The 128630-nt window shown below is 48.1% G+C and overlaps 2 protein-coding genes across 10 annotated transcripts; one reads left to right on the top strand and one right to left on the bottom strand.

Moving 5' to 3' along the window:
- Positions 1-12604: 12604 nt before the first annotated feature.
- On the top strand, positions 12605-81389 carry RRBP1 (ribosome binding protein 1). Of its 5 annotated transcripts, none has more exons than XM_054466516.2 (24): positions 12605-12836; positions 34298-36416; positions 51929-52077; positions 53251-53373; positions 58420-58572; positions 59495-59613; positions 61547-61700; positions 65197-65335; positions 67383-67561; positions 67683-67717; positions 69474-69564; positions 70424-70516; positions 73179-73271; positions 73353-73436; positions 73579-73668; positions 74324-74416; positions 74761-74832; positions 75403-75498; positions 76460-76543; positions 78300-78407; positions 79130-79213; positions 79602-79700; positions 80246-80389; positions 80846-81389. In XM_054466516.2, exons 2-24 carry the CDS (start codon positions 34319-34321, stop codon positions 80882-80884), a joined length of 4419 nt encoding a protein of 1472 aa, XP_054322491.1. In that variant the 5' UTR covers positions 12605-12836; positions 34298-34318; the 3' UTR covers positions 80885-81389. The 5 variants fall into 5 exon arrangements, with proteins under 5 accessions (XP_054322491.1, XP_054322489.1, XP_063515460.1 ...); XM_054466514.2 differs by having other exon boundaries at positions 12628-12836; positions 34298-36407; XM_063659390.1 differs by having other exon boundaries at positions 12628-12836; positions 79602-79694; positions 80240-80389.
- Positions 81390-86813: 5424 nt separating this feature from the next.
- On the bottom strand, positions 86814-126045 carry DSTN (destrin, actin depolymerizing factor). 5 transcript variants are annotated; one of them, XM_063659392.1, is made up of 5 exons: positions 125773-125914; positions 124846-125216; positions 94048-94355; positions 90429-90505; positions 86814-88028 (listed from the first exon to the last, which is right to left on the bottom strand). In XM_063659392.1, the coding sequence occupies exons 2-5, from the start codon at positions 124846-124848 to the stop codon at positions 87919-87921; spliced, it is 498 nt and encodes a 165-aa protein (XP_063515462.1). In that variant the 5' UTR covers positions 124849-125216; positions 125773-125914; the 3' UTR covers positions 86814-87918. The 5 variants fall into 5 exon arrangements, with proteins under 5 accessions (XP_063515462.1, XP_063515464.1, XP_063515463.1 ...); XM_063659394.1 differs by having other exon boundaries at positions 124846-125213; positions 125773-125899; XM_063659393.1 differs by lacking the exon at positions 125773-125914 and adding an exon at positions 125706-125738 and having other exon boundaries at positions 124846-125213.
- Between the last annotated feature and the right edge of the window lie 2585 nt (positions 126046-128630).

The raw sequence follows: 128630 nt of genomic DNA, 5'->3' as shown, positions 1-128630 counted from the left end.
AGACTGAGGCAGGAAGATTGCTTGAGTCCAGGAGTTCAAGAACAACCTGGACAACCGAGTGAGACCCTGTCTCTACAGAAAAATTTTAAAAAATTATCCAGGCCTGGTGGCACGAACCTCTATTTCTAGCTACTTGGGAGTCTAAGGGAGGAGAATCACTTGAGCCTGGGAGGTCAAGGCTACAGTGAGCTGTGATGGCATGACTGCACTCCAGCCTGGGCAACAAAGCGAGACCCTGTCTCAAAAAAAAAAAAAAAAAGAGAGAGAAAAGAAAAATAGCCCTCTTCAAACTATAAAACACTACAATGTTAGATGTAATGTGTCACACAATGTATTAATAAATCCAGGCCTTACCTTTGTTTCTGACCTCTTAACGCCTTGCTCATGAGCTTCCTCACCAGCTTCCACTCAGTTCCTAAGATTGTCGAACACCCTCCTGCCTCAGGGCCTTTGCACATGCTGATCCCTGCACCTAGAAGACCTCTGCTCCCGCATCTTCAACAGCTGGTTCCCTCGGGTGATTCAGATTTCAGCTCCAGTGTCTCTTGGGGCTTTACCTAATCATCCCACAATAGCCTCCTCCCACTCTGTCCCATCACTCTGTTTTATGAGTACTTGAAATTGTCTTGGTTTTGTGCTGACTGTCCACCTCCCATCCCATACCTCCTTGTGGAGAGGCTTTGCGTCGGTTTTGTTCACTGCTGTATGTCCAGCCCCTGGAGCACAGTAGGTGCTCAAAAATCATTTACTGAATGAACGAACAAGTACTTACTGACAATTAGGCCACACGTTGTATGTATTCAGTTCAATCTACCAATTCATTGCAACAAGGAGAGACTGTGAGGCAAACGCTGCTTGTTCCCACCCCAGTGGCTGAAGGAATCCGTCCAAGACGTGCCCATCAGCCACAGGTCTGAACGTTTGCCACTGCCCGTCAGGCTCCAAGTCAGACACCATGGTGTGAAGATAGGGGAATAAGGAGGGCATTGTGCTGCCTGCAGAGACACGTTCCGAAAAGAATTCAGAATTCGGGAAAGCACCTCCTCTGACTGGACACACCTCTCCTAGCCAGGTGATTTGTCCTTGCCTCCTTTCCCCCCATCTCTTCCCCACTGCGAGCAAGGAAGTCAGACCAATCTGCCTTACCTTTGTTCCTCACAGCATTCAGCGCAGGGTTGCTTTAAAGTTCTGGTGCTGCATAAACCCTGCCAATGCCACAGTGGAATTTTCTAGCCCATGCCAAAGACGGAGCTCATTAATTTTCGTGCCTGAAAGAAAGAAAACACTTCTTTAGAAATTGGCGTGTTTAGCACTCTGCTGAAGGAGGGTGAAGCCTCCCTGCAAGGAAGATTAATCTAGGTTTGTAGGTAGGTCATTCAGGGAAACACCAGCACACTGCAAAAGACATTGTCCACGCCAATGGCCACCCGCTGCCTGTGGGTGACTTGAGCAAAGGCAGGGAAGCACCCACTCCTCTCAAAAGTGCCCATACAGTACATTTCCAGAAAGTTCTTCGGCCCTGTCTCTTCCCTCCTCTTCTGAAATGTCCATGGTTCCTGGAGATATCACACCTGAGTGCCAGCTTTTCAAAGTGGAAATCAGGCTGGGCCAATTCCCCAGGGCCTGGACCTGATGCTACCACAAAGATAAGCCAGGATCTCTTTATGCAGTGGTAAGTAATTTAAAAGTTTTTTTATATTAAAACAAGGAATGTGTCTCAGAACATAGTGTAGAAGGGAAAAAAATTAAACTATGACATCAGGGGGTTGGGACTTCTGGTGATTTTTACACTATTCTTGATATCTTGTCCTGTATTATGTGTATTATGCATTCAAATGTATTACTCTTATGTCATAAAAATAACAGCGATATTATTTCCATTTTTAGAAAACCAGCTTATGTGGAAATAGCTTGAAGAAGAATGAAAAATCACATGGGGCTGGGCGCGGTGGCCCACACCTGTAATCCTGGCACTTTGGGAGGCTGAGGCGGGTGATCACTTGAAGTCAGGAGTTTGAGGCCAGCCCAGCCAATATGGTGAAACCCCGCCTCTACTAATAATACAAAAGTTAGCTGGGCGTGGTGGCGCATCTCTGTAATCCCAGCTACTCGGGAGGCTGAGGCACAAGAATTGCTTGAACCCAGGAAGCAGAGGTTGCAGTTAGCTGAGATCGCACCACTGCACTCCACGCTGGGCGACAGTGAAACTGTGTCTCAGAAAAAAGGAAAAAAAATCATATGGGTGTTTAATGGTAACTTCAACGTCTTCTTGGACAGATGGCTTAAAGACCACACCCCTCCTTGGTGTCCACATTCACTCTTGTCTGACATTAGAGGTATTATGGCAAAAATGCTTGAAAGGCATTGCATGGTAAGTCAGTAAAACTTTAGTGCAAATTAGTCTATCTGAGGTAATCTCTCTCTCTCTCTCACACACACACACACACACACACACAAACACATACACACAGCACCTAACATCTCATGAGAATCTGTGGATTCACCAGGAAATGGCACTGGAAGGAAGAATGAAAAGTTGCCTAAATTCAACCACTTAAGTAAATTTTGCCCTGGCCTGGAGTTTTCTGATCACAGTGACAAGTAGCTTTCTGAAGAAGAGTACCAATGGGGCTGCAGGCTATGCTCTCATCCCTCCAAATCTAGTTTTTCTGCAGTGCACATTCAGATCAGAGGCTGGGACGATTGTGCTGAGCTGGGACAGTTGGCCTGATCTATTAGCTGGCAGAAGGGCCTGCAGGGCCAAAGACAGGGAGCTGAACTCAATTGCCCTGGCGGACCCTTTCTGAATTCTATTATATTTTCTTTTTTTGCCTCTGGTTTAAGGACCTTCTTTAAAACTCTCACTAATCATTTAAAAATAAAGAAAAAACGCTGATTAACAGAATTTGAGAAGTGTCACATGATGATTAAGTGGCTGGGGAAGAAAGGTTTAAGAAGCTGCAGTTTTTCAGTCTGGAGGGAAGAACCTGGAGGAGGGAATCAAGTAATGATTTTTAAGTACCAGGCACTTACTAATCAAGTGACAGGCACTTTGAGAACACTTAGCAGAGACCCAGCATTGAGCAGAGTGCCAAAGCTCTGCCCTAAAGCCATGAAGAATAAGACTCTAAGAAATAAGTGCACAGTGATGTAGAAGTGATTTAAGGTAGACATAAGAAAGGACTTCCTGAAGCTAAAACCAACTCATTGCAGAATTGAAATCACAGGGAGTTCAGAAGGAAAAAACAAGTATGACTCAGGCCTTTTATAAGCTTTTTTGTTGAAGAGTCAGGATTGCTATGTACAGAATCTAGCAGTGAACTCGGGTGCCCAGTTGTGTTGTGGTGGTCTCCAAAGGGAGTTGGTGGGGCAGAGGAAAAGAGTGGTAGCTATGTATTCAGGAGTCCTGTGGAGGAATCAGTTCCATAGGCTCTTCGAGGGCAGAGAATAACCAAGTTCAATCCAACTTTGCACCCCTATCAACAAGAGGGTGCCTGGCAAACTTAGCACCAACTACAGGATGAATGACCAAAGACAGCTCTTGAAAGATGAGAGGGCAAGAACGGCATGCAAGGCTATAGGGAGTGTGCTTTGGGCAGAGGCACATGGGGTACAAATGGGAAGAGGGGGAGCTTGGTGAATGTCAGGTGGCACTGGTATATGGAGGTCCACAAAAGTCAGGCAGAGAAACAGAGACTTGACATGGCGTGTACAATTTTAGGCTCCTGAAGGGGAGACAAGAAAAGATAGAAGTAGTGGTTTTGGAATGTTAAGTTTCCTAAATGTGAGCAGGATGGATTGGAAAGAGAAAGCAGGCAGGAAAAATACAGCTTGGTCCTTCACAGTTTCCACATACCACCTCACCCTGTGAATTTACTTTGGAGCACTTACCACAAATTAAGCATCCATCTATTGAAATACTGATTGCCTCCCCCCATCCCTCATCACCACTAGACTATCAACCCACTGAGGGTAGGGGTCCTATTTGTCTTGTTCTCTGCTGAATTCTTAGCAGCTCATATAGACTGTAGTGTGCAGCAGTGCTCTATAAATATTTATTGAATGAATGAGTTTACTAAACCAGGAATGGGAGATGAAGTTCTAGACTACACATCAAAGTCCTGAGCTCTTCATCTCTGGTAATCTTAGAGAAGAGCCAAGTTGTCTAACTAGCTGGACTAGTTAAGAATGCCTTCTGCTCAGGGATGGATAGATGAAGCCCTATTGTGCCTTCCAACTCAGTGGACCTTGGATTTTATCCTAAGATGTCCAATGTGAGGCACCTAGTCATGCCAGGCACACCTCAGGGCCATGAAATATTTCTTCCGACTGGTACTTCCCATCTGAGATAGGGAGTTGTGAATCCAGGATTCTTAAGACACCATAGCTGGACAGCACAGCTAGACAGTGTCATTGGTTCAATTAAAACATTTTTGACAGTTTACTAAGTGCTTGCTACTATCCAATGAGTGCACTGAAGGGAAGATGCATGGCGTCCTACAAGGACAATAGAAAGGAGAAAGGTTTCATTAACTCACGTAGGGTCTGTTATACCTGCTCATTTCTCCATTGGCATTTCTGTGGGAGAGGCAGAGAGACGTATCCTACAAAGGTGCCATTTCTGGCGTGTTCAGGGCTTATTTAACTTTGTTATCTATAAATGTGAAGGCTTCAGCAAGCAACTGTACTTCTCTAAACCTCAGCTCCTCACCTGTGAACTGAGGATAATAATAATAATGGTTGTAGTAACAATTATTACAAAGCACTTTACAAACAGAGAAGTGTCAGATAAATATCATTCACCTATTATTTTGGTTTTTCTTGTTTTCTCTGGGGACTCACCACCAGCCACTAAGTCAATCATTGTCATTTTTTGCAAAAACTCCTATCTGTAAGCTCACTTCTAACATCACTCACGGAACAAACCAAATATTCTTCTCCCAAGTTCTATTTTACTACCACTTGCAGCCACAAAAATTGGCAACTTGGGTTCACACTTACATCTATTTCCTTTGTGTATATTTTATTTTTGTTTTGACAATTACAATAGTCTATAGAGATTTTTGTTGTGTAACAACATTGCTCTGGTTTTGAGTAAAACTATTGAAGAATTTTAATTGTCTGGGACATCACATAGGTCCTCTGATTTAAATTTTGCAAAAGTGCATGATACATGTGCTGACTATGGGATGGAAGGCTCTCCATTCTGTTTTTTGCTTTTTGGTTTTTTTTTAGCTGGAGTCTCACTCTGTTGCCCAGGCTGGAGTACAATGGTGCGATCTCAGATCACTGCAACTTCTGCCTCCCGAGTTCAAGTTATTCTCCTGCCTCAGCCTCCGAAGTAGCTGAGATTACAGGCGCCCACCACAATGTCTAGCTAATTTTCTGTATTTTTAGTAGAGAGGGGGTTTCACCATGTTGGCCAGGCCGGTCTCAAGCTCCTACCCTCAGATGATCTGCCCACCTTGGCCTCCCAAAATGCTGGGATTACAGGCGTGAGTCACCGTGCCCAGCCTCCATTCTGTTTTAAAACTCTAAGTCAGTGTTTAAAGAAGCTCAAACAGTCCTACACTCATTCATTCATTTGTTCATTCATTAAATAAATATTTATGAGTTTTGGAGCAGACACTGTTGGCACCTTGCCCACATCCCCTCTGCCATTCCTGTGCATATCAACAGCCTGTGATTGCAAACACCAGCAACCTTCTTCCTAAGTGCTTTCTCTGAGGTGTGGGCTGGAAATACCAGAGAGCTAATGCCTCCAGGAGCAGCCTTCAACCAGTGATGAATAGGAATTAGTGAATAAGTACTCTGCTTTCTTGCTTCTCAGTTTGGAAGCAAGAGAGTTCCTCAATGGGATTACACGTCAGCTGTTCACTGTGGTAACTTGCTGTTGATGCACTGTTCACTGACTTCCTTACATTCCCTGTCTTACTTCCCCACTTCTCTACTGGTGATTCCTGGGATCACCTTCCAACTGCTTTCACTCCAACACTTTTTCTCAGGGTCTGCTTCTGGGGAGATCTAACCTAGGTAGGGAGAATTCTTACCAGGACAAAGACATTGGACTAGGTGTTCATAATTAAACATTGGGTAGAGCCACTGACCCTAATGAATCCACAGTTCAGACAGGGAGATGATATGTGTGCAGAAATGCCAACATGAACATGCACATCTCATTTTTCTAACATTTAAAAATCCTGCTGGGTCTCTCTCTCTCTCTTTCTCATGCACTCAGGCATGCATGTGTGCATGCACACACACACACACACACAGATACACACACACTCCACTCTGATCCACATGACTATTGTATTTAGTGGTATGGTACAGCCAGCCTGTTTACGACAGCTGATTGTTACATTTTTAGGAATTTTTCCAGCAGTTGGTTAAACATGGTCATTATTAAAAATTAAATTCTATAAACTTAAAATGAAATAGATCATATTAAAAACAAAGGTAATAAATACTCAAAACCATCACTTCCTAATTAGTACATTTTACTACTATCTATACTCTTGGAATGATTTGTGTCTCTCATATTTTTATGGTAGAAATAGTAGACAGTGGTGTGCTACTGCAAATTTCTTCCCATCTTTGCCTTCAATGACTCCATAGCTTGAAATCAATTGGCTCTGATGGGAATATTTACACCACAGAAATTGGCAGATGCTGTAAATCAGGGAGTGCCCCCATCCCCATCTGCACCTGAGAGCCAGTTGTTAAATATTTACCAGCACATCATCAACCATGTCTTGCCTGGAATCTTGGAACAGTCTCCTAATTTGAGTCCTGAATCCTCCATTACACTGTCCAATCTATCCTGCATATTGCTGCTAAAGTGATCTTTGAAAATGCACAACAGATTGCATCATTCTTCTGCTTAAATCTCCCACCCAACTTCAGCTTCCCATGGTATCCTCAGGCCTCCGTGGTCTGGGACCTTCCTGCCTGCAGACCCCCTTCCTTTCTCTCCCTTCCATTTGCCCATGAGCTCCAGCCACACAACCTTCTTTCTGTTCCCTGAACCAGCTGCTAAGATCCTCCCTGACCCCGGATTTTTGCACTTACCCTTCCTTTTCCCAAGACAAGATCAGCTTCTTTTCATCATTTAAGTCTCAGCTCAACCATCACCTCCTCAGAGAGGCTTTCTCTGTCCATCTTCTTCATGTGAAGACATCCACTGCACTCCCCCTTTCCAAATCCCCGTCCCTCTCCATCACCTGAGCCCATTCTCATTTCCTTGTAACCCATTGCACCACTTCAGTTCATCTTACTTATTTATTGGTTGCTTTGTCTACTGTCTCTCTTCCCATTAGAATGTGAGCTCCGTGAGAGAAGACCCTTCCTTTGTTCGTGGCTCTCTCCCCAGCACCTAGAACAGTGACTGACACGTAGTGGGTCCTCGGCTGGATTCATCTGTCAGATGAATGAATGTACATTCCTTCGACCTTCTCCACTCCCATTCATTTCTTAGCCCTCCACGATCTGGTAGTATCCTTACCAAACACCCCTCCTCTAAAGCTGTTTCCCCAAGGTCCCTGATGACTCCTGAGTTGCCATGTGCCCCGGTCTTCATCTTGCTGGATTTTCAGGCTACATTTAACAGTGCTTACCCTCCCCCATTCTTGAAACTCTCTTCCCTTGCTGTGGCCATCCTCACCTGATTTACCTTTTCCATCTCTCCTTCTTGGACTCAGTAGTTGATTACATCACTGGTGCCATTGCTTTACACTTCTCTGTATTTCCCCGCCCCTTGAATCTGGGCTCACCTATCCAAGACACCTTGTATATGTATTTCTGCTTATTTTCTTTTCCTTCAATCATCACCATGAGAAGGGAATGCCCCTTATAGCTTGCTGATCACAGGAAGAGGGGGTGAGCCAGGTGCAGCAGAGCTTGTAAGGTGCCCCAGCCAAGCCCAGGCTGGAGGTGAGCTCTCAGGCCACCCAGAGACCTATGAGTGAGCCGACCAAGATCAGCCAAGCCTCAGCAGACCCACAGATGTGTGAGCTCTAGTAAGAAACCATACTTGTTTTAAGCCACTGAGTTTGGGAATGGTTTGTTACGTAGCAAAAGCTGATTGATACATACTCTTTTGTGGGTTTTTTCCTTTCTCTGTTCAGGACTCAAGCATTTTCTCCTGTTCTCATCCACATGCAACTCCCACCCTATCCACTGGTTATGGTCATTGCTGTCCTTGGGTCTGAACCTCCAAGGGTATGCTTAGGTTTCCTAATTGCATCACTGACCCTGACATCAACCCCTGAGCCTCAGACCTACGGAAACAGTGTCTCTACCTGGACTTTCCTCAGGCTCCTGAAATGCAACATGTCAAAATACAATACAACATTTCCCCCAGCTTCCGTCCCCAATCTGTTCATTCTTTTGTGTGCCTTGCCCCAGCAGTGACACCACCATGCTCCCTATCACTTAGGCCAGAAACAGGGGCTCATGGGTAACCCCTCTCTCTTTCACACCTGCTGGTCTCCAAGCCTCACTTGCTACTACTTCATGTCCTAATACCCCTCCTGAAGGACCTTGCACCTCCTACCCCTGCCACTGCCCCATTCCAGCCCTTGTCACCTCTCACCTGAGCTATTGTGGGTCTTACAACCCTGTGGGCCCCAAACCTAGCATCCACCCAAAATATAAAATGTCAAAGGAGTCATCGCAGCTGTCATCAACCACAAACCCTTCCCTGAGTTGCCACTCTCAAAGGATTAGGCTCAAACCTTGCCCCTTCTACAGGCACAGCACACCTTCCGCGACCTGGCGCTGAATGCAAGAGTTATGCCATGAGCCTTGGGGACCAATGTAACTCCTCTGACGAGCCCTGTGACGTGGGCAGGTTCCTTGCTCTCTCTGTGCCTCAGTTCCCTCATCTCTAAAATGGAAATAATAACTCTACCTCCTTATAGGGTTGTACTGAGGGTTAAATAACTTTACATATTTGTAGTGTGTCTCAAATGGTACCTGGCACAAGAAACCTAAACATGTTCTGTATTATCACAGTGGCTTTTATTTTCACATGATATTTTATTGTACTTGTCATTTGTCATCCTTTCATAGTTGATTGACAAAGCAAAATCTCTTTTTAAACTGTAAGATATAATATATTCCCATCTTCCTGCCTACTCTTTCAGACAATATTTGTAATTTATTGTCACGAGTTAATGGACCATATTAGGCAATTATTCTTGTATGTTTAATTTTTTTCTAATAATAATGCTTTATTTGTTTTTAATACACAACTGAAACCAAATACATCCTTTTTTTCAGTCAGGTTGATTGAAGCATAATTTGCTTCCAAACCAAATGTACCCTTTTTAAGAGTGTATAATCTGATGAGTTTTACCACAGCCATGTAACCATCACTATAATCAAGATATGAAACATCTGCACCACCCCAGGGAAATTCTCTGTTTCCCTTATGATCACCTGTGTAGAATCAGCTCTTCCCAGCCTCTCCCTCACCCTTCAGGCTTTGCCAACAACTGAGTTGTTCAACAGATACACTGAGATGATGTGGTCTCAGATCATCCTCTCCTTCCCCCTCCCCCTCTCCTCCTCTTTCTCTGTCTCCTCCTCCTCCTCCTCCTTCTTCTCCTTCTCCTCCTTCTCCTTTCTCCTTCTCCTTCTCCTTCTTCTTCCAACCTGGAACTCCTGGACTCAAGCAATCCTGCTGCTAGCTGGAGCTGCAGGGGCACACCACCACACCTGGCTAACATCATGCCTTACTTTGCCCATGCTGTTCCTCGCCAGTATGCCCTTTTTGGCCTGGCTACCTCCCACTTCTTCACACCTCTGCCGTCAGCCTCTGCTCCCCTGGGGGGGGGGGTAACTCCCCCAGCTGGGGGCTCCCAGACTGCTGACTTTGTGTTGAAATGACCTGTTCCCATCTGAGAGCCCCAGCCTGGAGGCTGGACTGTGGGATGGGCTTTCTCATGCTGCTGGAGGGCTGCATGATTTAGCAGAAGACTTGAGCCTGGGGGGATGCCTCTCACTCCCACCACAGGCAACCCTTGTCCATCTAGTCCTAGGGATGGATCTGGTTTTTCCCAGATATGCCTTGGGAGAGCTGAGGATGCTGCAGGGGGTTAAAGACGGGTGTCCACAGGCACAGCAGTGGCTGTCAAAGTCAGGCCACCCTGAGGGTGTGCAGATCAGCCCCGACAGAGCCTGGTGCAGTGGGACTGATTTCTTTGCTCAAAGGGCATGAGGATGATGAGGCTGGAAGTCTTCACAGCACATTGGGGCTGGCTATTGGCAGATGAGGGGCAGGGACAGAGGAAATGCAAAGGCTCAGACAGGGCTGCTCTTCCATCCCGAAACAAATGTTGTGTTGAGGCCAAATCAAATGTTAAGTTATGTAAGGGAACAGACAGGGAGCCCCTTTTCTGTAAACACTCCTCACTCCTAAGGACTTTGTAATGTTATCGCTCATGGGACAATATTTACAGAACACGTATATTCACAAGCCTCTATTCTGTGCAGGTGCTGTGTCCGACGATGGTTCACAGTGTGGGAGACACTGCTGTGGCCCCCGACCTGCCTCCGGGCACTCACCATTCTGCCAAGGGCTTCTTGCTGCAAGGCTTTCTCCAGCTTGATGGGGGCGGGGGTTAAAGTCCCCCCAGAAGGAGCCGTTAACCATTGAGGACTGGGAGTGGCTGGATAAATAACCAGGTCCTCACCCCTCAGCTGGGACGTCTCTGGGGTGTGTTCTATACAGTTTCACAGCATCCCCAGAGACACCGAGCCCTGTGTGCCCACACCAGTCACAGGCTTGATGTTGGTCCCCTTATTGGCTCTTGCTCATCCCACTTCTCCACCAATGTTTCTTATGATTATCCCCCAAATGAATGATTGAACAAACCCTACTGCCAGGATCTGCTTCTGGAAAAAGATAAACAGTGAACAGGATAAAGGAGGTCCCTGCCCCTGGACAGGCCATTGAGGGCAGCTGGGTCTTCACTGGACCTATGTGTCATTCTAGGCTGCTTGCCCAGCTTAGCACTGTATATCGGGCACTCCACAAACACCGGTGAATGAATGAATGAATGACTGAATGAATGAATGAATGAATTTCCTCCCTAAAACCCAGAGGAAGGAGTGATTGTCCTAAAGGAGTATACCCATGTTCAGAAAGGTTAGACGGCCCAGCCCTGGTCAAGTAGGACTCATTGGTAGCAGTTGCCAGCCAGAAGCTGGGATTCTTGACTTTCATTTGAAGCCGGGTCTTACTGCTGGAAAATGACTGAGTGTTCGAGAGTTAATCCAGGTTAATTCCTGTTGATTAATCATTAATGGGCTAAGGAACCGCCAAGATTAAAAATAGGAATGAACCCAATCCCTCTTTATTCCCCATGAAGGCTTGTATTTTTCACATCTTTCTAACAACAGCTAGTACAGTACTAGTGACAAATGGGGACAGGGAAGATTGAAAATGGTCCAAGAAATAGATGTTAGGCACGAGATTCTGCAGCAACGGGAGCTAGAGAAGTGATGTGGGGCAGTCTAGGCAGCCTTTGGTCGCTCAGAATCCAAAATTCCAAAGAAGCTGGCTTTGGCTCAAGTTCAAAGGGTTGGCTTTAAGAGACGCTGACATAATGGTTAAAAATCAAGCCTAAAATTATTTTAATTTAAAGACTTGACTATTTATGAAGGCTGAGTGTTGGCTGATATTGGGGAGAAAGTCAGGGAATGAGGAAGTACCAGTTGCTCCCTTTTGTGGGACACGGATGAGTTTTCTTAGGTCACAACCTCTCACCTTCCCCATCGCATGGAATAAAACGCCACAGAGTGGATTGTAATTATTGCTCTGCCGGCTGTGATTTGGTTGAGTATCTTAAATAGACCGTGCCTCAGTTGTACCCTCCCTAACAACGAGGGCGATGACATCCGCTTCAATTCCTCGTGCACCTTCTGGCTCTTCCACCCCAATTCCTCCATTTACTCAAGGAAATTCCTTCTGGCGCTGATTGCAATCTCTTTGATGATAAGAACTTGCTCTCCCTGGGCTGACCCCCAGCAGAGCTTGTCCTCATACCCGGCGGCCCGAGGGGGCGCTGCTTCGGGGGAAGTTACTTGGGTTTAAATAAAGCAGCTTCCTTGGCTGTTCGCGGTTGCGCAACCCTGTTCAGCCACCGCCATGTCAGCCCAGCGGTATCCAGAGGCGCAGGCCCGGGGCCGCCGGGACCCGAACCTTCTGCTTCCCGCCTAGGCAGAGCCGGATCCTAGTCAGAGACTGCTGGGAGCGACGCGGGCCCAGAGTGGGCGGAGCTGGCCGGAGACCCCCCCTCGGTGGGCGGGGCGTTCCTGCTCCGCTCCGCCCCGCGCACGGCCGAGCGCCGCGCCGCTCGGCCCCGCCCCTCCCCGGCCCTGCCCCCTTCACCTCCCCGCAGCTTCTCCCCTCTCCCATTGGCCGAGGTGGAGACCCTCCTCTCTGCCCAATGGCCGCCGCCGCGGCTCGGCCACCCGCGTCCTGACTGGCCAGCGACCGGCAGAGTGGCGGGGTGCGGACCAATGGGAAGAGGCGGCTCGATGAATGGCTGGCCCGGGTGGGGAAGGCAGGAGGCGGCGATCCCGGCGGAGGGGGCCGTTCGCCAGCTCCGAGGCAGAAAGTGCCACGACTCCACACGCGCGCACGCAGCCAGCGAGCGGCCGGAGCGGACGGCAGACGGGGCGGGCGGCGTCAGGGTCGCAGCGTCTACAGCTGCTCGGGGGCGGTTTCTTGGCGGAGGCTTGGCCGGCTCCTCTCTCCCGGCTCCGCGGCGGCGGCGAAGGCGGCGTCTCCTGCCCTCTCGCTTTCCTTCTCGCGTCTCTGGCTGCAGGTAAGAAACTTGGCCGGGCCCTGCAGCGGCCGCGCGCGGGCCGGGCTGTCGGGGGGCCGGGGCCGGCCGCGCTGCGCCGCGAGTGACACGTCTCCTCGGCGGCCCCTCCCCCGGCCCGCCCGCCGCCCGCCGCCGCGGCCGTGCACCATCGGGGTCGGGGTCGGACTCGGGGCGGGGGGTGCCGGGCAAGCGCCGTGCAGGGGCGTAGGCAGGGCGCGCCCCGTGGTGTGGACCCCGCGGCCCTCGCCGTCGGGGTACCTGCGGCGGCCGGCGGGCGCGACGTGGCGACCGCTCGCTGCCTCCCTCCCTCCCTTCCTCCCGACAGGGCCGTCGGGCCGACCAGCGCGCTCCGAAGTTGGGCGAAGAAAGTTGGCGGCGGGGCGGGGCGGCGCACAGCTGGCGGAGGAAGGGGTTAAGTTTCGGGAAGCTGCCGGATGACGTTGCCAGGCTGGAGTCCGGGCCGGAGGGGTGGGGGTGCGGGCGGAAGGCGGCGGAGGCCGGCCGAGGGGAGGAGGGCGGGATTGAATGGGGGCCCACGGGCCGAGCGCGCCGGTCCCAGGCCGCGGCCCACTGGCGCTTCGCGGGGCTGGGACGGCCCCCGACGGGGCGGGCCGGGGCCGCAGGGCTCGCGGCGCAGGGACCGGGTCTGTCTATGGCACGGACGTCGGGCGGCCGCGGTGGCAACTTCCCGGAGTGCGGGAGGCGGCTCCCTGCTCCCCCTGGCGGCGGGGCCGGGGCCACCGTTTCCCCGGCTGGGCTGCGCGGAGCCTGGCTCGAGGGCTCCCGGCGGGGGGACGAGGGCGCCCGGGGCCCGGCCGGCCCCGCCCGCGGCCACGATGAATGAGCCGGCAGTGCCAGCCCCGGGCGGAAGCGGACACCTCCGGGCCGGCCAAGCGCGCTGGCACCCGGCCTGGTGCCCGCCCCGGCCCGCCTGGCCCTCCCGCTGCGCCCTGATTAGGGGAGGCAGGCCGCGGTCTGCGCTTCCAGTGGGGCGCCCGCAATGCTTCAGGGACCCCTCCCCGAATGATAAGTCGCGAGTTTTAGCTCTAGAGTGTCCCGGCTGGCGAGGGTGACCCCGACCAAGTTGTTTCGTTCGGGGTCTCCATTTCCCCGTCTGCAAATCGGGGCTCCTGTTAGCTTCGATTTGCGAGAAAAGCTGTGGAGACCCAGCACTTGTAGGAAGGAGCCACAAGTGTTGGCTGTTCAGTTGGGATGCTTTTGTAGGGGTGTGCGGGACACGGGAGGAAGGTGGGGCCTGGCTCCGGCACTGCGGCGGGCGCGGGGCTGCAGAAGTTGCACAGCCAGGGTTCTACACCCCGGGCCACGTACTGGCCGCCTACTCGCAGGTTCCATAGCCCCTCTGAACCCTAGTTTCTTATCTGTGGCCTGGAGACAGTACCACCCACTCACAGGGTCGGGAGCCACGCCGGGAAGTGCTGGGACCTTGTACAAACAGAAGGCAATTTGGCAATTACTCTGGGAGGTCAGAGGTTAGGAGAGACTGGGAAGCACCAAGGAAATGAAACTCTGAGGGACCTGAGGAGCCTCCCACGTCACTGCTCAGCTATTCACTCTGCGTGCTGGAACCTTCAGGGTAGGGGCCATCTGGATGGCATTTTCAGGAATTTGGAGAAATGGGCCTGGTAGGGCCTCCTATCTCACATTAGATACCTCTTCAGAACTGGGTGTCCCTAGAGACCCAGGACGTCTGTCTGGCACTCCCAGGAAGAACAACTGCGAATGTTACCCCGCCCTGTGCAGCTGGTGGGCATTCTCCCACTGCCCCTGCCTCCCTCCTCACACTCCTTGTTTAACTTCCTGTTAATCCGACACCTAGAGAAATCTGTGACCCTGCCGCATGTCACTTACTGTGTGATGTCTTGACTCGTTTATGAACTTGCCAAAGGTCACTCCCACTATGATCTGCCAACCTCTTTCCCTTCCAGAAAGAAGCTTCCGGTTCTGAGGTCCTGGAGGTGCCATTTCCCTCTCTGTTGAAGCAAAGGCCGGGGCAGACCTCCTAGTAGGTGAAGTTTTCCTTTTACATGGAGCACCGCAAAGCCGGCTTGCAGGGATCTTGCGCCAGTGGAGGCCTGGAGGAGGCTAAGGTTGGGGGAGGGGAAACCAGAAAGGGATCTTGGGGTTTAGAAGCAGAGGGTTTAGAGCTCTAGGCACTATAACAACTCTTACCTTTCATACTTAGAAATCTGCCTCTGAACATTTACAGAGAGATTAAGAAGTCACAGTGGTATCGTGGTGCATGAATATTTTTTGGTGATGGGAGAGTTTTAAATAAATCTTAAATCAAGTCACATTTGAGCAATTATGCTCTTTAATGAAATGAGCCCTAACTCAACAGGCTGCAATAATTACATAGCAGCAAACTCAGTTTAAATGGTTGAATGCCAGTGATTGGAGTATTGGTTTATTATGTAGCAGGGACACCTTTTAAAAGTGTCGGGACCCCAGACTCTTCTTGTCTTTTTAGCCCTGGGAATTTTAACTAATAGATGAATGACACATAGAGGATCAACAGTTCTGTTGAGACAGCAAGTTTTTCTTTGCTAAAATCTTGTTTCAGGAGAAACAAAAATAATGGTCAAGTCAGAATGATGAAGGCAGGGACTGTGCTGTCCGTATGTGCATGCTGGGCCTGCAGTGGTTAAGGCCTGGCCTATAACATCATAAATATTGGTTACACTACGCGGACAGCACCCCCCATACCTGTTAAACTATTCCCAGCTGTCTCATTGGATAAATGAAGCTGAGCCCAACTTGGTTTTTAAGGTTCACTTTTTAGAATCAGATTCCACAACTGTGGTTTACATTTAGACCTTAAAATAACCCTGTTCTAGAGGGTGGGAATGGTTGTCACCCATTCAGTGGATGAGAACGTAGAGGTCCAGCTGGTCAGAAGGTTGTCAGGCCAGTTCCTGTTGTCCAGTTGCTAGGTGATGCGGGCCCGGCCTTCCAAATGTTCCCTCCTGGCCATATACCTCCACCTTCCTGGGGCAGTAATTACCCAAGGGAGGACACAGAACGTGAAGATCAAAATTAAGAGCTTCAGTGGCAGGAAGGTGGGGAGGCATTTTGAAAATCTGGCAGTGCTGAAGGTATCTTTCATTTCATTTTTTTCACCAAGGGTCTCCTGTGTGGTGGGCCTTCAAACACTGCAAGTGAGACCTAGTTCTTGCCTGAAAAAGCCACTGTCTAGAACTGTGTTGTCCAATACGGTAGCCACAAGTAGCAATTTAAGTTTAAAACAGTTCAAATTAAGTAAAATTAAAAATTCAATTTCTGAGTCAAATTAGCCACATTTCAGGTGCTCGGTAGTCACAAGTTGGTCAGCGTGGCTGTAGATGGTTTCCACCATCACAGAAAGTTCTGGACAGCGCTGATGTAGAGGCAGCTGCTGTTCTCTAAACATTCATGTCCCTGTTCCTCTTGATCATGTGGTAATATGTTGAACCACATGAAATTGCCCATTCTGTAGGTCAAAACCAGTTGACTAGTGGCAGTTGATACACTTCACCTGATAAGATCTCACCCTGAGAAAGCATTAGTCCCGCCTCTTTGTGTGCATTGTAAACTGCATTCCAAGAAAAAGGAGTGGGAGGGGGGCCACACAGATAGTGGCCCTGTCCTGGAGAGATTTTTTACCCAATTCCCTCAGCATCAAAATGGTGACTTGTAACAAAGACAGAAAATAAACAGATATTAGGTAGAAAGTGATGGCTTGTAAGGGAAGGTAAATATTTAATTTTAAGTGACAGTGCCTAGGCAAGGAGGCACTCTCACTTAGCATATAGAAAATTAGTTCAGGGGCCTCCTAGGAGACTTTTCTTAGGCAGACAAATTCTGGCCAAGTCTCCTGAAGCAGACAACCAGACTCCCCCCAAAACCAGACATATCTGTGTGTCCTTTATGTGCATTCAGTAACATATGTCTTCCACCTGTCAACAATGGGCAGCAACTTTAACTTATCAAGAACATTTTGTGATTGCTAACTTAGATTTTTTTGGCAAGACTAGAATACCTGCCCAGTCCCGAAACCTTTTCAGTTCCAAAGTATTGGAGTTCCAATGTTCTTGGGTGGCATAAATTGGTTCCTACACCGGTGACTATTTACACAGCTCTGTTATTCTCCATATGACTTTTTTTCTTTTTCTTTTTTCTTTTTTTTTTTTTTTTTGAGACAAAGTTTCGCTCTTGTTGCCCAGGCTGGAGTCCAATGGCGTGATCTCGGTTTACCGCAACCTCTACCTCCCGGGTTCAAGCGATTCTTCTGCCTCAGCCTCCCAAGTAGCTGGGATTACAGGCATGCGCCACCACGCCTGGCTAATTTTGTATTTTTAGTAGAGATGGGGTTTCACCATGTTGGTCAGGCTGGTCTAGAAGTCCTGACCTCAGGTGATCTGCCCTCCTCAGCCTCCCAAAGTGCTGGGATTATAGGCATGAACCACCGTGCCCGGCCTCCATGTAACTTTGAAAGGATCATTGGGCAGTACTGGGGAATAATTTTTGAATTCTTGGTTGTACTTGTGGGCTCATCTTAGTATTAGTACTCTGTAAAGAATAACATAAAACCAAAGTTTAACTTTAAAGGAAGAAGCTGAATGATGGACAGCTACTTGATCTGTTTCTGGTCAGAAAGGAGGCCCACTAAGACTACTGGAAGTTACAGACTATTTATAGTGATAATGAATATCATCTGCTGACTCAAAAGTTGGAATAAAAGACCATCTTGAATTCAAATCTTTAATTCTGTCTCCCGGGCAAGGTATAAGCAAACAAGGTCTGTTAGGCTGTCTTGAGAGGAATTCCAAACTGGTGCCCTGTGTGAACTGGACTTGGCCTTCACGTGGAATTTGTTTCACTGACCTCATGTTATTAGGCAATTGAGTCACCTTTTAAAAATGGAATTTTTTTTTTTTTCCACTAAAATCTAGATTTTTTGGGCCGGGCACAGTGGCTAATCCCTTTGGGAGGCCAAGGCGGGTAGATTGCTTGAGCCCAGGAATTTGAGACCAGCCTGGGCAACATGGCAAAACCCCATCTCTATAAAGAATGCAAAAACTAGCCAGGCATGGTGGCATGTGCCTGTAGTCCTGGCTACTCAGGTGGCTGAGGCGGGAGGATCATTTGAACCTGGAAGGTGGAGGTTGCAGTGAGCCAAGATCACACTACTACACTCCAGCCTAGGCAACAGAGTGAGACTCTGTCTCATAATAAAAAACAAAAACAAAATCTAGATTTTTGGGTTCTCTAGGGGAAAATGGGAATTTCTGGCTACACCAGGTTGACTTTCTTGTGTGGCGACTGTGGTTGTCCTCTCTGGGCGGGGCCTGTGCTCTCAGTGCCCAGCATCCTACCCCAATTTATATTACATGCTTGGGTACTGGCAGTCCCTCAGGGTGCTGGGGGCTGTCCGGTGTGACCGGACTAGTCATCAGCATGTCCCATGGAGCTGCTGTGTGGAGCAGTGGGAGAAGCACTGGTTGGGTGTTCTAATCCCTGGAATAAGTGAGTGACTTTGGACATGACTTCTCCTCCCTGGGCTTCAGTTTCCTCTTCCTATAAAATGAAACTAGGCCAGCTAGCTCCACCTTTCAGGCCACAAACCTCGGTTTATACTTAACTCGTCGCTGTCTCATACCTGTACCCTGTACACAGCAGGTTCCATCAGCTCTACCTTCCAGACAGAGCCAGAGTGACCATTCTCACCACTTCTGCCTTCTCCCTGGTCCAAACAGCTCTTACCTTTTGATTTTTTATTTCTGAGAGGGTCTCGTTCTATCACCCAGGCTGGAGTACAGTGGTGCAATCACTGCCCACTGCAGTTACAACGTTGCAGGCTCAGTTAATCCTCCTGCCTCAGCCTCCTGGGTAACTGGTACCACAAGTGCACGCTACCACACCCAGTGAATTTTTAAGTTTTTTTGTAGAAATGGTGTCTCGCCACGTTGCCCAGGCTAGTCTTGAACTCCTGGGCTGAAGGAGTCCTCCTGCCTTGGCCTCCCAAAGTGCCAGGATTGTAGGCGTGAGCCAGCATGCCCAGCCTGCTCTCACCTCTGCACTGGGTTATTTCTCCAGCCTCCGGTGGGCTCTCTGCCTTTGCCTGTACCCCCTGCCTTCTAGTCTGTTGCCAGAGCAGACCATGTCACTCCTCTGTTCAAGACCCTCCTTGGTCGAGGTCTCCAGTGGCCTCTCAGGGCACTTTTGCTCTGGCTTCACTCCTGCCATCTCCCTGTCCTCTGCCGCAGCCACGGTGGCCTCTGTTCCTCAGGCGTGCTTCTGCCTTAGGGCCTTTGCGTCTACTTTGGCATATCCCTAAGAGCTTTTCCTTAGATGGCACATGGCTGGCTCCCTCGTCTCCTTCAGGCCTGTTGGCTACCCTGTGTGGAGTGTCAGCCTCTGATGCTCCCCCACCCCCACTCCCTGCCCCCCTTCTCTGCATCACTTTCTCTTCATCACCCCCGGACATGTCCCGTATTTGACTGACTTTGTCATCTCCCCCTCTGAAGCGTAAGCTCTACCAGTGCAGGGATGTAGCTTTTGTTTCCTAAGGTATATCCAGTGTCAAGGGCAGTGACTAGCACGCAGTAGGTGCCCATTCTTGCTGAGCTAATGGAGATGATTTTGTAGTGCTGGTGTTCTGTGAGTGTATCATGTAGCCTGAAGGAGTCTGGATTCCTAGAGCATCACATATAAACACAAAAACATATTCCAGAGCCAAATGCAAGTGAAGTTTGGATTACCTCCAGCCTGCCTCCAGTTCAGAAATTGACAGTCACATGCAGAGGGCACTGTTAATGTGGACATCCTGCCCTGCCAGCGGAGGCTGGGGTTTGAAGTAAACCTTAGGAGACGATGTGGATGTTGGCTCTCTCTTGGGAGCCCTCAGTCTCCAGCCTGGTTAGATTCATCCCAGTGTCTCTGGGAGTCCATCATGCATGGCACCTTGACAGAACCGGGCCCTTCCCAGGTGCTTGCACCAGTTCTGGGGAGGAGACTTGGCTGTGAGCATCCTTTAATTCCTTGTATAACCAACGTGTGTGAGGTGGGCCTTGCAGAGTCACTGAGCATTTCAGTGACGACACACTCACCGGGAAACAGAACGTTTGTTTTGGGTGTGAACAGTGTGCTGGCTTGCTCTGAAAATAGGTAGATTTTGTGTTTAGTGGGCAAAAATTTTCCTTAGGGGGAGAAGGGAGAATTCTTTTTTTTTGAGAGGGAGTCTCGCTCTGTCTCCCAGGCTGGAGTGCAGTGGCGCATCTCAGCTCACTGCAAGCTCTGCCCTCAGGTTCACGCCATTCTCCTGCCTCAGCCTCCTGCTGGACTACAGGCGCCCACCACCACGCCCAGCTAATTTTTTGTATTTTTTTTTTAGTAGAGACGGGGTTTCACCATGTTAGCCAGGATGGTCTCGATCTCCTGACCTCGTGATCCACCCGCCTCAGCCTCCCAAAGTGCTGGGATTACAGGCGTGAGCCACCGAGCCCGGCCGGGAGAATTCTTATAGTTGGCATTACATTTTCTTTTCTCTTGGTCAGTCCTCATCATGCTAGGAAGTGAGGGAGGGGACAAGGTTCCTCTCCTGCCTCGCCTCATGGTGTTTTTCTTTTCTCAGAGGAATTTTGTGTGGCAGTCCGCTAAGTAGGAGGAGCAATGGCTGAGGCAGGGTGGTCTGGTTGGGAAGAGGCAGTACTACGTCCAGCCCCATCCTTTGTTTCTCCTCTTCTCTCCTGTTGATTTTAGGTGAAGAAGAGTAGATACCAGATTTCTAGCCCTTTCTAACGAGAATGTCTGACCTACTCATTTTACTTGGAAAGGTGAAAGACCCTTGTTCAAACCCAGGTGGTGTGTTTTTTTGAAGTTCTCATTCAGTGATTAAAGTGTGCGACTCAACTGCATTAAATTGGTTTTTAATTAAGTCTGATCCTGAATAGGAATTAGATGTAGCTTTAGTTTTATGAATACATTTTTATTTCCTTGGTAGTTCTAGGTATTTGTAGTAATTAGAAAGGAAAGTCTTAATTTTCAGAATAGTAATCACAGTGATTGAGGGGAGGAAGGAGTCAATGCTGAAGAATAAATGAATTATTGAGACTCTTAATGAAAAGTCTTATTGGTGATGTGTCAAAGGACTCTTAAAAGGTCAACTTTAGCCACTGCTCTGAAGCTCAGTTAGTCTTTTCCATCTTAAGTCATATCCCTTTTAAGTTGGAAGATCTGGAGACTTATTCTGTACAGTTTGATTTTAAAAAGACTGCAGGTAGGCCGGGCATGGTGGCTCAGCCTGTAGTCCCAGCACTTTGTTAGGCTAAGGCGGGCAGATCACCTGAGGTCAGGAGTTCGAGGCCAGCCTGGCCAACATGGTGAAACCCTGTCTCTACTAAAAATACAAAAACTAGCTGGGCATGGTGGCACATGCCTGTAATCCCAGCTACTCGGGAGGCTGAGGCAGGAGAATCGCTTGAACCCGGGAGGCGGAGGTTGCAGTGAGCCGAGATCGCACCACTGCACTCCAGCCTGGGCAACAGAGTGAGACTCCATCTCAAAAAAAAAAAAAAAAAGCAAGACTTCAGGACAGCAAGGTGGCATGGCCACAGGACCATAAAGGGCTGTGGGTCCCACTGAGTCACTGCCCTGTGAGGTCAGGAGGTGACTGCCTGCCTTGACCCTGGCCTCAGTTACTTCCTGTCTGTGAAGGGAGCGATCCTGTGTGGGTGTGAGCACTGGGAAGTGGCAGTAGTAACAGGGCTCCGTAACAGATTCTTCAGGCCTTAAAGATGCTCCTCCTCCAGGATCTGTGGGGCACGTTTTTCAAGGAAATATGACACACATTTTAAACTCTTTATTAAAGTAAAATATGTACAGAAAAATGCACGATCATGAGTCTACACAATAAGTATCCACAAGCTACACACGCTTGTTTAACCAGCAGATCAAGAAATAGATTATTCCTGACCTCCCCCACCTCCCTTTGTGCCCCCCTTCCAGCTGCTGCCCATCGTGGGCAGGGAATACCTGCTCTCTTCTCAATAATACCAGTGATTGATTTTGCTTGTGTTTGAACTTGATGTAAATGGACTCAAACGGCATATGCTCTTTTGTGTCTTTCACTCAATGTTACGTGTAAGACTTGGCAGATTGTTGGGGTAATTGTAGTTTGTTCATTCTCATTGTTCACTATTCCAGCATGTGAATATATGAGTTTATTCACATTACTGTAGGTGGGTACTGGGAGAGTTTCCAGTTTGGGGCTATTAATGCCGCAGACTTTTGGTGAATGTCTATACACATTTCCGTTGGGTCTGTATACCTAGGAGTGGAATTGCAGGACCAGAAGGAGGTAGGTGCTCGGCTTTAAAAGAAAGTGCCAGACTTTTTGTCTGAAGTGCTTGTACTAATTTATACTCCCACCAACAGTATATGAATGCGACCTTGGAATATATTATAAAGTGGCTGATTCTAAAAGGGAACCAAAGTGAATTTTGAGTTACCGTTGATAAGAAATAAGCAATGACTCACTCAGGCTGAAGTTCTCCGCTGTCACAGAGATAGGATGTTTGGCTGGCAGAATTCGTTAATCAAAGGTGGGCCTTGGGAAAAGGGCTTGTGAGAGGGTCAGATTTTATTGCCGATGAGCAGGTGATATTTCCTAATATAAACCTGAGTGGAAATGCAGCTCTTCTCGAAGGAGTTAATGGAAGGGAATTCAGCGAAGCTCATATCTCGAGATTGAATTCTTCATCAGAACTCTTCCCCCACAGAGTGAATTTCTGAAAAACAAAAGAACCAATAGTTGGGTACCAGACCTCATTTAGCTCTGGCCCATGCATTTCTAATTAGAAGCTCTGCCCACCTCCAGGGGTTGGCGGTGTCGGGATACTCCTGCAGGAGCCCTTCCTCCCTGGCCCACCTAGTAATGAAGGATGGTATATCCAGGTCCAGAGTTGGTAGTAGTCTCCCTGGCACAGCCAGCCTCCTGGCACATGGCAGCCACATGCTCCCTTTTCTTTGAAGAGCATGGTTGGCTGGAATTTGGTTTGGCTGTTGGGGGCGACAACACTGGGTTTCTGGTGATAGAATAAGCTGGGTGGCCTGAACCAGTCTTCTAGCTTGCTGGATGGCCTGGACAAGAGGTAAATGACATTAAAAATACCATCTGACAAGCCTAGAATGGAAGACACTGAGGCAGGCGGTGAAAGGAGTGACCCAAGAGGACAAGGACAACCTGGGGGGCCTTTGGAAAAATGGGCAAACTCTTAAGTTCTGATACCATCTCCAGGCACAGGGGGCAGAGATTAATGCTGGCAGCATGATAGGACACAGGCTCCCTGAGTTGGAACCACAAGGGGCCATGACACCTTCATGGAGAAGGGGAGTCAGAGGTAAGCCCATTCTCACCCTACAGGCAGGGTAGGGAGGGGCACATTCTGAGAAGTGGGTATCACAAGTTGTACCTCATGTGGATCCCATGACCTGAGTAGTGGGAAACTCCAAGCTGATTTGAAGATTCTTTATTTGAGAGTGGACCTGCACAGCTTGTGTTCCTGGGCCAGTCCAGGGGCGAGCAGGTCTTCGAAGGACTTCCCCTTTATCCTAGGCTCACTGAATCCCCAGGTGTAATGATCAAATCAAAGAGAATAGTCCATAGTTATGAACAACTAAATGCAAAGGATGAAAGCACTGAATGAGGACCAGCAGGAACAGATCTCAGAAAACATAAGATAATGGACTTGTTGACATAGATTTTAAAGGCCTTACTCAAACTAATAGGCAAGATTGAAAATACATATGAGGAAGAGGAAACTATACAATGACCTAGCAAATTTGAAAAAGGAACCAGGAACCACTTGTAGATATGAAAAGTTCATGTCTTTATAATAAAAATCTAACAGGTGGGTTTACTAGCAGATTACATAAAACTGAAGAGAGTGAATGACCTGGAAAGTAGAGAAGAAGAAATATAATTTAGGGAACCACATAGATGAATAATTTGTAAGACCAATTAAGATTCAGAAAGAGTAGATTCAGAAGTGTGTCTAATTGGGGTTCCAGGAGAGGAGTGAGGACAGAGCCAGTACTTGAAGAGCTAATGACTGAGAATTTTGTGGAATGCGTAAGACACCCAACCAGAACCCAAGCAGGGTAAATAAAAATAAATCCACGTGTAGACATTTAGTGATATAGCAACTCGAGGGAAAAATACAACAGTGAGAGTGAAAAGATTGTTTTAAGACAAAAACCCAAGATAGCTACTGACAAATCTTTGCTAAAGGAACTTCTCAAGGATATTCTTGGAAGGAAGGTGATGGCAAGTGGAAAAAGAGAGACATAACAAGCAATGATGAGTAAAGAAAGTGGTAAATATTTGGACAGTTCTAAATACATGTAAAAGAATAATGTTGGAGAGGCTGGAACAAGGATAAGATTAAATACATGAAAACAGTAACATCTAAGTTGGAAGGGATAATAGAATTAATTTAGGGGGGTAAAGATTTGGTTAACTTTGAATTTTGTGAGTGCTGTGTGTTACAGTTTTTTTTTTTTTTTAAAGGTAATTGCTAAAGAGTAGAGACAATGAAAAAAAAAGAAAATCCTACACTACTCATTTTGATGCCAGCCAACCTTGTTACAAAACTTGACAAGAATGGTAGGAGCAAAGAAAACCATCAGTCAGATCTCATACCTGACAAGATAAACCAAATCCAGCAGTATGTATGACTAAATCATTTTATCCTAGGAATTCAAACTTGGTTTAACGTTTAAAAATAAGTTTATATTCACCTTCCACACCTACGGGTTATAGGAGTAGAACAGTATGATTATCTTAATAGATAACAGATAAAGTATTTGATAAAATTCAACGTCTATTTATGTAAACTAGGAATAAGAAAGCAACCTCTTTGACCTGATAAAGGATGTCTACAAAAAGGCTTTAGCAAATCTCACACTAAAGAGAGACACCTAAATCTTTCCCTTTGATATGAGAAAAACAGAATACTTGCTGTCATTCCTTCTCTTTAGCGCTGTGTTGAAGGTGCTGCCCTGTGCAAAAATTCAAGAAAAATTAAGCAGATGATAGGAAATTGGGAAGAAAGGAACAAAACTGTGATTCATATGCTTATATATGTAGAATTTTTTTTTTTAATAGGCAGATGTGTTACTAGAATTAGGCAAGTTGCTGTGGGGGAAAAAATCACCCTACTGGAATCAGTTACGTTTCCGTATACCAGCAACAAGCAGAAAACGAAACTTCAGATCTACCATTTGTAAGAGTGTGAAAACTATGAAAAACTAAGAAGTAACTCTGAAAACGTGTAAGACTCCATGGTGTGTATTATTTTCCATCTGGATACTTGGGTTCTGTTTAGATTTGATCCTTATAATCGTATACATTAGCACATATGATCCTAATATGATATTGAGTAGACGATTGATTAATCACTTACCATATTTGATGTGGTGAAGTTTGATTTGATACAGTATAGATGAGAGTGACCTCTGCTTTGGGGAGACAAATGTTTACCGCAGTAAGAACTCCCTTGTGGGCTAGCACATCTTAACTGTTCATGTCCATTTTGAGACATCAGTTCTTGATTCCTACCGCATAGGCATGCTGTCTTCCTTAATAAGGTGAAGCCTGTAGGCTTCTTGGAAGTTCGCAGAAGATTTAGGTCTGTTTTAAATACCTACTTTCCAAAGACTGTTACTTGGAGAGTCACCAAAAATTGTCAATTCTTTATTTTTTCCCCCCTCAGGCATAGAAATTGAATCTGAAATGGCTGGTGAATAAGCAAAGGCTTATAATAGAGTATATTTCTATTTTTAGTGTTTCAACTCTTCTTTAAAATGAGTAACATTGTTTCTTTAAAATAGGAAGTCCATTATATGTATCCTCTTAGAAATGAAATAAATTTTTTCAGACTCTTTGTTACTGCATTTTCTCTTAGTTTCTTTGGGTTAAAAAAAAATCAGAGATTACACTAAAATTTTAGGTCAACTGATCTGAAACCCACTTCTCCAACACTTAGAAACATTACATAGTTAGTAAGGAGTCTTTAAAATGCATAGTAGTGCATTCACAAGGTAGGGAAAGAGATGACCAGAGTTCATAAGCCAAGGTTGCAGCGAGTGACTGGGACCTGCAGTGAGCTGACCCTGGGACAGGGGTAGGGGTGCGGTATTATCGGTCGAAGTCATCTGAGTCTTTGGCTTTAATGTCCAGGGGGAATGGGATTTTGTCTGAGACCGGGAATGGGAACTGAGCCTTCTCTCACATCTCCCTGTAAGACTTGAACCCTTGAAGGGCTATACCCTCCATGGGAGGACAGACTAGAAAGAACACCTGCCCAGTAGTAGCAAGGGGAGATGACAGGTAAGAATTTATCTGTTTTGTCCTGGGCAAGGGAGACACAGTCTCCTGATAATTTGTAAGAGGAGACCATGCCTCTTGTAAAAGTTAGTCCCTGGCTGGTCTTCCCTGAGGGCCTAGTTGAAGCAAAGATAAAACAGCTCATTAGAGGCAGGCCCACAACTCAGCCCATTAAGGGTTACCAGTGATAAAGCCCCACCAAAGATATAATATAAAATCACTATTAAAGGTAGAAAAGAAGACAATGAAAAATAGAAAAGCCAGTCAGACTTAAAAAACAAATCGAATAACTCGAAGGACTGATTATAGAGCTGGTGAGATTCAGCTGAAGACTGGAGTGTAGGTCTAACGAGTTCTCCAAATGGTAGCACAAAGAGATTGAGGTCTAAGTAGGAGCTCTACCAGGAAGGAATAGGGAGCAGACCATTTTCAAAGAACTGAGTGGCCAAGGATTTTCCAGAATTGAAGAATAACATAACTCCTCACACTCAGCACAGTGAGCCTGAATAAGTTAAATATACACTTTAAAACATTTTGCTGAATCCTTAGAACCCCAGAAATGGATCTTAAAAGTAATGAGAGATTAAAAAGATACTATAAAGGAATGACAAATAGAATGACAGTGTGTTTCTAAACATCTTATCAGGAAAAGGCCGGAAGACAAGTGAAATAACATCTTCAACATGGTGAGAGAAAACTGTCAGCATGGAATTCTGTCCTCAGTTAATCCATGAAGGTGAAGTAAATTTTCTCAGGGCTTTAAGGACTGAGAAAATTTATGAAGGAGAGATCCTTGCTGAAAGAACTACTCAAGGGTGTACTTTGGCAAGACCCTAAAAAAAGGAATGAGATGCAAGTAGCAGTGATGAGCAGATGGCCAGCATTTGGGTAAACAAGCAAGTATCAGCTGTCCGGAACCAAACAACACTGACCAGTCCAGATGTGTGTGTGATGGGGGCTCATGTCACGGGGAAGGGCAGCAGACCTAAGACCTTGTAGGTGATTTGACCACTGTGGAGGCAGCTGGAGACATTCATGAAATTCGGTCATGTATGGATGTTAGGAAGATGTGTTAGCATCACAGCTTGTAGGATGAAGCCATAACAGTACTTAGGGGGAAATTTATTGCCTTAAATATTTGCTGCAAGAAAAGAGAAAGGACTGAAAGTTGATAAATGGCCGTGTCAGGAAGTTAGAAAAGACAGAATAAACCAATGGAAGATGGAGGAAGGAATAATGAATATCAGTTTTATAGACTGGATCACAAACCCAGCAGCTGGTCCCAGAATCATCATTGAAATTGATGTTAAATTGTATTGAACTTGTTAAAAATCAGCACTCTAGCCACCGTTCCCCCTTTAAGAAAAGATCTCAGAACACTAATCCTGACGGTTTTATGGGCAAGTTCTTCCAGATCTACAAAGAACAGAGAACCCTGCCTTTACACAAGCTATCCCAAAGAATAGAGGAAAAGGAATGATTTTTAGTCTCATTCTATGAGACTCAAGAGACCCTAATACCAAGATCAGAGAACAGTCTGAGAATCACCTCTGATTTTTCTCATTTTAAAATACACATAGAAATCTCACATAAAAATGTGAACAAACCACATCTAGTGATGTGTTAGAAAGGAATCTCCATCAAGAAACATTTATACCATAGAAACTTTCTGTGAACCGGCATTATTAGACTGTGCATTACTGTAATTCCACATATTTCAGATTAAATGAGAAAATGTCAACTGGTAAAGAAAAAGCAATTGGTAAAATCTAATACTCAATTATATTGAAAAGATAACTAGGAATATAAGACATGCTACTTAACCTGAGGAAAGATTTCTGCCAGAAACCTGCAGTTGGTACGACACTGGTAGTAAAACATTAGAAGTAGTAACTTGCGAATGCTACAAGGCAGCTTATTGCACGGACTCTGCTCAGCACTGCATCAGAGTTCTCAGCCAGCTCTGTTAAGCCAAGAAAAAGAAATGAGATCATATGGTTTGGAAAGCAAGAAACAGTACTGTCTTTTTTTCCACAGCTTACTTTTTATTAAAAAAAATCGGAAAGAATCTACAAACTCCTAGATTTGACAAGAACATAGATGATAGCTGGGTAAATGATACATATGCAGAAATGAATTACTTTGCTGGTTGTCTGTAGCTGAGGAGTAGAAGAAGTAATTTACAGAAGATATTCTAACCATCAACAAAACAACATGTAAGACTTTTATGGAGAAAATCATTAAAATCTTATAGAAGTATGGAAGAAAACTTTTTTTTTTTAAGAGACAGGGTCTTGCTATGATGCTTAGGCTGGTATTCAGCTCCAAGGCTCACGTGATCTCCTGCCTCAGCCCCCCCAAGTAGCTCGGACTACAGACATGAACCACTGTGCTTGGCTTCGAAGAAAACATTTAAATCAGTGTGGTGCTCTAGCATACCATATTCATTGACAGATAGCTTCTATAGTTAGAAATATCAGTACTTCCTACTTTCATGTATAAACTCAGTGTGATTCAAATACAAATTCCAGTAGAAATTTTGTAGGGGATGCTTAAGCTGAAAATGTGGCATTGATGCAGGGCATAAATATAACAGTGGAACAAAGTATAGAGTCTAGAAACAGATCCACTGAATGGCACAGAGATGGCCATCTGAGTCTGTGGGGGAAGGAAAAGACCAGTCAGGAAATGGTGCTGGGTAATTAAACTGATGGGGAAAGTTTTATCGCTGTTTCCTGTCACATACCAAAGTAAATTCCTGGTGATTGAAAACCTGACTTTGAAATGCATTACCAAAGTCTTTTGAAGAAAATAACTTATAAACAGTAAAATGACTTCTGTCACAATGGTTGCCTCCAGGAAGCGACCCTGGGTGGCTGGCTTCAGGAGTATAAAGGAGATTTTTCACTCTGTATGGTAGACATGTCACACTACAATTTTGTGAGATAGCATAAATTTTTAAAACCGAAAAGCATAGGAGTATGGATAATAATTTGTGGTTCAGCTATGTAATATAGGAGTGAAAATAAATAAACCCCAGCCTGGCCAATATGGTGAAACCCCGTCTCTACTAAAAACTACAAAAATTAGCTGGGCGTGGTGGCACACACCTGTAATCCCAGCTACTCAGGAGGCTGAGGCACAAGAATGGCTTGAACCTGAGAGGCAGAGGTTGCAGTGAGCCAGGATCATGCCACTGAGCTCCAGCCTGAGCAACAGAGAGAGACTTTGTCTCAAAAAAAAACAAAAAGAATAAACCAAAGCTATGTGTATCTGTATGAATATTCTCACAAAGTTTAGTAAAAAAATGTTACCAAATAGCACCCAGAACAATGTCACTTACACAGCAATTACCAACACACAAAGCAACGGCTCTATTTTGTTTGTAGAGATACATGTAATAGAAGCAAAAGCAGGTGGAAGTGGTAAGTGACCCATTCAGGGTGTTGTCCCCCTCTGGAAGGGAGATGACATATATATACATATACACGTGTGTCCCCCCCCACATATATATGTATACACAGGCACATATGTATATAAATAAATATCTGAAGTGCATATGGCAAAATGTTAGGGTTTGGTAAACCTGGGTGGTAGGCTAATGGATGTTCATATTTTTCTTCTTAGTCTTTTGTATGAGTCATTTCATAATATTTTAAAAATTAGGAGCTGTTGATTCTGATGTAGCCATGTCTACTAGGGTCTCTGTTTTATTGTCATTCTGTTTTAGTTCTGTACCTTCCTAGCAGGTCACCTTATGCCCAGGAAATGGATCTGGGGGTTTGTTTTCTTTGTCCACCCCTACCCCACAGCTTCGCCAAGCTTCCACACACGGTCCCCCATGGAGCTGCTGCTTAGTAATGAGACAGAGTCCTGGGAGCTGTTGAGGGTCTTTTCACAAAACCTCCCAAAATCTCAGCTGCCAAACTGGACCCAACTGGCTTGGCCCGGCCATGTGAATTAGCAAATATCTTCTGTGTCTAAAGAGTTTGGGGCTTCCTCTTACTTTGTTCCCCGAATCTTAAGAACAGAAGAAGAGCCATTCTCTTGAGATCTTAGAGGTGGGCCAGTGAGTTCAGTCTGTCCAGCCTCTGCGCAGCCTCCTACATCCTTCCCTCTTGGGGCCTTCATCTTTTTGTCTTACAGTCTGAGTGTGTTAGCAATATTGTAGTCCCCCTTTATCTATGGTTTCACTCTTTGTGGTTTTAGTTGCCAGCAGAAAGCTGTGGTCTGAAAATATTAAATGGAAAATTTCAGAAAGAAACTCTTCCTGAGTTTTAAGTTGCATGCCATTCTGAGTAGCGACTTGCCCGGGATGTGAACCATCCTGTGTGCAGTGGATTCACGCTGTCTATGTTACCTGCCTGTGCGTCAACTTGGTGGCCCTCTCGGCTTTCACATCCACTGTCTGGTATCACAGTGCGTGTGTTTGAGTCACCCTTACTTTATTTAATCATGGCCCCAAAGTGCAAGAGTGGTGATGCTAGCATATGGTTATAATTGTTCTATTTTATTATTGTTAATCTCGTACTGTGGCTAATTTCTAAATTAAATTTTATCATAGGTATGTAGGTATAGGAAAACAATAGTGTATATAGGGTTCAGTATTACTGCAGTTTTAGACCCACTGGGGGTGTTGGGAAGTTTCCCAGAGGATAAGGGAGGACCACTGCAGTGAGTAAAAGTACGTATTTGACAGAAGTTTGTGAAATTGACAGAATATAGATCCCTGTGGTCAGACTCTACAAGGTATGAGTGGGCACACATCTGCCCTAACTCTTTGGTGCAGTGGAAAAAGCCCTAGAAGAGGTTTCTGTTGGGGGCCTCTTATCACGGTGTGGATTTCAGGAGCAAAGCTCCTGGAATGCTGATTGTGAGAACCGAATTTGAGAGGCATCCCTGGCTTCATCATTTCTGTGAATCAGGGATCTCCCAGCATGATGTTTACGCCCCACTGAAGCTGACTCTGCAAAGCAGCAGAAAGGTTGTTTTTCATTTCGATTTCTTTGCTGTCCGTGGTGGTATTGCCTTAGCCTTAAATGTTTCAGTGTATTACTGCTTAAGACTAGGGCTTTTCATTTTCTTGTGAAAGATTTCTTTTAAAAAATTCTAACTTGGGAATTAGTGGTGGGGATGTAATTTCTTTTTCTGCAAAAGTTGGGAAGACACATTTGTGCTGCTATAAAACATATATTTGTGTGTGTTGCAAAGGAAAAATATTCTCCCGAGTTTGCTTTTCTTGATTCTGGGTCCCAACAGAGAATATATTTTTGTATTCTGTGTTTGCCTATGTTGAGTAAGATTAAAAGTTCATTTTCCAGCCTTGGCTTTTCTGCCGGAGTTTAGAAGTTGGAAACCACAAGGCTGCACAGAGCCCCACAGTCCTCGGCTGTGAACAGGCCCCGCTTTGTGCATGGCTGTTCACTGTGTCACGGTCTGCAACCAGTGCCAATCGCGACTCGGTGGAGACCACCCCTCGAGCACATGGTTGTTGGGAAACCATTCAGGGTTTACGGAGCCTCGGTGAGGGTGACCCAGGCCCCTAATGTTCGTTTCTCTAGAGAAGGGGAGTGTTTCAGAGGATTTTTTTTTTTTTAAGTAGAGATGTGGTCTCACTATGTTGCCCGGGTTGGCCTTGAACTCCAGAGCTCAAGCGATCCTCCTGCCTCAGCTTCCCAAAGTGCTAAGATCACAGGCTTGTACCACCATGCCTGGCCTTAGGATTTTTGAATGTAGTGATAATAATGTGGTGTCCATTTTGGCAGAGTTCTGAGAAATCTTGTAAGTACCCAGAGGAGTTTCGGTTGGTGGGTACCTGCCAAAAAGTGAGGGTTGACTGTACCATGTTCCAGACCTTCTTGTCCCCATCCTCCTACCCACTGAATCCATCCATGGCTGAGCAGGGTGTGATTTCCTTTTTAACACCCAGCTTGAGAGTGTGTTCTCGGAAGGCCAGTTCCTGGTACCCTCCCTCGATGTTCAAACGTGAGAGTGCTCTGGCTGTGGATCACACTGTCACTGCCCATGGCCAGAGGTCACAACCCATTTGGAAATATAAATGCTGCCTTACCCAGGATTCAAAGGCCTCCATGAGCTCCCCTAAGACTTTGTAGAGGTTAAGACTGGAATGAAAACTGTGACTCAGTCCCGCTCAACGCAGAGTGACAGTGTGGGAGAAGTGTGTTGCCACAGCAGCTGATAGAGTTGTCCCCAGGGAGAGAATATGCTGGGAAGTTTTTTTGTCATGAGTGTTTTAAACCCTCTTCCTGCAAAGGTCCTAGAAAGGCCAAAGTAATGTGTTCCTTCTGTGGTGAGAGTGATTTTTTTTTTTGAAAAAATTTTTTTTTTGAGACGGAGTCTCGCTCTGTCGCCCAGGCTAGAGTGCAGTGGCGCGATCTTGGCTCACTGCAAGCTCCGCCTCCCAGGTTCACCCCATTCTCCTGCCTCAGCCTCCCGAGTAGCCTGGACTACAGGCGCCCGCCGCCACGCCTGGCTAAGTTTTTTGTATTTTTAGTAGAGTCGGGGTTTCACCGTGTTAGCCAGGATGGTCTCGATCTCCTGACCTCGTGATCTGCCTGCCTTGGCCTCCCAAAGTGCTGGGATTACAGGCGTGAGCCACCGCGCCCGGCCGAGAGTGATTTTTCTTAGAACACGATGCCAAGACGTTGAAAACAGTCTTCCTTCTCAGTCCCTTCTTTAAAATGCTCTCATGTCAAAATTTGGATTTGATTCCTACTCTATTTCTCTCCTCTATGTCCACTCAAGAGGAGTGGGGATCTCAATTTCTTAGGAGAAGAATCTCAATATCTGAACCACTGAGCAGCCTGGACCCAGCCTCCCACAGCATCTAGAGGTTTTGCAGGGCAATGTTGGGGGAGGCCTGTCCACTTCCCCTCCTCTCCTCTTCCACCTCCTTCTACCTCCCCTTACCCACCCCTTCTTACCCTTGTGTTCTCTTTGCTCATTCCATCGATCTTCTTCAGAGAGACTCGGGACTGGGTTGAATGTATCCAAATAAATACACCTCCTGGAGTTCCTCAGTGAAGTCGAACTTAGCCTGGGCTGTGGCAGGAAGGTGTGTGAACCTGGTTGCCTCTGACCCATTGGACTTTGGTCCATAGGCAGTGAGAACGGTGTTGTTCATCCTTACGGTTTGGGGAGTGTTGTCTGACAGGGGCCTGCTGACACTGTCTCCTCACCCTCTGTGCAGCTTCTGGATGTGAAATTCCAAACCTGGCATCTTCTGGGCCTCCCAAAACCGATTCTTCCTGTTTCCCAACATGCAAATTTGCAGGCTCCATAACTTCTCAGGAGCTATTACTGGCAAAAGGCTATTTTCCTTCACTGAATTTTTGAACACGTTTCAGGATTGTAATGCAGAAGTTTTTATCTCTGATCCTGGGTAGCGGCATTTATTGGCACTGGGGAAGAGGGAAGCAACAGAGTGGAGATGGCACACTGTGGGCCTGCTGGCTAAAATGCTTGTGGCTGAAAGCCTGCAGATGTGTTTAGTTTGGTTCACATATCTTTTTAATCAGTCAATTTCACGTTGAGAGAAAAATTTTTTAAAAGTGTCTGGCCTAACATGAAAAATCAAAACATCTTTCAACTCAGCAATCACATTTCTAGGGCAGTCAGCCATGACAGAGTGTCACTGCCTAATTTTAGATGGGGGCGGGTGTTTTTTGCTACAGTCTCCCCCACTCCCCATGGTCTCACACCTGGCCTGCGTTTGTGCTCCTGTGCATCTTTGACCTTGTGTGGGGAATATCTTGCATCAGGGTCGTGGCTGCTGAGGCTCCTGGGCGTGTGTGCTCCAGAGATAGGCCTCCACTCTGCTCTGACTCTGCTGTTGCTTTGTATGGGGACTGCTCATGCCTTGGGTATGAATCGCTCACTCCTAAAAAGGAGCAGGTGAGAATGTGGGACATCAGAGAGTGCCTGGGTTTGTTTCTTCTCTGAATTTATTAGCCTGAAGAAAGAATTAGTGAAACCTGAAGTTTGGTGGTAGGGTGGGGATAGAAACTGTTGAAGGCCTCGATTTCTATAAATAGTAACCTCCATGTATGTTTGACAGGTGAAAGGAAAGCAAGCCAGGATGGATATTTACGACACTCAAACCTTGGGGGTTGTGGTCTTTGGAGGATTCATGGTTGTTTCTGCCATTGGCATCTTCCTGGTGTCGACTTTCTCCATGAAGGAAACGTCATATGAAGAAGCCCTAGCCAACCAGCGCAAGGAGATGGCGAAAACTCACCACCAGAAAGTAGAGAAGAAAAAGAAGGAGAAAACAGTGGAGAAGAAAGGAAAGACCAAGAAAAAGGAAGAGAAACCTAATGGGAAGATACCTGATCACGATCCAGCCCCCAATGTGACTGTCCTCCTCCGAGAACCAGTGCGGGCTCCTGCTGTGGCTGTGGCTCCAACCCCAGTCCAGCCCCCCATTATCGTTGCTCCTGTCGCCACAGTTCCAGCCATGCCCCAGGAGAAGCTGGCTTCCTCCCCCAAGGACAAAAAGAAGAAGGAGAAAAAAGTGGCAAAAGTGGAACCAGCTGTCAGCTCTGTAGTGAATTCCATCCAGGTTCTCACTTCGAAGGCTGCCATCCTGGAAACTGCTCCCAAGGAAGTGCCGATGGTGGCGGTACCCCCAGTGGGTGCCAAGGGCAACACACCAGCCACTGGCACTGCTCAGGGCAAAAAGGCGGAGGGGGCTCAGAATCAAAGCAAAAAGGCTGAAGGAGCCCCAAACCAGGGCAGAAAGGCAGAGGGAACCCCAAACCAGGGCAAAAAGACAGAGGGAACCCCAAACCAAGGGAAAAAGGCAGAGGGAACCCCAAACCAAGGCAAAAAGGCAGAAGGAACCCCAAACCAAGGCAAAAAGGCGGAGGGGGCCCAGAACCAGGGTAAAAAGGTAGATACAACCCCAAACCAGGGGAAAAAGGTGGAGGGGGCCCCAACCCAGGGCAAAAAGGCCGAGGGGGCTCAAAACCAGGCCAAAAAGGTAGAAGGGGCCCAGAACCAGGGCAAAAAGGCAGACGGGGCCCAGAACCAGGGCAAAAAGGGAGAGGGGGCCCAGAACCAGGGCAAGAAGGCTGAGGGGGCCCAGAATCAGGGCAAAAAGGCAGAGGGGACCCAGAACGAGGGCAAGAAGGCCGAGGGGGCCCAGAATCAGGACAAAAAGGCCGAGGGGGCCCAGAACCAGGGCAAAAAAGCAGAGGGGGCCCAGAACCAGGGCAAAAAAGCAGAAGGGGCCCAGAACCAGGGCAAGAAGGCCGAGGGGGCCCAGAACCAGGGCAAAAAGGCCGAGGGGGCCCAGAATCAGGGCAAAAAGGCCGAGGGGGCCCAGAACCAGGGCAAAAAGGCCGAGGGGGCTCAGAACCAGGGCAAGAAGGCCGAGGGGGCTCAGAACCAGGGCAAGAAGGCCGAGGGGGCTCAGAACCAGGGCAAGAAGGCCGAGGGGGCTCAGAACCAGGGCAAGAAGGCCGAGGGGGCTCAGAACCAGGGCAAGAAGGCCGAGGGGGCCCAGAACCAGGGCAGGAAGGCCGAGGGGGCCCAGAACCAGGGCAGGAAGGCCGAGGGGGCTCAGAACCAGGGCAAGAAGGTCGAGGGGGCCCAGAACCAGGGCAGGAAGGCCGAGGGGGCTCAGAACCAGGGCAGGAAGGCTGAGGGGGCCCAGAACCAGGGCAAGAAAGCTGAAGGTGCTCAGAACCAGGGTAAAAAAGTAGAAGGGGCCCAGAACCAGGGCAAGAAGGCTGAGGGGGCCCAGAACCAGGGCAGAAAGGCCGAGGGGGCTCAGAACCAGGGCAGAAAGGCCGAGGGAGCCCAGAACCAGGGCCAAAAAGGAGAAGGAGCCCAGAATCAGGGTAAAAAGACAGAAGGGGCTCCCAACCAAGGCAAAAAAGGAGAGGGAGCTCCCAACCAGGGCAAAAAGGCAGATTCAGCTGCTAATCAGGGCACAAAGGTAGAGGGTATTACAAACCAGGGGAAAAAAGCAGAAGGGTCCCCCAGTCAAGGCAAAAAGGCAGAAGGGTCCCCCAACCAGGGCAAAAAGGCAGACGCAGCTGCCAATCAGGGTAAAAAGACAGAGTCAGCTTCTGTCCAGGGCAGAAATACAGATGTGGCCCAGAGCCCAGAGGCACCAAAGCAAGAGGCTCCTGCCAAGAAGAAGTCTGGTTCAAAGAAAAAAGGTGAGCCTGGTAAGTAACTGATTTCTTTATGAACTTAGAGGAAAGGCTGTCTTTAAATGACTTATGGATTCTCTCGGGAGTGCCACCTGCATCAGTCAGCTATTGTCATAATAAGGCTGCGTAACAAACATCCAAAAAAAAAATTCAGTGGCCTTCAACAGCGGTCATTTATTGTTGCTCATGCTTCTGGAGTTTGGCAGATGTGAGCTTTCTCGGTTGGTGGCTCTGCCCCAGTCTGGTTTTAACTGGGTTGGTGACTCTTTGCTACAGGTTGAGCTCAGGTCAGTTCCATGTGTGGTCCTTCTGGTGCCCTCCAGGGCAGAGGCCCTTCATGGTTACAACAGAGGCACAAAAGGGCATTTCAAGCCAGCATTTCATTGACCAGAACAAGTGATGTGTCTGAGCCTGAGTCAAGGGGCAGGGAGTCCACTGTGTCCAGGGAGAAGGGACTGCAAGGTGATGTGAGAAAGGAGAGGTGAGGAGTGAGCAATAGGTCCGTGTCTTGGCATGTCTTAAACATATGGGAGCACAAGGAGAGGTGAGGAATTAGGAGCAGTAATTCCGTCCACCACACAGTGCAGAAGAGTTCTGCGTGTTGGCAAGTCTTTCTTAACTGTCTGGCTGCGTTCTGTCAGCCTGTTCAGTGTTCTTGCCTCACCTGATGCTTTTGTGCAGCCTGACTCGTGTATCTGTGCTTGTTGAGTGAATGACGGTAGGAAGGTGTTTTTAAGGAACAGTTGCATTCTTTCCTCTTCTGCCTTCTCCTTCCCCTGCACCACCCTAGTCATTTGGTAAAGCATTATAGAGCATTAACATAAACACTGGATTACATAGATAGATATGTGATCATATGAAGCACTGGTTTACCTTTATCTTTTTAGTGTATATTACTGTAGAAATTGGTCCAGGGAGTTCCTGTTTCATGTTTGTCATTGTTTCACTTATGTTTTCTTTCTCTCCTCTCCTTTCCTTTCCTCTCCTCTGCTTTCCTTTCCTTTTCTTTTTTTTCCTTTCTTTTCTTTTCTCCTTTCTTTTCTTTTCTTTTCTTGTTTTTAAACAACCATTAGCTGATTTGGAAAAATAATTGCATTTGTGTTGACAAAGGGTATCTTAGGAGGTGTGAAATGTTTGGACCTGTGTCGGGCTGCACAGGCCCCATGTCTTTAGCTGGGCTTCCCTATGTTGCCTCTGTCAGGCTATTACCTTCGTGGGGTTTCCTCCTTCTCCTGCTGTTTTTGATGGGCCATTTGCTAGGGCAGCAGCCCTCTGCTCTGTGTGAGAGGCCCTGTCCCCTGTGAGCGGCTGTAGGCTCCTGTGGGAAGCCAGGGGCCAGCTGCCCAGCCCTGATCAGATGGCCTCGAAAGCCCTTTGAAAACCCAGATGCTCTGGCCTCAGCCCTACTTCCAGAGGCTGGCAGGCGACGCACTGCCCTTTCTTTAACATGATGTTCCACTTGATTCAAAGCTGGGGATGGAGCTGAGAATTGGCTTTTACTTGGTTCTTCCACATCAGGCATGTCCACAGCTTCCTGCATCCCATGTTATTGGGATCATTGTTATTTCGTGTGGTTTTAGACATTTGAAACGAGATACAAAACAGAAGTGTGATGATAACATTGGAAAGGAAGACAAAGTTGTTCTAATTTGCAGGTAATAAAGAACATTGTTAGGGATGAGACCTACGTGTGACCTCTGTGAACGTAACACAACAGCCTGAGTGGGGTGATAAAGTTGGAACCGAGAAAACAAACCCCATATTCCAGGAGAAGAAGATGAAATATTATCGATGAAAGGATAGTAATTTTCAAGTTAATTTAGTGGTCTACCATTATTCCAGCCAAACTTTCTTGAGAAGATTTTCCCCCTAATTTGACAGATTATTCCAAAAGTCCCATCTGAGGGAAAAATAGGTAAGAATAATTGAACAGATTTTTTTATAGTGGATTTTAGAAGGCCAGTCCTGTCAATGTGTGAACGTCTCCCAACTGTTGTAATTACAAGTAGAGGAATAGAAGGCTCTGAAACTGACTGGGAACTTGAATGAGAGAAGCATCATATTGCAGTAGGGAAGGAAACGTTCAGCAGATGATCTAGGGCAGTGTGTTCATATATTCATAATTTGGAAAAGTCTACTTAGACCCGCCAAGCACTTGCCTCTATAAAAATTTAATGTTTGGATGAAATAGATTTAACTTGAAAAGAAATGAATATGGATTAGCCCAGATGGTGGAAGATGGCCACTCTGACATTGTCATGAGAAGAAGTCACCAAGGCTGACATGGGGGAGCTTGACACACAGCCACGCAGGGCTGTGCAACCACAAGAAAGAGGCAGAGGCAGGGCCACACGTGCCACCGACACGCCGCCCGCAAGGTGGTTTCTTTCTTTTTCACAGTGTCGGCAGTCTGGAAAACATGGGGAAAGTTCTTTCTTGGACTTCGTATTTTTGTCTCTTGAATTAGCACTGAGGAATCTCAGGCCTGTTTTCCCATGGTTGATGTACAAAGGCATCTTCAGGGCCATCTGCGGTGGATTTGGGCTACTCCCCAGACACCGTGAGGATCCTGGAGACATCCTCTCCTGAAGTGCTTCTTAAACTTTGGTATGCAGATGAATCACCCAGGATCTTGCTACGATAGCAACGGTGACTCAGCAGCTCCCAGGTGGGGCCTGAGATTTTGCATTTCTAAGCAGTTCCTGGGAGCTGCTGATGCTGTGGGTCCCAGGTCCCACATGTGGGGCCAGTCAGGATCCAGGAGACATCCTCATTTAACTAGCAATTTTGAAAACTCACATTAAAGCAAATAAGCTTTATTTAAAAACTGTTAATATAAATATATAATGTATATTTTTAAATGCTGGCATTGTAAATTGTGTGACCATTTTGAAAAGCAATTTTGTGAAATGTATCAAGAGCCTCAAAGGGGCGAGTAGTTTTTCTTCTTCTCCCGGAATCCCCTCAGGAAACAGTGTAAACTGTGGCAGCCAGGTCTGTGGGTGAGTGGCTGGGGTGTCCCTCGGTGCATGCGGCTCACCCAGACACAGTGCAGCCACTAACAGTGATGCCTGTAAAGATCCCATAGTAACCTGCAAGGACATGGTCACGTGGTCACAGTGTGACTTTTCATTGGAAAAGTCGGGTGCCAAATTCTTTAGATGCCTCAAGAACAATGGAAGGCAGAGACATTAAATAAGTGATAACAAGATAAACCGAAACTGTAGGAAATACAGTACAATTCCTTTCTGATTTTTTTCTTCAATGTAGTAGTAGTTTTCTCTTCAAAAGTCAAAAAGCAGCTGGGCGTTGTGGCCCACTCCTGTTATCCTCAGACCCTGGGAGACCGAGGTGGGAAGATCACTTGAGCCCAGGAGTTCCAGCCTGGGCAACATAGTGAGACCTGGTTTCTACAAGAAATTTTAAAAAGAAAGAAAAAAATAAAAGTCAAAAAGCAACGCTGAAGACCCTAGATCTTGTGTTTGTGACAGCGCCCCCTGGAGCTGGGAACGCCCTTTGGAAAGCCTTCATTAATGCTACTGGGACAGGAATTCCAACGAACTGATGAAGCAAAGAATTTCCTATTAAAACCTTCCTGATACAATGCCTTTCAGAAATTATTTTAGGGAGATAAAATTGGGTCTTGATATATTATCTTAAATACTCTCTTTGCCATTGCGAAAAATAAAGGAATAATGATACTTCCTTAATTCCAGATGTTAAAACAACTGAGATCCCTGGAAGGCAGAGGCCGCTGGAACTCCTGCTCCCGCGTGCTGTCTCTGGACGTAGCTCAGCACCGCAGGCCTCTGCCCGTGGGTTCATCTCAGTAGTTCGGGGGTGAAGTGCAGAGAAGGACCCAAGAGCCACAGTGGACAGACCTTAAGGGGCTGAGGGTGGTTTATATAATGGCACAGGCTATAGAGTCACCCAGGATTGTTGATAGGGGAGCATGGACTTGGTGACAGGTCCAGAGCTCCAGCCACAGTGAAGAGACCCTCCATGATTCCATGATGCTCAAGCAGCAAAAGCTCAGGACAGATGAAAGGAGGCATTCATAAACACGGAAGGGAGTCACTAGCAAACACACACGTGATTGAGTGGTAAGGCCTGAAATTCAAGGTATTTGAAATCCCAGTTAACAAGCAATGTATTCAGTCTACTTCTTTTCCACAGAATCAGTAGTGCATATTGGTAAGGTTCCAAGTTTATCCATAGAAAACCCACAAGTCCTTAATGTGTCTGGAGTTCCATGGTCCCAGGTAGAGATCTTCTCACTGGGGGAGCAGCATCTGTACAAGAAGAAGCATTTAGGACTCTGGCTTAAGATGCTTCACACTCAGCACCTGCTGCCACCAGTTCCGTGATGGGGTCACGCTGAGGATGTAGGGGACATTTGAATCCTGGAATGACAAAGGCTGTCCTGCAGGAAGACTGTGAAGGGAGGATGCCAGCCCTGGGATGTGAGGAGGTCGGGTCTATGTTATGTGGACGGCCCACACCAGTCTGCGCGGGTAGCAATTGGGGTAGAGAGCCCTGTCCTTTTGTTGTGTCCTTTAGTGCAGTGGTCAGACCCTGCATGGCCATTATCAAACCAAAACAGACAAAAACGGGTTCGTGTGTTACTGTTTAACTGTATAGTGTGCTTTTCTCTAGTCTGTTCTGGTGGGTATCTAATATTAATGTCCCAATCAGCATTGGTCTTTGGTGGCCTGGGGGTTGTGAGGCATGCGTGTGCGGTTCTTTCTGTCCACCTTGGGACCAGGAGGCTGTTCTTTTTTTTTTTTTTTTTTTGAGATGGAGTCTCGCTCTGTCACCCAGTCTGGCATGTAATGGCACAATCTTGGCTCACTGCAACCTCTGCCTCTTGGGTTTAAGCAATTCTCCTGCCTCAGCCTCCCAAGTAGCTGGGATTACAGGCACCCACCACCATGCCCAGCTGATTTTTGTATTTTTGGTAGAGATGGGGTTTCACCATGTTGGCAGCTGGTCTTGAACTCCTGACCTCAGGTGATCCACCCGCCTCAGCCTCCCAAAGTGCTGGGATTACAGGCGTGAGCCACCGTGCCTGGCCAGGGCCAGGCTGTTCTTGGCCTGTGATCTGTATGTATTGGTCTCATCTGGACTCTGTCACAGTCTGCTTATTCTTTAGCACACATGTATTTTCTGCTCTTTGCAGCTAACGGGCTCCAGGGACATTCCTTGATTCATTTGCGGCTACCATCTTCTTGCTAACAGCATGGGTGGCGGGGCCCAACCCCTAAGCCACTGCCAGGTGGTGTGTGCAAGGTCTGTCTGCATAGCACCCAGCTCCCAGCTGCTTTGCAGCTCTGACTGTAAAGGACAGAGGCCCTGGGTGGGCTCAGTGAAGTGTGCACCTCTCCTCACAGTTAGTCTGCTTTTCCCACACACAAATAACACGAACACAGGGGAGAGCCCGAGGGCGCGCTGGGCACGGTGGGCATGTTGCTGCATCTGGCAGAATTCCTACCACTGCAGAGTCAGTTGTCAGTGGCGCTCTCTGGATGCTTGGCTGTTTTGCTTTGCAAAGGCCCTTCTCTGCTCCGGGCATGCTTCATCACTCGCAGTGATTTCCCACCTTGTCTCTGTGCCCTCGGGTGATTTTCTTGGTTTTCAGTTAGCCATGAGCTGTGGTGCCCGAGGGTATGAGGCAGAAATCTGTGAGTCCGCAACATGGGTTTTCACCAGTGGCTTATGGAATTGGTTTCTCCCTTGCTATGTCTTATATGTGGAGTTTTCATGTTCCAGAATTACTTGGATTTCCACTTAACATTGGCGGCTGTGACCATGTTGCCGGGTGAGCAGGCCCGGATGAGACACGTTAGACCGTGGGTTCCTCCCTTTGTTGGAAAGGCTGTGGCGGCCACCACTGGCCGCCCTGCGCCTCATTGCCCCTCTGCTGAGGCTGAGCTTCCTGTCAGTCTGGGGACTGTCCACTCCAGCTTCTCTGGGGGTCATGTGTGCCCAAGCTGAGGCAACCGTAGGCAGAACTCCGGGTGGGCTGACTGGCCCTGGGCATCTAGAAACACAGGGACCTGTGGGTGTGAGTGTGTTGGGTGGGAGGGGTGAGGTGGCATGAGGGCTGTGCTGCGGGGATCTGGGAGGTGCTTGGCAGTGGGTTCTGGATCACCGGTGTGGAGCAGGCCGGGACGGGAGCTCCTCCCATGAGTCCAGGAGGCCTTGACTTGGGCAGGGGAGGTGTAGGGCCTAGGGTTGTGTTGTCCCATATGGGAGGCACTGGTCGCGTGGGAGCATTTAAATTATCACCTAAATCAGTCAGAAGTAAATAAAATTAAAGATTCCATTCCTCAGTCACACTAGCCACATTCCAAGTGCCTACTAGTCACACTTGGCTAGTGGCTCCCCTTACACAGTGCAGAGACAGATCATCTCTGCCAGAGCAGAAAGTTTTGCACAGCAGTGCTCTAAACAGGACCATCTGAAAGGAGGTGGCCTCTTGGATCACTGGCCAGTCTGTGCAGACCTGTGCTGGTGTTGCACAGAGGCTGTGGCTGGCCCATAGCACAGGACAGATCAGCAGCAAAACCAGTACTGGAGCTGGGCTCCACCAGAGACTTGAATTGCTTCTTCAGTCTTCCTGGCCTTAACTGTTACCTGGTTGGTCCAGCAGGGGCCCCTGCTGACAGGTGCCCCAGAGGGAGACCCGGCAGGAGTGGTAGGCCCAGGATGTGCTTTTGCAGACCCAGGCTGGAGCTCTTCCAGAACTTCTGCTCTGATTTTCCTCCAAGAGCAGATGGGGGCCCTGCAGCAGGTTTTTACCACTTGTCCATGGCTGTATTTGACAGAGAACATCTGCCTTCCTAATCCTTGCCTTTTACAATTTATTATTATATAAATATGTGTTTCCAGCAAACAAAATTCACAGTATGGAAGCATGGAAGGTGAAAATAGAAAGTCTTTTGCTCCATCCCAATCACCATCCACTTCCCGGGGTCGGGGGGGGGGTGGGGCCCAAATTCACTGTGCTCTTCACATGGGCACCCACAAACGGGAGCTGCAGTGCACACTGCTGTCTGTTTAACAGTGTGTTGGTGACATCTTTCCATATTGCACCTGCGAAACTGCCACATTCAGCTGCATAATATTCCCTAGCATGAATGTATTGTAATTTATTTAAATGACATTTAAGTAGTGTGCAGCTATTTTGCAGCTAAAATTAATGCTGCAATGATGTACATACACTGTTGTGTGTCTCTACAAAGTAAAGTCCTAGATAAGTAATTGTCAAGTCAAAAGGTGGGTACGTTTTTAATTTAGGAAGACAGTGCTGCATTGCTTTCCAGAAACGTTTCACAATTTACGATGAGAGGCCCACAAGATTGTTTTCTGACTCAGCACTCCTCACACGGTGCTGCTGTGCTACTCTGGGAATGATTCTAACTTCAGGAAGTTTGGGGAGTGGGGAGCATTATAAACGCAGACGTGGGATGAGGAGAAAACCTCTTTCTTTGGAAATGAAAGGCACGAATTCTTTACTAAATGTTTGGAGAGGAGGAAATTGATGGGATCCTCAAGAAGTGGAAATTCCCCAGAATGGAAGCTTCCCCGTGTTCCGGGTACTGTCAGCTGACGCACGTGTCCAGGCTTTAGCTGGTGTGTTCTCCGATAGTTAACTGAGCACTTAGGCACGATGTGTATTAGGAAAGTCAAGTTTCTAGCACAAGACGTGTGTGTATGCAGTGGTGTTGGTTTTTTAAAAAATCTATTTTTATCCTCAGGTTGAGTCTTTGTTTGCAGGATTATGCTGGTTTGCCTCCCACCCTGGGCTGCACTGATCTTGTACTAATCACCATCTGGGTGTTACACCGGGAGGAGAGCTGTCCCACCCAGCACCTGGAATCGAGTCTGGATCCTACAGTGTGGGCGTAGACTGAGGAAGTACATATGTACATTCTGAAGACCCCACAGTTAGCGTGAACTCCAGAACAGTGTGCTTTTAACTGGAGCTTGCTTCACTCATTGTTGCTGCTGGGTGGAAACAGGTGTTTCCTCCTTACCTCTGCTAGCACGTCACTCAGGGGATGCAGGGTACTTGTTGCACTCTTGGGGAGTCTGGAGCTCACCCAAGGACCTGTGACCTTTCTGCCTAATGGAAGGGGGTGGGTAACCCTGGGGGCATGGCACTTCTCTCTTGGCTGTGGGCCTGCTTTCTGCGGGGCCCTCTTTCCCCAGCCTGCTGATGCAAGCTAGTTTTACTCTGTGGCCAGAGGGACCATTGTGTCATGACCCAGGAGAACCCATCCAACCTCCATGAGGTGGCAAACACTCAGAAACAGGCATTTCAGAGGCCCATTCTTGCCACATTGTCAGATAAGTCCATGTGGGAAAAAGAGGCCACCTTTGGGAGGTAGGATTATGGGTAAATGTTAGTATCTCCCTTTCACCCTTCTGCATTTTCCAGTTTTTCTGTAACTTTTTTTTTTTTTTTTTTTATGGAGAAGAAACAAAAACTCCATTATTTGTCTCTAAGTCAAATAAACAGGCCCTCATTATACCAAAGCTGATGGAACTCTCATCCTTCTGGGTGTTTTGAGGCAGCCCCGTGTCCTCTGAAGAGCAGCAAGGAGCACCTTGCTCCTTTTGGGGTCTGGAATGAGGAAAGGTAGTGCCAGCTCTTCTGAGGCCTCCAGAAGGAGGCCAGTGCCTGTCCCAGCCCTGGCACACAGGCGCCCGGGAGGCATTCATGAACTGAGGCAAGGTGGGAAGTTAAAGGCAGTTCCCACATTCTGGAGCCTGGCAGTGCCCTGGTGGGAGGGGGCCTGTGAGCTCTGTGTCGTGTGCAGTCTCGCTGAGCCCCCATTCTGCCCCCACAATAGGAAATGCAACCTAAAATCCCAAGTCGTGTTCTGTAATCTAATGGGGCTGGGGCCACAGGTCAGGGGGTATGGGGAAGAGCTGTCAAGCCCCCAGGAAATGGTGTTCAAGATGTCTAGGGTAGCAGGGCCCTCATCTTAAACAATTTGACTTCGTGATGGGAACACCCCTTGCTCCCAGCTCCTCATCCACCCACCCACCCACGCCTGTCCTCCCCATGTGTGGCCTGCTGTGCTCCAGACCCAGCGCTGCTTAGCACAGCAGGTGTGACGCCACTGCACTCCCCAGCCAGGTGTTTGTTCAAATGTGCAGTTTAGGAGGCTGGTTTCCATGCTTTTATTCCTCATGCAATTCTCTAAGGTGGATTTGAATTTTTACCTGTTTGACAAAAGCAGAAAGCAAAGCTCAGACCTCCCAGAAGTCATGCAGATGACCAGCAGATGGCAGAGCGGCCGGTGTGGGCAGCCCCTCCTGAGGCCCCCGCCCTGCCCGGCAGGTGCCCCTGTGCCCTTCTCGCCGGCGGTTGCACAGAGAGGTGTACACGGAGATCAAGTCAGATACTTTTTCTTTTGAACTTAACTCAGTTTCTCAGGGTCTGAAGCTCTGAAGAAAACTCTCTGGGGCTTATGAGCCTTTATTCACTTTCTGTGGAAGTTCTTCAAACCCAACTTTTTCTTTTCTTCTTCTTTTTTTAAAGAAGAACAAAAACATCCCCTAGGGAAGCGAGCCAAGTATCAGTGTGAGAAGCTGCTAGATGACACTCTTCCAGAAATCTCTTTTCAGCCACTTGAAAACATGGTGAGGCTGGGACTCCAGTCACTGCCCCCAGACGGCTGTGGTCAGACAGCCTGGGATTAAAAATCCCCTGCCGTTTTCTGCAGGCATTAGGTAGAGTCCTAATTGCTGTTTAAACCGTATCCTCTTTGGGCCAGCCTGTGTGCCTTGGGAAGGGCCTTGCCCAGAGGTCCTCCAGGAATTGTCTTTCTTTTAAAAATATTGTGATGTGGGTTTTTTTAACTCCAGGTATAAAATTGATTTTGTTGAAATTTGGAGGAAAAAACGAAACTTTAAAGAGGAAAACAGTTATTCAATCTATAGGATATTTTAAATTCCATTAGATACCATTAAATATACAGCTCCCCAAGTTTGTAGCTGATTACGTTTTTCTCCAACTAAAGGAAAAGGACTGATTAAAAGGCCCTGAATTGGGTTGTTCTCGACATTATTTGTATTTAGCTCCATTGCCCTTAAAGCTGCAAATGTGACCGTTCATGGCATTTGGGGTCAAGTGCAGCTGCACCTCCTTGGCCTGCTTCCTGTCAGGAGCATTGACCAGCGCTTGGGCAAGGCCGGGCTCTGTGGCCTGAGCTGGGCCTGGAGTCCACTGTTTGTGCACTGCCCAGGGCCTGCCTCAGCTGTGGGCAGATGAGCAATGAGTGAGAGCAGGAGTTGCAGTTTGCCTCCAGGAGCATTTGGTAGATCTTCATTTCCTCCAGGGTCTCATAAAGTTCACTTCCCCCACAGGCTCAGGAGGAGCCTTCACGGCCACAGTCCAGGAATGAGCAGTTAGAGAGAGGCCAGCAGTGATGTTGGCCGGAGCTCCTCCCTAGAGAGCGTCTTGCGTCCCACCTCGGGGTGGGACCCTGAAGGGAGCCGGCTCCTCGGGTTGAGAGAGAGAGAGATGCCCTGGACTTTGGGTCAGCAGGAATGGGGAGCTTGTCTTCAGCCTCTGAATCTTGGTCTGCAGAGGCTGATGACTGCTTGTGCGGTTCTGGGCTTGCAGGAGGCACGTGGGAGCCCCTTCCTGGGGTCCCAGGGTCTTCACCTTCTTAGAGCAGACCTGAGTTTGGGTTGGGTGACTGGGGACTGCAGGGCGTGGAAGGCACACCAAGATTGTGATCTGGCTTTCTTCCCACAGGGGCAGCCATGCTGGGTCCCTTGGTCTGCACTGTCTGGAGTCACCCCTGTGCAGGCCTGGAGTCAGCAGCTATTCAGACTGCATCTGTGTGTCTGAGGGAGGCACCCTCAGAACTGATCTGGACAGTCTCTTAGGAAATGAGAGTTTTTGCCAATGGAGTTCTTCCCCAAGCCCTCAAGTCCATGCCATTTCAGGTTCCACTGTCAGAGTCCCTGGGTTGACACCTGGGCCTCTCTCACACCAGCTCAGCTTCCTGAATACTCGGGCCTGGATCCTGGTCCTGGGCTCTTAGGACCCAGCGGGGATTCAGGCTCTTAGGACCAGGGTCCAAGCCAGCTGGTCTGCCTGCTTCCAGCCTCATCCTCCTGGGCATCCTGAAATCTTTTTCTCAAATTCAAACGTTCCTTTCTAGGCATCACTTGTTGCCTACAGAATAAAATCCAGATTCCCAGGGCCTATGAAGACTTGGACCTAGTCCAACCTCGGGTGCAAGTCTGACACCCTAGGGCCCAAAGCCCCTCACCGTGTCCTTACCCAGCTATGCTTGGCCCAAGGCCTTAAAGCCTTTCTCGGCATTGCTGCCACAATCATTCTCCAGGTCCCCCTTGTGTCACTCTTCTGCCTTATGGCCCTGTGTCCTCTGCCTTTGTTGGCCACAGCCCAACCCATAACTTAACTTTCCAGGCCCAGCAATTTACGGACTGCTGGGTATGCAGGTGGTACATACTTTGTGTCTAGAGACCACCTGGCCCTGCCTGCCCTGGTCAGGGCTGCTGGGCATCTGTAGCAGCAGCTGGAGCTGAGCTGGAGCCTTTTGTGGGGCCCATCCCAGGGCCGAGGCGATAATCCCCTCCTATTAACCACCAGCTGTTGCCAGGGCTCAGGCAGCAGTTCCTGGAGTGGTTCTGATACCCTCCCCGTGGACTGAGAGAGCCAGTGTGCACAGTGCAGGGGTGCTCCAGCAGCTGATGTGGGGGGCTGGCCGCCGAGTCTCATGAGGCCCCTTAGGGCTGAGATCCTCCTTCTATGCCTGAGCCCTGGCCATGGGGGATCCTGGAAATTATACAGAGAGAAAAGCCTCATCCAAGGACGCCACAGTTGACAGTGAGAGAGAACACTAAGTGCTTCTTTGCCAGATGAGTTTAATTTTAGGTGCCTGAGCCTCCCAGCGTGGTCGCAGAAGGGAGAGTCGTTTTGAAATTTGGGCTGTGAGGTACGTTATCTGAGCTGCTGTGAGCTGCTTGAAGGCCGGCCATGCTGATTTATTTTGCTGTGCGCTACCCTGCGCCAGGCACGGTTCCAAGCATGTTGCAACTTACTCTTTCCAGCCATGCTGTGAGGGGAACAATGATCATCCCCATTTTGTAGGCAAGGAAACAGAAGCAAAGGAAGGTTAAGCCACTTGTCCAAGGACACAGGTGGGAAGGAGCTGAGCTGGGATTCGACCCCAGGCCACCTGGTCCCAGAGGCCTTGCTCTGACCTTGGTGCCCCACTGCCCAAGGACAGAGGTGACCTGCAGACTGGACGTGGCCCACAGATGTGTTTGTTCATCTATACAGTGGTTTCATTCATTTATTTATTTTTTATTGAGTTAGCAGTAAAGATGAGACGATAGCACTTAAAAATCTCGTTTCCAGGCTCTTGGGCAGGCCTGTGGCTCTGAGGGTTCTGGCTCAGATTCCCCCATTGCAGCCATCACCTGGAGGTGAAGTGCCGTGCCCAGGGCCACCCAGCTCAGGAGAGGCCACCCCCCTGAGCCCAGGCCTGTGTGGTTATTTGTCACGGTACCTGTCCCATTCCTGCAGGGCCTGGCCCCTGGGGTGTTGCTGTGTCCCCTGCCAGTCAGAGGTCTGGATTATCCATCAAAGTGAGACACTGGCCTGCGTCTCTACTCTTGGGTCTCCTGCTCCCTGGTCACTCCCCAGGCCTCCTGGCCTGTCCCTTCCTGGTATTTCAGACCCACCAAGATGAGCAAAAAAAGCATTAGCCACAGGAGCAAGCCCTCAGTGAGCTGAGCTGTTCCAGCATTCACTGCACCCTGGGCCTTTTGAAGTCTGTGATTTCACAGACTAGGTGTTGAGTCTGACAGACTTAGTTTAGTGCGTTAAGATTTCACAATTCGGAAGATTACTGGTGTCTTCAAGTATTTGCTGGAGCCCTAAGTGATGTGCCGGGCACGCCTTAGGCTCCCGTTAGTACGTTATTTAAATGCAACTCATCTGGAGGCCCAGAAATCCTGCCTCTGCTTCCGAGGGCTTTCCTTTTTTCTTTCAGTTGTGCTGCCCTTGATTTGGGGACAATTGAGACAGCACAGTGTTTACCTAAAAGATTTAATGAAAAATGTTTTGTAAAGTTATACCTCTCTAAAAATAGTATAAAAGGTAGTGTTTGTATGAGTGTGGCAAAGGCTGTGGAAGTTTCTGGGGGGCCATGAAGGATAGCAGAAGAGAGCCTTAAATTTTGCTGTATGCAGCTTTGCGTTTGTTTCACTTGTTGCAAGTTTTTATTTTTCTGTTAAAATATCTAATAGAATGGAATTACATTAGAAAGTTTTAATAAAGATTTATGAGAATGCCGCTCCGAGAACACTCTCGGGAGCACTCTGTGGACTGAGCCTGCGGTGGGTGAGCATGTGGCCACGCTGACCCCTGTACAGGAAGCGGCGTCCTAGAGCGCATGCTCTCCAACTGCCTTATCCAGATGTTTCCCCACCTGGCAGTGCAGTAGGGGCTGTGGGGCCTGGAAGGGTGGTCTTTAAGGAGAGAGTTCAAGAGAGGCCAGAGCTCTTGGGTCACTCTGGAACCTCTGTAGGACCAGGGGCTGCCAGGAATTCAGCAGGGGGCGCTTTGGGGGTCCCCGGTTCTGGAAAGGAATAGGCCAGCCAGTCCAGGAGAAACAGAATGTGAGCCACACACGTGTGAGCCATGGATGTGATGTAAATGTCCTTAGCCACATTTAAAAAGGCAAGCAAGAAACAAATGGACTGAATGTCAATGATACATTTTATTTGACCCAGTTTATCCAAAATGTTATTTCAACATACAATCCATATATAAAATTATTACAGATACTTCACATTCTTTTTTTTTTTTATACCAAATCTTCTAAATTCCACGTGTACTTTCCACTCGTAGCACATCTCAAGTCAGGCCAGCCACGTTGCAGGTGCCCAGTAGCGACACGTGGCTGGTACCCAGCACATCAGACGGCGCAGGAGACTCTTCTGAGTCAGGAGGGGGAAATGTCTTTGCAGCCAGCAGCTAGACGCCGGCTGAAGCAGCTGCCCTGCCCAGTCTAACTACAGAGGTGTCTTTGAAACAAGTGGCCTCTGTCTCCTGGAAAGTGCTGGCAGTAGACACGCACCTGCAGGCTGAGGGGGAAGACAGGAAGGCTGGGAACCGAAATGTGAACTAACACGGGGGTTTCTCCCAAGAGTGAGCCATGCATGTTTTTATTTTCTTTTGGCTTTTGGGTTAGAATTTTCTCTTGTGTGTGCATTAAAATTACTTTATATACATACACGTATTTCAGTAAAAAGAAGGTTGAAGGGGCATGCTTTCGCCAGGACCCGTTTTCGTGGTACCCATGACCTCTTAGGCCTTTGGTGTCAACATGGTTATTTTTAAACTCCCGAGCCTCACCAGGGTAAGAAGTTATAAAATAAAGGTGCTCATAGCAACCAGCTCGCCCACATCCCACGTTCCCCTCATTAAGGTATCGTGGCAAATGCTTTGACTTGTAATGAAAATATTATGACTAGTAAGTGAAAATATTGTGACAAGCCAGAGAATTGAGGGTTGCTATGGAAACCAGCCCTCTCCTTTGTCCTTCCAAGGTGGGCTCAGCTGAGGGGGCTGCTGTAGGCCGGTCCGCTCTCTGATTTGGCTCATTTTTAGTGCTGTCATTCAGCTGTGGAACAGTCCAGGCACTCAGGCGTGGCATCTTGGTTCACCCTTTCTTGCTTCCAAGGCTGCATTCAAGCCCCAATGAGAGCAAAACCGTGTGTGTGGGGAGTGGGGGGGTGTCGGCAGTTTTAGTTTTTCAGAAGTGACGGTTGTTGGCAGATGGCTTCCTGTCCTCCAGGCAGTCACTCATGGACTGGCGAGTGGACAGGCCCTTTCTATAAGAACCCAGCCAGCCTTCCCTCTCCCAAACCCTGTCGCTGCCTAAGCTTCATCCAGGGAGCTAGAAATAGGGTTTGCACTGATGTGTGGAAGCAGCCTCTCCTTGCCTTCTGTGCTCCTCCTGTGGCTGCAGGAGTGTGGCTCTGGGTGTCTGTGTGTGGTGGACGGTGGATTCGCTGTCCAGTCAGGTCCCACAAGGCCACGGGGCTCAGTCACTGCCAGTGGGGAGAACCGTGGTGAGCCATGCAGGTTGAGAACAGGACCAGTGCATTTGCGAGAAAAAAAGGAAGGGAGAAAAGCCTATGGGAAAAGTACACCTTGCTTAATTTTGTTGCAGGCCATCTTGATGGTAGAAAAAAAAAAAAGAGGAGCTCTACTTCCACCCTAGGCTGGGACTTCCTATGGGCGAGTTAGGACGGCGCAGGGACCCATTGTTGAGTTAGTTTCTCAGTGTCCTGAAAGAGCAGGAGACACTGGAGCAGACTCGCCACGCTCAGCCTGCTGACCCCAGGCAGTCGGAGAGCTCTTCTTGGCTATGACCGGAACCTTCTTGGTGTGATGGGCTTTGTGGCCACGTGTGTTGTGGCGTATGGGCCTAAGTCTCAGCTCTTTCCCTCTTGCTGCACAGGGCCCCCAGATGCCGACGGCCCTCTCTACCTCCCCTACAAGACGCTGGTCTCCACGGTTGGGAGCATGGTGTTCAACGAGGGCGAGGCCCAGCGGCTCATCGAGATCCTGTCTGAGAAGGCTGGCATCATTCAGGACACCTGGCACAAGGTGGGCCCACCCTCCTGCTGGCCATGCTCAGAGGCCACTGCAGCTGGCTAGGGCAGTTACGTCCTTCCCTCTGCCTCTCCCCCTCAGGGGCCACTGAGTTGCAGTGGTTACCTGGGTTCTGGGGCCCCATGCCTCCCACCACCCGAGATGCCCGTCAGGATGGCCACACGCACCCTGCCACGCCACAGAGAGGACATTCATAGAACAGCCTCCACTTCTCTTTCCTGGCAGAATTCTGCCACCCCAAGGGATCACTCGCAGGTGCCTTGGCTTCTGTCAAGCCACCCACGGCCCGGCTCCTGAGATGGTTAGGGCTGGGGCAGGGCTCTGTATTGGCAGGGGATGGGATCCAGGGAGCTGGGGCCTAGCCAGTTTGTGGCCACAGCTCAGGGTGCAGAAAGGAAGGTATAGGGACACACTGTGTGGGGCCCTGTGAGGTTTCCCAGCCCAGAAGCGCCCCGGTTTCCGTTGTGCTGCCAGGGGCAGGTTCAGAGGCTAAGAGCTCTGAGCTATCTCATGCCTCTGGCCAAGAGCTGTCCCCAAGAAGTGCTGCGTGGCACATTCCTTCACTGGAGTCAGAGTTCAGGGTAACGTTGCTGGAGAATTTAGTGGTTAGAGATGCTCAGGTGTGCCCTGAGGCCAGTGGGGTCACTCCCTTCCTGGCCATACACATCCTGCACGGTCTCAGTGGCGCCGAGAGCTTGTCACTCATCACTGGGGGCTCTACTGGGTATGAGTGGCCATAGGAGATTCAGATGACCAGGGAGAGGCCTGGCTTTGCTCAGGTCACTGTCCCCAGAGTACCCGGCCCCCATACTGCAGCCAGAGGCCTACGGGCTGCATGCCCGGCTCGGGTAGGCTCCAAGCCAGAAATGGTGGCCAGCTGCCCCTCAGAGGAGCTGGCAACACCACACTCCTAAATGCCACTCCAGGGATCCAAAGCCTTTGGCCTTGAGAGTCCCAACACACACTGGGTCAGGGGGGCCCTGGCAGGCTGATGGCTGAGGCAGGGGGCTGCCTTTCCCCACAAGTATCTGGAGTCCCAGTGGAACCCTTGACTCGAAGCCCCTGCTCCACTTCATCAAGCCCTCAGGCCTCTGCTCTTGTCCGGGGTCGGGGGATGAGCCAAGTCCTGTTTGTCCCCTCTGTTAACGCATCTCTGGGTACTTCTAGGCCACTCAGAAGGGTGACCCTGTGGCGATTCTGAAACGCCAGCTGGAAGAGAAGGAAAAACTGCTGGCCACAGAACAGGAAGATGCGGCTGTCGCCAAGAGCAAACTGAGGGAGCTCAACAAGGTACAGCCTGAGTGGGCTCAGAGATGGCTTGTCCTCTCCCATCCTCAGAGGATCCCCGCCCCATCCACGGTGGATCCCGGGCTCCGAGATGCTGGGGCCTGCCTGGAACGTAGCTGGCTGTCAGGCCGCTGAGTGGGGACTGCCGCTTATCTGCTGCCTAAAGAGCCGAGGGCCGGCGGCTCACCCTTGGCAGTGCTCGTGGCTCTACGGCGTGGTGGCTTCCTTCGTGGCTGTAAGAACGCAGGGAAGTGAAGCAAGGGTTTGGAAGTTAAGCAGCATCAGTTTGTAATGGGGATGGACCAGATCTGGCTTTCACTAGACAGGTCCTGCAGTCACAGGCCCGCTTTCTAGGGGCTGTGCCTGGAAAGGAGGGTGGCCACAGTAGATTCAAGGTGGTTTTCTTGAGAATTATGCAAAACCTTGTGGGGAGGAGACTGGAGGGGCTGCTCTTCTCCCTTTTTCTGATGTCAGAGGAGGGATGTGCAGGGAAACCTTGGCTCCCCGCATCAGTGGATGGCGTGGCAGGTAGCATTTGCACTCTGAACAGCAATCGGTGGTGGGTTGGTGCTGCCGTAGGACAGGGCTGATGGCACGTTGAGATTGCGTTGGGATCCATGGCAATAGGGGCTGTTCTTCCCACTGCAGAATTCACCGGGGTCTTTCCCCACCTCTCTGCTTCTGAGGGTGGGCCCTGGTGCCCCAGCCTTCCTCGGGGAAGGGCAGGGTGAGGGGCCCCCTGGCCCTCTGGGACTGGTCAGGCCCTGTTGAAAGCCGTCTTTGCCCCATGCAGCACCGCAGGCTTGCCCTTGCCCTCTTCCTGCCTCCCTGCCTTCTCCGTCCTGGGCAGCGGGCGCATGGAGGGGCCTGGATGGTGGACTGTCCGACAGTGTCTGGGCTACAGCCCTTCCTCCAGGTGCCTTTGTCTGCTCGAGCACAAAGAACTGGAAGTAAGGTAGCCTTACTTTTTGTCACAAATTCAGGGTCACAGCTCTGAGCCAGATGGAAGTTCACTGGGTGGGGGACGGGCAGGACCAGAAGACACACCTTAGATGGCCGCTCTTCGATGCTGCCCTCCACCCTGTTGGGGTGGTACAATATCTCCCTGGCTGCATGCTCAGGGCAGCCTGTGGTCCTCATTCAGTACCCAGCCTCCTCGGAGGCCACCGGCCTTGCCTCTTAGGTGAGGAGAAGGTTAACGGTGCATGGCCTCCCTCCCACCCACGCTCTGCTCCCTAAGCCCGAAGAGGTCCTGTTGGGCTCCCAAATGCTAATCTGTGAGGACCCCCATCAAGCTCTGCCAGAGGCTCCTAATCTTCAGACCTTAGTCTGCCCCCCAAGCCCCAGCTCAGCCACTCACCCTGCCTCTGGCCTCACCTCTTGCCTTTCCCTACCTGTGCCCAGACATGCTGTGCCCTTTTGTGGCTCCCCGGGGGCTCTCCTCTTGCTCTTCCCTTGGCCTCTACTGCCCTGCCGTGCTTGGGCGTCTGGACATTGTCTTCTTACTCTGGAAGACTCAATTTGGTTTCCCTCCCTCAGGAGCCTTCTGGAGCTCCCATGTTCCTATTCTGCACAGAGGTCATTGGTACAGTTAGGCATCACCTGGCTGCATCTGGCTCCTGTCAGACCTCAAGCCTGGCGGCGCAGATGCACTCGGGTTGTCTCGCCTGGCTCAGCCTAGCAAGCCACCAGTGAACAAGTGGCCACCGAGGGCCAGGCCACCTCGCAGCCGAGGGGAAGCCTGGAAGCATTTCTGAGTATTTTACATTGTCTTCTTGTAATAGTTAAATGTTTGTAGTCGATGCCTTTGGCCATTTCTCTTCCCTGTGCTCGTGCTCTCTGTTGAGAGTCCTGAGCAGAGCCGATGTGTTTACCTTATTCTTTTTATTTTTTTGAGACTGGAGTTTCATTGTCATTGCCCAGGCTGGAGTGCAATGGCACGATCTTGGCTCACTGCAACCTCCGCCTCCCGGGTTCAAGCGATTCTCCTGTCTCAGCCTCCCGAGTAGCTGGGATTACAGGCAAGCGCCACCATACCCGGCTAATTTTGTATTTTTAGTAGAGACGGGGTTTCTCCATGTTTGTCGGGCTGGTCTCGAACTCCCGACCTCAGGTGATCCGCCTACCTCGGCCTCCCAAAGTGCTGGGATTGCAGCCGTGAGCCACCCTCCCTGGCCCGTTTACCTCATTCTTACGGTAACACTGCAACTGCCCAGTACTGCTGAGGGAAATGTTACGAGACAGTAAATTCCAGAGAGTGTGGCAATTCCTCTTACCTTAATCCCCCTTAGGAGCTGGGGAGATAGATGGAACCTATGTTTCTTGTTCTAGTCCCTTCGACATGTTTTCTTTGTCCTTGTAGAGAAGTTTTTATGGTTGAAAAGGGTTTTCATTAATTCTGTTTCTTGGGGTCTGATGCTGAAGGCATGATCTGGACACATTGAGAAAGAAAATTTGGATCATCTGCTGTATCCAGGTCTCCTAAATATGCAAAGTCCCAGTAGAGTTGGGTTCAAGGACCAGTCCACACACTGTCTGCAGGAGTTGATGGGCTCAGACGCCCTTGAGAACTCTGTCCTGGCTGTCCGAGAATCTTTGGGGGGTTTGAGGAGTCCAGGCAGAGCTCCAGTGATGTAACCAAGAAGGCACAACCTTCTGGAAAAACATTCCAGCTGTCATGTTCCTGGGCACCAGAACCTCTGTCCTGAAGCCACGCCTCAGACTGGCCCCGTCCTGGGCTTGGTCCCATGTTCTGGCTTTAGGGCCCAGAAGGAGACGGGGCTGTGAAACAAAAGGAGCCCCAAGGCCCTCTGGGACCCTCAGAGGGTTTACCTGGGGGTGGGGTCACGGGAGGAGTTCCTGTTACCAGGCCTTCTTGGTGGAGGTTGCTTCCTTGCTTGGCTGGGGAAGCAGGTTGGAGGGCTCTCTACAGTCCTCGAAGCTTACACCATGAGGGGCCCCACTACTCCTAGGGAACAGCGCCCGGAAGAAGTAGGGACAGAGGGTCACTTCTGAGCCGATGCTAGTGATGGTGCCAAGCCTTGTCTTCTTGTGCGCCGGAACCCCCCACCACCGTCAGGAATGCTTTTCAAGAAAATAAATCTGACTCTTGCAGCTGAATTAAGAGTTTGACAAGCAGAAGGAACCCTGGGACTCTGAGCTCTTTGAAGAAAAAGAAACCATAGAGAGCTAAACAGCTGCACTGAGGACAAGTGACTTTTCTCTGCTCTTTAAAAAGCCTAGAGGCAAAGGAGGGGGAAGATCCCATTGAATCCTGGCGGCCTTGGGACCCTGACCCCCAGGAGAATAGGGGTCTGCAGACCCTGAGCGGGGTGGACCTTGGAACTGCACGAGGCCTGCCCAGGGCTGGGAAGGGTGTCTCCAGGTGGCAGAGGAGGGCTGAGAATGACCCGAGTGTGGCTTCCCAACCAGCCATCCATGTGGCTGTGGGAATGCCTGGTCTCCCTGAGCTTTGGTTTCTTCACAAGGCTGGACCATCTACTTGGAAGGGCTGTTGTGTGGGAAACTCAGCAAAGAGAGCGGGCTCCTCTCTGCTGGTGTTTGGAGGCTTCCAGCCATCCCCACCACACCCGTCTGCCAGCAGTGAGCCGGTGGGGCCACGTGTGTTAGAGGAGGAAGCGCGGAGGGGTCCTGGAATCACCGCTGAGCTGTCCTCCCTTTCCCCAGGGGCTTCCCAGCCCACACAGAAGGGCAGGCGTCCTCATTCCTCCCCTTTCTGGGAACCCCTGGGTCTTGTACAGTCCTAGGTTTGGGCCCCACCTCTGCCTCTTAGAGCTGCTCCCCAACCTTGGACAAGTGTGTCCTCTCCAAGGCTCTGTGACCTCAGCTTGAATGGGGATTGTAATCCTTGTCTTCCAGAGAAAATTAAATGGGACAGTGCTGGGGCACAGTGTCAGCTGTGCCCCCCACTTCTGTAGCTAATCAGTGAAGCAGACCTGCAGGCTCCTGTGGGCCTCTCACCCTGGGCAGAGCCAAAAAGATGATTGTCTTTGAAAAATGAGGCCAAGGGTCCCAGGAGGTCCCAGAGAGTACCAGGAGCACGTAACAGCACCAGCACCCAGTGGCTCCTCTTCAGGGTTCTTTCCCATCTTAGGCAAGAGGTACCTTTGGGACAGGCCTCCCTACAGTCCTGGTCTGGGGAGGTGGCGGACTTCCCCACTCCTGGCCCACTGCCCTCCCACGTAGCAGCCTTGACGCTCGTGGGACGCTTGTGCCCTGGTCACCCAGGCCTGCTGTGTTTATGGTATGTATTCACATCACATCAGTGCTGGTCTGTCCAGGCCTGCTAGACAGGGAACACCCCCACCTCAGGGGCTCATTGTGTCAACCATTCCTTGAATTGTCACCCTGCCTCCCTGTGGCTTCTGGTTGAGGCCATCCCTCTGGGATGACACAGACCATGGCCAGCCTTCCCATCCTGCTCTGTCCCTGCTGGAGACGCCAGACCGCCCAGACTCGGCATCCATGTTCACTTGTGGGTATCTGGCACTGATCGGAGCCGATGTCCCCCTGGGTGGAGGACAGAGCGACTGCCTGCAGAGACCCATGCCCTACCCCCAGCCACGGCGGAACTGGCAGCTGGCCCCACCCCCACCCTAGCCATCAGGGCTTGCCGCCTTTCAGTCCTGACGAAGGCACTTGAGTAGAAGTAGGTGTCCCAGGGGCCTGGATATTGGTGACTCTTCAAGCCGGGGTGTTGTCATCACAGCAGGGCCGAGCCAGTGCCCTGGAGAGCCAAGGACAGCACCGTGTGTCTCTGCTGTTCCTGCTGCATCTGCCACCTCCACTGTGGCCAAGGCCTGACGTTGAGCCCACAACCGGCCAGGGCCAGCAGGGTTTCCAGGGATCCCTTGTTGTCTGTCATCGTTCCCGCTGCTACTGGCTTGAGTCTAGCTGAGAACCCGGCCAGCAGGAGGGGTCTGTGCTCTGCTCTCCAGCCTCCCAGCCCGGATGATGCTCTTGCTCCCTTCTGATAGGCTCCTGCCCTGCAAGGCTTACCGGCCCCTCTCTCTGCTACTTTCCTCTCAGGAGATGGCAGCGGAAAAGGCCAAAGCAGCAGCCGGGGAGGCCAAAGTGAAAAAGCAGCTGGTGGCCCGGGAGCAGGAGATCACGGCTGTGCAGGCGCGCATGCAGGCCAGCTACCGGGAGCACGTGAAGGAGGTGCAGCAGCTGCAGGGCAAGGTGGGTAGTGGCTGGCGGGGGCATGGGAAGGGACAGGACCCGGTCCCGGTCCAGGACGGAGGGAGCCAGAGAGGCCCAAAGGGCAAAGCATGAGGAGGGGGTTAAGGATGCCCACAGGGGTCTGTAAGGTCTGGTCAGGTTTAGGGGTCCAGGGGCTTTTGCATTTGGCTGGACAGGGTCTGGCAGCCCAAGTGTGTGTATAATGTTAAAAGCCAGGGAGGTATGAAATACCTTTTAAAGAACACTCTTCAAAAGAGCCTAGTCTCAGATGACCAGCCCTGTTTCCGTACCTCCTGGGTGTCTGTGAAGTTCTCACCCTTCATGTGAACCTGGAGAAACGCTGGCTCTATCTTCTTTCCACGTGGTTGGGAGGATCCCATAATACCAGAGGCCTGAAAAGCACACAGCTCCAGCATGGGGCTCCAGGCCAGCACTGGGCGGCTGCCCAGACCGGCCCTGTAGTCAAAGTCTGAAGCCTGCACCCTGCTCATAGTGGGCTGCGACCTCCTCCCTGCTGCATGTCTCAGGACGTGCCGGAGGTCAGAGGGCAGGAATCGAGGCTTCCTCGGGGGTTAGAGGCGGTGGCCGTGTACTTTGTCTTAGAACAGTCAACCACGTGACCTTGGAGGCAGATGTTCATGGCGCGTGTCAGAGACCCTGGGCTGAGTGTTCAGCCTTGGGCAGGCCATGAGCAGTGAGGAAGGAGAGAGGTGTCGCTGGGTGTGGGGGTCATGCTTGGCCGCTTAAGCCTCGCAATTTTCAGGCCTCTTGTTTTATGGGATCCTCTTAACTTCCACATGGAAAGGGTGGAGGCTTTTGGGGGTTTTCTTTTGTGGGCTGTGTCTTCACTAACCACGGCTCAGAAGTCAGTTCTGTGTGTGAGGCCGAGCTGCCTCTGATGCCCTTGCCCGTGACTTTCCAGATCCGGACTCTTCAGGAGCAGCTGGAGAATGGCCCCAACACGCAGCTGGCCCGCCTGCAGCAGGAGAACTCCATCCTGCGGGATGCCTTGAACCAGGCCACGAGCCAGGTGGAGAGCAAGTAAGCTGAGCTTTCCTGCCTCAGCACCTCCGCAAGGGCTCTGGAGCAAGGAAGGCTTCACGAGGCTGCGGCCCGGGCAGCTGGTACAAGAGCCAGGCATGGGCCCTACATGTGTGCGGAGCCGTCCTGACCTTCCATCTCCCGTCTGGGTTCTGGGCCCCTGAGTCTTCTAACAGGTGGCCCAGCGTCCCTGCGGTGGCTGGTGGTGGGCCTCGACTGTGCCCTGGAGCACAGCCTCCTGCTCTGCAACACCCTTGCTTCAGATGCACTGGTACTAGGGAGGGTTTCCAGCACGCAGGCCCCACCTGCCTAGCAGGTTCTCATCTCAGTGTTGTCTCTGAGTTGCTGAAGCACTGCAGCCCACAGCAAGTGGGCCGGAGGGTGCGCTTCCCCTCTGGAGTTAAGTACAGCTGCACTTCTGCTTCCCTGATTTGAGCATTACACCCTCAGTGGCGGTCCTCGAGAAACCCACTGCAGTGTCTTTAGTTGCACGTTTCTTTGCCTTCTCTGGTCCGAAGTGTCCTGCAGGGACTTGGCAGAGCTCTGTGTTATCCCCAAAGCCTCTGCTCTCACCAAGGCAGGGGCTGACCACAGCAGAGCACGCCGGCACCCTTAGTCCTTGTGCTGGGAGTCAGGTCAGGGGAAGTCCAGTATGGGATCTGGACAGGGAGGGGAGCCGGGCCAAGTGTGTTTTGACTGTGGCTCCCTCTGACGTGGAGTGAGATCCAGCAGCTGCCTTCTCCTCTGCCTGTCCCCTCTGGGTCCCCTTCCTGAGCCATCGGCTGGTTGGAGGTTTGTGGCTGCTGTTTCCTCAAAAGCCACAGCAGAAGGCAAATGTGGGGACTGAGAAATTCTCTGGCATCTCCCCACATAGGATCTGCTGTGGCCTTCTTATTGGGTAAGGCTCTAAAGCCAGGAGACTTGTCACGCTGAGGCAGTGGCCCTGCCAGTCCAGAAGCTCTGGCTGGTGGGTGGCTCTCAGCAGCGGGATATGTTTTCCCAGGCCCACTTCAGAGCTCCCAGTCCATCTTGAGGGCACCACACGACCTTCCGCCTCCCTCCCAGGTCGCTTGAATCTTGGCCTTGTGAAGCATGGAGCTGATGGCCCTACAGTGGGCTTTGGTGTGGCCTCCCCAGCACAGACGAGGCAGCCCCCAAGTCAGAGAGGTGGGACCCGCCACCCCGCAGGCAGCAGAGCAAAGCTAGCCTCAGCCCGGTTTCCCAGCTCCGCCTGGCCTGGCGCTGCGTCCCAGGGTTTGGGACAGTCTTGTCTGGTGGGGTCCCTTGGCTGGACAGTCAGTCCTTGGCCTTGGGGCAGCGTCTGCTAGTGAGGGAGTGGCATCCTGATCACATGCCGCACGCTGGAAAGGCAGGCCTCCAGCTGCCCCCTTTTCCTTTGTCTCCTTCTGTAACTCCGGAACATTCCTCCCAGCTCCTGAGACCCAGCTTTTGAAGTGCAGTCCTGAAGGGTCTGTTTTGTAAGCACCTCAGGCTCTGGCTTTGGGCAGCCTCCCCAGCCTGGCCCTGGTCCAGCTGGCCAGTGAGGGGGCGCGTGGACTCCATGGGCTGTTGCCCACAGGCCTACAGGGGTCAAGGCGGGTGGATCTTCATCTCAGGGCTGGTTTGCACCCAGAACTGTGTTGCTGTTTTCTGTAAATTTCTGGCTGTTTCTGGGAGGGGCTCCCTGGGATGCTTTAGTGCACATTTGCTCTATGCTGTCTCTGGTTCTTGCACTATATGGGTAAAACAGTGTCTTCGACAAAACACATGCCGAACCCCACACAGCTGATAATGGAAAAGTGTCTTTGGTAATGGCTTCAAGACTTGGGCAACTGCTTGCTTACAAGAGAGCTGGAGTCCTGGAGGGAGGGCTTGGACCACCGATCTCATCACCCTTTTCTTTCCATTAGTTGGGCTGGTGACTGTCTTGCAGGCAGAACGCAGAGCTGGCCAAGCTCCGGCAGGAACTCAGCAAGGTCAGCAAAGAGCTGGTAGAGAAGTCAGAGGCTGCGCGGCAAGATGAGCAGCAGCAGAAAGCTCTGGAAGCCAAGGCGGCTGCCTTCGAGAAGCAGGTCCTGCAGCTGCAGGTGAGTCGGGGCAGTGGCCACCTCAGTGCCTTTTTACTGCCTAGCAAGCCTGTCTGCATAGCGGGGATGGGCCCAGGCTGGCTGTGCCACACTGGGCACCCATTTCTAGCCTTGACTGGGACAGATGATGGTGTCTGCAGGCTGGGGCTCAAACTCTTCACCTTAGTCTCCTTGGTAGTAGTTACAGCTGGCATCAAGCAGAAGCTTTTTGTGTGCTAAGCACTGTTCTGAGCATTTTCAAGCATTAACTCAGCCACTTTTCCTTGTAACCCTATGAGTTAGGCACTGGTAGTGTCTGCATTTTTACCCATAAGGGAGTTTGAGGTGCAGAGAAGTTCAGCAACTACCTCAAGTTCACCCAGCCAGGACATGGCAGAAGCAGAATTTGAACCCCGAGTCTTGCTCTGGAGCTGTGTTTTTCCTCCCATACTTGCCCCCACTGTGGTATTGCAGCTCTGGAGCAGCCAGCTGAGCCCACAGGCTGTGGACGCAGCCTCTGGCTTCAAGGCCAGTTGGGGTTTCTTCTTTCTCAGCCTCTGGGTGTGGCCTTGAGGCCTGTTTTCCTGGGAGGGTGCCTGTTCTCCTTCAGAGGGAGGAAGATTGTCCCCCTGTCCCCAGGGGGACACGGGCAGCATGCAGCGTGTTTTCCCAGCCCAGAGGCCTTGCCTGATGAGTTCCCATCCCTCTGCTGGCCTGTGTTGGGCAGGTGGACCCCGCATAGGGCTGTTACCCAAGGCATGAGGCACCTTGATGTCATGCCCACTTGGGTTTAACTTTTCTGGATAATGGGGAGACCCCAGGGGCTTAGGGCCCTTTTTCGGTCCCATCATTGAAACCAGGCTGTAGTGCGTAGGGGCATTAGTGCTGCCTCTTGGAAGGAACTAGAACAGACACGAAATTTTAAGAGTGATGTTTGAGCGTGTGCAAGGACTAAAAGAGAATGTGGACAAAGAAACAGTCTGAATTGGGGTGGAATTGAGATGGATAATTTGGTGTTTTCCATGTGAAGCAGACCCACTCAGAACAGGGAGTTGAGAAGCTGTGGGGTGGGCCTGCCCATGGTTGTGTTTTAAAGGCTCCCGGACAGTTGTGGTCCATCTGGGCCTGGAACTGGGCTTGGTTTGTCACCATCACGTGTCATTCCTACGAAGGATCTAGCCAGGGCCCACAGGCTCCCAGTATCTCCTGTCCTCTCCAGACTCAGGGTCCTTGTCCACAGCCTGGGGCTGGGCAGAGGATTCCCTGCTCTCCAGTCTGACACCAAAGATTCTGTGCTTGTCAAGTCTGTGATTGACAGTGAGGCCTTTGGCGCCAGCTGTCGGGTTCAGGTCCTGGCTCTGCCACCTCCTAGCAAGTTATTTCGGAGCCTCAGTTTCCCCATCTGTACTATGGGCAGGATAGTAGGAGCTGTCCTGCAAGCTGACTGTGGGAGTTAACCATGCTATTACACCTGGAGTGCCTAGGACTAGATCAGTGCTTTTCAGAAAAAGAGCTCAGTGTGAACTCTGCAAAATGTCATTCAAGTTATCTCCAAGTCAGACTGGCGGATGAGGTTGTAGAAAGTGTCTCTTTTTTGCTGAGGTGAAAATGGGGCTCTTTCCATATTGTGACTGCCCTTCCTTCACCTGAGGCCCCTTCACTGCCAGCCAGCTCTGCAGGAATGAGGGCGGGGGTGGCCTGTCCTGACCTTTGGTCCTGGAGCACTGGCATCAGGGAGATGCCCTGCCCCTCATTGCCTGTCTCTCCCCAGATGGCCTCTTGAGGTCTGCTTGGAAGAAAGTACCCATTGAAGGTGCTGATGACATCCTTCTAAAAGAACTGAATTTTAGAAATCCAGGAGGGTCTTATGAAAGTCCCCAGCTGGCCTGCCCAGCCATGGGACCCGCTTCTGAAATTGTTCAGTGTGGTTGGCTGTGCTAACAACATTCTCTTCAAGGCAAAGACAGTTGTCATCTCAGGGCTTAAGATGGAGGTCCGTGGTTTCCATGAAAGATATTAAGTTTGGGGTTCCCGAAGGTGGGTGGGTTTTTGTTTGCTTGTTGCTGGAATCAGAGGTCTAATCAATGTTAGTAACAAACGGAAGAACATGTGCGGTCAGTCTCCCTGCAGTCTGAGCTGGAGTCCCTTTTCTTAAAGAAAAAAAGCAGCAGCAGCTGGTGTGTTTTCTTCCAGTCGTGCAATGACCCTGCCCTATGTATCCTGGTCGAGGCAGAGGTGTGAGGGTGTTGGAGCCGGTGGGTGCAAGGCAGGCTGCTGCCCGGGACGCCTGGCAGAGGAGAAGCAGGTGTGCGTTCTGGGAGCAGCTTGCAGTCACTCCTTTCTTTCGTTTCCTCCCTGTGAGTTGGAATTGAGTAATACCCTGCTACGTTCTAATGCAGAAAGCACTGCCCATCCTAAAGCTGCCCGCAGTTTTCACTGCACGGTACACGTGAACCACGGCCTAGTGGCCACCTCCTTGGTGATGGCTTCACTGGCTCCTGCCACGCCTCTGCCCGGATGGTGCTCATCTGAGCAGTTACCCCAGCTCCAGGTTGTGCAGCCATCGCCCTAAAAGAAAATGAAAACGGTTGTGGATGGGATCAGCTTGGTAAAGGCATTGACGAGGGATAACTCACAGCCTCTTATTCAAACAGCAGTCATCTGTTGATACCCGTCTTACCTGGTTCTGCCTTCACACAAGCTTGTTAATGAGTAATCAGTGGTCGGGCTTTTTGGAGAACTGAGTTCTCCAAAGGGCTGCTTAAATGGGGGCCTTGGCCAGCACTTCTGCCCCAGCGTGTGGGAATCCTTTACAGGTAGATGAGGGTGTCCTGTGGAGCACCGATTGGGACTGCCAGAGCCTGCCTGATGCTGAGCCGGGAACTGGGCAAACATTGAAGCTCTGTGTGGCTCCTAAACAAGGGTGTGGTGGGCCTGTCTGTCCTGAGTGAGGAAATGTCTCTGAGATACTTTTGAACTATGTGAAATTGCCATTTTTGTAGGTAAAAATCGTCAAACACTGACAATTTCATGTGGTTCAACCTAATATTAAGAACTAAGAGCACTGCCCTATAGCGTGATCGCAGTGGTGCACCGTGCGTGTGTGTGTGTAACGTACGGAGCTGCAGGTGGGAGACCCACCAAGCTGTCCACCCCTGGGAGAGGAATCAAAGACTGGATTGGGAAATGTCGCTAGTTTACTCTGAATCAGTATCTCTGGACTCTTGCAGTAACCACGTTTTCATGAATCACTTGAGAATGTAAAAATAGGGACTCAGAAAAGAACTGGAAAGTGAGTGTGGGTCCCTGGCAGCTGCCTTCTCCCTGTGAAAGGGTTCTGGCCGAAGTGAAGCCTGTGCGGGTTCTAGAGCCTTGAGGGATACATTTCCTTCCCACACGGACCAGAGACTGCACAGGGCTTTGGTGGGGTAAAGAGATCTGTCCGCCTCCACCGCAGAGCTGTTGAGGGCCTGGTCCTTCCACGTCCTCACTGCCCCACTCCCCTGCCCGTCCCCAGGCGTCCCACAGGGAGAGTGAGGAGGCCCTGCAGAAGCGCCTGGACGAGGTCAGCCGGGAGCTGTGCCACGCGCAGAGCAGCCACGCCAGCCTCCGAGCGGATGTCGAGAAGGCCCAGGAACAACAGCAGCAGATGGCCGGTAAGGGCGGCAGCAGTGGGGCCGGGGGTTCAGTGCAGGGTGCTAGGTCTGCATGCCGGCCCAGCCCCACTGCCATTGCCAAAACTAAGTGAGTTAGGCCTGTTGGGTGAGGGCAGCACGGATCCCTTGACTGCCCCGCAGAAAGTCAAAGAACAGGGGATTATGCCCAGTCAGGGGGCTGATGGGGGGCACAGTCAGCCTATAGGCACAGTCCAGAAGTGCGGGGGTGGAGCTGCGAGGATGGGACCTACAGGGGCTAGAAGTGGGGGGCAAGGCCTGTAAGGGCCTGGTGTGTGTGGGAGCAGGGCATATGGGGGCGGAAGGCACTGCTTCTCTCCCAAGCCTGGGTCCGCAGTGGCTGTGGGTGAGCCAGGGAGATCTTGAGGCGTCTCAGCTAAATATGTGTTCTGGGCCTTTCTACTCTCCCAGCTCAGTCAGCCCAGGAGGCCAGGCAGGATTTACAAGCCTGTGGTTCCCTTGCTCCAGTTGATCATGGAAAGGGTGACAGGGATGGAGGGTCGAGAGCCCCTGGAGAAAGGGAGCTGAAAGGTGCCAGTGAGAGGCCCATGGCCCTTGGCTCACTGGTGCTTCCCGAGCCACTCCCCAGGCCAAGCACTGCCGTGGGTGCCGGGCTGGGCTGGACTGGGGGTTACACAGCAGAGTCACCTGCAAGGACAGGGTTGCGCAGCAGGGCCCTCTACACAGGGACTGTGTTCAGGGCAGGGTTGGCAACTGTTTCTGTGAGGGATGGATGGTGAATGCTTCTGGCCAGTCTCTGTCACAACTGTTCAGCTCTGCCACAGTGGGCAAAAGTGCCCATTTAACACCGAGTGAACAGAGGGGCCTGGCTGTGTTCAAAGAAAGCTTCATTGATATCACTTGGAAAAATGGAGGTTGGGAGGCACGGCCCCAGCTTGCCGGCCCCTGCTCCAGAGGGCTGGCGTGGCTTTAGATTGCGTGGTCCTGGAGACTCTCTGAGGCAGGAGGGGATGCATGGCAGAGGCCAGCACAGGGCCTGGAGGTGGGAATGAATTGACTTGGCCTGTGTGAGAAATGGGCTAACAAGTGTAGCTGGAAGGAGAAGGCTGGTGGCGGCGCAGGGCCAGGTCAGGTCACCCTGCCTCTGGGGAGCTTGGGCACTGCGGAAAGTGTGACAGGCAGAAGTGCTTGGGGCAGAAGATGAAGTGGTCTCACGGGCGCTTCTGGACACTGTAGAGAACAGACCAGAGGGGCACGAGTGGCCCATGGAGACCAGGGATGAGGCCTTGCAGTTGTCGAGGCCCAAGGCAACAGGGCAGGGCCCAGGTGGCCGCAGAGGTGCTAGTGAAGAGGGCAACTTGACAGATGGCGGGTGTGGGCTCGTAGGCTTTGGCAGTGGGTGAGGGAGGAAGATGAGGAGTCCTGGGAGGTCGGGATGTTGGGTTTGCGTTGCCTAACTAGAGCTTCATTTAGAAGAGGCAGATGGCAGAGCCTGGGGTTGGGGAGAGTGCAGCCTCAGAGGCACGAAGATGACACTTAGACCCACGGGACTGTCTGAGGTCACCTGAGGAGGAGGACACCTCAAGGGGAGAAAGGGGCCCAGGGCAGAAAAGTCACCCCCCTGGCCTTTCTCGACTGTGAAGAGGTCTTGGGGGTTGGGGGGGACCCAGCCAGGGAGGTGGGGGAGGTGTGGCAGTGGGGTCCACTTAGCCACTTTCTGAGGAACTTCTGGTCTCAGTAAGAAAAAGAGTCTTCTAGAAGATTGAATCTTTAAAAGCCTCAGCTGGAGCCCATTTCCGCTCTCTATCATTTTCTCATGAGTGTCCTGAGAGCATTGCATTCTGCCCCGACGGTTCTCAGAAGTGATGCCAGAGTGGCGCTTTCTTCAACAGCTAACAAGAGGCCCCGGTGGTCAGTAGTATGTCTTCAGAGCCCCAGACACACAGAGGAGGCAGGAGGAAGCCCTCGGTGCCCCACGTGTGCTAAGAGGGCAGCAGTGAGGGCATCCTCCCCACCCCCTGGGGTTTGCAGTCTCTTAAGTTCTCTTGTTTCCCTTCCTCTGCACCAGAACTGCACAGCAAGTTACAGTCCTCCGAGGCGGAGGTGCGCAGCAAATGCGAGGAGCTGAGCGGCCTCCACGGGCAGCTCCAGGAGGCCAGGGCGGAGAACTCCCAGCTCACAGAGAGAATCCGTTCCATCGAGGCCCTGCTGGAGGCGGGCCAGGTGCGGGACGCCCAGGACGCCCAGGTCAGCCTCCTGCCTGGGGCCACGGGGAGGAAAGGGAACTCCATCCAGCAGGTGGGTGGACTAGCCCCGCTGGGTGAGATGAGTCTCCTGGAGACCAAGAAGCTTTTGTCTCTCATTCCAGGCCAGCCAGGCGGAGGCTGACCAGCAGCAGACTCGGTAAGCAGGGGAAGCAGCCTGCCTGCTCACTTGAGCCTCAGCCCCGGGGACCAAAGACCCTTGGGGGGCCAGGGTTTTCAGGAGGGTGCTCAGGTCCTCTGCAGAAGAGCCCGTTTCAGAGGCTCCCTTCCCTCCCCCATCCTCCAGTTATTTAGAGGACAGGGGACGGGCCTGGGTGGGAAAGAAGGCGGCCTTGCAGAGAGCTTCGTGATCACATCGTTCCAGAGTGGCCTCAGCCGGGGTGGGAGCACCCCCTGCCACCTGCCGTCCGTCCATCCACCCGTCCATCTCTCTGTGGGAAGGGACTGACGGGTCAGAGGTTCTGTGTGTACAAGCAAGGGATTTTAAGGGCTGAGATCAGGAACTCTAACAGGAAAAATGGTTGCACAACCCAGAATGGCGAACCCAGGCTTGCTGCTGGAGCACAGGTTCGAGGCGTCGGGGCAGAGCTGGCAGCGTCTCAGGGTTGTTTTCCTCCATCTGTGAGGTGACTTCACTGCTGGCCAGACCTTGTTTTCCGTCCGTGTCAGCAGCACCAGCGCCAGGCCATGCTCGGGGAATGTTTGTTTGCTGTTGCTAAGGCCGGAGCCAACACCTGGGTGGGGCGGCTCGAGTCAGGGGCCGGAGTCCTTGTGACCGTCACTTCTGGGGCTCGTCTCCTGTAGCACATGCCCACAGTCTCGGGAGGCAGGTCCTGGCTGCCGTGGCTAGGGGTCCATGCAGCAGCAGGTGGGGGAGGCATGGAGGGTGTCCTGCATTCCCTCGCACATGGTCAGATGTGTCCTAGGCCATCAGTTCATAAAGTTCCCTTGTCCTGGCCCTCGTCACCAAAGAAGCCCCTCCCTGTGTGCCTCTCAGCAGAGGCAGCTCCCCAGGCCACAGCCCGTGTTCCCTGGCATTGGGCTCTGCGGCTTGGGGACTGGGAAAGGAAGCCAGCCGTCCTGAGGGCCCAGAATGACCCACAACCAAACCTTGTCCACTTTCCTTTCCCAAAAAGCATGGGCAAACTTTGTTTCTCTGGTGGTGTTTGTTGGGGTAGAGAGGTTGTTGTTTTGCTCTTGTGTTTTAAGATCAGATTCTTGGGCCATACAGCGTGTTACTAGGGTAAGTAACTCATGTTGTAGTTAGGATCAATTTGAATTTTCTTGCATCATGTGGATGTGTCTGTCAGAAATTGGTGCTTTTATTTCCTTCTCAAACAGTTGATCTGAAAGTTGTGTGTAGGCTGGGTCATCCTACTCTGGAGTAGAGAGGAGTGATTCAGCCCCAGATATTCTGGAACTCGGGCAGTGGCTGCCAAGGGTGTGACTGTCGGTGTGTCCTTGCCACTGGCCTGCTGACGCCTCTTCCTCGGGGTCTCATTCTTTTGGGGGCGCTTTTGCGGTGATTTGCCGGCGGAGGCTGTCACATGATGCGGGGATTGGAGGGAAAAGCTGTGAGGGCCCCAGGAGAGCTCTGAGGGCAGGGTCACAATTCCACCTCTCCTGGAGACCCAACTCTCCGGTGTCACCAACTGGGACTCTGGTGACAGCTCTGGGGTCAGTGCTCTGGATGGGGGGAAGAGGGGAGAGGGTTGGGGGCTGCTCAGGCTTCCCTGGGAGCTCATGCTGGGTGAGGTGGGGGCAGCCAGAGGGGACCGTCCCTGGCCAGATGGTTCAGCCTCGAAGGTGCTCCTCCCTGGATGGGGCCTCAGGTGGGATCTGTGGGGGCTGTAGCCCCTTAGAGCCTAGGCGGTGACCTCGCTGTGTCCCTTCAGCCTCAAGGAGCTGGAGTCCCAGGTGTCGGGTCTGGAGAAGGAGGCCATCGAGCTCAGGGAGGCCGTCGAGCAGCAGAAAGTGAAGAACAATGTGAGTGCGGCAGGCACAGGTGGGGACGGACGGGCCAGAGCAGCACAGGTGGGGCCGGGAAAGGTTCTGCTGTGTGGCACCCGCCCCAGACTCAGGGGAGGGCTGAGCTTGTGTTTCTACACCCCATTGTGCTGTGGGGGTCCAGGGTGGAGGGGGTGCTTCTGCTCACCCCTGAGTTCCGCCAAAGACCCAGGGCTGACTGCCTGTGGATCAGCCTGCGCCACTCACTCAAGCATGGAGTCATCCCTGGGGTGGGGACAGTGTGCCGCTGGCCTGGCCTGAGTCACGTGTTGCCCTAAGTGGGGATCCTGGTCCCAGGAGAAGGGGTGTAGAAGCTCGGCAGGTGGCATGCCTGCTGTCCCAGTGTGGCCTCGGCCACACCCTCCTGTCCCCCTTCTCACAGAGCCAGGCTTGCTGGCTGGCCCAGTGGCTCCCTGCAGAGGCTGCAGCTTCCCAAGGCAGGCCCTGGCCTTGGCTTCCCTGTGTCAGGCTCCGCCAGAGCTGGCCCAAGGGATCAGCACTAACCATTTGGTGGCAGGAACCTCTTCCCTCTGAGGACACAGGCTGGCCTTCCCTCCTCCCTTTGGCTAGTGGTGTCTTTATCGAAAGGGCGCCACCTCTTCACCCTGTGCTATGCTGCCCACCTCTGGCTATGGCACCCAGGCCTTGTGTTCAGGCGCCGTGGTCATAGGCCAAGGAAAGGGCATTTTGTCCCGTGGCAGGTCTTCTGTGGGTCAGGGTGGCATCAGGGAGGGTCTCTGGGCCCTGTCCTGTCTGACACCAGCTTAGGCAGCCCGTGGGGGATGTGTCAGCGACTGACCAGCGCAGGCTGCTGACATTTCACCTGTGTCCCCTCCAGGACCTCCGGGAGAAGAACTGGAAGGCCATGGAGGCACTGGCCACGGCCGAGCAGGCCTGCAAGGAGAAGCTACACTCCCTGACCCAGGCCAAGGTCAGAGCCCGACCACACTCACACCCCTACCATGCAGAGTGCACTAGGATGCACAAATGCACCAAGACTTACAGATGCACTAGGACACACAGAGGCACTAGGAACACATAGACGCACTAGGACGCACAGACGCGCTAGCACGCACAGACGCACTAGGACTCACAGATGCACTGGGACACACACACAGAGGCACTAGGACAGACACAGAGGCACTAGGACATACAGATGCACTGGGACACACACACAGAGGCACTAGGACAGACACAGAGGCACTAGGACATACAGACACACTAGGACACACAGACGCACGGGTGCACTAGGATGCACAAAGTGCACTAAGTGCACACAGAGTGGCCTTGGCCTCAGAGCTCCTGAGTCCACACCAGACCCCGGCTCTACATCCACCTCCCCCTCCCACCTCCTTCCCTGCTCTCCTTCCCTTCTTCACTTGCTCCTTTCCGAGAGAGGGATGGGGGTGCCCCCTTGATGGGCTTCTCCGTGCTGGTCTCTCTGGCTGAGGGTACAGAGCTGCTGGGGTGGGACTGGAGGCAGTGAGCCCGAGGCTGCACTCTTTATGACCTTTTTTGGTGTTATTTCTGTTGTGTGTCCTTTTGTTGGGGGTAATCCTGCTGCTTGGGCCTCTGAAGTCATGGCCCAGGGGGCTCTGTGAGGAGACTTTTTTTTTTTGAGACGGCATCTTGCTCTGTCGCCCAGGCTGGAGTGCAGTGGCGTCATCTCAGGTCACTCCAACCCCTGCCTCCCGGGTTCAAGCGATTCTCCTGCCTCACCTTCTCAAGTAGCTGGGATTACAGGCGTGCACCACCACGCCCGGCTAAGTTTTGCATGTTTTGTACAGATGGGGTTTTGCCATGTTGGCCTGGTTGGTCTCCAACTCCTGACCTCAAGTGATCTGCCTGCCTTGGCCTCCCAAAGTGTTGGGATTACAGGCGTGAGCCACCACGCCCAGTCCCATGAGAAGTCTTTAAGTCACAGAGGGGAGGACATTGTTTGCAGCGAGCACTCAGGGAACAGAGGCCGAGTTGGCCCCGTGCTCCATGCTGTCCAGGTGGGGTGTGTGCAGGCGTCTCCCAGTGTCTGAGCCCACGGGTTGCCTCTGGGGTGCTGGGCTGTCCAGGAGCCAGTGAGGAGGCTCTGGCCAGGGGACATGGCCAGCAGCAGCTGCAACTAAAGGCCCCGCCCACACTTTGAGGTCACACACGTTTTTCTACCTCATGAAAGGGCCTCCCCTCCCAGCCTCCCTCACGGGAGTATCTGCCCCAATGGCAGGAGCTTTGCAGTGACTCCCAGGAAGCCTGAGGGTTGTATCAGATGAGGACCACTAGCTAGGGCAGGAGGTGAAGGATGGCCCCAGGCCACCCTGTGAGAGCTATAGTTAGACTCCTAGAATCTTGGCCTTGTAGCCCCCAGTGACCTCAGAGACTGTCTGGCTACTATATGGTAAATGAAGCTGTGACCAGAGATGTCACCTGACTTGATTGTGGTCACACATCCAGATAGAAGGTGGCCTCTGGGTCTCCAGCTTGCCTTGACTCACAACTAGAGGCCTCAGTGGTGGTCGTGAGGTCAAGGGTCCACATGGGTCTCGGGCCCTACCTGTGGATAACTTGGCCAGCCAGGAAGGGCCCGCTTCTCAGGTGTGCGTCAGGCCAGAGGGCGCTGCACTCAGGCTGGGTGTCCGATGGTCAGCATCCTTCATGCACATTCCAGGACTCTGCTCGGGGGAGTTAACACTCCATCAGCTCTGATCCAGGTGGAGTTCCTGGGGCCTCCCTTGGGTCTTAGGCCAGGCCTGTCCAGGTGGTGGCAGGGCCAGACACAGGCTGTTACCCCAGAAGCCATCCCCTCGGGGTGTGGGAGGGCCCAGCTTTCTCCCCGGGGACACTGTGGTCCTAGGCTTTGCTTCGTGATTCCCTCGGGCCCCCTTTGTTTCCTTTTCTTTGCTGTGCTTTGAATGGGGGCCGCTGGCTCTTCGTTGAGGACCGAGGGGGTGTCCGACCCAGCATGGCACAGGGTGCAAAGTCCCTGTCTCCTCTGAGTGGGCTTCTCCCTCTGCAGAGGGGGAATGCTGATCCTCCCTCTCCAGGGTGGCTGGAGATGAGCCTCTCTGGGTAGCCCCTTCCTGGCTGCCACTAGCCCCTAACCGTGGTGCCGCCAGCAGACGCACCGCTTCCCTGCCTTCACCCCCATCCCTATCACAGCTCTAGATTCCAAAACATTGGGGGCCATGAGTGTCCTCCCATCCTGTCTTCCTGCCCTGGCTCCCACACATCAACTGGGGCCCCCCCAAATTCCCCCACACATGTACACATGCCCAGAGAGCTCGGGAAGTGAGAGCTGGTGGAGACTGTCCCTGCTGGGAGATGTCCCGGGAGCTGGCACCTGCCATCTTGGCCTGACCCAGTATCCTCCTTTCATCAGAGCTTAGTCTGTTTGAAATGGACCAGACACAGGCTGGGTAACCCCTCTGCTTACAGTCAGCCCCATGGAGCCTCATCTTCTCCTTTGATTGTTGTCGCTTCCCTAAAGAGCTGAGGATGTGCCCTTTCTGGGGCAGAGACCCGGGCATATCAGTAAAGACCTGGGGAGGTGCCCCACACCTCCGCAGCTGAACACCTTCCGCTCTTCACCATCCACCCCCCAGGAGGAATCGGAGAAGCAGCTCTGCCTGATTGAGGCGCAGACCATGGAGGCCCTGCTGGCTCTGCTCCCAGAACTCTCTGTCTTGGCACAACAGGTAGGAGGGGAGGGTGGTTCCCGGGGACCTCACAGTTCTCAGGGAACGTCCCCGGGTCTCACCGAATGTGTTTCATTGCAGAATTACACCGAGTGGCTGCAGGATCTCAAAGAGAAAGGCCCCACGCTGCTGAAGCACCCGCCAGCTCCCACGGAGCCCTCCTCAGTAAGTGTGGCTGCCTGGCAAGGGTCCCTTGTCAGGCTCCCCTGTCCCCAGGAAGAGGGGCTGCCCCAAGTTATTTCAACGGGAAGCCAAGAGAAAAACCTGTGCATGTGGCTAACTAAACACCTGTTCTTCCCTCTCTCAGGACCTGGCCTCCAAGTTGAGGGAGGCCGAGGAGACGCAGAGCACGCTGCAGGCCGAGTGTGACCAGTACCGCAGCATCCTGGCGGAGACGGTGAGCACTGGGAACCTGACAGCTGGGCATCCCCGGAGGCTGCAGGGAAGGAGAGCTTCAGGGCCTGTGGGGCAGGAGGTGGCCTGGTGTTTTGGAAAAGCCCACTGGCCTTGTGACTCTGGGCCCCGTTCTTCGGCTGCATGGTAAAGGGAATGGATGGCACCCTCTGAGGTCGTCATTGTTTCTAAGCGGAAGAGAGGGCCACGTTGAAGGTTTGGGGCCGGTCTCTAAGCTGGGAAGGGAAGGACGGGGTAAGCAGCTGGTGACTGCCAGATTGAACCCCCTTTGTGACTCTTAGGAGCAATGCCAGGTCCAGCCCTGCCACTCTCTGGCCAGCCCATCCTGTGCTCCTCGTCCTGGGCCACTGACACACTTGGTGCTGGTGGCAAACTCCAGCAGTAACAAGCGTCCTAGTGGTCCCGTGCAGATCACAGACCTCATTTCCTTGCGTGGCACTGTAGCCACACTGGCCCACTGGCCAGAGGACCTCCCTCCCAGGACAGTGGCTGCCTTCCCTCCTCACCTAATGCTGGTGCTCATGAAGTCAGCAGGGGGAGCGTGGCAGGTCACCAGGGCTGCAGGGACAGGAAGATGCAGTTGTGTGGTGCGGGTCCTGGGAGGGAGAGGGCCCTGCCTCACCTCGGTTTCCCCCCAGGAGGGCATGCTCAGAGACCTGCAGAAGAGCGTGGAGGAGGAGGAGCAGGTGTGGAGGGCCAAGGTTGGCGCCGCAGAGGAGGAGCTCCAGAAGGTATATGCAGCCCTGCCTGCCTCCCGGCGCCGTGGAGCACGTGAAGCCCAGGGGAGAGTTGACAGGATTGTCTCTGTCACCTGTGAGACTCATGTGTCTCGGTGGGGCTTTTCCATGACACCCTATGAAGCACAGTTGCGGGATGACAGCTCAGTCCGTCCTCCAGGAGGCCCCCGCCTAGGAAGACGCTGCCAGATGGCGCCAGGGTGACCGTCCCAGCTGGGCGGAGTGGGCACCCCCGGGGCTTCCTAAGTTGGGTCGGTCCTGCTTGGGTCCCAACATGGCCTCGGAAGGAGACACCCCCAGGTGCTCGTGTCTGACGGAGCCTTTCCCTTGCTTTGTAGTCACGGGTGACAGTGAAACATCTCGAAGAGATTGTAGAGAAGCTAAAAGGAGAACTTGAAAGTTCGGACCAGGTATGTGCTCTGCTCAGAGAACTCTTTCTCTTGTCCCGGGAGCCTCTTTGAAAGTGACATTAATGCAAAGGGCACTTCACTTATTTCTTCCTCATGGACCGTGTGCCTTAAGAGAGTCATTCTCTCTCAAGCCAAGGGATCTTGTCCATCCTGTTTTTCCTTAATGAGAGACATTTACTACCTCAGAGGACCCTGAGACCCAGCCACGGGCCCTGTGCAGACCTGCCCGGCCCTGGTGATCAGGGCTCCTGCCACGGCCTTCACAGTCAAGGTGGCCCCACTGCCCCCTTCAGACGCCACAGGGAGCCCTGGAGAAGGTACCCTTGGTACCTGCCTTTGCAAGTAAATCTAAGAGCATGTCAGTCCCCAGGAGTGCCCAGGTGCAGCCTGCCACTTTCAGTAAGGGGTTCTCTTGCCGCGGACTAGTTTCTCGTTTGCTTGGTAGCTGGTGGGCCTCAGGGATCTCCCGAGAGCTCTCACCTATCCCAGGGCCAGGCTGCTCCCTGAGGTTAGTGCCCTTTGAGCAGAGGCTGCTGGCACATGCGTGTGCGTGTCTGTGTGTCTGTCCAGGTGAGGGAGCACACGTCGCATTTGGAGGCAGAGCTGGAAAAGCACATGGCAGCTGCCAGCGCCGAGTGCCAGAACTACGCCAAGGAGGTGGCGGGGGTGAGTCTGCCCCCCAAGGAGTGCAGCCCCTGCCCAGCAGAGCTGCGGTCCTCCCTGAGCTGCTTCTCCTCAGCCCTGTGGGAGCAGCTCTCGTTGACATAAGCCTTGAAGTCTGAGTCCTCAAGCGTTTGCCCGAAGCCTCGCAGGCCCCTCATTGGGCTGTCAGGCCTGAGGTGTGTCTCAGGGCAGGTTTCAAAAAGGCAGCCTCCCAGCCAGGACAGGGGCAGAGCCAGGCAGCCCTGCCCCGAGGGAGGCGTTTGACATTCTAGGTTATCCCTCCGCAAGGGGATTCTCTGCCTGGCTTGCTGATGTCATATCTGGTGGGGAGTGGATTTAGATCTGATACTTTTTCTGCTCTTCAGAAGCAGAAGCACAAGCCCAGTATACCAATTCTGGTTTAATCTCAAACTTTTGGGCCAGGCACAGCGGCTCATGCCTGTAATCCCAGCACTTTGAAAGGCTGAAGTGGATTGCTCAAGGCCAGAAATTTGAGACCGGCCCAGGCAACATAGCAAGACCCCATCTCTACCAAAAAAAAAAAAAAAAAAAAAAAGCTAGGCACACTGGTGGGCACCTCCATTCCCAGCTGCTTAGGAGGCTGATGCAGGAGGATTGCCTGAGCCCAAGAGTTCAAGACCAGCATGGACGACAGATTGAGACCATCTCTGAAAAAAAAAATCATCTCAAACTTTTGGCCCTTTTTTGCCGGAAGTAATCAGTAAACATTTGTGAAGGCCTGAAAGAGGTATGCAGTGAACACCATTCTTCCTAAGTCCTCAAAAAAGAAATCATAGCTGTAGGAAGCCTGGCGAGCCCTGTGCCGGCCCAGTGCTGTCACCCTCCTCAGGGTTTTGGTTAAGTGGATGTATTAGGTTTTATGTTTCGGCGCTAACTCACGGGGACTGGTTTTCTCCTTTTCTCTCCTTTTTTCTCCATCACCTGCCTCTGTTTTCTCCCCAAGCTGAGGCAACTTCTCCTAGAATCTCAATCTCAGCTCGATGCCGCCAAGAGCGAAGCCCAGAAACAGAGCGATGAGCTTGCCCTGGTAGGTGGCCTCCATGTCCCCATGCCGGGAGTGTGACCTGGGGTGTTGCGTGTATGAGATGCATTTGCCAGTCATGTGTTTGTGTCCACTCAAAGATAAAGCCTAGGGAAGGGACAGTGTCACCTGTTGAGCAGCATGGGGCCAGCTTCTGGGGGCCTTCCTGCACATTTGCCCAGAACTCTGAGCTGGGCCTGTGGCTGTTGGGACAAGGGTGCTCCCACTCCATCTCCCGTGCCCTGGCTATCTGGTCCCCTGTTCAAGGTAGTGAGAGCTCTGGGCGTCTGCATTCCCTGTGAGCCCATTGTAGTCACTTGGGGGCATCAGGGACATTGCAGTCCCTGGCATCACAAGACCAGGAAGCCTGGGGGTTCCTCCTGGCCTGGCCACCCATCGCCCTGGGGCTCTCAGCAAGTCCCGTGCCTTCTGTGGGTTTTCTCACCTCAGTGACAGCTCAGATCCATTCAGTCAAAGCCACAGGCATGCAGGGAAGACCTGCTCCACGCCCGGCCCCGTACCAGCTGCTGGGTGCAGAGAGCAGCCCCGTTGGCAGACCACTGGAGCTCTGCCTGTGCAGGCAGCCTCTTGAGTCCCTCCTGGTGTTCAGCTCACGTGTCTGATGCCAAGTCCCAGCTCCTTGGCAGGTTCCACCCAGCCTCACAGGATCTGGTACCGCCCCGAGGCTGGTGTTGTGAGCAGCACCCTGTGAGGCCACAGACATGTTCTGTTTGATCTGCGGTGTTTTTTAAAATCTTGAATTAGTTGTCAACAGGGAGAAATTGGGAAATTTTAAATAAAAATGGGCTGGCATTCCCCCTGCAGCAGCCAGTGAGTCCGGCACATGCTCCCAACACCCTCGGTCCCCGTTGGTCATTCAGGTCTTACCCGGACCAGAACACCAGAGGGCAGTGCTGCCCAGGCCAGGTCTCCTGTGTCTAGGGGCCACTCACTGAAGCCTTGGCTGAACAAGGTCTGGGTGACAGGCCCCGGGGGCATGGCCCAGGCCAGGGGTGTGCAGAGAAAACCCCCTGGAGTTTCTGTTGTCTTCTAGCTGTGCAGTTTGGTATTTGCATTGGGAGGGGCTGTTCAGAGGGAGGAAAGAATGTCTGGGGTTCCCACGTACCTGGGGTGGCCCCTCAGCACAGGGTCTGAGACCACCCATGTTCGCTGGGGAGTTTATGCCAAGGGCCCCACCCAGGTCTCCAATTGGAACCTCTACCTGAGCCTCTCGAGTGACACCTGCCCTTCAAATTGCAGGCCCAGTGGTTTGGGTGCAGCCAGATATGTCACCTAACCCCAATGATGGAGCTTAGGGGTGGGGGACCTTGTTAGGCAAGAATGTCATCTCATAATCTTTTCTAGACCCCAGAAAGGGCTCTGGGCAGTGGACTGTGTCCTTGAAGGAGAAATGGGGGGTGTAGACAGTGTGGCGGCCACCCCCCCGCCGCCCCATTCCATTCAGATTCATTTGCTCTGTGGGCCATGCCCATCAGGGGTCACCTCACTCCCAGGGAGGGCTCCCCTCCGGTTGGGCTTGGAGCGGAGCACATGGGTCTCATTAGCCCAGAGGCTTGGTGGCCTTGTTTGGCTCAGGTTGGCGGGGGGGGCCAGACATAGGTCACAGTTACCAAGCCAGGTCCCCTGAAGGGACTTTGGCTGTTGAGAGCAGCCACGGTCCTCCGAGGGGGTCCCTGCAGGAGTGAGCATGGTGGGTGTGCGACTGTCTGTGCATTTGCAAACACACCCCTTCCTGTTCCAGGTCAGGCAGCAATTGAGTGAAATGAAGAGCCACGTAGAGGATGGTGACATAGCTGGGGCCCCAGCTTCCTCCCCAGAGGCCCCCCAAGCCGAGCAGGACCCCGTTCAGGTTAGGGCGGTGAGCCAGTCCCCAGACACATCGCTAACCCCAGGAAGATTGCAGGCCCTGCTGCCTCTGTTCTGACTAAACCCCGCACCGGCTGCTCCAGCCTCTGCTGCTTCCCCTCCCCACCCTGCTTTGCCCCGCGTGGGTCATCCAGGTTCGGAGAAAGCCACAGAGCACAGGACAGGAAGGCAGCCAGGTGGAGAGGCTGGAGGAGTTGGGGGAGGTGGGACTCGAAGAGGGAGTCGGCGATTTGGGGTCTGCACCTACAGGGCTGGGGAGCAGCCCTGGGCAGGGTCTGCAGCCACCGAAGGGGACTGTCTCCCACTGCAACCCTGGCTGGGACATCGCTAGCAGGATATTCGCTCTCCAGAGTTTTGAGCCCGGCGATAGCCACCAAGAGCCTTCACCAAGAGGCAGGGCCTGTCCCTGGGGTGGCCATGGTGTGGCTGTTAAGGGGGTTGTCGTGGGGCCAGGGCTTGGAGGCATCTTTCTTGTCCTGTGAGTCTCATTAAAGGCCCCTGAGGTTGCAGAGGCCCCGTCAGCTGTTCCTGAGCCACACCCAAGTCTGTACCACGGGCTGAGGTGCCCTCTCCCCAGCGAGGGGAGCGTTGGGGCAGGGAAAGGGGAAGCTAGAAACAGCTAGAGAGCGGGGCCTGTGCTGGATCCCTGGGCCCCTGGAGGGTTCCTCACCGGGCTGCTGGGTTATGTTTGCGGTGTTTGCACAGCTGAAGACGCAGCTGGAGCGGACAGAAGCCATCCTGGAGGATGAGCAGACACAGCGGCAGAAGCTCACGGCTGAGTTTGAGGAGGTCAGGCCCTGCCTGGTGGCTCTCAGCCCCCATCAGCCCCTGGGCCCTGAGTCTCCAGGGAATGAGTGGGTCAGCCCTGCCCCGCTCGGCTGTGCCCAGCAGCACCTGGGCTGGGCCTGGGCCTTCTGGGCAGCGGTGGGTGGGGCCCGGGCAGGGGGAGCACAGGCTGGAGGCACCTTGGGAGCCCTGTGGGTGGTCTGCATCCCTAAGGAACCTTGAGGGCCTGGGGCTGGGTGAGAACGTGTGGGTCCAGCCCACTCATTCCAGCTACAGGATGGAGCTGTTGCTTGGGGGGGGCCCCCTGGTCCCCAGGTGTGCTCGGTAGGGTCTTGACAGCACAGCCGTTTATAAGATGTCTCACCCAGACCCCACTTCCCTCTCTGGCAAGGCTCAGACCTCGGCATGTCGGTTACAAGAAGAATTGGAGAAGCTCCGCACAGCCGGCCCCCTGGAGTCTTCAGAGACAGAGGAGGCCTCACAGCTGAAGGCAGGCAGGGGCTGGGGCGGGGGTCACACCTGTAGGGTCTGCTCTGGGGCTGGGGCCACTCTTGGCCTCGGAAAGGGGCCAGGAAGGGGAGAGCTGACCCCACCGGACCTGCCCTCGGCACTGGTTCCCCTTGTCACTACCCGGGGCTGGGGTGGGGACTCCTAGCCCTGCAGTGTCACATGGTCACATGGCAGCCATTAGTCCTGGTGGCTGTCGAAGTGTGAATCATGTAGAACGTGAAGTGCATTCCTCAGCCACATGTCCGGCGCTCAGTAGTCAGGTGTGTCTCCTGTGCTGCCTTGGACAGAGCACTTCCAGCACTGCCCCAGGAAGTTCTGGCAGTGCTGAGAGCACAGGACCCAGCCCTCACAGTCAACCTGGGCAGTTTCCTCCCTGTTGTCACCACCTGTCTCCAGGTGACCAGGAGTTGCCTTCCTTGTGTCCCCAGAGGGCTCCAGCCCCTGGCATCAGGGTCCTGTGGGCATAGCTGGGGTGGCCCTCCTGCTGGTGCAAGGGCTGACGCCCATCAACCTTCTGACCATCAGGAGAGACTAGAAAAAGAGAAGAAGTTAACAAGTGACCTGGGGCGCGCCGCCACAAAACTGCAGGAACTTCTGAAGACAACCCAGGAGCAGCTGGCAAGGGAGAAGGACACAGTGAAGAAGCTGCAGGAACAGCTGGAAAAGACAGTGCGTGCCTGGTGCCAAAGCAGGGCGGGAGGAGTCGAGCTGCCGGGAGTGCTGGGCCGGGAGCCCCGGGGAGGCAGAGCTGGGCAGAGGTAGTGGGGACAGAGACTTCCTAACGAGGGCTTCAGCCCACCTGGCCCAGCACCCACCCTTCTGGGGTTCCCTTGCTGGGAAGCGAGTGTCTGATCCCCCTGCTGGCCCAGGTCGTCACTTTGTACCTGTGTGGGCCCCTTAGTCAGTGCCCCAGCCCCTGCCCTGCAGGATGATGGTTTCCCCTCAGCTCCCACCAAGTCCTCCCTGTCCCCCAGCCCCAGGGTTCTGTGGCTCCTGTTCTCTGAGGGACTGGAGTGGCTTGAGGGGGTCAATCCAGGGAGGGACCGAAGGCCCAGGGTGGAGGGCAGGTGGTTCTGCTGTGGCTCATGGCCCAGCCCCCCTCACGCCACCTGCCTTCGTTCACAGGAGGACGGCAGCAGCTCAAAGGAGGGCACCTCTGTCTGAGTCTCCTCTGTGGAAAAAGAAGTTACTGTTCAACTTACCAAAATGCCTTACACATTCCTTACAAATAAACCAAGCAACCTACACAGCGTTATCCAGGCCCAACTTCCGGTAGCTCCGAGAGAAGCCATGAGAGACAAGAGTCTCCTAGAGCCACAGAGGTAGACCTTCCAGAGCCCCAGTTTGTAAATGAACCTGTGTCACATTTGATAAACACTATCCTGGGCGCAGCCCCGGGCCACCGCCGAGTGACGCCAAAGCCCTGGTTGACTCTGACAGCCCCGTGGGTGTGTGGGAGGCCGGGCGCTCTGGGGTCTGTCTGTCAGTGCAATCGTTTCGTGTTTTTTCAGTGGGGCGGGGCGGGAAGCGGGTGGGACCGGGCAGCCAGTTCTTGAAGGCTGTGGGGCCGACTGGAGGCCACAGCCCCTCACCCCTAGATATTGCCAACCAGAACTGACGTGCGACCTCCTGGGTGTTGATGCCATTAAAACCAACGTTGGTGCCCGGTGCTCTGGTCTCGTCTGGTCTTCTGCTGGGGCTCCCCCACCCGCTGTTGGGCCCAAGATGAAGAACCAAGGGGTGGGGGCGCCCTCAGGGAGACAGCAAGCGTGGGTCCCAGCTGCTTTGAAGGCAGAGGCTCTGCAGCTCTGCATAGCATGGGGCTGAGACTCGCTGCTTCTGGGGCCCCCAGCAGTTTTCCTTGTCACCTCCCAGACCTCAGTGCCCTCCGGGCAGGATAAGGGAGCAGGGCCTGCAACACCTGAGAGCCAGACACATTGACTGCTGCCCCACATCCCGGAGGGGCTGAGGTTTGTGAGTGCGGCTTGTGGCCTGGGCTGCTGTGTGATGGAGGTCCGGGAATGAACAAGGGGTCTCTGTCCTAGCTGGGGCTTGAACAGACACCCACACCCCAGGAGGGTGGGCCAGGGCCGGAGCAGCCCACTGCCTGCCCTCGGGAGGTGGAGTTTTACCTGCAGAAGCCAGCTTAGGTTTGCCACGACCCTCAGACCCAGTGTCCTCAGCGGCCCCTGACAGCATGGGCTTTGGCCCCATGAAGTGTGTCTCTTTGAGTGTAAACAATAGGAACCTGGAGCTTAGTCCACAAAGACGTTCAGAGGCTCAGAGTCACAGTAGGGCCCCAACCAAGCCCGGAATGAAAGGCGGGTCTGCCTTGACCAAGGACTGTTCACTTTAATCTCCCTGCCAAGCCTCAGAATCTTGGGAGAGGGTCTGCTTGGCCGAACTTGGCTGGGGGACAACTGGGCTCTTGGATGGCAGGTCCTGCAGGACGACATTGTGAGAAGGGTGCTGTCAGGGACAGTGACAGCAAGAACCAGGGTCTCCACAGGCCTATGAGCATGGCAGGTGGCCTGCTCTGGGATCTCTGTCACGCACGGCCCCTTCAGGTGGTGGCAGTGACTCGGGTGGTTTTCACAACCTCAGGACCTAGGGAAGCCCTGCAGCCTCCCTCAGCCCCCTCCACGGCCTCTGCCTGCAGCCTTGAACTGCTTAGCCTCAAACTGCTCGGCCCAGCCCTGGTGTCAGCTTTCAGGAAGTGCCTGTGGGCCACCCAGCTGTGGTGTGTGGCACTGTGCGTCATGGCTGTTCTGGGTGCTGGGAGTCCTGGGAAGGCCCCTGGAGAAGTGGGCTTAGGCTGAGCTCCCAGGAAGAGCAGATGTGTGTGAAGTGAGGGAGGCTGGCAACTCAGGCAGCAGCAGCGTGGAGGCGTGGAGGGCGGGGTGAGGCACGGCCTGTTGTGGAGCCAGGTTACCAAGGCTGGGGGGCGCTGGACTGAGGAGGCAGTACAGCCACTGAGGTTTCTGAGCAGGGAGAGCCAAGCCTGCCTGTTTTAGAATTCTCTAGAGGAGGGTGAAGCAGGAAGGGATCCCACGGCCTTGGGACATTGACATCCTGGCTTCTGGCTGGGAGACTGAGTAGCAGGAAGTGCCCGCAAGGACACCTGATGGCTGCCCATTTCCCGCCCTGTGCCTGGCACTCAGCGAGCCCTCGGTCCTCCGGGTGAGGTGCATCCCGCCCCAGGGAAGTGAAGGTACCTCCCCAGGCTAACGGCTGGGCAGGTTCAAACCCACCTCTCTGACACGTGGCTAGGCCCCGCAGCCTGGGAGGTCACTGCTTGTGGGGCAGGGCTGGGCTTTGGAATGTGGGGAGCCCGGGGAAGAGCACCCTGGGCTGAGCGCCCCGCAACAGCCACTGGGCCCCCTGCATCCGCGCCCCATGCATCTGGTCCAGGGGGCTGAGTGGGAGCACAGGTTCTGGGTGAGGGAGGCCCCCTGCAGGAGGCAGAACTCTGCACGTGGGTGGCCGTAGGTCAGGTCAGTGGTGTAGGCCCCGGTGAGTGTGGGGAACGGGCAGACCTGTGCCAGGGCTGCCACCGAATCGCCCCCTCGACCTGCTACACTGTGAGACTGAGCGCCCCATGCTGGGCTGTTGCCTTCTGAAGGCACAGGAATGGGGCAGGGTACCCATTTTTACCCATTTTGAGCAGAGGAAAGGGGAGACCTTGGGGAAAGAGATAAGGGATGCTGGGGCGCTACGCTGCTGCCTCTGGGTTGTGAGGGGCAGTGGCCTCCTCCTGGACTCTGGCTAAAAGCCTGCTCCCTCAGGCCACCTGCTGGGAGCCCCTGGTCTGTGCATGCAGAAGGGAGGAAGCTGAAGGCAGGTAGCACAGGGTGTAGGACTCCTGTGCGGCTGGCCTGGGAGTTCAGGAAAATGCAACTTGGGAGCTTTTCTCCTGCAGCTCCAGTTCTAAGGGCCCATCATCTGTTGTCCCCGCCTGCCCCAGCAGGGCCAGAGCAGTCCGCAGGCCCGGCAGTGGTACCTCCCAGGTGGGCAGAGGGAGCCTGAGTCTGCCAAGCCACCGGCTGGGCCCTGCCTCAGGTGGGCCGGGCCTCCTCAGCTGTCCCAGGCCAGGTTCCATGTCAGGCTCCAGGGAAGCCAGCTGAGGCGCAGCCCTCACTAACTTCCTGCGGAAGGGGCTAGCAGCCCTCCCCAGGCCCACGGCATTCCCCAGCGTGGCACAGGTCGGTGGCCTGGCCATTCACAGCCCCGTCCTGCAGCTGTAGCCGAGCTCAGGCAGCACCAGAGGACTGGCTTGTGCTGTTCTTGGAACGAAGTTCACTGTGGAGGCAGGACTCACCCAGCTGCCGCCCGACAGAGGAACCACTGCTCCTCCCTGGCCCAGCTTCACAAAGCCAGACCCTGGGTTTGGGCCGCTGGGTGAAGATGACCAGAGCCCACAGAGTAGATGTGAAGTTCCAGGTTAACGTGGCCCATAGACGCCACAACGAGACCTGAAGCCCCTCACAGACAGCTGCGCCCTGACGAGCTTCCTCAGGTGTCTCCATGTGATATTCTGGAACACACAGGCACCACAATGCTGCGCCTGCAGGCCGCACCTACAGAGGCGGTGTAGTGAAGGCAGGGAGCCAGTGAGGCCTGAGGGACAGGTGCGGGGAAAGCGAGGTTTTGTTCTAGAAGCCACTCCATGCCCTCCACAGATGCCATCACTGCACCTACTTCAGGGCTGGGTCTGACGAGAGCCCAGAGCCCAAAAGAAATGCTTTCCTTCTTGGCCCTTTCAAATCTCACCCCTAGCACTGAACAAGGTCTAACCTTTGAATTTTAGATGTTAGAAATGTGGAAGGATGATCCAATTATAATAAGAGGAATGAAGTGAATTCTCCTGAGGTGGTGGAAATAGCTCAGGAACAGAAATCAAGAGGTCTGAGTTTTTGTCCCAGTTCTGCCACTTGTGAGTCGATTAACCTTAGGCAAGTTACTTCACCTCTGGGCTGGTTACTGAGGGTACTGGCCAGAGGCTCCATAAGTCCCTTCCCCAGTGCCCTTTTGGGACTGTGCAGAACCCAGAGTCCTCAGTAACAAAACACGGTACTCAAGCCTGCCTTCCACTGAAACCCTGGCTCCTGGAACTCCCCTCACCAGCCATAATGCTATTACTGTCCCTCCCAGCTGCAGTCCAGCTGGAACCCAGTCTAGAGCCTGCTCTCAATTTCAGAAATGCCCCAAATCACGAAGAAGTGATGCATGTTGGGCATATTCAGTCTCTGGTGGTCCGAAGGGCAATTATAGTCAAGAAACAAGTTGCACTTGCTGTGCCTGCAGCAGCCTGTACTCTGCAGAAAGGAAACCACCAAACCAAACCTATTATCCAAGTCACTGTGTCCACTGTTTTTACAGAGTAGTATTATCTGAGATAACTTCACAGTCAAGCTCTGATTGAATTCTGTTAGCAATGGCTTTATTTGCTGCTTTGTCAGGGCGAGAGTAACCGCTAGATGAGACTAAGTCAGCTTTCCACAAATATATTTTTGCAGTGTGTTAGCATTTGTGAAGAGGTAAACGTATTTTCTGGAAACAGTATACTTGCAGTTTTGTTCCTGACCAACAGCAGACCAATCAGCTGAGGTCTGAACCTTAATTATGTACCAGAATCGCCCTGAGTGCTTGTTAGCACAATTCTTGGGCCTCAGGAATCCACTAAGACTTTCTCAAAAGTTCCCCTAGAGACTAACTACTAGCATTTTATTCAATTTCTGGAATGAGTTCCAGATGCTTACATCACATCCCTTTATACTGTGCGAAATCCTTCCCACAGAACACACCTCACACACGCACAACAGTGCCACACTTAAGCCGACACCACAGGAAAAATTTCCTCCAAAACTCCTTGACCAAATATCGTGCTTTACCTACATGGCTGACTTTTGAGTACGGCAGTCTTGGGTTTATGGCACTTCCCTGGAGGCCTGTTAATCACAATCACTAGAGGACACAGTGGCTCACACCTGTAACACAGCACTTTAGGAGGCCAAGGCAGGAGGCTTGCTGGAGCCCAAGAGTTCAAGGATGCAGTGAGTTATGATTGCATCACTGCACTCTAGCCTGGGGGAAAGAGTGAGACCCTGTCTCAAAAAACAAAACCCACACTAAAAGCATTGCTACACAGTAAAGAAACAAGAAATTCAGGATGAATGACAAGCAGCCAGCACTATTTTCTAGACAATTCCAAAATATTTTGATTAAAGCATAACCTTGTCTCACAAAAACCTGGCACATGGATCAACATTAAAATGTTCCCCACCCCTAGACTACACTTAAACAAACCTAGATGGCATAGCCTACTACACACCTAGGCTGTATGGTAGAGCCTATTACTCCTAGACTACAAACCTGGACAGCATGTTACTATACTGAATACTGTCGGCAACTGTAACACAATGGTATTTGTGTATGTAATTACAGTAGAAAATACATTATAATTGTATGGGACCACCAGAGTATATGCAGTCTTTGACATGTAATAATGCACAGCTGTGTATCAAAATGCTAACCATGAGATGGTGTGTGGAAGGACAATGTAATTTCCCTTTCCTCTATTTTCTAAATTTTAAATGTGAATTTATAATTTTGTATAATATTTATTACACTTATAGTGTAATAAACATTGAAAAAGTTCCCAACTTTTACACCAACTTTCTTATTCACCAGAGGGAGTTGTGACTTTTTTTTTTTTTTTGAGACAAGGTCTTGCTCTGTCATCCAGGCTGGAGTAGAGTGGCACCATCTCAGCTCACCTCCTGGGCTCAAGTGATCCTCCCACCTCAGCATCCAAAGTAGCTGGGACTACTGACATGCACCACCACACCCGGCTAATTTTGTTTATTTTTAGTAGATGAGATCCCACTGTGTTGCCCACGCTGATTGTCAAACTCATGGCCTCAAACTATCCTCTTGCCTCGGCCTCCCAAAATGCTGGGATTACAGGAGTGAGCCACCACACTCAGCCAGCCTTAACTCTTAATTATTGGAAATACTCAAACCTCAATGACTTACCCCATATGGAAGGCAAAATCCTGTATTCCCAATTCACACATGAAAATTACACAAGAGGTAAGTCAAAAATGCTTCCTTTATTACATAAAGCCAATACTGCTACTTCTAAGTTCAACCGTTTGTGCATCTCTATATCGTTCAAAGTGTTACACCCGTGATATTAACAATGACCACTTCCCAGTGTCAGTGAACAGTGGCTCCCTGTGAGTGTCATCATGGTACCTCTCCCCATTGCACACAAGTCAACAAACTGCTCTAGCAAATTAAGTTCTCCGAGGCCCAGAGTAAACATATACTCAATATTCTTCCATACTTTATTATACCATAAGAAGCAAACTTCTGAAGGAGATAAAATTAAAGATACCACAGGTGTCCTAGCTTGTCAATACTGTTTTATCATTTTCATTAACAAAGCAGATTACAATGTAGCCCTAATTTGCATTATAATTAGTTGTTACAAGACACTGCACATTCTCCTGAAGACACACAATGATTTCCAAGATTCCAGGTCACTCTTCCAATCAGTGAATGGCGAGCTCACCGGCAGGTGCAGGGCTACTTCCTGTATTCCAATGATGTGCTTGAAATAGCGCCTTGCAAGATCAGCGTGGATTATGTGGACACAATTTTGAGGCAGTCTCCATTACACATTTGGTAGAAGTAGAAGACTGCCTGACTTAATCTTACTATTAGTGTATTAGTGTTGTTATATTATGAAGATATATTATATTCCATTATTCTGCTTAGCTCAAGGAAGAATAAAGAATTTGGACCAAAATTATAACCAGATTATGAGCAATTTTCTAAGCAACAGAAACAAAGTAAATGCTGCGATTAATAAAGATGTAGTAATTCTCTTCACATGGCCTGTGCTGTTCTGTGAGCTGCGTAATTTAAAATCCTGAGCTTAACAAAAACCTTCATACATCAACTCATCAAAACAGGCATTTGGCCAGTAAGAATTTAATTTCACATCAATAAAACTTTAGACTTTAGATATATTTAGGGCTGTTTGCATACGTTTATAGAATATTTAGTTTACTCTAAAAGACGACAAGACAGCTCCCCCTCAGTGAGACCCCGGCCTAAATATATTTGCTTTATTTATATAGCAAGAGGATAACATTAAACATGGAAGCTTTCAATTTGTGGCACTGAATAATCTACACAGGGCATCCTTCAAAGGCTACAATTAAGGATCCACCTAACTTTTCAGCAATACAAGCCCGATTGAGATCTTCTGGTCCATTTGCTTGACATTCATGTTTTATGCCTAGAGAGGAAAAACAACACTTCTATTTAGAATTATGGCAGCAGTTTACCTCTTTCTCTAAGATACCAAACTTTTAAAAGACCAGTTCTAATCTGGATAAACTGGGGTATATACAAACACGGAATACTACACAGTAACGAGAATAAATAATTGTAACTACATGCATCAAAATAGATGGGCCTCACAAACAGCATTCACTGAAAGAATCCAGATTTAAAATGCATATATTCTATTATATATAGGTATAGCATACAAAATCAGCCCACGCTAACTTACGCTGTTAGAAGCCAGGGTGCTGGCTACCTTGAGGAGGAAGGGGCAGGCAGAAGTGCTATGAATTGAAAGGAACAGCACCAGGGAGGCTTCTGGGGTGCTGGTCATTAGATTAAGAAATAACCATTATGTTCACTCTGAAAAATTCAACACATTCTACAATAATTTGTGACATACACTTTTCTAAAGATATGTTGTACTTTGCTAAAAAGCTAAAAGGCAGGTCTAGTAAAAAAATTGTCTTGGTTTCTAAAACATAAAAATACAAATGATTTTTGATTGCACAGTTGATTTTGTCAACTGTATTGGAAAGTAAACAGCTGGCTCTCCAATAGTATTACACCACACATTTATGAAATCGATCACAATGAAAACTATGTGAAATATGTCACTGATTGCTTTCTTAGAACAATTACACTACCACAATGCAAAAACAAGCTCAATTATGGATTACATAGAGTAGCTTCTCTGTAAATGGCCACTGTCTTTTAAATAGCTGCATGGTTATTCCCATCATTTAAAGACCATTATTTCTCAAGCTGCTGAAAGCACAGCAGGTCAGCTTTTGAACTACTCAGGACTGATCTGAGAAAGCCAGTGGATGCTTTCATTAGAAAAAAGGCAGCATGGTCACTATCTTTTTTTTTTTTTTGAGACACAGTTTTGCTCTTGTTGTCCTGGCTGGAGTGCAATGGTGCGATCTCAGCTCACTGCAACCTCTGCCTCTTGGGTTCAAGCATTCTTCCTGCCTCAGCCTCCCAGCTGGGATTACAGGCACGTGCCACCACGCCCGGCTAATTTTTTTTTTGTATTTTTAGTAGAGACAGGGTTTCACCATGTTGGTCAGGCTGGTCTCGAACTCCTGACCTCAGGTGATCCACACCTGTCTTGGCCTCCCAAAGTGCTGGGATTACAGGCATGAGCCATCACACCCGGCCGGTCACTATCTTTTAGTATTACCAAATCAAGTGTGCAAAGCAATTCCCTTTACTGAAAGGCAATGCAGAATAAAGATAATAAGGAATCCACTGTGAACCTTTTGGTTGGGCTGGGAAAGTGTTGAAGCTAAAGGATTTAAAAGTGTCAGTTAGCAACCCAGTGACACACTTCTGGGGGGTGCCAAACATCAAATCAAATGCACGAAGAATCTCACCCGGCAATAAACTATGCAGCAGCAAGGCTCAGGAAAGGAAGCAAGATTTTTTTTTTCTGAACTAAGTAAAATAGGCTAGGGCAAACCTGTTCTACCATGAAAATATAAAAACCAGTGACAGTAAAACAAACAAAACAAAATCAACATCAGGCCAAGCCCTTGTGACCTTGGCTCACTCAGCTGTTTGGAAATAGCCATGGCAGGAAGGTGGCAGGGCAAACTCTCAAACTAAAACTCACACATGAGACCAAGTCTCCCCTTCTACAGCTGAGAGAATCAAGGCCCATGGAGATTAAGCAGTTCTGGCCAAGGCCACACAGCAGTTAGACAGGCTTCGCCCTCAGTGCAGGCCTTTGGGCACTTGCCCCATGCACGTTCTTTCCATCATACCAACATTTTCTCCTGGCTGAAGTCTGGCCAGGCCATCTCATCAGGATCCCAGTCACCCAGTGGCAAGTCAAATACAACTGACCAGCTCAGGAGTGGGTGCACTTTCCTTGGGACACAGATGAATTAATTACCTAAAATCATGCCATTCAACAGTAAAGCTGGAGAAAAGAGCATCCTTTCTCATTTAGGTACATTTCCTTTTTGCAACTTTATCATAACAACTACATTCAAAGGCAAGAGCAAATTTACTATTATGTCCAATGTTAAACAATCAGTCTCCACCTCCTACATGAGAAAACTGGTAGCACCTCAAACTAGTTTAAAACCAGCCTGAATAAACGATATATATAGACAATGTCAAGGGTAGAGTTATTAAGCACAGGCTGGGCAGACCCAGAGCAACCAGCATAAAGCAGAAGATACATGGAAAGCCAAATTCAGTCTTCTGCTTTTCTCAAAACAAGTAACACTTCTCTCTTGTGCCCGAAGCTCTGCAAAAAAAAAAGGTGCTTCTCAGAAAAGGTGCTGCCCCATTCTGAGTGTTCACCATACCTCTACATATTCAGAGGTCATCTAGAACATACCTTGAAATTTCTTTTTAATTGCATCCTTGGAGCTTGCATAGATCATTTTACTTTTCAGAGGTGCTAGTTCTGGTGCCCTAGATAGAAAGATGCCAAAAATGAAAAAAGTGGTTTAGAGAAAGTACAACTTGCAACTTGTTAAACATTTGCTTGTGTCAAGGGGAGAATCCTCAGACTCTCCTGAGATATTTTTTCTTAACTGCACATTTTTTCTACCTCCCCAGCAGCTCAGAGAGGAAATGCTACAGATAGGTGTATGTAGAATCACTCAGGTTGACCAGGGTGGGAAAAAAAAGAAGAGAACCACTGGTGGCAAAAGACAATCACCAATTAAAAATCAGATTACAGTGGCCATAATGAAAGAACCAACACTGAGTACTTCACTGTATAACCCAATTCTTTTTCTTCAGAATATTTTTCATTATTATTAATAAAGGATTGGATTCAGGCTAATATTTACACAAGGCTTTTGACAGTTTTTCTAGTTGGAAAAGTTTTAAAATACATAAAAGTACAGAGAATAATCTGTAAGTACGTGTGACCCAGAATTAAATGCTAATATTTTGACACCTTTGCTTCAGATTGTTTTCTAAAAAAAGAACAAATCAAAATTTTTAAAAAAAGGGAAAAAAAGAATAAATTTCAAATAAAAGTCCTTTTCTTAGACTTCCCTAGTCCCTTCATCTATTCCAATAGCAGGTTTTGATCCCACAGGTACTTGTTTTCTTAGTCTAACATAACAATACATGTTTAATTATAGATCTGGGCATCCACGTTTCAATAATTCTCTGGAAAAAAATATTAAATCCACTTGTATAATCTCATGATTCTAAAGATTTCTAAATGGCAACTCACCAATAATTATGTCTTCACTGTCAATATTATTACTAACTTTTTATATTTATAAAATTTGAGCACGTTCTCCCTCTTGAAGGGAAGCGTGTGAGAAGCACAGCATATGCGTCACAACACCTTCAGCAGCAACACTGAAGAATAAGTATGATTAGTAATGGACAGAAACCCGTCCCACTCAGACTGCTTGCACATGAGTCCTTCTTTCCTCTGTACGCGAACCCATAGGCCCACCTCCATGCCACACTGCTAAAATATCACAGAGAAGAAGCAGTACAGTAAGTCCACACTTAACATTGTCAATCGGTTCTTGGAGACTGTGACTTAAAACAAAATGACATATACCAAAACCAGTATTTTTTTTCTCAATGTTATAACAAAACTACATTGAAAGAAATGACGTTATTTGAGGACCTGGTGTATGTTGTTTTGCTTAAAGTTGTAGTTTCCACGAGCCTACTGGAGGTCATTAAGATATTACTGTATAGCTAAATACTTCTGAGCATTTAATAATTCCATTTAGCTGCCATATTTCCAGGACATTCAACAGCCATGAGCACTAGCATGTGGACCTCACCTAGTGTACCCCTTACCCTAGTAAGCAGAGATTCCATTCTTGGGAAAAAGGGCAGTCTGTCTCTCAGAGGCTTATTCCTCCCAATCCTAAGGTCCAGTGAAGGAAGCAAAGCCATCACTACCTCAGGAGTGGCAGATGTTTGAGCTACAGGGTGGGTACTTTTTTTTTTTTTTTGAGACGGAGTCTCGCTCTTTCACCCGGGCTGGAGTGCAGTGGCGCAATCTTGGCTCACGGCAACCTCTGTCTCCCAGGTTCAAGCGATTCTCCTGCCTCAGCCTCCCGAGTAGCTGGGACTGCAGGCATGTGCCACTACGCCCAGTTAATTTTAGTAGAGATGGGGTTTCACCAACCATGTTGGTTGGCCAGGATGGTCTCGATCTCTTGACCTCGTGATCTGCCCACCTCCACCTCCCATAGTGCTGAGATTACAGGCATGAGTCACTGCGCCCAGCAGAGTAGGTACTTTTCTTAGGAAAATAGGTCAGAAACATAAAAAAGCATCAGCTGTTCTGATTTTATTCTAACCAAATTGTTAAACTACTTTAAGAGCTGCTCCCTGGGCCCTGGGCGGAGCTTGTTACAGAAAATGCCTTTAATAAAGTTCTACCTTTTCTTAAGTAATAGTGTAATAGTGCAAAATAAACCACTGCACTAACACTAAATTTCCTTTTCTTCTATTATTTTCCACATTTTAAAAAATAAGACTGTGTACTTTTCGTAATTAGAAAATACATAAAAAGCAGAAAAAATACCTGCAAATTAAGGAAATACCGATCAATTTAAAAGTCTAAACCATTAGCTGGCCTATCTGCCACTCAGCTGTGAATGCCAGAAGAGCAGGGACTTAACCTGTTTTATTCACAGCTGTTTTCCCAGGCCCTAACACAATAGCTGGCGTGTTGTAGAAATAAAGTTCAATAAATGCACCTTCATTCAAATCCTTGTTAATTTTCAGTCTTATGTACCAGCCTCAATGGACTCTAAGCTGCCTGAATACGTGCACCCTGACCTCATATTTGCATTCCTCACAGCAACTTGGTTTAATCAAGTGCAGTAAAAGCTTACTGAAATAGAAGTGAGGTGTGACCTCGAGTTATCTTCCTTTTTAAACCACAATCCTCTGCATCTCCTACTCCTATATCCCTTATACTCCAAGCTATTGATGGCACACAGCTAAAAGCTAAGTCCTTCCCTGCCTTGCCCTGACTCAGGCCAAAGTATCAAGAGAATCCTTGCCCCTCTAAAAAAAGACAAAAAAATCAGGTGGTGGTACCATTTCTCCCTCCCCTTGGAAACTAAAGAATTCTACTCTTGGCCATATCAAGGAATGCAGTATAATATTAAATAAATGAAGGATCCAGGTGTAACTTTTTTCTAAAGCTTCATCTCAAATACCGACTTGCCTGAAAAGACCAGAATAACTAAACAACATTTCAAGAAAAAGGCCATAAAAATAACTTTATAGCACTGTTTCACTATCTAGAGTAACCCTGCCCAACAGAGTTTTCTGCAATGATGGAAATGTTCTGTATCTGTGCTACTCAATAAGGTGGCCACTAGTCAGATGTGGCTGCTGAGCATTTGAAATGTGGTAATTCATTCAGCTAACAAATGGAATTTTTAATTTTAAATAATTTAAATAGCCACATGTGGCTAGTGACTACACTACTAAACAGTGCAATTGTAGAGCAAATTATAGCAGGGAGGGAATGGTACCAATTTCTTCAAAAGTAGCAGACCACAGAGGCACAAGTAAGGGGTGTAATTTAAAAGAGTAGAAGGCTGGTTCCTGGCATGGCTCGTTGGAAAAGTAGGGTTTTGGCTTATAAGTAAGAAAGTTAAAAGAACTAGGAAATTTTAAGCTTATAAAAGCAGTACATTCAGAGGATGCCTCCTGTCCTTTCCCCATTAAAAAAAAAAACAAAAAACAAAAACAATTACTGAGAGTCACATAACAAGCAGATAGAAAATAGTCAAAATTTAGTTTTGGTCCCATAAACATCAGCCCTGGTAACATTATGAAACCTGTAAATAAAAATTAAATGACAACAACTGCAAATAGTTTGAATAAAAACTTTGGTGCTGGAATTTTTTCAATAGTTTGAAAAAATTACTTTGGTGCTGGAACTGGTTTTCCCGAGTGCTAACAAAATGAGTTTTACAGAGGCTCAATATTTCTAACATGCTTACCACAAAAAAAACATCAACTCCTCTTTTCTGGATTCTTTTGTTTCAAAGCTTGCATCATACAAAGCATAGCGACAATCTTTTTCAGGAAGCATTCCCACAAAATGCTTGAAAGGATCAGTTATGGTTACACCAACATCTCCAACCAAGATCTCTTTGCCTTCTTCTACAATGATGCACTTTTTGTCTGCACTGAGACAAAAAATGACAGCCTTCTTTCTTTTCTTGATTTCTTCTGGTGTGGAGCATTTACGAACTTTCATGTCATAAAAAATGCGACATACTTCATCAGCTACTTGCACTCCTGAGGCCTATGATGAGAAAACACATGAGAAAAAGACTTACAATTTTTATTGTGCCAAACATAAAATAATAAATTCTGCTTATAGATTGGCATATATTTAACATTTTAAAGGTATATCATCTAATTAAAAAACTAGAAATTTGAGCTGTAATCACTACTAATTTTAGACATCAAACTTTTTAAAAGATCACAAATATATGTCATTCCTCACTACTGCACAGGGGTAAGGCAACATTCAACTATAGCAGCCTCTCCTACCCTAGAACCTTAAAAGAAGTGTTTCCTAAGGTGCTGGGTTATTTTCTTCTTACACAGGCTGCTTAGAGCCTTGACCACAGGCAGATAGATCATCTTCCCAGTCTGTATATTCATGATACCTAAAATTCCTTTTGTAATACACAGTAGCTGGTCATAGCTGCTAGACTGGGAAATTTTCATCCCTACAGCATCCCTTTCTCTAATAAAAAAAAAGATTTATTAAGAGGTCTTTGCTCTACTCACATTTCAAAATTATGTGATCAATATTCAGTATTAGTCACTTTCCATTAAAATTTCACTTAAAAATTCCAAATTTTAAACTAAGATTAGAATAAATAAGAATATGTCTACTGCTATAATAAAGAGGGTAGCTTAATTAGGGATTATACTGACCAGAAAAATAAACTTTCACTATGTTATACTTGCTATTCTGGGCTAAAGGACAGTTAAACAAAATCTTGATAGCACAAGATCTTAAACCAGTTTTTAATTTTTTCATCTTGAGGAATGTGCTATTTACATTAACTTTATTATATCCATAATTTTTAATGCCTCATTAACTACTTTGTTTTGCATGTTAGCTTTTCTAAAGCAAGAATTATAAAGCCCAACAAGAGATGCCCAGGAGGCTCTGCCAGTCATGGTTGAACAGCACTGGAGGATGATCAGACTAAGGGAAGAATGTAGACAATCACATGTGTGATTGTGGGAGATGTGGCTGTAGGCAAAGCCTGCCTCCCCATCAGTTATACAACAAATGCCTTTCCTAAGGAGTATATGCCCAATGTCTTTGACAACTACAGCACCCAGACATCTGTGGGTGGCCAAATCATCAGCCTGAACCTGTGGGACACCACTGGCCAAGAGGAGAAATATGACCAACTGCGACTATTCTCCTATCCCCAGACCAATATCTTTGTCATTTGTTTTTCCATTGGCAACCCATCCTCTTATGCCAATGTGAGGCATAAGTGGTACCCAGAGGTCTCCCATCATTGCCTCAATGTATCTGTTATGCTGGTAGGCACCAAAAGGGACCTGTGGAATGACCGTGAGACAGTGAAGAAGCTGAAGGAGTAGAGCCGAGTGCCAATGACTCCTCAGCAAGGCCCTTCCCTGGCTAAGCAGTTGGGAGCTGTGAAGTATCTGGAATGTTCAGCCGTGATGCAGGATGGGGTGCATGAGAGATGGGGGTCTCATTATGTTGCCCAGGCTGGAGCCTAGTGGCTATTAACAGGAATAATCATAACACACTACAGCCTTGAACTCCTAAAATTGGGCAGTCCTCCTGCTTTGGCCTCCCAGATAGCCAGGGCTGCAGGTGCATGACAAAGTGCCTGGTTACTTCATTCTTTTTACTGTTGAATAATGTTCCATTGTTTGGATATCCCACATTTTCCTTATCTATTCATCAGTTGATAGACATTTGGGTTGTTTCCACTTTTTGACTATTAACACTGCTATAAACACTCATGTACAAGGTTTTGTGTGGACATGTTTTTAATTCTCTTGGGTAGAAAACTAGGAGTGGAATTGTTGGGTCATATGGTCAATTTGTGTAAAACCATGCTTTGAGTCAAGAATGGTATCTTTAGGCTGGGTAGTGGCTATGCCTGTAGTCTCAGCACTTTAGAGGGAGAGGGCAGGAAGATCACTTGAGTTCAGGTGTTTGAGACCAGTGTGGGCAACACAAGGAGACCGTGCCTCTAAAATTTTTTTAATAAAAAGGGAAAAATGAATCATAAGCAATAGAATTTAAATACTAAACAATGGAAAAATATTAATGATACCCAAATGTCAAATCATTTAAGAAATAAAAATGCACATAAGATGAAGATAACCAACAGAATGAGAGAAAACATCCGAAAATCCTACAAGAACTTGTCAGAATAAAGAACCCTTACAACTCAATTATAAAAAAAGGCAAATGCTTCAATTAAAAAACAGTTTTAAAGGATTTAAATAGACAGTTCTCCAAAGATGTATAAATGGTTAATAAGGACATGGAAAAAATGCTCAACATCAATAGTGATTAGGGAAAAGCAAATCAAAACCATAATGAGATACCTCTTCACTTCAAAACCATAATGAGTCACCCACTAGGAGGGCTAAAATAAAAAAGATGGACAATAACAAATGTTTGTGGGGCCATGGAGAACTTGGAACCCTGATATGCTACTGTAGAACTGTAAAATGGTACAGTCGCTTTGGCAAACAGTTTGGCAGTTCCTCAAAAAGTTAAAGTTAACACCTGACCTAGGAATTCCACTCTTAGGTATATATACTTGAGAGAAATGAAAATGTGTCCATACCAACACCTGCACACAAATGTTCATAGCAACATTATTCAAAATAGACCAAAAGTGAAAACAATCCTAAAGTCCATTTAGTGATGAATAGATTTTTAAGATGTAGTATATCCACACAATGGAATATTTCTTGGCCATTAACAAATGAGGTACTGATACATGCTACAACAAGGATGAACCTTGACAAACACTGTGCTAAGTGAAAGAAGCCAGACAGAAAAGGGCACCTATTGCATGATTCTATTTATATGCAATGTTCAAACTGGGTAAAATCAACAGACGTAAGGTAGATTAGTGGTTTCCAGGAGAATCTTTGAGAAAAAAGGGGAATGGGGAGTGACTGCTAATGAGTATGGGGTTCCTTTTTGAAGTAATGAAAATGTTCTGGAAGTTGACATGAGTGATGCATACACAACTGTGAATATACTGAAAAACCGCTGAATTGAACTGTACTTTGTGGTATGTGAATTATACCTCAATAAAGTTGTTACGACAAATACTATGTGTTCTCACTTATAAATAGGAACTAAATAATGTGTACATCTGGACAGAGTGTGAAATAACAGACAATGGAGGGCCGGGGGAGGATGAGAAATTAATTAATGGGTAGAATGTATGTTATTTGGGTGATGGATACCCTAAAAGATCTGGCTTCACTGCTACCATCCATGCATGTAGCAAAATTACACTTGTACCCCCATAAATTTATACAAACAAAGTTGTCACTTTAAAACGCATGCAAGAATTCTGGGAGAAAGATACACTAAGATCCTAGCATTTACTTAATATTAAGGTAACTGGGCTATTTCATCATCTCATTCATTAAAGATCTCTAAATAACATACTCCAATGCCATCTACTCCACATTTTCTGTTCATAAATGAACATTCACTCTAATAAAGTGGCAGAAACAGAAAATTAGGACTAGAAAACTCATAAGTACACAATATTATCACATTCCTAATTTTAAAAAGCACTTTTCCTAAACCTTTTACTGCTTTAGGAGTAGCATATTTCTGATCTTTACAACATATCTTATGTTAAGCAAGTTAAGAATCTTCATTTTGCAACAGATGAATAAAATGTTCAAAGCAACAAAAACTGAAGAACTAGAAACAGACCCCAATCCCTCTAACTCCCTAGTCCATAATGTTGAAGTCACATTTGACCCAACAAGCAATTTCTAAAAGCATGAAGGCAACATCTAAAGCCTTATATTCAATCAACCAATCTTTAAATACATCAACCAACATCTAAGCATCTCAAACATTCTAAATTCTGATTTGTAAATTAAATCAATGATGTACTAGTAATCAAAAACAAAGTAAATGTGTATTCTGCAATTATAAAACAGACAAATCTCAGCCAAATCTGGCTGTAACTTACAAGCTCCTTAAAAGCCTCAGTAAGGAAGAATTTTGTCTTTTTTTCTTTCAGAAATGATGTCTGTGGAGGTTTCTTATACCATTAGACACTTGTGCTTGAGGAAATTAACAATGAATACTGTGAAGGAGAAACTGGAACAGAAACTGGAAGCAGAAAACCAATTTTGAGACAATTACAAATATTCAGAGAAGAAAGCTCTGAACTACAGCAGTGAGGTTAAAAACAGAAAAATTCAAGGACATGTCAAAGTCAAACCAATATAGCTGAATGAGACATGAAAGAGTGGTATCAGAGAAGCCCCAGGATTCTCTCGATTAGTGACTAGACTGCAATATATGAACAGAAAAGGAAATATGGCACAGTACGACACATCCACTCTGAAGACTGTGCAAGCCATCTAGGTGGAGATGACCAGACAGCGGCAGAAATATGAGCACGGATCTCGTTGGAAGGCTTCACCTAATCCATATTTTTGGACTAGCCTACACCATGGAGTCACCAACATTAAGCAGCAAAACAAAAACCAATCTAGTTTCTCACCACTGAGTATGTAAAAATTAAAAAGAGAAACCCATCAAGGACACTAAAAAGACGTAATCAGAAAACTAAGAAGAAAAAGTAAGAAGGAAGAAAGCATCTTAGAAGCAGGGAGAATATTTTGAGGAGGAAAGTCATCAACAGCCAATTCTGCAGTATTTGAGAGAATGAAAACAGACCGCTGGGCTTGGCAATTGGGCCTCTGAACATTTCAACAGATGGGAGAAATGGGACAGAAGTCAACCATGATGGACTGGGGACCCATGGGGAATTGAAGAGGTGAAGACAGAAAACGTAAGATGGTTAACAATGAAGAAAAAAGGGAAGACTGAATGCTACTTCATGCAAGTTGTCTTATGATTGGGGAGATGTAACTGTTCTAGATATTTAAGAACTTGAAGGAATAAAGAGGAAGAGCCAAAACGTTAAAAAAAAATTAAAACACACACTGAGTACTTACTACTGCTAGACACTTCTAAATCAAAACAATTCTATGAGACAGCTACTATCATTATTTGCATCTTAAAGATGCAAATTTTTCTACTGAGGCATAGCAAAATTAAATAACTTGCCCAGGGTCAGAGTAAACAATAGAGGAACTGGGATTTGAACTCTGGCAATGTGGCTCCAGAGGAGATACTATTTTTTTTGTTTTTTTTAGATGGACGTTCGCTCTTGTCACCCAGGCTGGAGTGCAATGGCACAATCTCAGCTCACTGCAACCTCTGCCTCCTGGGTTCAAGCAATTCCAGAGGAGATAATCTTAATCACTCATACAATTAACAATATCAGAGATCTAAAGAAATGGATAAGATCCACAGCACAGATGGGAGAGTTAGCCTAAGAAAAAGATACACATTTTTTTCTCTGAAATAGGGAGGAAGGGAAAATGAGTTTTGAGGTGGAAGGAAGATACACTGCCAAAAATTGTGTCTGAAAGATTCTATTTTCTCTGTGAAGTATAAGGCAGGAGGAGTAGGATGGGTTTGAGGGCACTCCTCCAATCTACTACTACTAACAATTCAGAATAGCTATGATGGGGAGTTCCAAAAGGAACTACCTAAGGACAAGAAAAAGGGCTCTGGGGACCTCCAAAAGGTCAGCTGAGGTCAAGGGGTGGGGGTGGTAGGACAATGCGGCGGAAAGCAGAGGCTGATGGCAGTGTGGAAGGAAAGGACGAACTCTGCATTCTTCCTCAGAGAGTTTACCCAAGCTCAAGCTTTCAATCATCTAAGCCAAAACTTAGTTCAGACTTCTGCTCTTCTGAGCTTCTAGTCTTTACATTCAATTTCCTATCTCACATCTCCACCTGCGTGTCTCAAAGGCATGTGATGCACAACATGTCTAACATAAAAAACAAGCTGGTCCATTTCTAACCAGTCTTCCTTTCTCAGTAGCTATCACCACCCTTCTAGTCACATAAGGCTCCAAGCCTAAGAGATGTTCTTAGCAATTCCTCCATTATCTTACTCTTTGCATTTTCATCTTTCTCTGACACATTCATCTCATTTCACCCTCAGTCCAAGCTCCCATTGCCTCTTACCTGGACTGCAGTAATTCTCAAGTGGCTGCAGAGGAGGGAGATTAGGATATGTATACATCATACTGTTTTCTCTTCTTGGCTGAACAGGAAAGACTGCATTCCCCAGCCTTCCTGGCAAGCTGAGTTGGCTATATGACTGAGTTCTGCACAGCCAAGCTGGGCCCAGTTATGTAAACTACTTCCAGTCCTGGCCCTTTAAAAGTAATCTTTAAATACACTAAATACAGCTTTTTAGATGTGAATCCTACCACAATAAAATGATTTTTAAAACATCAAAAATTAAATAAAACTTAAAAGTAATCTTAAAGCTCTGTTTTCTCCCACCAAGATGACCTTGGTAGGCATATTTCATGATAGGAGAAGGCTGCCCAACCCTTCTGGACTCTGTGTGACAGAGACAAATCTTTACTGTGTTAAGTCACTGAGATTTTGAATTAATTTGTTATTGCGGTTCTAATACAACAAGACTGCCCATACCAACTGCCCATCACCTTTACCCTCCAATTCATCCTCTACATAAACATGAATCTGATCACCATACTTAAAACAGTCCAGTGGCTTTCCATTGATCTGAAGGTAAAAAATAGCTATTTATTTATTTATTTATTTATTTATTTATTTATTTATTTATTTTTGAGATAGGGTGTCACTTCATCAACCAGGCTGGACTGCAGTGGCATGATCATAGCAAACTGCAGCCTCGCACTCCTGGGCTCAAGTGATCCTCCCACCTCAGCTTCCTGAGTACTGGGACTATAAGCACGTGCCACCATGCCAGCTAATTTTTTAAATTTTTTTGTAGAGACAAGGTCCCACTATGTTGTCCAAGCTGGTCTCAAACTTCTGGCCTCAAACTATTGTCCTGCCTTGGCCTCCCGAAGTGCTGAGATTACAGGTATGAGCCACCACCCCCAGCCCAATAATGGGCTCCATTTGGCTGTACCTACCTCTTTAGCCTTATCTTATAGACCACACTCTCTGCAATTTCACTACCCTGGCTTTCTTTCAGTCGTTTGTATTTGCCATACTCCAGCCCACTTCAGGGCCTTTGCTCATACTATACACCCTGCCTAGATAGCACTTCCCTATAGTTCTTTGGCTAATACTCTTTAGATGTCAGATCTATTCTCACTATGCAGAAAAGTCTTCTGCATCAAAACCAGTATCACATGCTCCCATAAGATCATGTATCCACCACACAACACCTCCTACCACTTCAATGCTCTATCTTTAAAATTACTTAATATCATCTCGTTAAGGCTACAAGTTCTTAAAGACTGTAAGTTCCTTAAGATAAACAGGGTCTGTCTTATTCATTACTGTGTTACCCTGAAAAAAAAATCAAAGATCAGTCAGATGAATCATTAGTTTGACTTATGGAGAAGATAAGGACAGCACATATAAAGCTTCAATACTTGGTAGAATATACATTATTCCTTGATAAATTCCAGTGGAAGGGAATTTAAAGAAAGTAACTTAGAAAGACAGGTCATCAGATAGTTTCATGCTGACTTAAAAGCACTCTAAAACAAGGGGACTGAAAGGATGAAAAGACTGCTCCTGACAAAGAGAACCCAGCAAATAACAACATGAGAGGAGGATAAGGGAGAAGGAAACTGGAGACTCGCACCGGGTTGAGATGGAAAAGGCCTCCCACAGAAGGTTCAGGGGTTTGGAGACTGGATATTTTTAAAAAGAGTAAGAGGAACAGAGTTGTGATTTGGGAAAATACATGAAGCCATGCATAAGAGAACAAGAAGAGGAAGAGAATTATAGTAGGCACTCCAGCTAAAAGGCTAATTCAGCAACTAAGGCAAGAGGTGCAAAAGGCCTTCACTAGGGTAGTGGCAGCAGTACTAAGGAGGAAGTGATGGGTGCTGACACTGCATAGGTGCAATCAATTGTAGTTGACAATCACTGGACTGGGAGAGGGGAAGTGGAAAGGAAGGAGTCATATGGTGATCAGGAGGCTAATTAATAATGTCAAATGCTCACTTTCCTTAATTTCTCCACTGTGGTGGCTTTGATATTATAGTAGTATGGCTCTTCATGACTAGTAACACTATATACTAAATTCTGCCTGCAAAAATAATAAAAAACCCACAAGGTATAGTATATGTTAGATTTAGTGAATATACTTAAATTTATTATACCATGGTTTACTTACCACATCCTTGAGACATGGTGAATATTAAAACTGAGATAAAAGAAATAAAGATTGAATAACCGGTTCCTAGATTCTTTTTTATTTTTTTATTTTTCATTTTTTGAGACAAGGTCTCTCTGTGTCACCCAGGCTGGAGTGCAGTAATGTGATCATGGCTCACTGCAGGAGCCCTGACCTCCTGGGCTCAAGCAATCCTCCCACCTCAGCCTCCTGAATAGCTGGGACTAGAGGTGCATGCCACCACACCCAGCTAATTTTTGTATTTTTTTATAAAGATGGGGTTTTGCCATGTTGCCCAGACTGGTCTCGAACTCCTGGGCTCAAGTCATCTCCCTGCCTTGGCCTCCCAAAGTGCTGGGATTACAGGCATGAGCCACCATGCCTGGCTGTAGTCCCTAGGTTCTTGATAATGATTTTTATACAGTAAAACTAAAACCATGAGGCAGACTGAGAGAGCATGGAATACTAACCCTAAAGCCTGGCCCAACACTGCCCAGGGCTCTGACCTTCTTCTAAACTCCATTCCCGTAGTGCCTGTGTATCTCCTCTCAATAAGCTGGTAACTCTGTTACGTCTTTGCCTCTAGTGGGTGAAGTGAAAATCTGGGGTAAAGATTAGTAGATGGAAAGAAGATAATGATTAAAGTAACTGCAATTTATTACCATCTCAGAGACAAAAAGGAGATATCTTAAAGCACTAAAATCATGAGAGTAACAATCCATCCCCATTCTTCTAACTAGCTATGTCACCTTAGGCAAGTCATTATCTCTGAATTAAATTTGTTCCTTTAACTGTACTTAGGGGAGTGGACTAGATCAGTTACTATCTAACTTTAATGTGCACAGGAATCACCTGCAGATTTTAAAGATTCTGATTCAGAATATCTGGGGTAGAGTCTGAGAGTCTGTATTTACACTAAGCTTCAGGTGATGATCACTAAGATTGCTCTGAAATTTCATGAAATAGAATAAAATCGTAGCTCATTGCTATATGGGCTTCTTTGCCTACAGGCAAAATTTTTATAATGAAGCAGTAGTGATAAGAGTACTTTATTTTACCAATATTAATAGGTCCAAAGTCAAAGCATTTTTTGGGTGTGCCACGGACTCCTGGCAAAGCCTATGGGCCCTTTCTGGAAATAGTCTTTCAAATAAAATAAAATATACAGGATTGCCCCCCCCCCCCCAAAAAAAGCCAATTATACTAAATAATAGTTTATCTATGATAATAGTTCAGAGTTCTTGTATTAATTTTGGATGATTTGTTATCACAAAGCAACATCATGGTGAATATTAAAACAAAAGTGGCTGTAACACCAATATACAGAATTATCTGCTTTACAGTATTTATTATCTTTTTACCTAAAAGAGCCTTTCCCATCAGTCCCATTCTTTTAGTATTTCCGTGGTTTTTTTTTTTTTTTTTTTGGGAAGGGGGACAGGGTCTTGCTCTGTTGCCCTAGCTGGAGTGCAGAGGCACAATCATGGCTCACTGCAGCCTCAATCTCCTGGGCTCAAGCGATCCTCTTACCTCAGCATCCAGAGTAGCTGGGACTACAGGCAAACACCACCACAACTGGCTAATTTTTTAATTTTTTTGTAGAAACAGGGTCTCGTTATGTTGCCCAGGCTGGTCTCGAACTCCTGGCCTCAAGTGATCCTCCTGCCTCAGGTTCCCAAAGTGCTGGGATTACAGGTGTGAGCCACCATGCCCAGCCCTAGTATTTCTCTAAAATGTTAGGTTATTAGATTTAATTGCTCATTTGTCAAGAAACCTAAACTTTATTTTTAAAAAAGCAAAATCAAATTGTTTTTACTTAAAAAATTTTCTAAGAGTTACTGATATTCAAGTACACAGTTTTAACAATAAAGACCATTAAAGGATACTCTGAACATAGCACCAAGTTTGCTGCACAAATGGGAAGGAAAATCTTGAGAGCAAAAATAGACTGCTATCATAACAAGAGCTTTGTGATTACCTTAAAAAGACATGTTATCCACAACTTCAGTTTCTCCATGTACCAGCGACCACTGGAGAACAGTTGCTCTTAGAGCTCCACCCCCATGTCAAAAAGTAGCTGTTAAAAATATACTTCACTGCATTTTATCTCGCTTGACTACCAGTTTTTAACTTGTTCTCAAACCTATCTGAGTCTCCTCTGGCACAGCTTTTGTGAAATAATGTTTCAGAGATTAAATCAATACATCTGAGGCCCTGCCTGTATACTTAAGAATCACTCAGTGTAAGCTTCTTTAAAAATGTTACTACTCACTCACAGAGGGAAGTAAATGTTACAAAGAATATGGAACACTGGGTATTTTACAGTTGCAAAGGACAGAGCACAACTTAAAATAACAATTCTCTCAATTCTAGCATAAGGATAATAACCTTTGAAACGTAAGCATTAAATTTTTCTAATTTGATTTTTGTAAACAACTGAACCAGTCCAAAAAGCTAAATGCAATGATAGCTTACAGCGGTCCCTCCTAAACCAAAAAAAATCAGAAATGGTGGTCTTTTTCCGTACTACTAAACTCAAGACAGACACCTGACCTTGGCTACATAATTAATGCCAACTAAACTTCACATGATCCTTATTATTAATAGAGAAAACAGGATGAAAGCTATTTTAACTACCTAAGAAAATTATTAATTAAAAAAATTTTTCTAAGGTAAAGTCTGAAATATTTGAATGTAGGATACTGCAGACAAATACTCAAATTTTCAATACACAAATTTTCAAACTGGCAAAAATGTCATCAGTGTCTTAATCTACCTACTTCTACCAACTTCTCAAAGGAGTTAGGGAGTTAAAAACTGGGTTCATGATTCTACTTTATTTATACCATGCCTTGCACAAGGGCCAATAGAAACAGAATGACTAATGACAAAATATTTGGGCTTTTGGCTGCTGTAACTGATGCCTCTGAACAATAATGCTGAGACAATAAATAAAATGAGAGTGACAAGTTCTTCAGCACATTTCTGCTTCACACAAGTGTTCAGGGCCTCACAGGTCCTATATTAAGATGTGGAACTTGGCTGGACGCTGCGGTTCACGCCTGTAATCCCAAAACTCTGGAAGCCTGAGGTAGGCAGATCACCTGAGGTCAGCAGAGCAGCCTGGCTAACATGGTGAAACCCCGTGTCTACTAAAAATACAAGAACTAGCCGGGGAAGGTGGTGTGTGCCTGTAATCCCAGCTATTTAGAAGGCTGAGGCAGGAGAATCACTTGAACCTGGGAGGCGAAGGTTGCAGTGAGCAGAGATCACACCACTGCACTCCAGCCTGGGCGACAGAGCAAGACTGCCTCAAAAAAAAAAGTAGGGGAAGGAAGGGTTGGGGGTTGAATATATACATCTCCCTACCAAAACTCTACTTAAAGTATAAAAATGGGATTAAAAAGAAAAAGAACATAAATCCACCAGGACAAGAAGAGAAGAAATATGGAAGTTCAAATAAGGAAGAATGAGTGAAATGGGTCTGAGAAGCAGAGATCCCTAGACTCCCTCCTGAACGCCATCCTGCTGCCAGCCCCTTACCCCTGGAATTCTGGAGTTTATTCTCTGGAGAGGGTAAACAGTAGTTCTGGACTAGTCACCACACTGAAAAAGAGGATACAGGTGACCATATGTAAATGAGTGCTAAAACACTCTCCCCACCACCACCACCATCTTGAAGTCATGCCTTACTAAATCCTTCGTCCCACTGTTCTAGAGAGCCGTGCTGTCCAACAGAACTTTCTGTGATGATACAAATATTCCTTTTTTTTTTTTTTTTGAGACAGAGTCTCGCTCTGTTGCCCAGGCTGGAGTGCAGTGGCGCGATCTCGGCTCACTGCAAGCTCCGCCTCCTGGGTTCATGCCATTCTCCTGCCTCAGCCTCCCAAGTAGCTGGGACTACAGGCACCCGCCACCATGCCCAGCTAATTTTTTTTGTATTTTTAGTAGAGACGGGGTTTCACCATGTTAGCCAGGATGGTCTCGATCTCCTGACCTTGTGATCCGCCCGCCTCGGCCTCCCAAAGTGCTGGGATTACAGGCGGGAGCAACCGTGCCCGGCCAAATGTTCCTTTTTATTCCCCTCAATTTAGAGTTTATTTTGCCAAGGTTAAGGACATGCTGATGACATAGCCTTAGACAGTCCTGAGAACATGTGCCCAAGGTGGTTGTGTGACAGACTGATTTTACACATTTTAGTGGGGGCAGAAGTTACAAACAGACATCAATCAATAGAGGTAAAGTGTACATTGGTTAAGTCTAGAAAGGTGGGATAAGTCAAACAGGGGATTCCAGGACATAGGTGAATTCTGTAAACCAAAAGTATCTGAGGTCTCAATCAAGTTAGAAATTTATTTTGCCAAGGTTTAGGACATTCCTAGAAGAAAAGAACCCAGAAGCACAGAAACAGTCTGTGGCCTATGCCTTTCTGCAAAGATGATTTTGAGGTCTTCAATATTTAAAGGGGAAACGTGGCTGGTGGGGAAAGGAGGAGGGTATGGTCATATACTGTGCAAGAGAAAAAAAGCAAGTAGGGAACAGTACATTATGTACTGGTCTCGTGCTCAGTAAATCAGCATTTTACATAAGGTGAAGATGTCCCTTTTCTGCACTGTCTAATATGGTAATCATTACCAAGTGTGGCTACTGAATACTTGATGTGTGGCTAATAAAGCGGAAGAAATTTAAAATTTTATTTTAAATAGTTTGATATAAAGTAACACATAAAATTAACTCTCAATACCAAAGTAGTATGTCTGGAGTAAACAAATTTATTGACCATATTTCATAGTTTTCTGCCTCAGAAAACAATATATTATTTAGCTTGATTGATGCCTGCTGTCATCAGGAAACTCAGTTATCACGTACACAATGACAGACTAATGCCTCTAATATCAAAGTCATTCAAAGACCAAAAAAAAGAAAAAAAAAAGAATAATGCCTCCAAGGGTAAAGACTTCAATTCTGGTTTACTACAATTAACTATGGTTAACTATTTCTGAAGGCAAGGAAGAAATCTTGGCAGAAATTCAGATAAACTCTTTTTTTTTTTTAAAGTACCTATTCTGAGTGTTAATTTGGAAAGAGTCAAAACAACCAAAATGAAGGATCATCATAAAGTTTCATACAAGAGGGCCTGACTTAACCAGGTGTGGTGGCACATGCCTGTAGTCCCAGCTACTCAGGTGATGAGGGAGGATCACTTGGGCCCAGGAGGTGGAGAATGCAGTGAGCCAAGATCAGACCACTGCACTCCAGCCTGGGCAACAGAGCAAGACCCTGTCTCAAAAAAATAAAAAGGACTTGACTTTAAGCAAAGACCTTAATTCTTAGACATGGCATAACAAGAGTTTTTTTTTTTTATTCCTTGAGAAACAAAAGCCTAGTTATTGGGGAAGAAGTGAAGTAATGGATTTAAAATATAAGGTTTATATAACAGCAATAAAGATAACTTCATTGTACGTAACAATACTACACACATGGCTCTTTCTGATTTTACAATTAACTGGGAAAATTGAGCAAGTCAAATACTGAATATATATATATTTTTAAACTGGCTGTGTTCTTCTCAAAAACAGAATTTGGAACATTTAACCTTAGAAGACCTTTTTAACCAGAGGAGAAAGTGTACCACAGGGTTGAATCAGACTTACTAAAATCTTGTAACTTGGGCAAGTCAGCTAACTTCTTTAATCCTCAGCTTCATCATCTGTAAAATGTGAATTATCATACTGCTAACTCAAGAGGACTGATTAAAACAACACACGTAAGGCCTTCCATGCACTAAGCAAAGACTCTTACACTAACCAGAAAATCTGGTTAGAGCTTCTTCGACTCCTTCTGGTTACCAATGTGGCCAATTTTTATTGAAATCTTTGGGTAACAGAATGTTATGGATAAAGAAACCAGACAGCTTAAGACTGATTTGAAACAGTAATTTCCATTTGTTCTCTGATAATCAAAACTACGAATTAAAAACAAACCTAAGAATTTAACATGTATCTCTTCTTTCTCCACATGACTATTAAGTGGTTAAACAGCAAAGCCATACCAACAGCAAAGAGAAGGGTAACAGTTCTCTTAACACGGTAAGATTCAATTACAATACCACCTACCATTCTCCTAGGCACAACCTTCACCTGCAGCTATAAATCAAAATCTGCAATGATGAAACTGGGGCCTATGAGGCAAGCCATAGGTTTTGTCCTAAAATATGTCCCTTTTCCTAGTATATACAGGCATACCTTGGAGACACTGCAAGTTCAATTCTAGACCATAGCAATAAAGCAAGTCACACAAATTTTTTGGTTTCCTTGTGCATATAAAGGTTATGTTTATACTATACTGTAGTCTATCAAGTGTGCAATAGTAAGTTCTATCTATTAGTTTTATCTAAGGTAGAGAAAATGACTGTTTCAAGGACTTATGAGCATTAGAAAGAGGAAAAAAATCCTTCTAATATTCTGCCCCATCCTTCACTGAGACAAGAAAAAATTAAAATATACCTCTCCAGGGACACCCTCTCTTGGGCGACCTGTTTTCTCAGAATAAGGAAGCTTTCTCTCTCTCTCTCTTCTTCTTTGTCTATTAAACTTTCTGCTCCTTAACCCAGAAAAATAAATACATAAATAAATAATAAAATAAAATATACCTCTCCACTGGGGAATGGAAGAAAATTCAGCAATAAAATAGAATTGCTGAGGCACAAATGCCTTACGCTAAGTGAAAAGAAGCTAGACTCAAAGTCTATCAATGTACAGTTCCATTTACATGGCAAAGGTAAAACTATAGAGACAAAAAACAGATCAGTGGTTGCTGGGGATAGGAGGAGGGATTAATGAGGAATTTTTTTGTGTGAAGGAATTATTCTATATTTTGACTGTGGCTGTAGTTACACAACTATATATGTGTGTGTATATATATGTGTGTGTGTATATATGTGTGTGTGTATATATGTGTGTGTACATATATATGTGTCAAAACTTCCAGAACTTACACCAGAAAGGGTGAATTTCACTTTATGTAAATTATACTAAATTATATATCTAATTTTTATTTCAAGGTGAAGAATACTTTTAGTATTCTACTCTTTGAGAAACAGCATATTAACCAAACAATAAGCTAAATGTGAAAAATTTCTCCTTGGTTTAACAAGCTGTCTCAGTTCTCTCTGGATGGTTAACTAGCAAATCAATGAATATGAAACAGATTTGATATTGCTGGTTAACTATCTACCTGTTTCCCAGTCACACCTAGTTTTCTAAGCCCTGCCAATTCCTCCTTAAATGTGTATTTCAAATCTATTCCCTCTCATTTACTCTCAAAATCTCCTATCACTCCCAACATTAAGTCTTTAACAATTCCCAAGCACCCACAAGATAAAGTCCTTATTTATTAACAGAGCATAAAAAGCCCTTTATTGTCTAAACCAACCTACTTTTCCAGATTTGTCTTCCACCACAGGCAACCCTATTTATTACTCATTAATACCTTTTAGAAAGCAATTTGGCCATTTATATCATAGAGCCTTACAATAATCCATACCCATTGACCCTTTAACCCAGTAACCTCACTTCTAGGAATTTATTCTAGGAAAATAATCTACATAATACTAAAAAAACAGACAGCCCAAATAAATAAAAACAGGAGAACTGCAAAGTAAATGATAGTATATCCACAGGATAGTTCCTGATGCAGCTGTTAAAATAATGTTTATGCAAAGTTTTTAATAGCATGTGGGAAATACTTATGACTTACTTTCAGTGAATGAAGAAGCTGGATATAAAGTTACGTGTACAGTATAATCTCAATCATGAAAAACAGTACATTAGAAAAAGAAGTTCCACAATTGTATCTCTAAAAGTGAGATTATAACTGATTTTTTTTTTTTTTTTTTTTTTTTTTTTTTTGAGACGGAGTTTCGTTCTTGTTGCCCAGGCTGGAGTGCAATGGCGTGACCTCGGCTCACTGCAACTTCTGCCTCCTGGGTTCAAGCGATTCTCCTGCCTCAGCCTCCCGAGTAGCTGGGATTACAGGCATGTGGCAACACGCCCGGCTAATTTTTTTGTATTTTTAGTAGAGACAGGGTTTCTCTATGTTGGTCAGGCTGGTCTCGAACTCCCAACCTCAGGTGATCCGCCTGCTTCAGCCTCCCAAAGTGCAGGGATTACAGGCGTGAGCCACTGTGCCCTGCAGGTAAGCATATTTTTTTATATTAGAAATACACATACCTTTTTGATTCAGTGATTTCATACCTAGGACTCTCTTTTGAAGAAATGCAAGATTTATGCACAAGATGACAGAGTATTTCTTATAAAAATAAATTTAACATGAGGGTGATGTACATGCATGATATTATTAAACAATTTAAGTAGTTTTTACAGATATATTTTATATACCATGAAATTTACCCGTTTAAAGTGTAGTAAATTCAGTGGGTTTTCAGTATAGTCACAAAGTTGTGCATCCACCACCACCACTTCCTAATCTTAGACCATTTTGAACACCACAAAAAGAAACCCTGGGCTGGGTGTAATGGCTCATGCCTGTAATCTCAGCACTTTGGGAAGTTGAGGCAGGAGGATCACTTGAGTCCAGGAGTTCGAGACCAACCTCGGCAAAATAGTGAAACCTCATCTTGAAAAAAAACTTTTTAAAATTGCCACGGATGGTGGTATGGGCCTGTAGTTCCAGCTATTCAGGAGGCTGAGGTGGGAGGATCGCTTGAGCCAGGGTGGCAGAAGCTGCAGTGAGCTATGCTCATGCCACTGCACTCCAACCTGGGTGACAGAGACCTTGTCTCAAAAAAAAAAAAAAAGAAACTCCAAACCCATTAGCAGTCATTCCTCATTCCCACTCCCACCCACCCCAGCCCTTGCTAACCACTAATGTACTTTCTGTCTCTATGGATCTGTGTATTCTGGACATTTTGTATAAATGGAATCACACAATATGTCATCTTTTGGGACTGGCTTCTTTCACTTAGCATATTTTCAATGTTCATCCACGTTGTAGCATATATCAGTATTTCATTTCTTTTTATTGCCAAATAATATTCCCTTCCCTTGTATGGATATACTACATTTATCCATCAACTGATGAACACTGGGTTATTATCACTTTTGGCAACTATGAATAATACTGCTATGCACATTTGTGTACAAGTTTTTGTGTGGACATACATTTTCATTTTGCTTGGATATGTAGGTAGGAGTAAAACTGCTGAGTCATACAGTAGCTCCCAAGTTTAATTTTTTCAAGCACTGCCAAACTATTTTCCAAAATTACTGTGCCATTTTACATTCCCACCAGCAATGTATGGGGCTCCAACTTCATAGCCTGGCCAACATTTGCTACAATAATCTTTTCATTATAGCTGTCTTAGCAGGTACGAAGCAGTATATCATTGTGGTTTTGATCTGCATTTCCCTAATGGCTAATGATGTTCTGCATTTTTTTCCATTGGCTTATTAGTCATTTGCACATCTTTAGAGAAACAGCTATTCAAATCCTTTGCCCAAATGAATGTGTTTTTTATTGTTGAGTTGTAAGTCCTTTAATATATTCTACACACAAGCTCCTTGTCAGGTATATGATTTGCAAACATCTTTTCCTATTCTGTGGGTTGTGTTTTCATTTCCTTGATGGTGTTCTTTGATGAACATTTTTTAATACAATGAAGTCCAATTTATCTATTTTTGTCACTTGTGTTCTTGGTGTCATTGCCTAGAAAGGCCAGGAAAACTACCAACAAAAATTGCCTAACACAAGTTCACAGAGATTTATACCTATGTGTTCTTCCAGGAGTTCACAGCTTTAGTGCTCACATTTAGATTTATGATCCATTTTAAGTTAAATACAACACACAGTATGAAGCAGGGATCCAAATACGTTCTTTTGCATGCGGATATCCAATTGTCCCGGCACCATTTGTTGAAAACACTATTCTCCCCCCAACTGAATTATCCTGGCACTCATGTCACACTGGGAAATGGGAAATACAGTTTTATCCTTTATAGATTAACTCAAGTGTGTGAGAAAAATCTATATTGGCAGTCTCCAGATAGTCACTCTCTCACTCCCTTATTTTCATCATAATACGTATAAAATCTGTAATTATCTTATTTGTTTACTTATTTCTTAACTGTCTCTCCCATTAGAATGTATACTTCAGGGCCAGGTGCGGTGGTTCACACCTGTAATCCCAGCACTTTGGGAGGCTGAGGCAGGCAGATCATGAGGTCAGGAGTTCAAGATCAGCCTGGCCAACATGGTTGAAAACCCATCTCTACTAAAGATATAAAAAATTAGCCAGGTGTGGTGGCACACACCTGCAATCCCAGTAGTCAAGAGACTGAAGCAGGAGAATCGCTTGAACCTAGGAGGCGGAGGTCGCAGTGAGCCAAGATCAAGCTATTGCACTCCAGCCTGGGCAACAGGGTGAGACTCAGTCTCAAAAAAAAAAAGAATGTATACTTCATAGAGACAGGGACTTTTTCTTGTATATTATTGAATCTCTAGAGCCTACAACAACAGTGCCAGGTTCCTAGAAGGTAGCTAATAATTACTTCTTGAAAAAATGAGAATATATATTAAACGGCTTAAAAGAAAATGTCCCAAATGTTAATACTTTGGTTGGAACTGTCATTACAGCTAAATTTTTCTTAATGTTCTACAATGAACATACACTATTTTTATATAATCAACTATGAAATTATGGTATTTTAAAGATTTATAAAACTTTTGAATCAATTTTTTTATTCCTCAAAATTCTAAGAACCTCAATTTTTGCTAAACTATTTTGTTTTAGCTTCTTTTATAGGACCTCAAGCATAGTGACACCATCAAATATCTGGTAGATCAGGTCTAAGCCTTACGAGCTATCTTTGATAGTCTTCTTTCCCTTATGCCACACATCCAAATTATCATTAAGTCCTTCCAGCTCTACCCCCAAAATATATATCCAATCTTACCACCTCTCATTATTAACAAATTTTAATTCAAGCTACCACCATCTACCGTCTGAATAAAGCAATAGTTGATTGTGTTGTTGTTTGTCTGTTTACGGACAGGGTCTCGCTTTGTCACCCAGGCTGGAGGGCAACGGTGCGAACTTAGCTCACCATAGCCTCGACCTCCTGGGGTCAAGTAATCTTCCTGCTTCAGCTTCGTAAGTAGCTAGGACTACAGGTACGTGCCACCACGCCTGGTTATTTATGTTTTATTTTTTGGTAGAGAGGGGGTCTCTCTATGTTGCCCAGGGTAGTCTTTAACTCCTGGCCTCAAGTGATCCTCTCACCCCGGCCTCCCAAAGCACTGGGATTACAAGCATGGGTCACCATACCCAGCCAGCAATAGTTTCTTAATCGGTCTTTGTCCCCATTTGTATGTCTCTACACATCAACCACAGGGATAAATCATATCTCGCTCCACTACACTACTTAACACCTCCCCACCATCACACACCCAGTGGCTTCCTGGTGCCATCAGAATAAAATTCAAATTCCTCACCTTTGACCTAACGGCCTTTCTGGTCTAGTTCTTGCCTATAATCTATTTCCTACTTATTTCCCCTTTGTTGACTGAATGCTAACCACACAAGCCTTTTTTCTGTCCCTGGCAAATGTCAAGCTCATTCTCTTCTACAGGCCCTTCTACTTAAGAGTTCCTTCTGCCCTAAATGCTCTTCACATAGCTAGCTCATTATTGCCATGTAAGTCCTACCTCAAAAGAGGCCTTCTCTAAATTCTAGCTAAAATAGCCCAACTCTTCTAGTACTTTCCGTTTTTTTTTCCTTTTGAGACGGAGTTTCACTCTGGTCCCCCAGGAAGGAGTGCAAGGGTGCGATCTCGGCTCACTGCAACCTCTGCCTCCCAGGTTCAAGTGATTCTCCTGCCTCAGCCTCCCAGAGTAGCTGGGATTACAGGCGCGCGACATCACGCCTGGCTAATTTTTGTATTTTTAGTAGAGACAGGGTTTCACCATGTTGGCCAGGCTGGTCTCAAACTCCTGACCTCAGGTGATCCATCCACCTCAGCCTCCCAAAGTGCTGGATTACAAGTGTGAGTCACCATGCCTGGCCTTAGTACTCCCTATTGATTACCTTATTTTCTCCATACTACTTATCACCAGCTGAAATGATCTTGTCTTTTCTGTCTCTTCCTCCATATTAGATTCTAACTTCCATGAGGAAAGAACTTGTTTCCCTAGTGCTTGGACCAGCTCTTGACATACAAAAATCTCTCAAATATTTGTTGAATAAATGATTGTTATTCTAAACATTGAGGACAATGCAAAACTGTTTAGTTCTCCATTAACTACTCCAGGAAAAATATAACTAAGAGTGTAAAATGATATTTTTACATCAAGAATCAAGTCACCTGAAAATTCAAATTAAAAAGTTGATTATATATAATGATTCCAAGTAAAATAATATTAAAGAAATAGTAAAACTATTGAAACACATTCTAATGCACTCCTCCAACTCTTTTCATTTGCTCTACAACTACTGAGGCACACACTGGTGTCATTAGAATATAAAGATGAATACGGGATATAAAGATGAATAAAACTTTGAACTATTCTAAAGATATATTCAGTTGGGTAGAAATAACAGATATAAGAAAGAATACTACATATGATTAATGCTGCACCAGCAGCAAGCTCTCCATGCACTGACAGCCCAGGAAATGAGTGATTCTGTATGAGACATGATGACAAGAGGGAGGTGTCACGTCAGGCAGGTCTTCCTAGAGCTGACCCTTGAAGGATAAACTGCCTTTTGATTAGTCAGGCAGGAATCCCTTTCTAATGAGTTAAATAAATGATTCTGGCTTCTTCCACTTGGATAGCAAGTAATAACAAAAGACTATTAACCTAATTAGATCTAAGGTTGCCACTATTTATTTTAGCTAACACTGATAAACTGATAAGCACTTTACTACGTGCCACTGCTTTTTTTTGGGGGGATCAGGGTCTTGCTCTGTCGTCCAGGCTGAGGGGCAGTGGTGCAATCTTGGTTCACCGTAGCCTGAAGCTCCTGGGCTCAAGCAATCCTCTCACCTCAGCCTCCCAAGTAGCTGGGACCACAGGCATGCACTGCCACACCCAGCTTTCCTTTTTTTTTTTTTTTTTTGGTATTTTATGTAGAGATTGGGTTTTGTCATGTTGCTCAGGCTGGTCTCGAACTCGTAAGCTCAAGCGATCTGCCTGCTTTGGCCTCCCAATGTGCTAGGTTTACAGGCATGAGCCTCCACACCTGGCCTGTGCCACTGCTTTAAATTAGTTACATGCATCATTCATACTGTTGTGGTGGTAGGTACTATTATTATTCCCACTTGGAAGAATGGTGAAATTGAGGCACAGAATGCGTCAGGAACTTACCAAAGGTCATACAGTTAGTGCAAGTGGCAGAGTCAAGATTTTAAAAAACCCAGCAGCCAGACACTGAGCACATGCTTTTAATGTGGCAGTATAGTTTAACACAAATAATATCTATCTCAATGCGTTGCTATAAGGGTTGAATGAGATAAGGTAAATACTTGTAAGTTATGTAAGACAGCATTACTTCTTGCTTTTTTTTTTTTTTTGAGATGGAGTTTTGCTCTTGTTGTCCAGGCTGGAGTGCAATGGCAGGATCTTGGCTCACTGCAACCTCCACCTCCCAGGTCCAAGTGATTCTCCTGCCTCAGCCTCCCAAGTAGCTGGGCTTACAGGCATGCGCCACCACACCCAGCTAATTTTGTATTTTTAGTAGAGGAAGGATTTCACCACACTGGTCAGGCTGGTCTCGAACTCCTGACCTCAAGCGACCCACCCACCTTGGCCTCCCGAAGTGCTGGGATAACAGGCGTGAGCCACCGCGCCCGGCCACTTCTTGCTCTTTCATTTGTTAGGCTTTTGAGTGCTCTTACATGGTTCAGGATGCCTCAATGAGCATCAAATTCCACGGTTTCATTTTTAAGGAAAGAAAGGAAACTGGCATTTATTGAGGACTTTCAATATGCCACAATCACTTTAAAGGTATTACTCTAATAACTGCCTTAACTATCTTGAAGGATTTTTACTTTTAAGACTCAAAGTAAATCGTCATGCAGTATACAAAGGGGAGGTACTATTCAATTAATTCAATACTTAAAATCTAATTTCCATTGCATTAAAAAAGGTATGTGGGAATAGAAGGTATAAAAATTGAAGGAATCCACCTCCATGGGAACCTGTCCTTTGTCATAATTAAGGATACCCTCTTCCATTCACTCATTCATGTTCATTCAGTAACATCTATGTGGGCCTACTATGAGAGTGGTATCTTGCTACTGGAATGTACGATCCCCATCTTAAAAGAGCTCAATAGTCTAGTTTCATAAAACATCTTAAGTCCTATAAAGAAATTTGTATGCTATCTCAGCATCGTTTCTTGGACATGTGCAGAAATGCAGAGAATTTAGTTGGTACGCATACTAACTTCCCATTACAAATTAAACAGGCTAACTCACAAAGTCTTAGGTTGGTCCAATAAAGTGGCCACTAGCCACATGTGACTTAATGAGTCCTTTAAATGTTGCTAGTGTGACTGAGGAACTGTATTTTCATTTAATTTTAATGAACTTAAATTCTAAAAATTTATTCTTATCCATTACTGGAAAACTTGTAAGTAGGTCTGGAGCAACTTAAGTATATGAATCTACTTTTTCAAATGTAAATTTTATCATATCTAAATACAGATCAAATATTTCCAATGAAAATTTAGCATCTGAATTGATACGTGCTTTCAGTGTAAAATATATACTGGATTTCAAACAATTTATATGTAAAATTTCTCAATTTTTATACTGATTAAAAATATTACTAGAAAAGTTAAAAGTATATACATAGCTTGTATTTTCTTTGCATTTGACAACACTGGCCTAGAGATGAAATATTCTTATAACTAGAGTATTCCTCTAAAGATTTTTTTTTTTTTTGAGACAGGGTCTTGCTTTGTTGCCCAGGCTGGAGTGCAGTGGCGCGATCTCAGTTCACCACAACCTCCGCCTCCCAGTTTCAAGCAATTCTCCTGCCTCAACCTCTCAAGTAGCTGGGACTACATGCGCCTGCCACCACGCCTGGCTAATTTTGTATTTTTAGTAGAGACGGTGTTTCTCCATGTTGGTCAGGCTGCAGATTCTTACAATGATTTGAGAATTCCTAAAAACTCCTGAGCTTCAACAACTGACTTCAAAGATTGCTCCAGCTCAAGTTGGAGAAGCCTTACCTGTATTTGCCCATGCTGTGCTTTAGCGTTAGTTCTATTACTACAGGTTAAGTACCTTCCGGTACCAACCATTTCAGATTTCAGATATTTTCAAATTTTGGAATATTTGCATATACATAATGAGATAGCTTGGGAACAGGACCCAAGTCCAAACACAAAATTCATTTGTTTCATATACACTTTATACCCATAGCCTGAAAATTATTTTATATGATATTTTAAATAATTCTGTGTGTGAAAGTTTTGTCTGCATTTTGACTTGACTTGTCACATGAGGTGAGATGTAGAATTTTCCACTTGTGGCAATATGTTGGTGTTCAAAAAGTTTGGGATTTTAGAGAATTTTGGATTTTTAGATTAGGGATGCTCCACCTGTACATGAAAACAGCAACAGAAAAGTTGTGAAACCATTTTAAAATAAACACTAATTACATTTACAAGCTATTTTCTGAAGGCAAGCCAAGATAAAAACAAGGGTAGGAAATTCATCTTTGCTTTTCTGTGATGAGGCAAACAGAAATAACAACCTATGAAGTAATGTAAAAATGTTCAAAGGAGTAAACAATCTTCCTTTGATGTGATCCAAAAGCACAAACACAATGACAAATGACCTTCCAGGTGTAGTATGAACTTACATTTCTATCTTTCAAGCACTCATCTATGCCTTGCTGCAACAGACGTTCTCAGTCTTTTCACACCTTCAACTAGAGATTACATTGTTAATTTTAAAACTTTAATTGTATTTTGTACTGAAATCAATTCCTTTTAAAAAATCTACGTAGGATGTGAGCGCGATCTGGCTGCAACATCTGTCACCCCATTGATCACCAGGGTTGATTCGGCTGATCTGGCTGGCTAGGCAAGTGTCCCCTTCCTCCCTCACCACTCCATGTGTGTCCCTCTCAAAGCTATGCACTCGTCAAAGAGGATGACCAGTCCTGATAGAGGAGAACTGGTCTTTGGCCAAGGTTATATGAGCAGCTGCGCTCCCCCGCTAGAACCTCCAAACAAAAAATGTACGTAAAACATAACAAAGCAAAACATGGAATAGTGTTGGCAGCATGTAAGCATTACAGTATCAGCTACTAGAAGACTAATCTTGGAGCTAAGAATCACTCTAAATATTCAACTCAATGGGGGTCTTAGTACAGCAGATTCAATGATGAAAATAACATTTTGGCCCAAAGTATTACGGAGACGAATAAACCCGATGTTTATTTGTGTAAGTCTATGCCTCTCCCAATTGTAAAATTTCAAGAAAAATGAGCAGGAGGTAATTCAGAAGCACAATTCCAAGTGAAAACTTCTCACTTCTAACATCAGTGAAAGGAGGCATGAATAGAAGAAAAGTTGTGGTTACAATATTGCTGAAGTGTTAGGTGTAAATCTTTGTGTATGACTTTCATGGACAATCTAGACAGAAATGTTATGCCACAAGGGAATTAAGCTCAAGATACTTTCACGGCTGGGTGCAGTGGCTCATGCCTGTAATCCCAGCACTTTGGGAGGCCAAAGTGGGTGGATCACTTGAGCCCAGGAGTTCAAGACCAGCCTGGGCAACATGGTGAAACCCCATCTTTATAAACCCCGTCTTTATATATAAATTTATATTTATAAATCCCATCTTTATATATGTAAAGCTTTTAAAATACAAAGCTTAGCTGGGAGTGGTTGTGCGTGCCTATAGTTCCAGCTACTCAGGAGGCTGAGGCAGAGGACTGACTGAGCCTGAGGGTGGACGATGCAGTGAGTTGTGTTCACTCCCCTGCACTCCAGCCTAGGTAACAGAATGAGACCCTGCCTCCAAAAAAAAAAATAAATAAATAATGCTTTCACAATATTCTACTTATTTATTATGCTCTGTGGTTTACATATGCAAATGACAGTACAACAAAGAGACTAGCTCTAGTTACTCAGAGACTAGAGTGTTGTTCTGTGGACAAAATCAATGCATTTATATGTTAAATTCAGTTTTTCAAGACTTGCAAGTTTTTTTTTCAAATTTCAAATATAGTGTGCTTCATCTCAAAGTATTACTGAAAGAAAATATAAAGTTACATTAACATAAAAACTCAAAAATTTGAAGTCTTCCTGTATAATAAGTTAAACACAATTTTGATTTAAACAAATTCTATTTATAAAAAATAGTCGCTAGGCACGACGGCTCATGCCTGTAATCCCAACACTTTAGGAGGCCAAAGCGGGAAGATTGTTTGAGACCAGTCTGGGCAAGGTAGCAAAATCTCATTTCTACAAAAAATTTTAAAAAGTTAGCTGGGTGTGGTGGTGCACATCTGTAGTCCCAGCTACTCCACAGGCTGAGGTGGGAGGATCATTTGAGCCCAGGAGATCAAGGCTGCAGTGAGCTCCAGCCTGGGTGGCTGCAAGAGAGTCTGTCTCAAAAAAAAAAAGAAAAAGAAAAGAAAGAAAAAAGAAAGGAAAGGAAAGGAGAAAGAAAAGAAGGAAAGTCAGTCATGTTTACTTGTTTTGCATGTTTGTTTTTCAGACTTTTAATTTTCTTTTTTTTTTTTGAGATGGAGTCTCGCTCTGTCACCCAGGCTGGAGTGCAATGGTGCGATCTTAGCTCACTGCAACCTCCGCCTCCCAGGTTTAAGTGATTCTCCTGCCTCAGCCTCCTGAGTAGCTGGGATTACAGGCATGTGCCACCATGCCCAGCTATAGACTTTTAATTTTTTAGAGAAGTTTTAGGTACACAGCAAATTTCAGCCCAAAGTGCACTGTTCCCATATATCTACTGTGTGTGTTTTTACGTTTTGGCTAGAGTAACTGCCAGGGAAGAGAGGGGTAAGTGTAAAGTGAAGAATGTTAATCTCCACAGCCCTTGGCAAAGAAGGAAAGAACTCTGTCCTAAGTCACTAAAAATGGCAGGTGGGTAGAATTAAGACAGAGTATTGAACTTCTGGTAATTAGCTGGGTAAGGGGCCTGGAAAGAAATTTATGTGCCAGAAGAGAGAAATATTACTCCTCAGTATAAGGTTCTGGTATTGATAATCATGTTCTTGTTTTTTTGAGACAGGGTCTCCCGCTGTGGCCAGGCTGGAGTGCAGTAGTACAATCATAGTTCACAGAAGCCTCTAACACTCAGGCTCAAGCAATCCTCCCACCTCAGCCTCCCGAATAGCCAGGAGTATAGGCACATGCCAGCATGCCCAGTTAATTTTTATGTTCAGACGAGATCTCACTATACTGCCCAGGCTGGTCTCTAACGCCTGGCTTCAAGCAATCCTCCTGCCTCAACCTCCCAACGTGCTGAGATGACAGGTATGCGCTACTGTGTCCAGCTGATTTTTATTTATTTTATTTTATTTTTATTTTTTTTACTGCTACATTTACTTTACGGCTCTGCAAATAAGCTTAGGTGAAGATGATAAGTATTTACAGAATGGCTAGGTTTGCAGGATGCAGCATGCGTGTAAAAACCTAAGATGCAATAAACATATGAAAAGAGTCAGCTCACTAGTAATCAGAGAAATGCAAAATAAAATAATGAGAAACCATTTCACAACCATCAGACTGGTAAAGGTTTCAAGTCTCTTATTAAGTGGTGAAAGGCAATGTAAAAACAAGCTGTTGATGATGAGATACAACCAGAACGAACCAGTAGTAGAGTAGAAAATATGTATGCTCCAATCCAGGGCTTCCGCTTCTAGATATATACCATGGAGAGATACACACTGGGGCTAGAGAAGTAATATATAGCAATACATGACATGGAAATTGCCTATTATAAAAACTTTAAATAGACCAAAAAAATGCAAAAAATTAGGAAATGGCTGAATGTCTATCAACAGGGGAATGGATAAACTTGCACAATCATACAAAAGAACACAATTCAGCAGTTGAAGAACCAAAGCTACAAATAAATCCAAAAGCTGCCCTCCCCGGCAAAAAAAAAAAAACCCACCCCACAAAGTTTAATTTTTTCTCACAGAGCTGCAAAAGGATACATGAAGCACAGTATTTACGTAAGTTTTAAAAGCACATCAAGGCAATACATATGAATGATTAAGTAGCTAAAAGTATGGAACTATCAATGAATATCAATTTCAGGTGACTACTGTGAACTTTACCTGAGCTCTGTGTTCTCAGAAAGCAGTGATGGTTAATCCACCCCATCGTTTTGTGTTCTGGGAAACAGGTAACTGCAAAGAACTGGCCTGTTGCATATTTTCAAATAAGGCAATCAGGAATGCTCTCCTAATTGCAATAGCCTGAATAAAATCATCTCCTTAACCAGACAAATATTATGTCTTTGACACAGGAATGGTTATAACTCTAGGGAGGGATGGGAGTGGGATGAGGAAGATGATGCATATTTAGCTGTAATGATAACATAAAAACCTGAAATATGGCAATAAGATAGCCCTTTTTTTCCTGTACAAAAGGATCTCTTATTCTGTGTACTTTTCTGCTTAAAATGTTTCAAAATTATTATTTTAAAACTTGGAGTTGGAAAAGGTGATTTGTCTCAAGTCAATTAATCCTTTACAATCTGTTTTCTCATATGTTAAATAGGCATGTGAATACATGCCCAACCTATTTCACTGGGTTGTAGTGTTTTTGCTAATCACCAAGTATTAGAATACTTGAATACTGCGCCAATTAGTTCAGTCTGTGAGACCACAGTTCAGATTAGCATAAGGTTAAGGGTTAGATTATCGTGCAAACCTTTTAACTCTACTTCAGGGGCAAGACTACACTCTTACTTTCCAAGAAGCATAAAAGATACTCTTTGGTTACAAGAGGAGCTAGGCAAGTCTAGGTGTGATGTCTCAATCTATATCCAGTAGAACTACTGAGCAAATAACCCTAGTAACTTGATGATGGGCTACTAAACAATCTCTGTATAAGGAGGCTGGCACACCCAGTACACACACACACACGTTTTGTTTGGGGTCTGTAATTGTGGTTCATGTGGAGGCAGACGTTGTTTGTTTTTTGTTGGGGGAGACATCTGAAAACATCTAATCTCATCCTGAAGTGCCCAGCTGGTTTCAAACTGCTTTATTTCAGGTGCTTCTAAAAGACTTAATGAGTACAAGGAAGTGATTCTGCTAATTTAGAACAAACCCATCGGTAGTTAAAATTTAATCTTAAAAGAAACTTGGAACCAAGCATCTAACCAAAAGAGCTAAAAGGAAAGTGCTAGACTCTGGGATAATACCCACAATATTCTCTAATCACTGAACTAAACAAAGATGCTCCTGCGCTCATAAGGCTAAAAACAAAAATAACCTTTAAAAATGGGGGGTCTATAATCTGAACTCTAAGAGTAACTTGTAAGGTCTTCTTGATCTCCCTAAAGCCAACAATTTTGAAGCGTATTTGGAAATCGCTCATTTCTAATTTTTATTTCTCCCACTCCTCACAAGAACCAGGAAATATAACAGACTCTTCTTTCCTTGAATTTAGTTAAGCTTTAACTAAAACTAAGCATTTAACTTCAGTATTTAACTAAAGATAAAATGTTTGGTCTCTTATTTTCAAACAGAAAAATAAAGTCTGTATTAGCCACTCAATAAAAAAGTATAATGTCAAATCAGAAGTCTCTAGAGCAGAGCCTAGTCAGCTTCAAAGCACTTTCACAGAGTGAATGGTCTTAAGCGTACCATAACTCAAAGCCCCTAGATTAAGTCTTTTAGTATAAAGTAGCATCTACATTTAAAATGTTATTAAATTTTTAATAATTAGATATTAAGAAGACTCAAGATGCTGATACTTTGTAGCTTACAGCATTAAACCAAAGAAGAACCAAAGACTGAACAGTATCAAATCCCTATTACATACATATCTACAGTCATCAAGAAACTACCAGTTGATCTTTTCTTTCACTAAGGGGCTGCCTGCATGTTCACCAAAGTTGCAATAACTTAAGAAAACCAAAACTGTTATACAGTGAAAACAGTTTGTATGCAGATAAGCTGGTACCAACCGCTTCTAGACAGACAGATGCAATTACAGTGTAATATTTCTAGCAAAGTCTGGTAAGGCTATGCCTGCAAATCACTGACCAAAAATGGTAACAGTGTGTGCAGACTAACGAAAATGACAAAATGTTCCATCTGATAGTTCAGTTGAGAATACGTTTTTAAATAGCTAATTAGAGTGACAGTGTAAAGGGGGAAAATATGTAAATTAAGCAAAATGTCCATCATATAGAATATACTAATGAGCACCTGTTTACTTTTTGGTGACTCCAGTATTTTAACGGTTTTTAAAGCTCTTAAATTTGGTTGTATCAGCATCCCAACATCATGCCCACACCTTGAGCACCAAGTTCTGGCAGAGTGCAACTGTCTACAGGTCAGAAAAAAAATTCTAACCATACACGGATAGATCGGGCAGGGAAGGGTTAAAATAGACACTGCCAAGCTTGACAAGCACGACGAGAGTGCTGCTGGAAGCCGATTGCCAGATAAAAAGAAAAAAACAAAGGAGCTGCAAGGCCACCTCGTTCTAAATCATGCCAGGATCCTGCTCGTTAGCGATCATTCCGTGCTCTAGGACTGTTCCATAAACGCTTTATCTTCCTTATTGAGATGGATAGACTTCAAGGGCTGGAACGCGCACAAGTCACCAAGCGCCTCAGCGCCAGCTCTGGGGAAACCCACGCCAACCAGGACGGTGGCCGGATTCCGACGCCCCCCGCCCCCCACTCCCCGGCCTCGGTGTGCAGACCCCCGGATGGATTTCACAGAGCGGGTGGGGGCGCTCGACCCCGGCCAGTTGTTGCAAGGCCGGGTCTGGAGGCACCCGCAGAGGCCACGCTCAGGGCGGCGGCCTCACCCCAGCTGGGAGCTGCGCAACGGCCGCGGATCCACCCCGGGGCGCGGGGGCCCAACCAGGACGGCGGGCGACGGAGGCCCAGAGACCCCTCCCACCCGCGGCCCGGAGACTGCAGCCAGACCGGGTCCCTCCCCGGGCTGAGGCACGGCTCACCCCCTTAGCCCCGACTCCGCGGCGCCCCAGAGACACACTGCTCCCGGCCGCCTCGGCCCACGCCTCGGCCTCCCTCCCACTCACCATCTTCGCCGCGGCGGTCGCAGGGACGCGGGGGAGGGAGCCGGCGGGCAGCGAGTCTGCAGAGCGTCCTCCTCACGGCTGCGGGACCGAGAAATCCAGCGGGGAGCTGACGCGGCGGCGCGAGCCTACCCCGGGGCGGGCGCGCCTCGGGACGGAACGCGGCTGCGCACGTCACGCACCGCCCGCCGTTGCTACGCAACCAGCCGGCCCGGCAACACCCCGCCGGGCGGCTATCCAGACTCTCGGAGGGGAGCTTCCCTCATCTGCTTAAGGCCGCGGGGCAGAGTCCCCCTCACCAGAAAGTGTTTAGGGGTGGGGGTGCGTCCTCTCTCGTCTGCAGAAGGCTAGAAGGCGGACTGGGCTGGCTCCTGCTGGCGAGGGGCGGGCAAAAGATGATGGGGGAGGGGTGGCCTTCCTTCGCCTCCTCGGCGGGGCCACCTGACGCCCCACCCACTGTGCAGGAATGGCCCGCGCGGGGAGGCAGCCACCTGGCCAGGTGTGCCTGCCGCTGGGTGCGGGGCGGGGCCGTGGAGGGGAAAAAGGAGGGGAGAGCCAGGGGAGAGGGGGACACACTGTGGGAAGGAGGGCGATTTGGAGGGGAGAGGCGAGGGGCACATAGTTGGGGGAGGAGGGGGATGGAGAGGGGAGGGGAGAGGGGACAGAGTGGGGAGAGGAGGGGGATGTGGGGGAGGGGCAAGGGGGCACTAGTGGGGGGAGGGAAGGGGAGAGGTGAAGGAGAGGGGACAGAGTGGGGAGAGGAGGGGGATGTGGGAGAGGTGAGGGAGAGGGACACAGTGGTGGAAGGAGAGAGATGTTGGGGGTGGGGAGGGGAGGGCAGGGCCCGAGGAGGGGGAACGCACTTGGGGAGCACCCACGGGAGCGGAGTCGCGGGCCGCGGCAGCGGGGACGCCTCCCGCATTTTTTTACCTACTTTGGTGCGATTCCCGCCGACCTCCCCTGATTGGCCCAGTCTGGCTTGTCCTGCCCTCGCGTGAGGGGAAATCTGCACATTTTTCCTCCTTCCCGAGGCGACCGTGGCCATGCAGAGTGCTCTGTGAGTCACCGTTAATTTCAGGTCTGGAAAAACAAGGAGGATTTATTTATCTTTGGGAACTGCCGGGGAAGGAGGCCGGCGGCGCGCAGGGGTGTGGCTGGGAAAGGCCGCTCTGTCCCGGGACGGTGGCGCCAGCCCCGCCACTCAGTTCTCCGGGTTTTTAATTTGGAATTGTGTTTTTCTACTGGGCGGTTGCGTCGGAAACACGGTTTTCAGAGGGCCCAGATGAATCCCAGAGTTTCTGCTGCGGGTGTTTTTGTTGGAAATAAAGGGAACAGAAAGAATTTTATAAATTAATTTAGGTTACCGAGAACATCATGGCCTCGACCAAAACTGTTAATTCTCCAAAAATGAGACTTTTGGACAGGATGGTCAGTATTTTTTTTTCTGGCACTACGTAAAATCTAGGTTGTATGTGGCTTTTGTTCTGCCCCACTCAACATAGAAACCCATTTCTCATTACCCTCGTTCTTTTTAAAAAAGGCAGTAAGCAAGTTGTGCAGTTTTAAGCCTTTACCACCTGATACATGATTTTTGGCGGGCTAGAGCAGTGGTTCTTAACTTTAGCATGCATCAGAATCACCTGGAAAAGTTGTTCAAAGACAGATTTGTGTGCCCTATCCCCAAGGTTCCCTCACTGCTTCTAAGATGATGCTTGAGAATGGGCATTTCTAACAACTCCTAGGTGATGCTGAAGATGCCAGTCCGAGACCACACTCCTGAGCTGAGAAGGAACCCCCCTGTATCCTCTTGCAGCTGGAACCCTCTGCTTTTCTGTCTGCCTAGGACCGTGTAGCCCGTACACTTCTTAATATTCAGACTTCCTTTCTAGTACAAAAGTGAATGGTGCTTATTTAAGGATACATGCCTGCCTGCCTGCTCCAGCCTCTCCTGCATTTCGTCCTCCACTCTGCCACCAGAGTTAGGTCCAAACATTAGACTGGTCTTATTACATTCTTGCTTAAAATTTGCTGTGGCTTCCTCCATAATCCTCAGCGGGTCAGTCTGGCCCGTCTGCCTCTGGCCTCAGCCTACTTTTTCTGCCCTATCTCGCGTATCTTCGTAAGTGCCCACTGCCCCTCCCAGGCGAAACTTCTCATTCCAGAACACCTCTTACTAGTTCTAACTACCTTGATCATGGGCCTGCTTATTTTTTCAGCCTGGAATGTTCCTGTCACCCCTCGCATCTGAAGACTTCTCTTACCACTTCCCAAGGATCAATAGTAGTTCCTTGTTTTTTTTTTTTTTCCTGCCCCCTACCCCTTCCAACTCCTTCAGCCCCCTAGTTCCTTCTGTAATCCCAGAGTTCATCACTTCTCAAATCTTTTTTTTTTTTTTTTTGAGACTGAGTTTCACTCTTGTTGCCCAGACTGGAGTGCAATGGTGCGATCTCGGCTCACTGCAATCTCCGCCTCTCGGGTTCAAGCGATTCTCCTGCCTCAGCCTTCCCGAGTAGCTGGGATTACAGGCATGCACCACCACATCCGGCTAATTTTGTATTTTTAGTAGAGATAGGGTTTCTCCGTGTTGGTCAGGCTGGTCTTGAACTCCCGACCTCAGGTGATCCGGCCACCTTGGCCTCCCAAAGTGCTGAGATTACAGGCGTGAGACACCGAGCACCCGGCCACTTCTCAAATCTTAATAAAGATCCAAATCACCTGGGATCCTTGTTAAAATGCAGATTCCGGAGTTGAGGGGTGGAGTCTTAGATGGCCCCAGGAGATGCAGATGCTATACTTTGAGTTAGGAGGTTTTATGGTTTTTCCCTATAATTACTGTAGCTCTGTAATTATTTATGTGTATTTGCCATTACTACCAGATTAGCTGGGAGTTCCTTGAGGTCATGGGATATTTAAGATGCATATGTATGAACTGGCATAGCCCCTGATAACATAGTAGGTGTTTAATAAGTGTTGAGTAAGTGAACCAGTATCTGAAGATGTTTTACAATTTATCAAACTTCTATATCAGTTTATCCCAACTTAAGATGAGCCCCCATTTTTTTTAGGTCCCACTGAACTTCAGCCTCTGCATTTAACACCCAGGTTTTCTAGACATTGACATTCCTCCTCTCCACACAGAGGGAAAGAGTTTTCATACAATGCTATAGACTAATAAAGATTTATGCCCTCTGGAAGTTGAAAGGTAATCCCCAATGTGATGGTATTTGAAGTTGGGGCCTTTGGACAGTGATTAGGCCATGAGGGCAGAGCCCCCTTTAATAGGATTAGTGCCCTTATAAAAGAGGTCCTAGGCCAGGCGCCGTGGCTCACACCTGTAATCCCAGCGCTTTGGGGGGCTGAGGCAGGTGGATCACGAGGTCAGGAGTTCAAGACCAGCCTGGCCAAGATGGTGAAACCCTGTCTCTACTAAAAATACAAAAATTAGCCAGGCGTGGTGGCAGGCACCTGTAATCTCAGCTACTCAGGAGGCCAAGGCAGGGAATTGCTTGAACCCAGGAGACAGAGGTTGCGGTGAGCTGAGATCGTGCCACTGCACCCCATCCTGGGCAACAGAGTGAGACTCTGTCTCAAAAAAAAAAAGAGGTCCTAGACTGCTGCTTGCGGCTTCCACTGTTGTGAGAACACAGCAAAAAGGTTCATCTGTGAACCAGGAAGTGGGCTCTCACCAGACACTGAATCTGCTGGTGACTTGATCTTGGACTTCACAGCCTCCAGAACTATGAGAAGTAAATTGCTGTTGTTTGTAAGCCACCCAGTTTATGGTATTC

This window comes from Pongo pygmaeus, chromosome 21, assembly GCF_028885625.2.
Source record: "Pongo pygmaeus isolate AG05252 chromosome 21, NHGRI_mPonPyg2-v2.0_pri, whole genome shotgun sequence".
Lineage (NCBI taxonomy): Eukaryota > Metazoa > Chordata > Mammalia > Primates > Hominidae > Pongo > Pongo pygmaeus.
This window is presented reverse-complemented; position numbering and strand designations above follow the sequence as displayed.

Bases quoted from the DNA above. Each gene is read 5' to 3' on its own strand.
- DSTN (XM_054467578.2), bottom strand. From the start codon at position 125,887: ATGGCCACGGTCGCCTCGGGAAGGAGGAAAAATGTGCAGATTTCCCCT. The intron at 94,356-125,776 runs GTAGGTAAAAAA...TTCTCATCATAG, and splicing joins TCGGCGGGAATCGCACCAAA to GCCTCAGGAGTGCAAGTAGC. The intron at 88,029-90,428 runs GTATGTTCTAGA...TTTCCTCTCTAG, and splicing joins AATTAAAAAGAAATTTCAAG to GCATAAAACATGAATGTCAA.
- RRBP1 (XM_054466516.2), top strand. From the start codon at position 34,319: ATGGATATTTACGACACTCAAACCTTGGGGGTTGTGGTCTTTGGAGGA. The intron at 53,374-58,419 runs GTACAGCCTGAG...CTTTCCTCTCAG, and splicing joins AACTGAGGGAGCTCAACAAG to GAGATGGCAGCGGAAAAGGC. The intron at 73,437-73,578 runs GTAAGTGTGGCT...TCCCTCTCTCAG, and splicing joins CTCCCACGGAGCCCTCCTCA to GACCTGGCCTCCAAGTTGAG.